The 129,030-nt window shown below is 41.5% G+C and overlaps 2 protein-coding genes and 1 long non-coding RNA gene across 3 annotated transcripts; 1 reads left to right on the top strand and 2 right to left on the bottom strand.

Moving 5' to 3' along the window:
• Positions 1–8,452: 8,452 nt before the first annotated feature.
• LOC124799548 (probable methyltransferase-like protein 25) lies at positions 8,453–86,595 on the bottom strand. The gene is made up of 5 exons (XM_047262931.1): positions 85,893–86,595; positions 60,238–60,789; positions 28,049–28,213; positions 17,025–17,171; positions 8,453–8,858 (listed from the first exon to the last, which is right to left on the bottom strand). Exons 1-5 carry the CDS (start codon positions 86,454–86,456, stop codon positions 8,751–8,753), a joined length of 1,536 nt encoding a protein of 511 aa, XP_047118887.1. The 5' UTR covers positions 86,457–86,595; the 3' UTR covers positions 8,453–8,750.
• LOC124747898 (protein LTO1 homolog) lies at positions 86,475–86,909 on the bottom strand. The gene has a single exon (XM_047248954.1). The coding sequence runs from the start codon at positions 86,907–86,909 to the stop codon at positions 86,475–86,477; it is 435 nt and encodes a 144-aa protein (XP_047104910.1).
• Positions 86,910–87,268: 359 nt separating this feature from the next.
• LOC124799537 lies at positions 87,269–123,315 on the top strand. Its single transcript, XR_007017044.1, has 3 exons — positions 87,269–87,306; positions 92,699–92,792; positions 122,913–123,315. It is a non-coding gene; the product is annotated as an uncharacterized LOC124799537 (long non-coding RNA).
• Positions 123,316–129,030: the final 5,715 nt, after the last annotated feature.

Raw genomic sequence — 129,030 nt, 5'->3', positions numbered from 1 at the left:
CAGGATGTAAGAATACATTTTTACAATATGTACAGAAGTGATGTGTATAAATGATAAATACACATGTTTCAATTAGGACAGATTGCTACTCACTGCATGGAGGAGGCCTTGAGCAGCAGCTGCGCACATAGCTAAAAACATCCATCAGTCTACTTTTAAATGTACCTTTCTACTACTCCATACCTCCTCTAAGTGTAGTAATCTATCCTAATTAATACCGATATTCCAGCCCCAAGTTTCCTTTGTTAAATATCTGAGTTCAACATTTTATAGTATTTACTCATTGTTCACTGATATGCTAACATTTTACAGTAAGTCAGGTTAGGTGTATGTGTGTGTAACATAAAAAAAAAAAAAAACTTCATAGCCAAACAAATGTTACAATCACTGAAACGTTAACTCTTCTTTTCTTTGTTCATGTCTGTACAAAACAATACGGGACAAGAGTACACGACAGAATTCATTACAACTTAGTGCCCACAAAAACTGTATCAAAATACAGCTGCAAATTCCTTTTGTAATAAAAAACATGTTTTTAAGTTCACATTTTCACATCTGTGAAAAATGGAAACAAACATAGAAATTATGCAGCTACTTTAATGGAATAAGTTTACTTATTCACACATATGTCTGGAACCAAACAGTGCACATCCAGTAACATTTATTTTATAATTTAATTGCCACTGTTTTTTCATGTTTCAAACTAAAGAAACCCCCTGACTATTATGGGATTTCTCTGACACTAGTTTGCATCAAGGCAAATCCACAATCCCATATTAACCACTGTTAAGAGTGATTTGCTTTGCAACAAGTTGAGGCCTATTTGAAGTAAATTGTGAAAAGGCCTATTGAAAAGCAGTGGTCTTTTTTTACTTATTTACTGTCACAGTAACCTGGCACTGTCCAACTATTTATTTATATTTGTGTCCCTGCCCATACCATGCAGTGTCTGGCCTTGTGCTTAATGTTTATGAGGTTATAATTCCTGAACTATGTGTTGCACAATAATATAAATTGCAGGTACATTCAGTGGTTTATATGGATATTCACTGCAGAATTTATTGCGAATAGAGTCAGCAGTAAAGAAGTAAACAATGTAAACATCTTGCACAATGTGACAGTTTTTTGCCCATCTCACTGTTATTGATGTCTTATCTCCTGAACTATGTGACATACAATGATATAATTTTGCACTTACATTCAGTTGTGTATGTGCATGTTGTTCATAAAATGTGTCACAAATACAGTTAGTACTAAAAAAGTAACAAATTATAATGTCATGCCTCATGCGGTACTTTTACCACATTCACAGCAGAAAAGTTCCTTTTCATCATTTTGTATGGTTTGTCAGCAAGAAAATTTTTTCTACAGGTTTTAAATTATGTGTAAACATTCTTGCAAGTTGCAAAGTCCTCTCATTCTCAAATATTGGACAAATGAAGTCACAATTAAGATGTCACAGGCTATGCTTCTTTTTCAACCTCCACCCCACCCCTTTGATAGGTCCTTGGTTGTCACTCACACAGTAATGGTCACTAGACAGTAAGTTATATGCGTATGAAGTTTGGTTGAAATCAGTCCAGTGGTTTAAGAGGAAATGGTGGAAAACAAACAAACAAACAAACAAACACACACACACACACACACACACACACACACACACACACACACACACACACTCTTACAATATATATGTATTTATTTATTTTTTTTTTTTTCTTTTTTTGCATGACGATGCACATCTACATATTGTTGTTCAAACTCTTCCGAATATGTATTTTGAGGTGTTTGAGAATCCTGCATACAGTCCTGCCTTGCCCTGTTGGATTTACATTTTTATTGTGCACCTAAAGATAGTTTAAGAGGCTACTGATTCATTTCTGATGAGGAGGTAAAGGTAATAGTGCAGACTTGGCTTATGCAACATGGGACCAAAAAAGCAGACTGGCTATTTTGAGAAATGATATATGAAGTCTTCACGGGTTGTCAGTCGAGTAGCGTCGTCGTCTCGTAGCAATGTTTCGATGGAATGCGTCTCCATCATCTTCAGGCGAAGTCTGAAATGATGTCATTGTAAATTTTGTACTTTCTGTATTGCCCTCATGCATTATTTGAGACCCAAATCTGGAGATAGAAACACTTGTCATTAACATTCCTAAGTTTCAAGAGACATCAATTATTGGACACATTTCATAGAGTGACACCCTGGATACCTAATGTAAATCTCTACGAAAGTGATTGACAAATTCAGTGTTAACAGCCATTCATTAATTCAAAATATAAGACAGAGTAGTCATAAGTAGACAATACATGATGGATTTCTGAAACTTCTAACTGTAGAACCATTCACAACCAGCAGCGGGACAGCAATCACCCTGGCTGCTGAGGTAATTGTTATGCAGTGGAGAAGAGTTCACTTTAATGATTCTTGGTGTGCTGATGGCACTGTAGGAGCTTTGTAGTTGGCTGTTGTGGATCAGATAGCTCTAGACCATACAACTGGATGTTTGACAAGCATATAATTCATTGTTCTGAATTTTCTGGAAAGGCCTCTGTTTTGAATTCTCCATCTGTCACAGAGCATAAATAAGGGTAGAGCAACATAAAGGATCTCGTGAGTTCAGGAGCACCGTGGTCCCGTGGTTAGCGTGAGCAGCTGTGGAACGAGAGGTCCTTGGTTCAAATCTTTCCTCGAGTGATAAGTTTAATTTTTTATCTTTAGCCAATTATCAAAGTTCAGGCACTCACACATAATCAACTTCGCTCTCCAAAATTCCAAGAGATGCTCAGATTTGCTTAGAGATATGCAGGATTTGACGGTCTACACACGGAAAATTTTGAAAACGTTAAAAGGGAAAACTGTGCGACTGTGAAACTATTGCATTCATTTGTTGCAGTTTATGTGACAAACTTTTATGTTTTCATCACTTTGTTGGGAGTGATTATCACATCCACAAGAAAACCTAAATTGGGCAAGGTAGAAGAATCTTTTTACCCATTCGCCAAGTGTACAAGTTAGGTGGGTCGACAACATATTCTTGTCATGTGACGCACATGGCATCACCAGCGTCGTATAGAATATATCGGACATGTTCTCCTGTGGAGGAATCGGTTGACCTATGACCTTGCAATCAAATGTTTTTGGTTCCCATTGCAGAGGCACGTCCTTTCGTCTACTAATCGCACGGTTTTGCGGTGCGGTCGCAAAACACAGACACTAAACTTATTACAGTGAACAGAGACGTCAATGAACAAACGGACAGATCATAACTTTGTGAAAATAAAGAAAGTAAACTTCTCGCTACAGGGAAGACTTCAACCGAGGACCTCTCGCTCCACAGCTGCTCACGCTAACCATGTGACCACGGCGCTCCTGAGCTCACTCTATCATTGATGTTGCCTATCTTGCACATGGACTACTCAGTTTGTATATTTTGCTTACATTTTTCATAGTTCCACACAACTTCTTCCTGTTTTCTCGATTGATCTATGTTCCGTTTTTCAAGCCCTATCCACTGTGCCAACTTATAACTAAATCTGAGGGGGGTGCGATGGGGAGGTTCCCTTGTTAGTAACTCTACTCTCACTATGCACATACAAAATTAAAATTGTGGAAGTAATCTGAATAAAAGTTTTGCTGAAAACTGTATACACAAAGAGTGTTAATTTTCTAATTATTAATTGTCATTAGGCCCACACTGTTACAAATACTGGCACTTGTGAAACACCAAAACAGTACGTATGACCAATCAAACTTTTATGTTGTTGGGGAATTTCCCTCTGTATATTTACGCCAGCTCATTAAGGACTGGCATCATGCCGTATGATTTTATTTAGAAAATTTATTGACCAATCATATCCTACACATCTTCAATTGAAGAATGGCCTTCACCATCACACCTTTCACATATGTTTTTGCCACCCAACAATGCAGGTTACATGATTGCTGTCCACAGAGTGTCATTAACACATACAAGGGGTAATAAGAGTTTTAAGTATCAACTCATAAAAAATAAAGTTACCTAATTCCACTTTATCAATGGGTTGCCTCATTTTATCATGCTACTGTTCTGTGGTGCTGGAATTTCAATGTTTACTAGAATTGCAGACATGCAGCTGCAAACATACCAAAATTTACACACATAACTTTATTTTTTTAAGATGATAGTGAAAACTTCAAGACTACCCCATGGCTGTGACAATCACCACAGCACACACTGAAATGGGTACTATTAGAATGATTACACTTTCCCACCAGCAGGCCAATGATAGCATGTGTAAGATCATTGCTGTCTGAGCTGTTTGTGTTTTCTGGACAATGGAATCTGATGTGATAGCATGATATCATCAAATACTGTTCACAGTAGACAGTGCTAAACCACTGAGACAAGAAGGTCCACACCCAATGCAGTGTTAAGCTAACACTGTGGATAAAGCTGTATATTCCATTACTGGCGTGCAGACAAGATGGTGGTCATCCTGAGTTGTTTAGCATTCCATAGCTCAGCTTCAATCCACTGTTGTGTATGACTCATCCACACACACACACACACACACACACACACACACACACACACACACACACACACACACGATCGCACATGTGCACACATTGTAGCAACACATCTTGTAAAACCCAAAATGTTACAGTACTTAATAATAATAAAAAAATCTTTTTCAGGGACTGGCTGTTCTCCCCCAAACTGACCTTAATAACTTGCCGAAATCTTGCTCTTTGACACCGATAGGACATACTGGTACTTGCTTTCGCATTTTCACTTTGTACAATAGCTCTCTACTGGCTGAGCTTGGTGTGATACAATCCTTCTGATCACACAAGGGGCTACACACTGCTGTGGACACTATCAGATGTTACTAGGCAGTGGATGACTGGAAAAAAGTAATTTGGAATGATGAATTGTGGTATGTGCTGTGGCAACCCGATGGAAGGGTTTGGGTTCGGCAAATTCCTGAAGAACATTATCTGCAATTGCATGTAGTGTCATGAATGAAATATGGAAGGAATGGTTTTAGGAATGGGGATGTTTTTGTTGCCCCCTTATTATGCTTGAGAAAATGCTAAACGCAGAAGGATATGAGGACATTTTAGAGAACTGTGTACTGTGTTACAGTAGAGGAACAGTTTGGAGACTATTACTGATTGTATGTATCAGCATGACAATGCACCCTTTCATATGGCAGCATCTGTGAGGCAGTGGTTCGTGGACAATAACACTCCTGAAATGAATTGGCTTGACCACAGTCCCAATCTGAACCCACTCACACACCTTAGGAATGAGTTAAAACAGTTGCCCAAGACCTCAGTGTCCAACATCACTACCAGCACTGCATTGAGTGTCTCTTTCAAGAAAGGGTCCATGCATAGTGGAAGAATGCTGAGGTGGTGATAATTAGTAAAGAAAAAGAAAAGTATCTGATGATACCAAAATCCTACAGACCACTTCGTCTTTTGAAAATTCTTGGGAAGATATTTGAAAAATTATTATGCAAGAGATAAAAAGGTCAGACTGCTACATGTTTGTATGTGTTTAGAAGAGGCAAGTCAACTAATGACAATTAATAGTGCAATCCCAGCAATGACTGATATTTTTTCTACGTATGCTCTAGCAATGATGATCGATAATTCTGCTTCTTCCGGCAACCTATGGTGACCGTCTTTCTTTGATGGCCTTAGGGAATTGGAGGGTCAAGTGGTGTTATACATTTACCTAAGTGACTACTGACATGGGAGAAATGCTTCTTTAATATACTCAAGAAAGGAAATAATGAAGGCAATAACAAAAGACTGTCCACAGGGATCAGTGTGTGGTCCAGAGTTTTGGGATTTGGTATTGGAGCCCAGATTACAGAAGTTACATGACTGCAGTAATGTAAGTGGACTGGTAGCATTTACAAATGACATGCTGTTCATTGCAAGTGGTGACTCCAGAAGAATTACAGGAGACAAATGTGATGCAGTGCTCCCTGAACTTGAAGGATGGTGTTGAAGTATCAAACTGTCACTAGCATTGCACAAAACTATGTACCTCCTGCTGAAAGGGAACTTAGTAAGAAATCCTAAAATAAAATCAAATGATGTAATTATTAGAAGAAACACATTAAAATATCTAATAGAGCAGGCAGGCAATAAGTTACAAACATGCTGAACAAAATTATAGCCATTGCAAATGGCAGTTTAGTTTCCCTTGAAAACAGAGCATACCACCAGTCTATATTAGCATCAGTTGTAGGATATGGTGCAGGCATTTGGGATCACAGATTGCAGCTCATGAAGCCAGCCTTATTAATGAGAAGAGTTCAATGAGGAGTGCTGCTGAGATTAATGGCTGCCTACTGCGCTACCCAGAATGATGCTTTGTTAGAAATTATACAGATATGCCTGCTGGGCTTGGAAATTAGGAAAAAGCGATTTCTTCATTGGTTAAAGAAAGCAATCAAATGAAAGCATGATGGATACCTGTAACTGACGCCAATGTGGAAAAATTAATAAAAGATTGCATATTACAACTGTGAGAAAATGAATGGAACAATTCAGGCACAGGCAAGAGAACATATGAATTTATGCCTACCATCAGGGAGAGACTAAAAATGAGATACCTCAGCCTAATGAGTTGACTGATATATTACCTGATTGGTCATGGCCTGTATGCTACATATCCATACAAAATCATAAGACAGATGAATGATAGTTAAACCTGTGGCAGTGTGGGCACTCTGGAACACATACTGTGGGACTGTGTGCTCTACAACGATGTCGTGGGTAATGGCAGTCTGGCATTAAGGATGTTGGATCCCATACTAACACTGAAAAGCAGGTAACAACCTGTCACATCTTGGACAATACTGCAACCACAGTGTCCATGAAGGCCAAGGAAAACATCATGAGGCAGTCAACCACACATCATCACACTGCCATCCTCATTAGAAAACACACACTGCAGATGGAAAGAAGATTACTGTGGTTGGTGACCACTGAATGAAATGCTTTCTCAACTGTTTACATTGCATTGGTGCAAGTGATCACAGAAGTATTAATTCTAAGATATAACAGTGAATCGTAAAATTGCTTGTTATAGTGGAAATGCTGCTGATGTGCTATCCTATGCCCAAGGAATCCAACAGACAATGGCTGTTGACCAGGGTAGTATGAAGGTGGATCCAGTAGCACAAAAAATCCATCTACAGTTTAAATGCACGGAAACAAAAGAACAAAAACAGAACAGCTTTTGTATTATTAAGAACAGTATTAGCAATTGGGTAACTTTTAGTATTATCTTTTTCATTAAGTACCCGGAATAAGTAACTAATTTAAAAATTAATTTGATAAATTATTATTATTATCCATGAAATTGGGAGTTTTATGGCCTAAATTAGCTTCTCAGATAATAGGCTGTAATTGTAAAGAATAATAAATAAATAAACTCACTACCTTCTCCGGTTTTGGTTCTGGTGGAAGAATGGACTATCATTCCTCCACAGACATTCAGACACTTCGTTGAAAGTGACCCCATCAGCGTTCAAGCCATCATAAGGGTGAAGGACACAATCTACATAAATGTCCACTAGTAAGTGTCCACATACTTTTGATCAGATGGTGTAGCCCACATAAGTATCCTTATTAATTTTGCAATGAACTGACACATAAGATTTACAGTGTCACTTCAAGCAACTGCAAGATAATGTTTCCAAAATGTATTACAATGTCTTACAGCTATGACCAAATAGTCCAATAAACAAAGTCACAGGGCATAAATTAATATTGCTTAAGACCTTGTGTTACTGTGTAATGTGTACATGGCACCTCTCTTCAGCACCTTTATTAGAATTTGCTGTTTGAAGAGGAATATGAAAATGACCTGAAATAATACATCCAGCAAATAGATTTAAAACTTATAGTTGCAGATCACATTGTGCATTTCAGTTTGTGGAGTGTCAATATATACTATTTAAAAGTAACATATAACTAAAGTGAAAAAAGAAAGGTTGAAAACACTTTCCTATATTCTTACTCCAACAACAGATGAACACAGAATAGACTACCACATTAATACACCTCTGGTGTTTTAGTTCCTACAGATACAATTAATACAATATTTCTCCATGGAACCCAACGAAGATTAAAATAAAGTCTTATGATGCAGTGTGTGAAAGAATACTTAAAATACAGTACAGAAAACAAAAGGGTTCCAGGCTACATCATCCTGCATTATCAAAAATATATTTAAAGCGAGAACACAGGCTTCCACAGCCAGTGTCAGTTTGAATAAAACCCCTTTGGTTGTTTGCCTCATCATTATGAAACAGCAGAATAAATATAAATCTGACATCTGAGATATTTTAGAATGGTTCTCTTCAGTGTGATTAAACTGAAATTTAGTCAGTATCAAGAGGACCGCTGCAAAGACAAACAAATTTCTGTCCATATCCGTTCTTCACGTGGAATGAGCATTTTATTATGAATCACATTCTGCTTCCCCTTTCTCTCTTTTTTCACTAAGTGATAAAATGTGACCCTTCAAGAATACCTCTCATGGCCCACTCTTTCTCACTGAAATCATTTTACTTAAAAGACAAAATTGATCTTGAACAGTTATATAACTACATCATTTGGAAATATGGTAACAAAAAGAATTTTTCTGAATCCATCCAGAAAATTGAGTCCACAATGCACAATCAGAACACGAGAAGACATGTTTTGCATAAATAAGGTTTAACATTGAACCCATTGTTTATGAAGTATTAACTTCCAGTTTGCTCTGTTTTATGGCTAGAACTGCATAACACCTTGGTGATGTGACCGGATCAAACAGTTGCACTAGATGAGCATCTGCAATTCCCTGCAATTGTACAATGTTTTTCTCATTAGACATGGAGCAACAATGATATTCAAAGAATGCAAGCAATATTAGAAAGAAATGTTGTTCAGTGATTCATCAAGATAATATGCTAAACAAATATATATGACCTGCCTTCTACAAGCAAGGGCCTGATGACTAAGGAACAATTGGTAATGCTGATTAGTCCATCCTTAGTAATATCACCTGGTATATTGTGCATACAACTTCTATTGTTTTCAGTCTATAATTTTCTTTTCTATGACTGAATTAAGTATGAAAATAAACAATCCCGCAGTTCGTTAAGTAAACTGCTAAATTCATTGTCAAGAGTGAAATGTAAGCTGGTCTGGTTCAAGAAAATTTTACCGGACAAGTAACATATTATTAGCCCCCCACATCAGTTGCCTTTCCTTGTGCTCTTAATAAAAACTTTACAAATAATTAAAAAATCTAGCAATCATGGAAGTGGGTTGTTTTTTATTTTAAAATAAATAATACACAGAATTTCTTCAGAAACATAAATAAATTTCTAAATCTTATTTCAGTGCTTAATATTAAGAGAAGAAACAATTCATTTCCATTTTAGAAAATTTCTGATATATTTAAAAGCTTTCAGGAATTTTTTTTTATTCATATACATAGTGTGTTTCACAATTAATAGTGAAAACTGACCTGTAAAAGTATATGACAATAGACGCAAAAACATCTACTAAACATGGATTTACAAATGAGCCATTTGAAAGACAATTGCAAATGTGTGGTTACAACCTGCCATTGAATCTGTGTGAAGTATTGTCATCATCATCATCATCATCATCATCGTTTCCTTACAGCAAACCAGGTAGGACCTTTGCGAACAATATGTCTCCATTGATTTCTGTCCTTGTACAGCTTTTTTCTCTCCACTGAATCCCGTGTTACTCCTCTCAAGATCTTTATCTGTCCATCTCTTCCTAGGCTGCTCCATCTACAAACACTGCATTCACTTCATATGACCTAACCATCTCAATCTTGCAGCACTCATTCTTTCCTCCGTGGTTCACCTGCAGGTCCCTCCTTACATATTCGTTCCTGATTCTGTCTCTCCTGGCTTTTTGTAGGGCTGATCTAAGGAACTTCATTTCACATGCCTGTATCTGACTCTCTTCTCCCATATTTATGACACAGACCTCCAGATTATATGACATGATTGGCAGGAGATATGTTTTATACATGGTCTGCGTAGCTCTGAAAGGTACTACTTTGTTCTAGATTAGATTTTGTACTTGGTGGAAGAAGCTGGATCTTTTGCTACTCTAAAATTTCTCATTTGGCACTTCTATCACTTGAAATGACACTAGTGATGTAATTTAAACTTTTCACAGAGTCAACCCTCTCTCCTTCCAGTATGATCTAACAAGGTGTGGGTGTCTTAACTTGAATTCTTTAATTTTTTTATTCCAGTAATCCAGCCTCCTCTGAATCTCCATTTACATCTCTCCCAAAATGGTGATGTCATCAGCAAAAGCATAAGCACTGATATTTTCATTTTCTACTTTCTTCGTTTCTTTCATGGCTGTATCCGTTAAGTGTAATGAAGAGTAATAGAGAAAGTGAACTGCCTTGCTGAACACCTCTCCTAGTCTTAAACCATTTTTATCTTTCACCTCCTACTTGTACACTGCTTTCACAACCTCCGTATAGCATCTGAACTTTTTTAATTAGTGAATTAGGGACACTGTGTTTTCTTGAGCATTCCCATATTTTACCACTTGGTATGCAGTCATACGCTTTTTCCAAATCCAGGAACACTATTACCAGATGTTTTCCTTTTACCCAATACTTCCCCTTTAGCTGATGGAGGGGAAAAATGAGGTCTATCATTCCCCTATTACTTCTGAATCCATGTTGTTGTTCCTCAAATTGATGTTCTAAGATTTTTCTCAGTCTCTATTCTATTATGTTTTCCATAATCTTCAGGCAATGTGATAGCAGTGTGATTCCTCAGTAGCCAGTGCACTTCTTTGTACTTTGTTTCTTAAATGATGGTATTATAATTCTCTTTTTCCCATCATTCGGGACTGTTCTCTTTCCATATCCACTGTATTCTTTGGATTCAAGCTGCCTTAATCATACCTGCTATCAGCTCACCTACTCTGACCACCTCCCAAAATTTCATCTGTTTCACAGCATTTTCATTTTCTGCCGCAGAAATTGGATGCTGTTTCTCCTTTACTTCAGAGTCACTTTCTTGTTCATTTTCCCCATTCATTGAGACTTCAAAATAATTCTTCATCACTTCCCTGATGTGTTCCACATCCCTGATAATATTACCATCACTTGTTTCACTTTTATACCTTCTCCGTCAGATCTTTTACTTTTCAACAACCCATGTAACAGTTTTTGGTTGCTTTCTATGAAATATTGTTCTAGTTAGCACTTTCTGATTAAGTCGCCATCTAATTGAGCTCAAATCCCTGGCCTACCTTATCTTGTGCAACAACGGGAATGTTGTACCTGTATGATACGGCACATTTTGCTGCTGATGTAACATCTAACGAGTCAATATGTTCCAAGATCGATAGGCCAAACACAGCCTGTACTATGGTCACCTGAACTCAATCCTTGGATTTTTATGTCTGGGGCCATCTCTTAGGTGACATGTGCAGCACTCCTACTGATATGGCTGAAGAATTGGAGCAGCGAATTGTAGGCTCTCATCAATATATACAAGATGATACAGGGATGTCTGAAATGATTTGTAACACACTGTAGAGAAAAATGTTTCAAAATGTGAGGAAGACATGTAAAAACTTCTTTAACGAGTTCAAGTGAACAGTAATTTGTAACGTGTAATGTGCTGAAGAAGTATTGTATTTGTTTTTATGGTAGGCCTTGGGCAAAATCTGAGCACAGTTAGAGGGGGATTAATTTGTAGCAAGAGGTCATAATTAAAGTGCAGCTATTCACTGAGGTCCAGTGTGAGTAGTAATTATAGTACGGTAGTGAAACTTGTTAGATAGGCTAATGCATTAATGCAGAACCAATTAACACTGGAAAAAATAGTTCCAATTTTGGCAGTGAGGAGCAAATCTGGCACTATACACTGTTTGTACAATAGTATGACATCCAAGCTGTCATTTGACAAAGCATAATGTCAATGAACAGTATGGCTATCGACAAGAGGGACTGTGTGCGGTTAGTGAAACTATTTATGTAAACAGCAGCAATTACGGTGCTACACTGAGAGAGTGTTACTGACTGAGGAGAGGCTCAATGTTATTAAATGGTTTACAGAAGATGATACTGAAGTTCGGAAACGTGGCAGGAGCCTAGTGTGACACCTGGTTGCTGTTGCTGTAACTGACCATGCAGCACATGCCTGGGTAGTGCTAGTGCTCATGCAGTGTCACGAGAATTGTCCATCCTATGTTCAACAGTACGGAAAGTTTTGCAATTTATTTTACATTGTTAGCCATAATAGATCAGCCACACAAGATATAGACGGTGCAGCAGCTGAGACCTCATGATCAGCAATGCTCTGAATTTGCCCATTGGTTTCTGGCATGCATTGAAGCTGATGACATGTGGCCAGGCAATATTCTGTGGGGGCACATTTTACACTACAGGGTGCAGCGAATACGCAGAAGTACGGGAGTTGGGGTATTGTTAGACCATATGTTGTGGATGAAGAGCCACTGCACTCGATGTATGTGACTGCGTGGTGTAGATTCACAAGCACCTGTATTCTTGGTCCAGTCTTCTTTGAAGAGAATACACCCAGAGGGCCTGTCAGGTGTATCGTGACCTCACTGTACAGTATATGATTACTCATTTGGAAGAGCACAACTGTGTGGAAAACCCTATTTTCATGCAAGGTGGAGCAACACCTCACGTTGCTTGCCAGTGAAAAACCTGGTTAATGCAACCTTCTATGAATTTGTTATCTCCTGAGGTTTTCCAGATGCGTGGTCTGCAAGATCACCCAATATGAATCCATGTGACTTTTGGCTCTGGGGATATCTAAAAAAATGCACTTATCAGGGACACTTTGGTATCTACCTAATCTGAAGGCCAGTATACAAGAAACGTTGCTTGCATTCCACCGGAAGTGCTGTGAGTAACTGTTGATCATGTCATTTTATGGATGCAGCATCTTGTCAAAGTCTCCAGTGCCCATACTGAATGAATTGTGTAAGTGAGTGTAAATCAGGTCGGAATTAATGAATTATCATATCTAGCAAGTTTTGCTGCCATACGATAATTATGGCCCTCACTGGACTTCAGCGTGTAGCTGCACTGTAATTATAACTACCCAGTACTCACTAGGACAATATTTCACACTCAAATTAGTAGCAGTTCGAAGCCATAAATTCAAAATTATCTTGTAAATGGTTCATTTGTGGCCCCAAGCTTACTGGAATATTTTGTTTTTAAGATTATTATATTATACTTTCACCCATGTCAGCTTTCACTGCTAATTATTTTTCACCCTATGTACAAATGTCACCTCTGGGCACATCTGACACTCCTCTCAGCTTGGCACCCCAAGGGGCCACTTGTGTCACTTGAGCCTGGAACTGGCCCAGAACATACGAATGCAATTGATGAGTGCAGCTACAGACTGCTGGTGGAGTCATGTGCACAAGGAAACCTGAGCAGGAGTTGAAAACAAATTTTGAGGTGCTACCCAGAATTTCCAAGAATATGAATATTGTGTCCCAGTAATCAGCAGTACAAAGTTCTGCCACATGATGCCTCTAGTTGTGTCTTTCATGTGTCAGTCTGACATGTGCTATCATTGTGAGTGCAGTATGCTGATTTCTTTATACTGTGTTCTACTGTGTCTGCAAAACCTGAAATAGCAAGGATTTGCATTAATGTTTGTTTTCAGTCCTGAAAAACTGCAGCTGAAATGTACCACATGGTATGGGAGCCTTTTAGTGATCAAGCTTTGAGCCAAGACAGAATAATTGAGTGGTTTATATGATCTAAAGATGGCTGGAAGTCTGTGGCAGATGACAAACACTAAGGTCAACTGCAGTCACACACAACTCCAAAACTATCAAGAAAGTGTGTTACTTGATCCACAATGACAGAAGGCAAACAATCCGTGAAACAGTTAAGAGATGATCCAGATTTCCTGTCCAGGGTCATAACTGCTGATATATCATGGGTGTGCACTTGTGACCCGAAATAAAACAGCAATATTTGCAGTGCAATACACCATCCTTTCCATGCCTCAAAAAAGGTGCATCACATCTGCAACAACATAAAGTAAATGGTAATTAATTTTTCTACTATTAATAAAGAATTTCTTCTGTGTGGTCAAAGGGAAATTCTACTGTGATGTTTTGAGGAGACAGAGAGAAAATGTTAGACACAAACAGCCTGACAGATGGGAGAACAAAGACTAAAGCATCTGAAGAAGATGGATGGGTCAGTCATTGAAATATTGTGCATAAAATTGAAGCACTAACTTGGCAGAACACCCTGAAAGCACAAAATTCATCAATAATTTAACATTATCAATGATTGATATCAATATAAACTTATCACTTTCTTTCACAGACAATGGCTGAATTTTTTGGAACATGTTGTCACTGATGAAAAATCATGGACCCACACAGCAATGCTGGAATCTATGCTGTCAAGTCAAGGCAGTTCATCCAAACCAAAAATACTTAAGCTCATTCACCCTCAAAGGAAAATCATAACATTTGCTTTCTGATTCAAAAATGAGTGCTTTTGGGGGTTTTACTGGAACTTGGAACAAATATTAAACTGCAAGTCAACTGGCTAACACTTTTGAAGCTGCCATATATATTTGATAAAATCATTTCTAAAGCTCCTTGACAGCAATGCAAGTCTGCACACTGCTCTCCTCATAATAGAAGTGAAGCTTTAGGAGACTTTTTTTTTAATAATATCTCATTTGTATTAACTCTTCCTGTACTGCTGCTGAAATACTCTTACTTGTCACAATAGACGTGCAACTGCGTTGTATTTACCACTTATCTTTTATTTCGTTGCCTCAACTGCACATTTATTTTTTAAAATAACTAGCTTCAATCAATATTGATCAATTTGATATCTACATAGTTGCTTAAGCAACCTGTCAGTCATATCCATACTGAAATACACATCAGAATACTCACAGTATCTTCCTGTAATTACAGAAACGTCTCACACTTCATCAACTGGAGGGAGGAAAAAGGTTGACAACTTCCACAGAAAAGCTGACTATCTCAGAGTGGCAGAGTTTTATGTAGGGCATTTGACAAAGATTGTTTTATGATATCAAAGCTGTGATCTCTAAGGTTTTTTTGGTGTGACTTGTCAACAATGTGCATCCAGGAGTTCTACCACATTAGAGTATCCATTTGATGCACAATATTTGGATGACTGACCCAGCTATCTTCCTCAGGTCCTGAGAGTTTTGCTGTTATATGTACTCACAGCTTGGGCTTCACCGGGCTGCCTGCTTATTAGAGTCCAGACAGTGGGTACACATAACGGCAAAACTCACAGCATCTGTAGAAGACAGCTGGGTCAGTCATTGAAATATAGCGCATAAAATGGGAACAATAACTCAGCAGAACAGCTGGAATATCATCACTGATATCAAAGCTATCTGCATCAAATGAGTCATTATATAGGAGGAGACATAGTTGCTGACCAGTATCTATCTTTTGAAGGTGAATTATACACAAGCATATAGTGCTACTGATAGGCACACATAAAGAGACACATACTACCCCAGCTTTCAGAATTATTAGTTCCTTCCTCATGGAGAACAGGGAGATACATTGGAGAAGGTTGAAAGAAAGTGCAGGTCACTGAGACCTCAGGATGAAAGGGATCCGGCTTGTCATGACATCAACGGGAGGCAAAGAAAACTGAGGCATCAGAGAGAGAGAGAGAGAGAGAGAGAGAGAGAGAGAGAGAGAGAGAGAGAGAGAGAGAGAATGTAGGAGGTCAAAATAGTACACTGAAAACGATATGCCAGCTTCTTACCTGAGTTAAGAAAAGAAACACACAAAATTAAATTTTGTATGTAGTGATTGCCTCACAGCTCAAAACACAATTAAAAAAAAAAAATTAAAAAATAAAAATAAAAAGCAGTATGGCAGACAAGTGGTGAAAAGAAAAAGAAATCAATCCTACCTTGGAGTGAGATGCACAAGTTACTAGAAATAACTAGAAAGTTATAATGGAGTAAAAGTTCAGGGCCAACACTTGGTTGCTTTTAAGTGATAGCTAAAGATGAGAGCTAAACTCAAAATAAACACCAGGCTGCAAATGGAAATGAAAACTAAGTAAATGCAAAAATCTGTGGGGAGAAGATAGGCTGTGGGAGGAAGGTACACAAAAACTTAAAAAAAAAAGTAAAGGAGGAGTCACAAAGAGAATGATTATACAATAAGCAGAAGGAAAATGGGTGGAAAGAAGGGGGGAACCAAGGACAAAGACAAAGTGAATACAATCATTTAACAGGTGGATGGCAACATTTCTCCAGCATTTATGAGTCTTCTTTTTTTCCTATCTCACACGTCAGATTTCTACATTTGATTTCTCCTGTCTTTCTTTTGGCATGTACAAGAGAACTCTTAATTCTGAAGGCTTATCTTAATATTTTGTTGTTTCATCCTGCTGATGCCAAATCTTCATATTCTCTACACAAAAGTTAATGGACTGTTTGACATCACTCATTCTGTACAGCACTCAATGCGAACCTAACAGATACAAAAACAAGAATTGTATAGTAGCCAAGCAAACAAACTCATAGTCTAGGACACAGGTTCAGACTGGAGAAAGATGAGGAAGGAAATTAGCAATTTTTTACAATGGAAATATGTCATCATTTTCCTTACTTTATTTAGGGAAATCATGGGAAACCTAATTCTCTATGGCTGAGCAGGGAACTAAGTCTTGTGTCTTATTTACAGTTCCACCTTGCTTGGCAGACACACAAACACAGTGATCTGATTCTCCGTGTTGAAAGAATGTTTGTCTATCACGAACTCTCTCATATATAAACATAAGTTTGAAAGCTGTTTGACTTTCAGATTGTGCATCAGCTAACTGCCAAACACTTTTTCTGTTTGGTGAGTTTCAGTGTTTATGCAAACTATTGTTTGTATTCCACCCAAGGTTTTCCATCATCATATTATTCTTTTAAGTTACCTGTTCATGGAGGTAAAGGAGACGATCCAGCAAAATTATAGTTTCAATCACTGGAGCTAATACTGCACGGAGCATGAAGAATACTGAGAGCTTCTGTTGGTGTGACTGATGACTCTTATAAAGACTTTCTATTTCATTCAATGAAACCTAAAAAGAAAACTGTAATAAGTACATTTTTGTATACAATATGTTATTAAGTAAATGGGTGCAAAGTGAGTCAAAACTATCCTAGCAACTGTAAAGCATTAAAAAGTTACCTAAAATGCATTGGAAAAATATGAAACAGTGACAATTATAAACATGCTTTTCTGTTCGTATTGTTACATTAAATGTTGGTAGTAAATTGTATCTTCATTTTAAAAAGTGTTCATTTCAATTCATTAAAAAGCCACCAGTTATGAGTACTGACGTAATATTTGACATATGAATTCTTTAGCCCTTTAGTACTGTTCGATGCGTAAATGGGTAACTACATGAATATTGTGGAGACATCAGATGTTTGATAAAAACAATGCAATTGTCTGTGTACAAAACAAACAATTTATACTGAGTAATATTACTTTGTGATTTTACTTTGTGAAATCTAACATTGTGCCTACAGTCATTATATTCAAACCATTTTGTAATGATTAAAAATAATTAACGCGAAGAGAAAACATACCCTTGATATCAGTGCATCAGTGTAAACGGTATCGGAAGGGCTGTGGAAGGGGGGGGGGGGGGAGGGAGGGTCAGGAGAGAGCCATTTACAATCACACATGACTAATGAAGAACAAGTTAATTGTTTGCATTGGAAAAATTTCAGAAAAACAAGGGCTTAAAACATTTTAAAGCTGAGAAAACAGCTGAATCCTTATATATGTAAAAGATGTATATCACATTAATGATAGCTGATGTGTATATAATTCAACACAGTCGTGACCAAGCATATATTAATAACCCAAAAGGAAGTATTAATACCCATTCAAGTTGGACGCAAAAGGAACTGTTGCTTTATACAAAATGCTGTGTCAGCTTTACTGGAATGTGTTTTACAGAGAAGAGACAGTGAAATAAAATTTGAAGAGACTAATGTTTTAGGCAAGATAACACATTATTATATAGGCTTGTATAAAGAGGCATTAAAAATAATAATTTTATTAGAAAGGAAGGACAAGTTAAGCAAAATAAAATACTGATACTGATTTTGGGCAAACAAGAGTTGTAATGATTCATTATTTGCAATCGAGAATGATGTAACCCCCCCCCCCCCCTCTCTCTCTCTCTCTCTCTCTCTCTCTCTCTCTCTCTCTCTCTCTCTCTCTCTCACACACACACACACACACACACTCAGCATCTCATTATGATTTGTGATGCTCTATATACAGCTCATAATTACGATGTGAATTCGGGGCTCTTGAGCTTCCCACGCAGTCGCTACAGTCTCAGCTCTGGAGATGTCCCTCACAAATGTGGACAAAATGTTAGTGGATAGTTTGAAGTGTCAACAGTCTCTCAGCCCAGAAATTTAAAGTTTCCATACCTAAAACCCTAAAATTATAAAGCACTTGAGGGAAGATATGATGAATATTTCAAATTTGCTTTTTCAAGAGTAGGGACTTGAAAGTAAGTTACACTCATCATTCCACATTGAGACCATTGTGCAAATGTGGATCATAGTACATGTTCTGGACATCCAGCACAGACAGTTCTTTTATGGTATGGATAACAAGTACATCAAAGTGTGCAAGTGAAACTGCGCAGTGAATGGAAACATACTCCAAAGATGAACTGTGCGGCACAATAGGATTCTTGTGGGCAAAATGTCTACAATGCACACAGATTCACCACCAAATTCTGGTGGTATGTGGACCATACGAAACGTGGCAATGAACCTTAGTGGTATGGTGCCAACAATTTGACCGAGGTTGCCACAAAGTTAGGTGATAGTGATTGGGAAGGAAGGTGGTCAACACCGACCACAGATGACAATGTCTAGGCAATCTTTTAGGCACAATGAAGGAGCATCTAACGAGGAGGACATTCACTCAGCAATTCTAGAATGGCTCCTGATGAAGGAGCAGATTTGTAATGCTGATGAACTGAACAGTTGGTATGTAGTAAACAAGTAATACACAAAACTGATCCAAGTAACAAAATATGGCTTTGTTCATAAACCTCTGAACAATAACAGAAATAAGCCACTCGTGAATCCACCATTATAAGACACAAAACAACTGGTGTGAATGGTACAAGTCAATGACCATCGAGATGCATAGTCAGTACTGCACCACACGTACATATGCATGAGTCACTGGTGGACGGCACAGTGGATACCATATGCATCCTTCCCACAGGTAGTCTTTGGAGACCGGCCCCTACTATTACAGTTGGCAACTGACTCAAACACATATGTGAGGAGACACCGCACTCAACGCACTCATTCACGCACACACTACAAGTAGGATACAGCATGGCAGAATGTTCAGACCATTGTTAATAGAGACTTGGTGGCTCTTCTGAAAAATAGAGTTGTGTATCTGTGTCACTTTGAAGTGTGATGCGGTATTCAATAACAGTTACTTGCCCTGTTTAATAATGTGTAACATAATTTTTGAAGATCCCTCATATATATTTAGTTTCTTTTAATGATAATCACTGAAATGTATAGCAAGATATTTTACCAATGTGGATCTGTTCTGATTGGAATGAAATCTTACATCATAATCAGTTTCCTGAATATTATTCGACAAGTGTTTAGCCTGAAAATTTCTGGATACAATAACAACGATATGGACATGATAGACTGCTACTCACCACATAGAAGAGGCTTTGAATCCCAGACAGGCACAATGAAAATGACTACTAAAATTTAAGCTTTCGGATAAAGTCCTTCTTCTGAAATAGAAAACACACACATAAATTCACAACTCACACAGACATGGCCACTGTCTGCACACTGCAGCCCATTTGCAACGGCATCTGATGCGAGCAACAATCTACTGAAGTGGGTGGTGGGGGTAAAAAGGAGCATGGGACAGAGAATGGGAGGGATAGCAGGCAGGGGTTTAGGGATGATGCCATGCTGGCTGTAGGATAGGACAGGGCCGCTGGCTGCAATGCCGGGAGCCAGTGCGGGGTGGGGGTGGGGGGAAAAGGAGAAGTAGAGAATCGGGTAAAGACTAGTAGGAGTGCTGGGGGATAAAAGGAGTCTGTTGCTGGAGTGGGAGCAGGGAACAGAGTAGTTGTGTGGAGGACAGGAACTAGTGAAGGTGGAGGCTAGGGGTCACAAGAATGAAGAATATGTTGTAAGGAGAGTTTCCACCTGTGCAATTCAGAAAAGCTGGTGTTGGTAGGAACACTCCAGATGGCACAGGCTATGAAGCACATCATGTTGGGCAGCATGTTATGCAGCTGTGTGGTCCAGCTGTTTCTTGGCCACAGTTTGATGCCCATTCATGCGCACAGATAGATTGTTAACTGTCAAGCCTACATAGAAAGTGGTGCCCTGGTTAGAGCTTAGTTTGTAGATCATGTGGCTGCTTTCACACTTCTGATGGGTTAGATGATGCCTATTACAGGACTGGAATATGTGGTAGTGGGAGGATATGTGGGACAGATTTTCCATTTAGGTCTATTGCAGGGATATGAGCCTTGAGATGAGAGGTTGGGAGCAAGGGTGGTGTAGGGATGGACAAGGACATTGTGTCGGTTTGGTGGGTGGCAAAATACCACTGTGAGAGGGGTGAGGAGGATCAAAGGGAGGACATTCCTCATTTTAGGGCACAACAAGACATAGTTGAAAGCCTGGTAGAGAACGCAATTCTGTTGCTCCAGTCAAGGGTGATGACGAGTCATGAGAGGAGTGCTCCTTTGCAGCCAGACAGTGGGTATGTGGGAGGTGGTAGGTGACTGAAGGGGCAAGGCATGGGAGATGCACTTCTGGACAAGGTTGGGAGGGTAATTTTGGTCTGTGCGGCCTCAATGAGACCCTTGACATATTTGGAAAGGGACTACTCACTGCTGCAGGTGTGACAACCTGGGGTGGCTAAGCTGTATGGAAAGAACATCTTGGTGTGGAATGTGTGGCAGCTGCTGAAGTAGAGGTGTTGGTGTCAGTTGGTTGGTTTGTTGTGGACAGATGCAGCTATCCTTGAGGTGTAGGTCAACATCAAGGTAGGTGGCTTTTTGGGTTGAGGAAACCAGGTGAAGTGAATAAGAGAGAAGGTGTTGAGGTTATGGAGTAATGAGAACAGTGTCCTCAACCTTGATCCAGATCATGAAGATGTCGCCACTAAATGTAAACCAGGTGAGGGGCTTGGGATTCTGCATCGTTAGGAAGTATTCCTCTAAATGGCCCATGTGTAGGTTGGCAAATTATGGTGTCATGTGGATGCCCATTTTAGGTGACATTGTTATGGGTGAGAATATATCTGGTCAATGTGGCAGGAAGAAGGTTGTAGGTTTGTAGTTAGTCGGGCACTGGGAAAGGTTGGTAAAGGAACAGGAACTGCAGGCAGTCAATGGAGGAAATGGTGTCTTCTGTCAGGAGAGTAGGATATGGGTAACAGACTGAAGGTGTTGGTCCATGAGACCATATACTCTCTGTGTGGCAGCAAGTAACTGGCTGCAAAGGGGTGCCCTGGGTGGTTGGGTTTACAGACTTTAGGAAGCATTTAGAGGGTAGAAGTGTGGGGAGTGGTGGGCATAAGGGGTGATGAGAGGGAGGGAGGGAGGGAGGGAGGGAGGGAGGGAGGGAGGGGAGTGAGTGAGAGAGAGGGAGGCAGTGGGAGGGAGGGAGGGAGGGAGGGAGGGAGGGAGGGAGAGGGTGGAGGAAGGGAGGGGGAGGGGGGAGACGTAGAGGGAGAGGGTGGAGGAAGGGAGGGGGAGGGGGGAGACGTAGAGGGAGAGAAAGAGGGAGAGGGAGAGGGAGAGGGAGAGGGAGAGAGAGAGAGAGAGAGAGAGAGAGAGAGAGGGAGAGAGGGAGGGAGGGAGGGAGGGAGGGAGGGAGGGAGGGAGGGAGGGAGGGAGGGGGGAGAGGTACAGGGAGGAGGAGAGAGAGAGAGAGAGAGAGAGAGAGAGAGAGAGAGAGATCAGGGGAGAAATTCTGGAATGGACTTCAGGATTTGAGGACGGACTGGAGATCCTGCTAGATTAGATTGGTATCAGTTTTTAACAGGTGGATTGCTGCTCTTTCTGCAGATGTTAGGTTGGCGTCCATGTTGTCAGATTTGGGGGGGGATGATGGTGAGGCAAAGTTTGAAGCTAGGAAATTCTCACTACGGATAGGACAACTTCTACGTACTGGCACAGATGAAAAGAGCAAGGATCCACAGTGAAAGATAAAAAAATACATAGAAATACAAAAATCACAAAAAGGATAAAAATGGATGAAGAATAGGAAAAAGGTGACATCTAAGAGAAAAGACCTTTAGTAAAAGGTGAAAACAAACTAAAATCAATGTGAAAACATAATGAGATCAATAAGGAAAATAAATAAAAAGATGATACAGTGGAACGTAGATTGGCGGGTGGATATGTGTGAAGGGAGGCAACAGGTGTAACTTCATTAGGTGAAGTCAGTATGTGTGTGCTGGAATAATGGAAGAGAGAGGATAGGGAGAGGTGAGCAGGTTGTTAGGTACAGGGTTCATATGAAGTATACGTTGCACAGGATGGTATAGAAAACCACGTGAGGGTGAGGGAGAATGTGTGATCAATTTGAAATCCATAAAATAATTACATCGGTGGTAAGAATGTGGGATAAGCTGTAGCTACAGTCCAGGAAGTAACATAACTGTGTGTTGTATGCAGGTGAGGCCGTTGATACAGGGTGGCTCAGAAGTCAACAACAAAACACAGGAAAGAAGAGACAGAAAGATCAGACATTGAGTAAAGTAATGTGTTAGAGAACAGTAACAAGGAAAAACAGCAATGGGTTGGGATGAAGGGAGAGCTGTTAGGCAAAATCATACTATGGGAAGACATCAACCATTTCCTCCACCAACTCTCCATAGTTCCTGTTCCTTAATTATCCAGCACTCTGCTCATTACTGGCACTGCCACTTACATCTACACTAACATCCCCACTGCCCATGGGCTTGACACTACTGAACACTACTTGTTCCAAAGCCTGACTGACTACAAACCTATAAACTCTTTCCCAGTTGCTATGACCAACTATATCCCCATCTACAATTACTTCTCCTTTGAAGGCACCACTTACAAACATATACATGGTATAGCAATGGGCACCTGCATGGCAACCCATTCATCTGTCATTTGGAGGAATACTTCCTATCCACCCAGAATTCCAAACCCTTCACCTGAGTCAGATTTATTGATAAAATCATTGTGATATGGACCAAGGGTGCAGAGACCGTATCCACTTTACTGCAGAACCTTAACATCTTCTTCCTCCTTCTATTTCAATTGGTCCTCTTCAAATCAACAAGCCACCTTCTCTGATGTCGACCTCAACCTCAAGGATGGCTACATCAGTACCTCTGTAGCAGTGAGCAGTCCCTCTCCAAATATGCCAAGGGTGTCACTGACACCTCCAAGGTCAAAATACCCTCCCAACCTTGTCCAGAAATAGATATCCCATGTCTTTTGTCTCCAGTCACCTGCCACCTCTCACATACCTACTGTCCGAACAGAAAGCAACACTCTTTTCATGGCTCAGTGTCACCCAAAATTGGAGCAACAGAATCACATTTTCCATCGGGGCTTCAACTACATCTCATCATACCCTAAAATGAGGAATATCCTCCCTTCTACACCCTACACCCCTCTCACAGTGGTATTTTGCCACCCACCAAACCTACATATCCTCATCCATCTGTACTCTGCCCCTGCTCTCCTCAAGGCTCATATCTCTGCAACAGACCTAGATGCAAAACCTATCCCATACATTCTCCCACTACCACCTACGTCAGTCCTGTCACAGGCACCCCATACCTCATCAAAGCAGGGCTAGCCGTGAAAGCACCCATGTGATCTACAAACTCAGCTGCAATCAATGTGCCATTTTCTACAAGGCCATGACAGCTAACAAACTGTCTCTCCACGTAAATGGCTGCTGCCAGTGTGTGGCCAAGAAACAGCTGGACCACTCAGTGGCAGAACATGCTGCTCAGCACAATATGCTTCCTTATAATGACTGCTTCACAGCCTGCACCATCTATATTCTTCCTACCAACACTAGCTTTTCTGAACTGCACAGGTGGGAACTCTCTCTACAAACACATCCAGCTCAGCATCTTCCTTCAGCCCCGGCCTGATATCCTTCCCACTGTCCTTTTGCTGCTCATGTCAGACTCAGTTGCAGTCAGGCTCCAGCAACCAGTCAGTGGCCATTTGTGTATGAGTTATGAATGTGAGTGTGTGTGTGTGTGTGTGTGTGTGTGTGTGTGTGTGTGTTTTCTATTTCAGAAAGACTTTGTCCAAAAGCTTTATATTTTAGCAATCTTCTTCATTGCGCCTGTCGGCGACTAAATGTCTCCTCTATATGGAGAGTAGGTATCTATCCATCCCATATTATTGTTCGTTGTTAGTATGTATACTATCTCATTCACTTTCCTTTATGTCTTTACTTTAACAAGTCATTAGGTTTCACTGTGAAAATCAGCCATAAGAATGGGCTGTGTTAACTCACTGGTAGAACTTAAGTAACATATACAATTACTTTCTGAAAGCTTCAACACTGCTTCACGAGTTTTGCATCCCACAGTATGTTCTTGAAGAACCAATAAAAAGTACTGGCCTGCAGAACAATATCCTTGTTGTATATGGTACGTGAGAAAATGCATTTCTTTGTTTTTAGATTCCTAGTGAAACTATTTTATGATAAAGATTCACACCAGATGTATGGCTTGATTAAATGTAAAGTAGTTACCCTCTCTGCAGTACTAATTTTCTGAAAATAAAATAAAATAAAATAAAAACAGAACCAGATGAGGAGAGGATCAGAGTTAGTAAATTGGATCAATATGATTAAAAATTGAGTTCTGGGATAAATGATCAAGGACTATGGAAAGTACTGACCCTAGTGCTGTTAAAGCATCTTTTGATATGTTTTAAGAGCACATCTAAAAATCTAAATCTTTATAGGCATTTAAATCCTACTCTGATCACTTACAATCCAAATATTTTAAACACTGCTTCACTCACTCTATCAAAAATAATCATAGCTCGTAGATAAATAAAATCAGAATGTTTCCACCAAATGAAAAAATTAGCTTGCAGGTCTTCAAAGCTAAAGATTTGACATTGCTACAGCAAATGGGTTGTCCACAAGGTGTGGTGTTAGGAGTAATGCATGGTGATGTCCAAGTTCCAGTTGAATTATAGCCTCCAGCCAGTGATAGTAATTTAGTATTAAGAGTATTGAAAAATTCCACAACCTTCTAATTAGTAAAATTTTGTAATATTCAAGATCATTTTATGTTTATGATTATACAGGGTGTTTCAAAAATGACCGGTATATTTGAAACGGCAATAAAAACTAAACGAGCAGCGATAGAAATACACCCGTTTGTTGCAATATGCTTGGGACAACAGTACATTTTCAGGCGGACAAAACTTTCGAAATTACAGTAGTTACAATTTTCAACAACAGATGGCGCTGCAAGTGATGTGAAAGATATAGAAGACAACACAGTGTGTGGGTGCGCCATTCTGTACGTCGTCTTTCTGCTGTAAGCGTGTGCTGTTCACAACGTGCAAGGTTTGCTGTAGACAACATGGTTTATTCCTTAGAACAGAGGATTTTTCTGGTGTTTGGAATTCCACCGCCTAGAACACAGTGTTGTTGCAACAAGACGAAGTTTTCAACGGAGGTTTAATGTAACCAAAGGACCAAAAAGCGATACAATAAAGGATCTGTTTGAAAAATTTCAACGGACTGGTGAACGTGACGGATGAACGTGCTGGAAAGGTAGGGCGACCGCGTACGGCAACCACAGAGGGCAACGCGCAGCTAGTGCAGCAGGTGATCCAACAGCGGCCTCGGGTTTCCGTTCGCCGTGTTGCAGCTGCGGTCCCAAATGACGCCAACGTCCACGTATCGTCTCATGCGCCAGAGTTTTACACCTCTATCCATACAAAATTCAAACGCGGCAACCCCTCAGCGCCACTACCATTGCTGCACGAGAGACATTCGCTAACGATATAGTGCACAGGATTGATGACGGCGATATGCATGTGGGCAGCATTTGGTTTACTGACGAAGCTTATTTTTACCTGGACGGCTTCGTCAATAACACAACTGGCGCATATGGGGAACCGAAAAGCCCCATGTTGCAGTCCCATCGTCCCTGCATCCTCAAAAAGTACTGGTCTGGGCGCCATTTCTTCCAAAGGAAATCATTGGCACATTTTTCAGATCCAGAAACGATTACTGCATCACGCTATCTGGACATTCTTCGTGAATTTTTGGCGGTACAAACTGCCTTAGACGACACTGCGAACACATCGTGGTTTATGCAAGATGGTGCCCGGCCACATCGCACGGCCGACGTCTTTAATTTCCTGAATGAATATTTCGATGATCGTGTGATTGCTTTGGGCTATCCGAAACACACAGGAGGCGGCGTGGATTGGCTTCCCTATTCGCCAGACATGAACCCCTGTGACTTCTTTCTGTGGGGACACTTGAAAGACCAGGTGTACCGCCAGCATCCAGAAACAATTGAACAGCTGAAGCAGTACATCTCATCTGCATGTGAAGCCATTGCGCCATACACGTTGTCAAAGGTTTCGGGTAATTTCATTCAGAGACTACGCCATATTATTGCTACGCATGGTGGATATGTGGAAAATATTGTACTATAGAGTTTCCCAGACCGCAGCGCCATCTGTTGTTGAAAATTGTAACTACTGTAATTTCGAAAGTTTGTCCGCCTGAAAATGTACTGTTGTCCCAAGCATATTGCAACAAACGGTGTATTTCTATCGCTGCTCGTTTAGTTTTTATTGCCGTTTCAAATATACCGGTCATTTTTGAAAACACCCTGTAAGTGTTCCCCACTTATGATGCAGTTAAGCTCCATTCACATTATGGGTTATTTTTGTGTGATAAAAGACACTTTCAGTATTAAGTGTTCATTCTCAGTGACAACCCTGCTCTACGATTTGGTATGCAATAGTTGTCATATACAGTACACTATGGTTTGTTTTATGTTGGCAAGCAACCTTGCCACATGTGTCTTTACCCTGTGGAAGACCCAGGTGCAAATTCTGTCTGGTACACTCACCCCAGCACATTCCTACTCCATAAAAAATATTAACTCTGCTGTAGTTTCTGCACAGCATTTTTATGTGGGCATAACCATCAACCCCACCATCGAACTTGGCTTACTGCAAAGTTGACCAACAAGTGACATAACACACTTTTGAAACGAGGAACCATGCTCGATTTCATTGGTTGTTTCAAAATATGTGCTATAAAGATTCTTTCTCCAAACATCAAATTCTATTAATTATGTAGGCTGGAACTGTCACCGCAATTGATACTTTTATCCCATACTCCTCCTGGTCTCAATCTCCACTAGCCCCTACACCATGGTCCTAACTTCTCTCATCACGCACTACCATCATCCATTCTGCAGTCTCCTCCTTCCTCAGTTCTATCTCAGCTTCCCAATCCATTCTTTCACACTATTATGTGCTTTACAAATTCCTATCCCACGTGCCCAGTCAACAACCAGACTTCAACCCTCCCTCCTGCTCCCTCCCTACTTCCTTTCTCCCCTAGCCCATTCCATCCTTCACTCTAGTCTAGCTGCAGTTCCAACAGATTTTAGACAGATGGGACAATACAGCCATGCAGAGGTTTTTTGTTGCAGTGTTTACTGCATGCTTCTGAAGAAAAATTCATACAAAAGCTACTAATGTTCTCACACTTTTCTAAGTGTCTACTGATGACTTGCCACCTCAATTATTTGGTATGTTGTTACCTTTACTCCTTAAATTATTTATATTTCACTTAACATTTGTCTACATAGTACAGTAGGCATAGTGTAAACATGAAAATACATACTAACCTCAGACGCTACTCCTAGTTTTGTCAATGCTTTGGACACATACTCTGGAAAGCTATTACATTTCGCTGCTAAACGGCCCACTTGCCCTTCTGGCAGATTGTGTCTGCATTTTTCCACCAACAGTACTTGTAAGAGAGAGCGATACCACAAAGGCTCAACTGGTACCTGAAAGCAACGTAGGCATTACTCTTTAAATGTACTGTTCATATTATAAATAATTAAATTTTGTTATCCCCAGTAAAGATTTGGTAAATAATAGTTGAAATACCTATTATCTGAAATGTACACAATGGGATAAAATATATACAAAAAAAGTAAATAATGCAGCCTGTAAAGAGTGCAGCTGCCCATGGTCAGCGGTAATATGTGTCTGGGAAAAAAGGGGGTACTGTCCTACCAGTAGACTTCAATGCTTGCCCTGCTGGGGCATGTTTTCATTGTTTGACATGTAAGTTCTCCAATTTTCTTTCATTATATTTTGTAGTTATTTATTTCTGTGTTGCTATGCTGTTTTGTTACATAACTATCCCTCATTTGCAAAGAAAACTGCTCGACTGAGTCACTGCTGATTTAGTAGTCTGCCTCGATATTATTCAACAGGGGCTATTATATTAGACACTATAAGACATTTCTACTTACTGGACAAGAGAGTCCTACTGCGCCAAAGCAAACATGTTGGTTGGGTAGGGTTAAGAGAGTGTAAATCATGGGCCCTCAGCCAAGAGGTAACTCACCTGGAGCTCATGACAACTGTCAAAAATTTGATTGGATTATGGAAGTATGAAGGATGGGTAAAACTAAGACACTGAAAGCAATATTGATGCCAGAGCTGAGTGATAACTGGACAAGTCAAAGCATGTGAGTCAGGCTGGTACAGAGGTGAGAGCAGACAAGGGATATACCAGGGCTCATCTGTGGGAAGAGAACCTCCACCTGCATCTGACCCCCCTCCCCCCCCCCCCCCCCCAGTCCGATTATGGGCAAAGACAGTTATTGAGTAAAGAAGCCATCTAGCATGGAGATTGGTATCAGTAAAAGTAAGAAGGCTAAAAATATAATGGAATCTTTTGGGCCAGCAACAATGAAACAAGATGAGAGAAATAATTAGGTCCTGCACAGTGCTGCATGCACCAAGGACTATCCTGTCTACAGTTGTCCCACCCCTGATTCATTATAGTCAAAGTGTTAAAAGAGGGGAACAACGCCCCTTATTCACTGGTTCATTGGAGTGCTATCCATAAAACAAAAAATAGGGTGAGGCTAACTGCTACCTAAAAACAATTAAAACAGAGTGGAAGAGGGATGACTGAGGCAGCTGGCAAAGGAGGTACGGTCAAGAGCAGGAAATGCCCCAACACCAACCACCCTACTCTGCCTCAACAGCAATTTAAAAGGTTATATCTGAAATAACAATGACTTTCACAGAGAAAATAGAAAATCAGTTCAACTGTCCATGAGTCGTCCACCAGCACTGAGGCAAATAATCTAGAAGACCAAGCTTAGCCTGGAGAGTCAGAAGGAGGGTTCATCCTATCCTGATGCGAGCAACTGTCTGCAAAGCTGGGGAATCACAACATGGGTGTAGCTCATTACATAAAACAATGAGTTATTCTGGTATGACCGATACCGTTTCTCCTGGATTCCTTCGCCTTGGGAAATACAGAAACATCTGATACTGGCTCTCAGCTTCAACCAGTGACGTCATCAAGATGGCACACAAGTCAGATCACTTCTATCAAACATGGCAACCGTAACATCAAAGCCTTACAGACTTTTGTGTGAGGAGAAACAAAACTAATGATATTCTAACCTAACATGTGCAGAAAAACAAAAAAAATATATAAAAATCAATCATGCCAACATTCTACATCTACATGACTACTCTGCAATTCACATTTAAGTGCTTGGCAGAGGGTTCATCGAACCACAATCATACTATCTCTCTACCATTCCACTCCCGAACAGCGCGCGGGAGAAACGAACACCTAAACCTTTCTGTTCAAGCTCTGATTTCTCTTATTTTATTTTGATGATCAGTCCTACCTATGTAGGTTGGGCTCAACAAAATATTTTCGTATTCGGAAGAGAAAGTTGGTGACTGAAATTTCGTAAATAGATCTCACCACGATGAAAAACGTCTTTGCTTTAATGACTTCCATCCCAACTCGCGTATCATATCTGGCACACTCTCTCCCCTATTACAAACGAGCTGTCCTTTTTTGCACCCTTTCGATGTCCTTTGTCAATCCCACCTGGTAAGGATCCCACACCGCACAGCAATATTCTAACAGAGGACGAACGAGTGTAGTGAAAGCTGTCTCTTTAGTGGACTTGTTGCATCTTCTAAGTGTCCTGCCAATGAAATGCAACCTTTGGCTCACCTTCCCCACAATATTATCTATGTGGTCTTTCCAACTTAAGTTGTTTGCAATTTTAACACTCAGGTACTTAATTGAATTGACAGCCTTGAGAATTGTACTATTTATCGAGTAATCGAATTCCAACGGATTTCTTTTGGAACTCATGTGGATCACCTCACACTTTTCGTTATTTAGCGTCAACTGCCACCTGCCACACCATACAACAATCTTTTCTAAATCGCTTTGCAACTGATACTGGTCTTTGGATGACCTTACTAGACGGTAAATTACAGCATCATCTGCGAACAACCTAAGAGAACTGCTCAGATTGTCACCCAGGTCATTTATATAAATCAGGAACAGCAGAGATACCAGGATGCTTCCCTGGGGAACACCTGATATCACTTCAGTTTTACTCGATGATTTGCCGTCTATTACTACGAACTGCGACCTTCCTGACAGGAAATCACGAATCCAGTCGCACAACTGAGACAATGCCCCATAGGCCCACAGCTTGATTAGAAGTTGCTTGTGAGGAACGGTGTCAAAAGCTTTCTGGAAATCTAGAAATACGGAATCAACTTGAGAGCCCTGTCGATAGCGGCCATTACTTCGTGCGAATAAAGAGCTAGCTGCGTTGCACAAGAATGATGTTTTCTGAAACCATGCTGATTATGTATCAATAGATCGTTCCCTTCGAGGTGATTCATAATGTTTGAATACAGTATATGCTCCAAAACCCTACTGCAAACCGACGTCAATGATATAGGTCTGTAGTTCGATGGATTACTCCTACTACCCTTCGTAAACACTGGTGCGACCTTCGCAATTTTCCAATCTGTAGGTACAGATCTATCGGTGAGCGAGCAGTTGTATATGATTGCTAAGTAGGGAGCTATTGTATCAGTGTAATCTGAAAGGAACCTAATCGGTATACAATCTGGACCTGAAGACTTGCCCGTATCAAGCAATTTGAGTTTCTTCGCAACCCCTAAGGTATCTACTTCCAAGAAACACATGCTAGCAGCTGTTCGTGTTTCAAATTCTGGAATATTCCATTTGTCTTCCCTGGTGAAGGAATTTCGGAAAACTGCATTCAATAACTCCGCTTTAGCGGCACAGTCGTCGGTAACAGTACCACCGGCACTGCGCAGCGAAGGTATTGACTGTGTCTTGCCGCTTGTGTACTTTACATACGACCAGAATTTCTTTGGATTTTCTACCAAATTTCGAGACAATGTTTCGTTGTGGAACCTATTAAAGACATGTCGCATTGAAGTCCGTGCCAAATTTCGTGCGTCTGTAAATTTTAGCCAATCTTCGGGATTTCGTGTTCTTCTGAACTTCGCATGCTCTTTCCGTTGCCTCTGCAACAGCGTTCGGACCTATTTTGTGTACCATGGGGGATCAGTTCCATCTCTTACCAATTTATAAGGCATGAATCTCTCAATTGCTGTTGCTACTATATCTTTGAATTTGAGCCACATCTCGTCTACATTTGCATAGTCAGTTTGGAAGGAATGGAGATTTTCTCTTAGGAAGGCTTCTAGTGACACTTTATCCGCTTTTTTAAATAAAATTATTTTGCATTTGTTTCTGGTGGATTTGGAAGAAACGGTATTGAGCCTAGCTACAACGACCTTGTGATCACTAATCCCTGTATCAGTCATGACGCTCTCTATCAGCGCTGGATTGTTTGTGGCTAAGAGGTCAAGTGTGTTTTCACAACCATTTACAATTCACGTGGGTTCGTGGACTAACTGCTCGAAATAATTTTCGGAGAAAGCATTTAGGACAATCTCGGAAGATGTTTTCTGCCTACCACCGGTTTTGAACAAGTATTTTTGCCAACATATCGAGGGAAGGTTGAAGTCCCCACCAACTATAACCATATGAGTGGGGTATTTATTTGTTACGAGACTCAAATTTTCTCTGAACTGTTCAGCAACTATATCATTGGAATCTGGGGGTCGGTAGAAGGAGCCAATTATTAACTTAATTCGGCTGTTAAGTATAACCTCCACCCATACCATTTCGCACAGAGTATCTACTTCGACTTCACTACAAGATAAACCACTACTGACAGACACAAACACTCCACCACCAATTCTGCCTAATCTATCTTTCCTGAACACCGTCTGAGACTTCGTAAAAATTTCTGCAGAACTTATTTCAGGCTTTAGTCAGGGTTCTGTACCTATAACGATTTCAGCTTCTGTGCTTTCTATTAGCGCTTAAAGCTCAGGGACTTTCCCAGCACAACTACAACAATTTACAACCACAATTCCGACTGTTCCTTGATCCAAGCACGTCCTGTATTTGCCATGCACCCTTTCAGATTGCATCCCACCCCGTACTTTCTCGAGGCCTTCTAATTACATAAACCCCCCAAAAAACCACACAATTCAATATTGTCACCTTCAATTAACTTTTTTACAGAAATGGAACTTTATGATATCAATGAATGAGTATATCTACAAAACATGATATGGAAAAAGTCACTACTCATTGCAGATTCATGCATCAAAAACTTAAATTGATCTATGTAACTAGAACAATAAAATAGAATTAACACAAATTAAATTATAAACTCCTCTTAAATAAAGAAGAATAAAACAAAATCAGGCACCAACTTTAGTGAACTTCATGTACTTGCCACACATGTGGCACTGTACAAATTCAGTCAGTAAGCTATTCAGTTGCATAAACTTAATGGTGCTCATCATATCATAACTCATTGTGATATTTGATGATCAACTCTTGAATTTCTTTGGCATATTCACAACCATTATTATCAATTCCAAACCACTATAACACTGTTCTTACCACTACCTACCCGCAATTGCAATTACTCACTAATAACAACATAATGAACAAGTTTCGAAACATTGAAATTCAACATTACGGAATGCCACCACACACTGCTAAATGCCCTCTTCAAATACAGTACCCATCCATGATGCCACATAATACAACATCACTGCATCATGCATCAAAGCAGAGGCCTGGAACCGTATGTTTGGGTTGACCCTCTCCTTGATAGTGCGGAGTTTATTACAAGAGGCAAGTAGTCCCCAGATGTTGCTCCATCTCTGAGTGAGGAGAGGTTTTTTTAGCATCTGCAAATCTTCATCCGTGATCATCAAAGCAAATGCTGGGTGAGTAATTGTTATACTGCTTTTGGCAGTTCATTCCCTATGATATTCACATAGCCTGAGACCCAGAGAAAGACAACTGAGCAGGCAGGACAACTAACATTAGAGAGGGGCCCATGAATAGCAGATATCACAGGGTGATAAGAGTCTCAATAGCCTTGAGACTGCTCACTGAATTCCAACAAATTAAAATGCAGTGAGGGAGGTCTGTTGGATTAAATACAGGACTCTGTTAATGTCTATCAGCTCTGTCGTAAAAACACTAAATGTTCCAGCAACAAATGTTATTCCTGACTCTCAGGTGGTGTAAAAGCAGATCCTGTTCTGCCCAAGGTTTTAGAGCCATCAATGTAAATACAGACAGCGAAATGTCATGGGAGTAACTGAAATTTACTTTAGGTCCCCTGAAATGGGGGAAGGTGGGGATGCGAAAAACATGGGGAACACATTCTAGGGAGATTATGTAGGCCCATTAGAGGGCCTCAGGCACATTATAATTGGTAATCCTAACCAAGGATGGGTGTCAGGATGTTGATGCCCCTTGTATACAAAAAGCATTTATTAAGTTGGATGATTAGTATTTTGTCAAATGGTGATTGCATCAGTGAATAAGAGTTGGTACCATCAGAAATGAAGAGAAGATCTCTACTTTGGCAAGGAGATTGTCTGTGTGACTAGTCCAGAAGGTGCAAGTGGCCAGTCTTACTCCATGATAATGAACTGGGTCTAATAGCTTCAAAGTTGATAGTATAGCTGAACCCTAAACTTATGAATCATAATCCAGCTGGGACAGGACAAGGGCCCAGTAAAAATGGAGGAGAGGTGTGCGATCTACACTACAAGAGGCATGGGCAAGGAAGCAGACAGCATTAAGCTTTCACATGCAGCAAGCCTTTAGTTGATGAATACTTGACAGACATCAGCTTTTTATCAATGAGGAATCCCAAATTTTGGGACAGTGCTCTGAAGTCCAATCCAAGGAGAGTTCTGGATCAGGATGGACCATGGCACAGTGACAGAAATGCATGACTTGTGCTTTTGTGGGAGAGAATTGGCAGCTGTGAGAAAGGATTCAAGTAGTAGCTCTTTGGATGGCACTTTAGAGCTGGCATTCAGCTAAGGCTAGAGACTGAGAGCATACCAAATGCAAATGTCATCAACATAGAGCACAGGGGTGACAAGTGGTCCAACAGACGCTACTGGTACATTGATAGCTATCAACACTCCGAGATGAACAAGCACGCACATAGTATGCTAGCATATCGAAGATATATATTGTAGCAACTGGCAGCAAATGAATGTATATATATGTATATATACACTACTGGCCATTATAATTGCAACACCATGAAGATGACATTGCTACAGATGCAAAATTTAACCGACAGGAAGAAGATGCTGCGGTATGCAAATGATTAGCTTTTCAGAGCATTCACACAAGGTTGGCGCCAGTGGCGACACCTATTATGTGCTGACATGAGGAACATTTCCAACCGATTTCTCATACACAAACAGCAGCTGACTGGGCTTTGTCTGGTGAAATGTTCTTGTGATGCCTCGTGTAAGGAGGAGGAATGCGTACCATCACGTTTTCGACTTTCCATAAAGGCCGGATTGTAGCCTATCACGATTGTGGTTTATCGTATCACAACACTGCTGCTCGTGTTGGTTGAGATCCAATGACTGTTAGCAAAATATGGAATCGGTGGGCTCAGGAGGGTAAAACAGAACGTCGTGCTGGATTCCTAACGGCCTCGTATCACTAGCAGTCGAGTTCTTATCCGCATGGCTGTAACGGATCGTGCAGCCACGTCTCAATCCCTATATATAATAAAAGATGGGAGTACATCTCCCCTCACTGCCATGGTCCCCCCCCCCCCCCCCCAAGATGTCAGTATCTGTTGGTAGATCAGTATCTGGATGACTTGGGATGGGTCATTTACCATGACCCAATAGGTTTCTTTTTTGCTGTTGTGTAATATTTATTATAATTTTTTTTTATTTTCTCAAAGAAAGGACAGGTACTTTATTTCAGTTTCTATAGTAATGTGTTACAATCGCCTAAGACTTTAATCTTGGCACAATTCAGTGTACCTTTAACCCATAGGGACAGAGACTCTGATTCATTTACTTTACGACGATTCCTTGCCCTAAGAACCAATGGCATCATACACATATAGTAAGATGAACCATGATCTCTGTTATACGCTTCACATATCTGAAACGTACAATAAGCAATAACTTCACAGCTGTTAAAAGTCTCCAGACCCGATACAATCTCCACTTTACCACCACGAACTAGAGCCACAGTTACCCATTCATTACCATGCGCACTAGTATCATCCGGAGTCCATGAAAAACATTTGCACCACCCATGAGCTGCTGCTTATTGAAATGACCAGCCAAGTCAATCTCTATTGCTCTCAGTGATTTATACACAGGAGCACTGCACCACCATCGGCGACGAGAAACATGTCGCAAGGGCATTGCAGAGGCACATTAACACACAGTCAACGTAGCAAGCCAACACCCAGTGAATGCCCAGAGCATAGTTTCCACATTCCTCGATGTTCGCAGAGCGAATGATGCTCCATGCTGCAGTGTAGAGCGCTCCTGGCAGACCAGAAGTGACAAGCTTATCGCTCCCCCTCCACCGAGCCACAGGCACTCACAACGCCTTATGCTGACGCCACACGCTCCTGGATGGGAGTTATAGCGCAACCGGGGCCTAGTAAAACTAGAGGCCCCGGCCCCCCAGGCGGCCAAGAACGCACGCCAGAGACTAAGTCTCACTCAAGGTCACGCTGAGAGAGCACACCAGACACTAAGACAAACAGTAAGATGAATCACGATCTCTGTTATACACTTCACATATCTGAAATGCACAATAAGCAATTACTTCATGGCTGTTAAAAGTCTCCAGCCCCGATACAGTCTCCACTTTACCACCATGAACTAGAGAGACAGTTACCCAACCATTACCATGTGCACTAGTATCAGCATTAGTAAGTGTAAAATTCAGTATGCGTACACAAACCACTGAAGGACCATGAAGAATAACTTGCGCACCTACTCCGCTCTTCGTAGTAATAGATACATCCGCAATAGCTTTATAAACTGTAAGGCGCGAACGCCTTCTCCTCCTAAAATAATGCGGCTTAACTAGTCTGTGTGTAAACGACCCATCCCAAGTCATCCAGATACTGATTCACCGCCACACACTGACATCTCAGAGAGGGGGAACCATGGCAATGGGGGGAGCTGTGCTCTCATCTTTGATTATATATGTATATAAACATTCATTTGTCTACAATAATTGTAAAATAAAGATTACTGGTGACTGTATGTTCTATTACAGACACTAAAATGCATTATCTCCTTTCCTTATCTCCTCCATGTATATTTTTTATTTTTTTAAAATTCACTTATTTATGCTTTTAGTGCATGGTTATGCACTAGGCGTAGCGTAACCTTGAGCGGGGACTTAGTGTCTGGTGCACTTTCTCAGTGTGACCTTGAGTGGGACTTAGTCTCTGGCGCGCATTCTTTGCCACCTGGGGGGCCGGGGCCTCTAGTTTTACTAGGCCCCGGCCATGCTTTAACTCCACCCAGGAGCGCATGACCGTGTGTTAACATGCCTCTGCAATCCCCGTGCCACATGTTTCTTGTCGCTGATGGTGCGCAGTGCTCCTGTGTATAAGTCACTGAGAGCAATAGAGATGGACTTGGTTGGTCAATTCAATAAGCAGCAGCTCATGGGTGGTCCAAATGTTTTTCGTGGACTCCAAATGTAGTTAACGTGTGATGTTTCTGCTGTGTTTGGTGGGCAGTACGTGGCTGACATTGGCTGTCGTATGGGGCAAGCATTCTGATTATGGTGGCCTTGAAGCTTTCCCTGATGCAAACATCTTGGCTTGGAACACTTTGAGTATAACTGAGTCTACAGGACTGCTTGCTAAGGTTCCCTATGAGACCAACAGACACTGACATCTCAGAAGAGGGAACCATGGCAATGGTTTTTATATGTACACACACACACACACACACACACACACACACACACACACACACACACACACACACACAGATACAGATATATATATATATATATATATATATTAATTTGCTGCTACGATATATATCTTCGATATGCTAGTGTACTATGCGCGTGCTGGGCCATCTCGGGGGTGGGGCCTCTAGTTTTACTAGGCTGCGGCCAGGCTAAAATACCAAGATCAGTAGTTGATAAGAGGCTTGGCTCGCTGCTGGCAGCCAAAGTTGCGGTCTGATAACTGGCAGCTATATAAGTGAGGTTTCTGGTAAGACGGCATCAGTCGTCTAGCAGCCGCACGTGCAACAACATCGACACAGACTAGTTATGCCGCGTTATTTTAGGAGGAGAAGCCGTTCACGTCTTACAGTGTGTAAAGCTGTTGATAATGTATCTATTACTTTGAAGAGCGGAGTAGGTGCGCAAGTTATTCTTCATGGTCCTTCAGTGTTTTGTGGATGCATACTGAATTTTACACTTACTAATGCTGATACTAGTGCACATGGTAATGGTTGAGTAACTGTGGCTCTAGTTCGTGGTGGTAAAGTGGAGACTGTGTCAGGGCTGAAGACTTTTAACAGCTTTGAAGTTATTGCTTATCGTACATTTCAGATATGTGAAGTGTATAACAGAGATCGTGGTTCATCTTACTATATGTCTACAATGCCATTGGTTCTTAGGACAAGGAATCGTCGTAAAGTAAATGAATCAGAGTCTGTGTCTGTATGGGTTATAGGTGCACTGAATTGTTAACACTCAAGGTATTGTAACACTCAGGATGGAGCCCTACACAATGCCATTCTCTTGGATCCACAGGGAGCTGAGTAATGTTACAACTCTACCAAAAAACACCTGATAGGATAAAAACTGACAAAATAAGTAGGGAGCCTCAAAAGCCAGAATCATGTAGGGTAAGTAAAATGTGATGGTGCCAAGTGTGTCTCATGCCTTATGTAGGTAAAAAATTACTGCAATGAGGTATTGGCATTTAGAAAAGTCTGTCAGATTGCTGTTTAGAACGTAATTAGGTCATTGGTCATGGATTATCCCTCGTGCAAACCACACTAATAGGGGACAAAAGGACTCATTTTGAGAATCAAGCATAACAACTGGACAATCATCCTTCCAAGCAGTTTGCACAGCACATTGGTGAAGCTAATATGTTGGTAGCTTTTGATGGACATTGGGTTTTGCCCGGTTTAAGGACTGGGACAGTGATACTATCTTGATATTGCACACGGAAAACATGTTCTAGCCAAATACAATTGAAGGCCCTGAGTAGATGGAGTCTGAATAACATTCAGATGATGGACACCTAATTATGAATCTAATCAGGGCCTGGGGCTGTATTGTGAGACAAGTCAGAAGCCTGATGTAGTTCCCAGTCAGTGGAGGTTCATGGAGGTTCATTATAGAATTCAGTGTGTGTGTGTGTGGGGGGGGGGGGGGGGGGGGACTCAACAGCATGTTTATTAGTGCCCTTATGAATATTAGTGTAGAACAGTTGTGGGAAGACCACCAAAAATGTGTTAAAATGTGTAGGAAGCAATCTGATATAAAATTGTACGCATTCTCTCCTGAACTCAACCAGACTCATGCTAACTTACATCCTGTTTAAAAGGTCGATGTTCCGTCAATTAAAACCAATGTAAGAAATGAGCAAAACTAAAACAGATAGACTGGACCATGCAGTTGACAAATTATTTACAATAAATAGGATGAGCCAGTCACCCTGACAACACATTAAGTGCTTCTCCCTAAAATTTTAGGGAACAAATTGGACATTTCACAAAACTTTAAAACACATACCACATTCATCTCATTGTCAGTTAAATTAGAGAGCAAATCTGTCAGCAAATAAGCTGCTGCATTCTTGTTTTAATATAAAATACAGTCTACTAAAATGTGATGCACCATGATCTGCGCACCACAAGTGCCACATGCTGGAACGAGAAGCCTTGACTGCTTTATCTAATGCGTGCAAGTATTGTAGTGAGTAAAGGACACTCAGCGAGTTGTAATAGATGAGGTTGGTTGGCTGGTTGGTTGATTTGGGGGGGGGGAGGGGACGAAACAGCAAGGTCATCGATCCCATCGGATTAGGGAAGGATGGGGAAGGAAACTGGCCGTGCTCTTTCACAGGAACCATCCTGGCATTTACCTGAAGCGATTTAGGGACATCATGGGAAACTTAAATGAGAATGGTCAGTTGTGGGTTTGAACTGTCATCCTCCTGAATGCAAGTCCAGTGTGCAACAGATAAGGAATTTAACATTTGCAACCCATCTCATCTCATCTTCTTCAGCACCCAAAAGATCATGTATGACACTGCGTCTAAGTCAGTGAAATCTTGAGGCAATCGGATCTTGATAACACGATCAGGGAAAACAATGGGGCAACCATTGGAGTCCTCCTGTTTACATTCATTTGCGACTACAGCTATACAAGTGTGATGCTCATTTAAAATGTCATAAAATATTGTATTTGAACAGATGCAAGAGGCAGTCTCTCCCATATCGCAATAAACCTAAAATTACTCTGGGCGCCTGCAATAACCAGGATGGCAGTCGGTTAAATCCCTGGATTTGGTTTGTACTTGACCACACCAAGTAACATCAGCACACGCTTCACACTGGTCCCAAATGGCCCAACTGCTCAAGGATGACGGGAGAAAAGGAATTCCAAAGTTGGGCGAGCAACTGTATGGCATGCTTGTGAATTTGTTGGAGCAGTGAGGAACTTCCATGCTTGATGTACTGTGAGTAGTTGTCGTTGGATGGTGAGCCATCATTCCCGAGTCTCAGCACAGCAGTGATTGGGTATAGCCTAATCCTCTCATGATGGATAGCATCAATAATTTTCATGTACAGACATCTATTGGTCTATATATACAATGTGCAAACCCACACAAGCCCTATAAAACTGGAGAATATTTGCCCTGTTTGCTCCCAAAGATTTGTGGTTTAGGCATTTTAAAATATTAAGTCCCTTCTGGGACCTTGCCTGCAGGTCCTTTACATGTGTTAACTATGACAGCCAGGAATAAAAAATGAGTCCTTAAAATGTAGAATATGATATGCAAGTCAGGTAAAATAAAAACACGACAAGAATGCTTACAATTAACACACGTAAAAATATCTGCAGAAAATCTAAAACCCGTCTTTACTGTCGACTCCTCTAACATTTTAACTGTAAGTTTTGATGATGTATCACTGTTGTAGTATTGGAGGAGGAACAGATAAATAAAAATTGTCTACAAATAAGCAGCACTGCACAGGACTCCTTACCTTACACATTATATTGTTAATGGCTCTGAAGAAAGAGTACAACACTTTCCTGAGGAACACCATTCTCCTACTGCACACTATCTGACAGCACATCGCCAACTCGAAACCTAGAAAGGCATTTTGATAAGAAGGAGCCAATGAATATGGGGAGGTGGTCATGAAAGCTCCATTTATGGAGCTGTCTGACAATATCAATGCCTGGTTGACATCAAGAATATCCCAAAACATAGCTGTTTATGTAGAAAGGTCTGCTCGATAGCCACCTCTGGTGGCGTCAGGTTGTTGAAAGTGGATCGATATCTTCAGAATCCACATGGAGAGCAGCTATGAAGCTGTCTGGTCTCTAACATTCAGACCAGATGATGATTGACCACTCACTCACAGATCTTTCCCACACAATGGCAATGCACTGGTAACTATTAGGGCACATTTGGTCCTTTCCTACTTTGAGGTTAGGTATCAAAACTGCATCCACTACGAGTTGGGAAATTGCCATGTCCATCATATCTAATTAAAAACTATAAGAATGAAAATAACCAATTACTGACAATACAATGTAAACAGATAGATAAAAAATCTACTCACCAAGTGGTGGCAGGAGAACAGCACACAAAGAGGTTTAGCTTTTACAAGCTTTCAGAGCCGGTGGCCCCTTCTTCTGGCAAAGGAGTTGACAGGGAGGAAGAGGGCTGAAGGAAAAGGACTAGAGACGTTAAAGGAAAGGGGAACAGTTGAGAAAAGTCACCCAGAATCCCAGGCCAGGGGAGATTTACCGGACAGGATGAGAAGGAAAGACTGATTGTTGGGGTCTGCACCTGAGAGCTTAAAGGTGGAAGATGGTAATACACAAGACAGAGATTACTACTAAAACATAGTGGATGAGTTAATAATAGTGAAAAGCTAAGTGCATTCTATGTAAGAAAGGTGGGAGGGCAGATGGCGAAAAATAGACAAGTCAGAAAATGAAAGATGTAGAAAATTGAAATGGAGTGAGGAAAGGAGTAGTTACTGTGAAGAGATGCTGAGATTGAAGGGACTAATGTAAATTAAGGTCAAGTGAGTGGGAAGAACCAAGGATATTTTGTAGCACTAGTTCATACCTGTGGAGTTCTGAGAAACTGATGTCTGGAGAAAGAATCCAGATGGCGTATGTGCTGAAACAGGCACTAAGATAATGACTGTCATGTTGTAGAGCATGCTTTGCAGCAGGATATTGTGTGTTGCCAGTATACACCCTCTGCCTATGCCCATTCATTTTGATTGGTAACTGGGTGGTAGACATGCCGATGTAAAAAGCTGAACAGTGCTTATATAACAGTTGGTTATGATGTGCTGTTTCATTGGTGGCACTCCCTTTGACAGTATATGTTCTGCCAGTTACAGGGTTGGAATAGATGGTGGTAGAGGAGTGCATAGGACCAGTCTTGAAGCGGGGACAGTCACAGGGGTGAGAGCCATAGGATAGGAAGATGGGTGCAGAAGGAGCACAGGGTCTGACAAGGATATTGTGGAGATTTGGAGGAAGATGAAACGCTATTCTAGGTGTGGTGGGCAAAATCTCAAACAGAATGGATCTCATTTCAGGGCATGATTTTAGGAAGTCAAGGTCTTGTTGACGTAGTTGACTAACACATTCAAGATCTGGATAATACTGGGTGACAATTGGTGATCTTCAAAGTTGTTTTTTGGAGGGTTCAACAGTACCAGGATTGGATGCGATGGCCTAGGAAATCTGGTTTTGAACTAGGCTGGTGGGTAATTACATCCATTGAAGGCTGAGGTGAGAGCGGTGGTGTATCGTTGTAAAGAGTCTGCTTCTGAACAAATACATTTGCCTCGAATGCCAAGGCTGTACGGAGAGAATATTTGATGTGGAAAGGATGGCAACTGTAAGTACTATTGTTTGTTAGTAGGGTTAATGTGAACGGAAGTGTGTAGCTGGCCTTCGGTGAGGATGAGATCAACATGGAGGAAAGTGAAATGGGATTCAGAATAGGACCATGTGAAATTTAATTGGAATAAGTTATTTAGAGATTCCAGGAATTTTAAAATGTCAGCCTGAACACTTATGGATCCCAGGAAAGCTCCCTCCAAACTACCCATGAAAAGGTTAGCTTAGGGAGGAGCCATCTTGGTTCCCACAGCCATATCCATGATCTGCTTGTATAACGGGCATTCAAAAAGAAACGAGCTGGAGTTTGGAATGCACAAACCGGTGACAGGAGGGTAATATCGTGGAGTGTGTGACAAGGTGTGGTTCCAAACAGAGCGTGGAAGTTCACAGCCCATCGCTAGAGGGCAAGCATGCATGTCACGTGACTGCACAGAGCTAGCAGCAGCATGCATCAATCGTCCAACACTGCCAGTCGCAATGCAAACAGTGACATGGAGGCGTCAACAGAAGAGCAAAGAGGTGCTGTTTGTTTTCTGACAGCAGAAGGAGTAGGAGGAACGAACATTAATCGACAAATGTCACAAGTGTACAGCAAACATTGCATGTCCCTTGCAAGGGTCAAGGCATGGCACAAGTGCTTCAGGGAAGGACGGGTGCCGTCAGCCAACAATGCACGGTCTGGAGCACCACACTGCATTACTGATAACATTGTCCAGCTGGTGGATGCACTCATTACCCAGGACTGCCGAGTAACAGTGAAAGCCTTAGCCCCATGGTTGGATTGAGTGTTGGAAGTGTTCACACCATCGTGAAGGAAAGACTACACATGCGCAAGTGTGTGCCCCACAGTCTTCAACAACACCAGGAAGCATGTCAAATGGCCCACTGTCTTGCTCCTCTGCAGCACTATACTCAGGAAGGGAATGCGTTCCTGGCATGAGTGGTGGCTGGAGATGAGTCATGGTGTCATCACTTCAAACCAGAATAAAAACGACAGAGTCTCCATTGGAAGCATCCAGGGTCACCACCACCAAAAAATGCAAAGACCATCCACATGAGTGCAGGAAAGGTTATGCTGATGTTGTTCTTTGCCCAAGATGGCCCCCTTCTGATTCACTTCCTGCAGCGTGGGACAACAGTGGATACTCAGTGTTACTCACAAACCTTGACCAACCTTCACCAAGCAATCAAATCAAAACGACCAAGCAATCTCACCCGTGGGGTCATTCTGCTCCATGACAATGCAAAGCCTTGTACGACCAACACAGTGGCAGCACCCCTGCAGAAATTCAAATGGGAGGTTCTCGGCCACCCTACATACAGTCTGGACCTCTCTCCCTGTGATTATGCCATTTTTGGTCCCATTAAAAAGGCTCTGAGGGGCAAACGATTCACCTCAGACGACAACGTCCAGTTGGATGTGTGGAACTGGTTAATATCGCAGCCCGCCTAATTTTATGAGACAGCCATTCACCGCCTTGTGTCACAGTGGGACAAGTGTCCCAACAGCCTAGGTCAATAATTCTAACTTATAGGTACTGGTTTCTGTGATTATGCCTCCAGCTCATTTCTTTTTGAATGCCCCTTATGTGTCTGCCCCTCAAAGGTGAAGTAATTGTTGGAATGAATAAAATTAGTTAAGGTGAGCAAGAAGGATGTCATAGGTTTGGAATCAGGTGGACATTGACTGAGGAAATGTCCTGCAGCAGACAGACCATGACGTGGGGGACGTTGGTATAGAGGGAGATGGCATCAATGATGACAAACAAGGTGTGTGGTGGGAACAGGATGGGCACAGATTTCAGATGATCTAGGACAATGGTTGGTCTCTTTAATGTAGGAGGGAAGTCTTTGTACTAAGGGTTGTAGTGTTGATCAACTAAGGCAGGTATATGTTCGGTGGTTGCTTTTAAGCCAGCAGCTACAGGACGACCAGGACGAATGCGTTTGTAGATCTTAGCAAGATGGTAAAAGGTGGGGGTGTGTGGTTTGGGTGGGGTAAGAAATTCTGTGGATTGAGGTGTAAGCCTTGTGTGGGGCTTGAGGATTTTAGGAAGGACTACAGGTCAGTTAGAATCACAGGGATGGGATTTTGATGGTAGATGACGAAAGTAGAGGTGTCAAACAGCTGGCGTACACTTTCACTAACATACTCCTGTCGGTCAAGTACCACAGTGCTAGATCCTTTGTCTGGTGGGAGGGTAATGATGGAGTCACCAGCTTCACTGGATATTATTACCCAAACAGTAGTGTGTTCTCCTGCCACTGCTTGGTGAGTAGATTTTTTTATCTATCCATTTACACTAAACAAACTGTCCATTCACATGAATGGCAGACAGTGCTTGTTGGTAATGAGGATCACCCTGTGGCTAAACATGCCTTGGTGCACAGCCAGCACATCTTGGCACAGTGTTACACCGTCCGCGTTATCTGGATACTTCCCACTAACACCAACCTGTCAGAACTCCGGAGATGGGAACTTGCCCTTCAGTATATCCTCTCTTCTCGTTATCCGGCAGGCCTCAACCTCCGCTAATTTCAAGTTGCCGCCGCTCATACCTCACCTGTCTTTCAACAACATCTTTGCCTCTGTACTTCTGCCTCGACTGACATCTCTGCCGAAACTCTTTGCCTTTACAAATGTCTGCTTGTGTCTGTGTATGTGCAGTTGGATATGGGTGTGTGTGTGCGAGTTTATACCTGTCCTTTTTCCCCCTAAGGTAAGTCTTTCTGCTCCCGGGATTGGAATGACTCCTTACCCTCTCCCATAAACCCACATCCTTTCGTCTTCCCCTCTCCTTCCCTCTTTCCTCATGAAGCAACCATTGGTTGCAAAAGCTTGAATTTTGTGTGTATGTTTGTGTTTGTTTGTGTGTCTATCGACCTGCCAGCGCTTTCGTTTGGTAAGTTACACCATCTTTGTTTTTAGATATATTTTTCCCACGTGGAATGTTTCCCTCTATTATATCCATTTACATTATAAATACTACAAGAGGATTTCCTTCTGAGATTATTTGCAAGTTTTGCAGCATGATGCATCAGCTTTGCTCATACCCAGCCATAGTACCAAACAGTGCCCAATCGACAGTGCCAGATCCACCTCCCACATGGAGAAATGGCAGTTACAGAACTCAGAATTGTTGACAAGGAAGTCCATCTCAACTATCTCCACATTGGCACAACAGTGGAAGAATGCCAGATCCTAGATGGCAGTGGTAGTAGTCATCACAAAATGCTCTGCTGTTGTCTGGGTGATGTCTCCAGGCATCAGTAACACTATTTGGAGACAGCACTGTTGCAAGTGGTAAACAACTGAATTTAGCAGAAATCCTCCTGACAGCTTCCCATACTTACATAGAATAAATGGAGCAATTGATAGAGTCCAGGAACGTGTGCCATGACCTTTTCTCGCTTTCCTTGATTATGTGTCAAGCCTTGGTTATCACCACTTGAGAGGCTGTGAGGTTGGGTGGCACTTAAACCATCACAGAGCTGCATGCCTGACCCAGATTGTTGAGTGACATTTCTCATTTCACAAAGATACAGGTTGTCTTCTAAGATGACCTAAGGACTTTGGAACAAATAAGTCGGTGACATGGTGGTATCACTCACATGATGATGTCCATCAATTCCTGAACACTTCCACAGTGTTCAAACACAGCCATCTGGCTGAACTGTGTCCAGTTAGCTCTGCTGCTTATCCAACTAGGTGGCCTTCTTTCAAGTGTTGTTCCATTTGGTAGGTGGATCCAGAGTGGGAAGTGGTCACTGGAATGAAGGTCATCATCAGTAACATTCCACTGAACAAAATCTGCATGGGCTGTGGAACAGAATGAGAGTTTATGGCTGAGGATGACCCAGTAGCAACACTGAAATGAGTGGGTGTGCCCATACTGAAGATGCACAGCTCTTAAGACATTATGAGGTGCTCTACAATTCAACACCTGGGACAAGTAGAGCGGGAGCCCCATAATACGTTATGGGTACTGAAGTCTCTCAGTACGAGAAATGGTCAGGGGAGTTGGTCAGTAAGATCTGTGAGAGGCTCAGAATCTGTCGCATCTTGTTGAAGTAAATACAGTGATTTTCTGACCCATATGAACTTCAATTGCTTGTGGATCAGTAAGCAAAAATAGAGCAGATGAACGGTGTGTGTTACTGATGAACACAGCTGCCCCTCCTTTGTCACTGTCCCCAGTCAGGCGATCCTTGCAGTGGAGGGTATAGTCCAAGAGCTAGTAACTTTAAAATTTGTTTCTTGTAAGCACACACACAGGGGACACTCTTGTGCTGGGAGTTTCAGTTTTTCAACATGTGTCCTGAGTGTCCTTAGTCTGCCTGTGGCAGCCTTCCAATGACGTTTCGCATTTCTTTTGTTGTATCCCTTAGTAATAGGGCTTGGACCAATAAACTCCAAATGTGGCACACAGGATGTTCACATCCTACCTCCCTCCCAATGCAGCCGGCCCTGCACAGAGACTCAGTCTGGGGGCTAGACTTCATAGTCCATTGCCTCCAAATCAGAATTAACAGAACCATCAGATAGAATAAGATCTACATGGTCTGATGGTTTACGAGCTGTCTTGTTCTGGTACTGATGCTTCCTTTTAGGCTTGGCTGGTAGAGGAGACCTTGAAGAAATGATCATGGCAGTGGCAGTGAGAATGCTGACCTGATTACTGGAGTCTGCCTATCATGGTGCCGGAAGCTCTACAATGTCAGCAACCATCGCCTTTTCCGATGTTTGGTGAGAGGGGAGGACTGCATACTAACACCACTTTTGCCATTACACTTACAAATGCAGATATTAGTGCTAACACTATTAACCTCCATTTGTTTAGAGGAATCACCTTTCTGAATAGCTTTTTGTGTTCCTGCATAGTTTTTTTTTTGCAAGGAAGACAGAGAGGGCAATCCCCAGAGAAATTAACATTTAGGAGGGGAAGAGCAAACAACTCCTTCATGAATGACCTTACCAACCACACTGGCTGCAAGTGGCTTCTCCCATACATGCTAGAGCAAAGCTTCCAAGGCATTGGCATTTAAAACAGCACATTGGATTTGGCATACAACGCCTCACAGTTAAGTGAAGGAAATTTGCCTTGATATGGCCTGGGCATGTTGTGCTACTGAACCCAAGAATAAAGGAGTCTGATTTAACCAGATTTCCATCCACCCTTTCTATCCCATTTTGCACATTAGTCGCACCATTCTGAGCCCACTCACATTCAAACTCTTCTTCGAGAATATTGATAATATCTCTGCACAACTCATCATTGCTATAGTTCAAGGCCTCAGGCATTAGCTGTCTGGAGGTTTGTTGATTATTGGAAACCAGATATTTCTCCCAAAAGCATCTCATTCCTCAATCACTTTACAGATTGTAAAGTGCCAGCAGGAGTGCCTTGTAAACCCCTTTTTATGTGACAAAGTAAACATTCTCAAAGCTGCCTTCTTTCCTTTTAATTACTAAAAACACACACTGTCTAACAGCAAGTGTTCTTTTACTATAAACTGAACTGCTGGGAATAATCCTTGTATCAGGACGACTGGCAACACAAGCCCTCTTGTTGGGCTGGGCACTGATATCCACCAGAAGTACACCCATTCAGGTTGGAGATGGCTTGTGTAAGTTCAAGGATTCCATCTCGGTCCCACAAGCTGCTAGGGAAAAATAAGGGTCCATTTCACCTGAACAGTCATGTGTCTCATCGGCATGCAGCACATCTCAAGATTTTACTTTTTTTTTTTTTTTAGGTTTATACCATCCTTACAATATGGACAGTTAAGCCAAGATCCTCATTCCCTGTTACAGAAGATGATTTATTGAAAATATCACGGATATGAAGAGCATTACCCCCACATATAATTTGGCATCAAGGAAGGGAGGTGAAGGATAAACAGAAGTCTACAATTCTCGTTTATGAATATGAAGGGTTACTGGGTAAGAAGAGGATGCTGATGTGTTTGCAAAAGTGGGTCATAAGGTGTTCTACAAGAACTGATGCATCGGTGCAAATACCACCACAATGAAGAGACCAAGAACAGTTTTGATCTTTGTAGCCCAGAAGACTATAGAGATTGGCCCATATCTGGGATGAAGAAGCATACGTTTCCAAGAAGAACACATTGTACTACCAGCAGCCCTTCTCACCGTGTTTAATTAGGTAGCAAGAATTAGCAGGAAGCTGCTTGAAAGTAAGAAGGATGGTTTTCACTTGAAATGCTGCAGAGTATTTAGACATCCTGAATATGCTCCCAATGACTTTGGTCCATCATTGCAGTGTCTGTCAGTGGATGGGGTCTGTAAAAAGAGGATTACAGTGCTGGTGATTGTGTCAGAGATGCCTCCCACGTCGGTGATTAGATCTGACAGCGGATGAGGTTGACAGCAGAAATATACAACTAACAGTTAACTCATCAAAGAGCTGAGCGTGATATTTGCGCCATCGGGCAGTGACGAGGAAGTGACAGGATCACCGGAAAGTTGTCACCGTCACAAAGATCATTATGTAGTGAAGCCATGAGATTGGGGGGGAAGAGATCATCAGGTTGATAGGCGAAAAGGTGCCATGGACAGCAGTTAAGTGGGTAGGGCTACCATCATAAAGGAGGCATGTATTAAGAACAGAAAGAAGCCAGTCAATTAGAAGGCCTCTACTAGACAAAGCGGTTCTTCTTCACAGGTGTGGTGCACACTGAAATCCCCAAGAAGGAGAAAAGGGTGAGAGTTGTTGGCTTAAGAGGGGTCATCTCAAGATGAGTCAATGCCCCGCCTCAAGGCAAATAAATGGTAACAAATAAACATCACACTGCTACTCCTTCCAACATGGTAAGAGGGAAACTCGCTCACTGACGGCATCTGTGTGAACCAATGTACAGTCCCCTTCAGGTGCTCTGTAGGGGTCAGTACAGTTCCAACAGCCCTCTTCTTCTTAGGTTTTCAACCATAAGGTTGGTTAGCAGCAGTTCACTATGCATTTCTCTCTTCAGCCTTCCCCTTGAGTGTTATAGATGGTGCAGCTTCCAGTATCTGGTTGATGTATTCTAATCTTGATCTGCCTCTTGTATTTTTCCATTCTACCATCCCTTTAATAATACTTTTATAACAACATTGTGAGTAAGCAGAGAGGGCTGACCCATGTGTCCCTCCTGTGCTCAGTTACCTTCAGGAGACAAGGCTATCCTTCCTCCACTCTGGGAAGCACCTATTTGTTTGATAGCTTGTCTTCCCAGTACATCTTGAGCATTCTGGGGTAGTATCAAATCTCAAAGGCTGTTCTTTTATATTTTTCTGCTTCTCCGAGTCTTCGTGTTCACTTTTGTGCAGCAGCTCACTCCAAACATCGTTACGAGGTTTTTCCTGAGGTGTTTGTCTATGCTGCTAGCTGTGAAAAGATTTCCTCTCCTATTCAAAGTAGCTTTCTACTGGTGGATCAGCTTGCAATATTCTTCCTTGACCTGCTATCTGATGTAATTTTACTTGCTTGGCAGGCAAAGCATTCAACTGTCTCCAGTCATTCATTGTCAAGTGAGCATTGGGCAATGGAGTTTTTTCTGCTTACCACTACGATCAATGTTTTACCTTTTTTAATTTTCATATTATAGGAGGAGCGATGGAGGTTTCCATCTGGGTCACTATTGCTTCTAATTGTTTAATTGTTCTGCATCTTCATTCACTTAATCATCCAATAGAGTTGGTTAGCACAATTGTGGGACTGGAGATGGTGGTCATTCCAGCAATTGACACAAACAAGTGGTAACACACATGGTGGATTTTCAGGATGTGTCTGGCTAAAGTCTCTCCAAATTGAGCTGTAAGTACACTGGGAAGACATATCCCAAAAATATGGCATTTAAAACACTGCATTGGTGATAGGAAAACAACTTCACATCACAGTAGTAACAAATGATTTTGACCTCTTCTGGGAGTAAATATCACTCTAAAATGAGGATGAATGTACCTGTGTCTTCTTGTTGTCTGGCAGGCCTTGATGTATATGACGTACCAAGAGGACCCCTCACCTTTCCAAGGGTATGCGTACTACTTCGTCTGTCTGCTGGGTTAGGCCCTGGTGAAAAATTAATCCCTGCATGTTATCAAGGTTCTTGAGGGCCGTGATGGTAACATGTACACCACCACATTGTTTGCAAGAGAGTAATACCAGAACTGGACAGGATTTGCAGAAGAGAGTCGGTCATTCCATCTCAAGAGATCATGGGCCTCCTGCCCCTTGAGCTTCAATTTTCCTGTTATTTGCTGTGTGTGTGTGTGTGTGTGTGTGTGTGTGTGTGTGTGTGTGTGTGTGTAGACTTATCCTAAAAATGAATCTATGCAAAATTTTAAATCTTGAGCTTCAGTGTATGAGAAACAATGGCCTTCTATTTGGATGGCTTATTGATAAATGTGCCTCAAAATGAACAAAACTGATGTTTGAAGCTATTTTTATTTTCTTACATTTTATGGCCTTCATTGGACCACTCTAGCCAACTTTAGACAAAGAATTTTTCAGTTTCCTGTCAGCCCAGTACTTCTTCATTCTCTCGGATCTCATCCTTCTTTCTTCATCGGAAATGACCCTTCCTATTGTCTTTTGTTGATTCTCATTTGCAGTCTCATTTGTTTGTCTGTGAGTTTTCAGACTTTGTCAGTTTTGTCTTAGGGCTTCCAATGTAATCTGTAGCTCATCCATATCTTCCTTCATTTCTGTAATCCATGTAATGTTGCACTTACTATTCCAGAATTTTCCTATTATTCTCCTGATGATCCTATTCTCTGGTGTTCTGATTAGATGTCCAAAAAATTAAATGCGTTTCTCCTTGATTGTACTCATTACCAGTTCTATTTCCTTGTATACTGTTTCATTTGTAGCTACTCTCCAATGTCCAGTGAAGCTCTTTTATTACAAGACAAAAACAAGTAGGAAACTCTTACTTTCAGGTCCTGGGTAACTTTTGCCTACGAATCAGAAAAGTACCGTGTGACAGAATATAAAGCATTTTGTGAACCAGCATGATGCATTAAAGTGACTCAAAAAACCTGCAGAGAAAAATTCACAGATTTTTTGACCCTCTTTGGGGTCAGATATCTAAGGAAGAAAAAATGCAAAGGAAGCTATAGCTTGGCATATTTGTTGACAATGCCTGGGACATGATTCTGTTAGCATATTTATGTGCTTAGCCAATCATTTTCAATTATACTTGATCACAAACAAGACATCAAATTTATAATTACAATAAATGAGCAAAATTTAGACATAAATATGGCACACAAGTATCATTTCAGAAATTTTTCTTTCCAGCACCAGTGCAAAGAACACAACTTCCTGCACTAGCAACATCCTGTTGGATCTCAGAGTCATTTCACCAAATGGACCAAATACGAGCTGGGACTCCAGCAAATGTCATGTTCAATGTGTTATGAGTGCAACACGGTACATGTTGCTGAACAAGCCAGAATGACAACTGGTAGGTTAATGTTGGTGTTCCAGCTAACCATAAAAACCATAGAAATTTGATGACTCAACCAGTTCAAAACCATTAGCTGAGTCAGTTTCTGTTCCTATGCTAGTAGTGAGCATGTACGGTTGCAGTGGCAAGTTATCAATCTTTGCTTGTCCTGTTACATATAGATGGCCATGTTTGCTGGTTTCTTCACTGAGGTTCCAAAGCCTCAGTTGCGTTTCTAGCCTTCATTCTCAAGCCGTGTTTGTTGGTTTCTTCATCGAGGTTCCAAAGCCTCATTTGGGCTTCTCACCTTGGTTCCCTAGATGTGTTTGTGGGTTTCTTCATGAAGATTGCAAAGCTTCAGTTGGTTTTTTTTGTCACAGTTCCCAAGCCAATCTATGGGTACCTTCATGTTTGTTCCCAACCCTGTGCTATTTAAAATTACTGCTTCATGGAATTAAATTTTTCTTCAATACTGTTCAATATGGCTTCTGGAAAATTATACTGATCTCCTGCTCCAGTTGCTGAAGGTGCTGCAATTTTCTTGATAACGGAGTGTTCAGGAATCCAACATTTATCTTCTCTTTCAGGCCAATAGAATGACCAAGGTGGACCAAAAGTGACCACAGCATCACGTCTTCAATACCACCTTCACGTTACCAATCCACCAGTGATTGTCGTAGATGCAGGCATTGTATTGGCCTGGAATAAGGCTTAAAACTGACACAAAAGCCACACTGGTGTCAGCTGATTGATAAATAGAGGTCAAAAAAGAATTTGTATCACTTGAAATCTGACTAACATGAACATTGGTTCAAATCCATTGGTAGAAATTGGCAATTTTTGCAAGATCCGGCTAAATTATGGCCATTTTCAAATTATTCTTCCTGTAAATTTCTATCGTGATCTATTTCTTGACATCAGTTTGCCAATCACCACTGTTGCCTGACCTGGCACTGTGCGAATAGCAAGCTGTACCATCTTGTGATGGTAGCATACTGTGCACGATTTTTGTTAAGTTCAACCTTGCTTTTCATCCCTTTGCTGAATCAATGCTAAGGTACAAAAAGATGTTTCCAGTAGAGAAAAGTGTGCTCTTTCCAGTGATGCTGGAAAGAAGAACTTCTGAAGTGACCTCTTTGCAGTATTTGTTCTTGAACTTAGCTCACTTTCTGCAGTTTTATATTTGGCACAATGTTACTATGATCCACAAAAATTGCTTAGTCAGGAAGTGTATTGACAGAGTCCTCCCCATGTTCTGTTAATATATATGCCAAGTTGTAGTTCTTTCACATTTTTTCTTCCAGAGATATATGACTTCAAAGAAGGCTAAAAAAAATCAAATTATTTTTGTCTGCAGGTTTTTTTGAGGTATTTAGATGCATTATACTGGCTCACAAAGAAAGTGTTTTACACACTGAGACACTGTCTTCTTCTGATTCAGGGTCAAAAGTTGTGTAGGATCTGAAAACAAGAGATACTGGTTGTTGTTCCCTTGTATTAAGAAATGTTCAAACAATGGGGTTTGCTCATTTTCACCACATCCTTGTTGAAGAGCTTCTCAGATATAGGGCCACAGTTTCCAACATACTGGGTATTACGAGCTAAAATTTTGCATGAGTTCATTTCCATGGTACATCTGAACTCATGGTAAGTTAACAAAATCAGAAATGGAAGAGTGGGAAACTTCTGAAAAATGTGGTCACTTGGGTTGGAATGATCCAGTTATCCAAATATGTTTTCAACGTTCTCCATAAAAAACATTAGTTTAGTAGAGGGAAAGGACCCAACATCTGTTCAGGTGCAAACCAGAAACTGAGGAGGATGAGTTTAGGCCCTGGTGGTCCAGCAAACAAGAAAAGAATCAAATTTCTGTGATATGTCAGCACATTAAGAAGACAATTACTTAGACAGCGGCTAGCAAGCACCTGGCCACACAAATAATGAATTTGACCATTATTATTCCAGAAGTATCAGTATTCTGAAAATATGTGTTGATTTAATATGTTTACATTGCTTGTATGTAAACAATGTCACTCACACAATGTTGATACAATTATATTAATGACATTTTTAGAACAGCACATACTATTCTGCTGTAGATTGCAACCTGTGTCTATATTTCTGCTTCTCAGTTGTGGACAGCATTGTTCACCAAATAGCACATATTGTGAAAAAAATTGCGCCCTTTTATGTCTTTTGAAGTACTGAAGTGCATTTATGTCATTCACCTGTACAGGTATATGCTTAGGATGATACAGGTGAGACTGTTCCATTATAGTACAAACTATGGATTTAAAATTAGGAAATAAGTTTCATCTTGGTGATTTGCAAGGAAATAAAGTTCCGAGTTTTACATTTCATTGATAGAGGGGACATTAAATTTGAGAGTTCCACCACAGTTGAATAAGGATGAGGAAGGAATAATGATGTGGCCTAATCAACGTGATCCACCTGGCAATCAACTTATGTAGGGAACTCATGGAAAACATAAATTAGGTTGATCAGCCCAGAATATGAACTATTTTGGGTAAAATCTTCTGGGTGGCTAAGACATATTACTCCTTTTTAGAATTTCCCAAAACCCAACATTTCAGCCCTTCTGTTGGACTCTTTCTAGGGAGTCTTTTGGTCTTCTTGGGTGACTGAACACAATCAAAAACCAGTGTTGCATTTACTTATAAAAGATGTTATTTGAAAATTTTCCTGAAGAAGTGGAGTTATTGCGTGAAATTATTCAGGCTTCTTTCAATAGTGGGCCATTGCTACAGAGTAGGTTCTGACAGCCAGTAGAGAAAAAGAGTGGGAATGTTAGCACAACACTATTGTTGTCATGCCACTGTGATGGCTACCTGAGAGTTGTTTATATTTCTTCCATGCAATGGCTGGGCAGTGGGAAGCCATGCGGAAGAAAACAGCCTACAATACATCTCTTGCAGTCGACTCACCCCTCTCCCAATAATACGCCAATGTCCAGGCTGCACACCTCCCACTTAGGTCAAAAAGTAAAACAAATAAAAAAATTGCTATAAAAAGAAACAGACTGCACACTTTTATTGTGGTCTTCAGGAGGGGAGGGGGAGGGGGGGGGGGGAGGAGAAGAAAGAAAGAAAAAAAAACCCTGATTTGATGCAGCTATCCACATTAGTCTGATCTGTGCAGGTTTCTTCTTTTATTCATAACTACTGCAACTTAGCACCATTTGTACCTTATTATTGGAATTAGTGAAACCATCTCCTTTCTCTCATTATCACCACCACCACCACCGCCACCATCCAACACAAACATGGCACCATACTATACACACACACACACACACACACACACACACACACACACACACACACATTACACTCACCTACACTTAACATATACACATAAGACTCACCTCTCACACATATGCAAGGAAAGGGGACGGTTGTACACAGTGGAAGTAAACTTTTTCTGTCTAGGGAGATCTGGGATCTCCCAGTGACTTTACTTTGGTGAAAGTATCATCACATATCAGACAGAATTGTGACTGGATTGAGCATTATGTGGTAGGGAAAACACAGCATGTAATCTTGGATGGGGAGTCACTAAAAGGTGTAAAAGTAATTTCACATGTGCCTAGGGACATATCTTACATGGCAGACATTTTGCAGATGACATTAACGACGTAATATGTGATAAAAAGCTGAGCAAATATCCAACCAGATAATACAATAAATTTTCAGAAATATAAAATTGTTAATTTCATAAAGCATGACTACAACATCAATGACTCACAATTGGAACCAGTCAAAGGCAGCAATTCATTGGTAGGATACTGGGAAGATGCTGTCGATCTACAAAGGAGATATCTACAAAATACTAGTGCAACCCATCCTAGAATTTTTGCCCAATGTGTGGGACTGACGTCCATGGGACTAACAGATATACAGAACTTATGCAAAGAAGGGCAGTATAAATGGTCATTGGTTTGTTTGACTCAAGAGAGCGCACCACGGAAATGCTGGAAAACCTGAAGATACTTGAAGATAGATGCCAACTACAATGCAAAAGCCTATTTACAATGTTCCAAGAACAGTACTAAGTGAGGAATCTAGGAATACACTACAGCCTGCAACCTTTCACTTGCATAGGGACTGCAAAGATGAGATTAGAATAATTACTGTGCACACAGATGCATTTAAATAGTCATTATTCCTGTGGTATGTGACGAAGCAAGCTCGGATAATTTTAATCCCCTTCTTGTTTTTCCATCTGCCTCCTTAAATTCATTTTGTTACTTTTAACTATTTACCGTTAACATATGTGAATATAATCTACATTTTCATAAAAGAGAAAGACTGTCCCTTAGTTTTAAAGAATATAAAACCAGATCTAATTTTGTGCTTAGTTTTAGGTATGTAATTGATTTTCTAATTTATTTTGACTATTCCTAGTTGGTATCTTTCAGTATAGGGTGAAATCAGTAATTGTTTCGTAACTTAAATTCTATTGTTGATGTATAAACAAATATAAATTCTGTACTAATTACAAACATTTGAAGGAACAACTAATAGTATTACTAAACAATTTATTTGGCTCTATTTCAAAACATGTTAGCAAAGTCAGCCCTTAATTAATTCCAAAGTAATTAACAATTTTGTCCAAAGTACTGTTTGCATACTCATATTTGTTAATTTCATGATTTAAACAAATAATTCGGCCTAACTCTTGCAGTAGAAGAAACTGTTAAAAAGAATCAATGTTTCAATGTATTCAGTTAATTTAATGAGTTAAGTTTTAATTATTATTTCTGTAAATTAAACATCAAACAATGTGAAGTTTCAGTACCTATTATTGTGAGGATGCCTAAGGGCCTGATTTTTGGTCATGAGACAGTCAGTCCATAGCTGAGTTTCAGACGAGAAATCTGTGTTGGTTAGAGCAACAACAATGCTTCAATTTAACAGTGAAATAAGTGTTACACCGATAGACCGTGTGTTAAAACACTGACAGTGTCTGCTCCATACATACTTTTCTATTCTTCAAGAACTGTGAACTTTGTGGATAGGTTTTACTGCTTGTAGATGTTCAATAGCAAACTATAGTACCAGTATGTGGAGGTTTACCTGCAAACTATTAATGAGGCTTATCGAAAGTTAAACAACTGTGTACTGGCCAAATAACTGTGCATTATTGAGGGGTTGTGAACAGTGAAAGTAAAAGAGAGTGTAATGTAACTGTGCACCTGTCGGCTACATTATTTTCATTAGTCAGTGTCGGAATTACAAATCCCATTTTTCAGCCAGTGTAGCAACGCAGGACATCGACACCGAGGGCAATCAATGAAGAGATAAACAGAGAAGGTGGAACTGCTACAGGTACATATACAAATGGAACAGGAAGACACCCTAAGATGTGGTACAATGTGAAGTAGCCTCTGCCATGAAATTCACAGCGATCTGCAGAATATAGATATAGAACTGTTTGCAATCTTTGCCTGCTCCCCCACCCTACAATTTTTATCCCTACCTCCTTGACTGACTGCACCTCTCTCCTCCTCCATTTCTATTATCAAATGAGTTTCTTGGTGTCCTAGAATATGACATTTCAGCTTATCTCTCCTTTTAGTCAAACAGTGCAATAAATTTCTTTTCTCCCCAGTTCAATAACACTGCCTAAAATAGCAATGAAATACAAATTCAAACTTCTTTTATGAAAACCTTTTTTAAAATCATAAGACAGCCTTCTTACAGTCCTATTTGGTATGGATCTCACACACTAGAACAATATTCTAGAACAAGTTTCATGAGTGATTTGTAAGTGATCTCCTTTGTAGACTGATTGCACTTCCCCAGTATTCTACCAATAAACCAAAGTCTGACTGAGCCCTTGTGATCATTCCATTTCATATCCCTACAAAGTGTTACACCTAGGTATTTGTATGAGTTGGTCAATTCCAACAGTGACGCATTGATATTGTAGTCATAGGATACTACATTTTTTCATTTTGTGAAGTTCACAATTTTACATTTTTGGACATTTTAAGCAATTTGCCAATCTTTGCACCACTTTGAAATCTTATCAAGATATGATGATATTTATGCAGCTTCTTGGATCGCTTCCACTATCCTGTGCTTCACTAACTATTTGTCTCTAGCACGGAGCATGGATCCAATTCACCAACAGTCTTTTCTAATTTATTTTTTTTCATTTGGTTCACAGTGAGCTTTGTTATTCACCTTGGAATGTTGTACATTATCCAGATTTGAATTATTTGTCATTATATGCTTTATCATTACATGGATACTATAATGACAGTTAGTTAGTGGATATTTTATACTAGAGTGACAGTAATTAAAAACTTTCGCTGCGACACTCTGCAGTCATTTCTATGGTAAAGGCAACCTCAAGGTGGAATAATGAATATCTTTTTCCTTCTGGTATTGTAACTATGTACACTGTTGTTTCTTATGAACTGTAGGGGATTCTTTACAAAAAGTGTAACAATGGAATAAATATACTGTGATACAGTAGTAAGAATGTCCATCTCCGCAAACAGATGTCTACAAGATGATAGTGGATGAGAACCACATGCCACGTGGGATTAGCCGAGCGGTCTAAGGCGCTGCAGTCATGGACTGTGCAGCTGGTCCCGGCAGATGTTCGAGTCCTCCCTCGGTCATGGGTGTGTGTGTTGGTCCTTAGGATAATTTAGGTTAAGTAGTGTGTAAGCTTAGGGACTGATGACCTTAGCAGTTAAGTCCCATAAGATTTCACACACATTTGAACATTTGAGAACCACACATTATTCCTACAGCAAGGTTTTTACCAATGAAGACTTTCTTTTTTTAAAGTGAGTTACCCCTAGACAAATTCCATATGATATTACTGAATGAAAATATACAAAATATGTCAACTTACTGATTTGTCTCTCCCCAAGATCTGTGATGATCCTAAGTGCAAATGTGGCCGAACTAAGCTGTTTTATAAGTTCCATCCAATTTATTATTTCCTCATCATATGACGTGTTACACTTATCATTGTGTAGTACTCCTAGGTATGCAGAATTGAATATGTGGAGTCTTTTTAAAACTGAGAGTGAGCCCATTCACAGAAAAATAGACAATGACAGTTTTAAGAACTTTGTTACCATTTCTTCTGTTATTGTATGTATGATTAGATTGATTACAATACTGGTGTCATATGCAAAAAAGAACTAACTTTGCATGTTCTGTATTATACGGGAGATCATTTACATGCATAAGGAACAGTAGTGGGTCTAAGACTGAGCCTTGGAGAACCCCATACGCGATTTCTGTCCCATCAGAACTATGTCCCTGGACTATCTTAGTTGAATTACTAAGTACAACTTTCTGAATTCTTTTGGTTCGACATTACATTATACATTGGTTGGCACACCATCCCTCCTATGTAATTTTTGTGAATATCTCACTGAAATTATAAGTGCTTATTGTACTTTGACTGCCAAAATGTCACTTGCAGTTCCTCCTGAAAAGGTTCTAGCATTTCAGTTACTAATCAAAAATGTTCTTTCCACCATAATTTCTGCTTTTAGTAACAGACTAACAGACTGGCAAAGTGCTTTCACTAAAATCCTTACTGGTACTGCAGGACTGGGCCTTTTTTGAAAAAAAGAGAGAGAGACAAAAGTACAGAGGAAAAGTAAAACACATAAATGTGATATTAAGATCAAAGGAAAAAGAAATCTATTAGCACCAGAAAAACTCCTCAGAACCACAAGTGTTGATGGGCAACTACTGCACAGATAGTTTTCTGGAGAAAATTTATTCTTACAATATCATGCCTTCTGTTTATAATGTCTTCTGAAATATACTGGAGACACTTAGTCCATGTGAAAAACTGACTCTTGAAAACTGAGGCTTAATTGTGTATTTCCTATTAGGCAATGAAATGGTGTGTATACTGATCTTCTTTCCTCTACACCGTTTTGTAAGTTCAAAATTATAGCATTCCATCATTAATCAGAACATACAAATATACCTCTCTTTTTACTGAGATCCTTTGCACACACTGCGCTGACAGCATCCTGGCATTGCGCCCCAGAACAAATTTTTTCCTTATCAAATACTGGCTCAATGGAAACCCATGGTACAGTTTGTGTTCGCTATCACACAAAAGTCTTTTTGGAAATGGATTTTCACAAAAGTGTTCCTCAAGAAGATGGTAACAGCAACCAACATTGCACACTGCACTTACATTATTCTCCCTTATAAACAACTGTAGGCAAGCAGGTGCCAGATTACCACAAGTGTGCAGCCCTGTTAAAAGAATATTACTGCAAGAATCATAGCTACCAAAATGTTCTGTCACAAGGGCAGCTAAATCAGTTTCTTCAGAGATATATGCTGTTGCTTGCTTGTACAAAGCAAATACACCCTCACTGGACTCAAGATTTTCAGTCTCACTCAGTTGCTGATTTTGAGAAGTTGAGGCATCAGCTTGCATCTTAGCTTTCCAATGCTTTCCATGACGAATTTGAGTCTTCTCTGTTTGAGGCTTCTCCAGTTTTATTAAGGCTGGTCTCCAAGCTTTCTGTAAACATCAGTTCGGAGTAATTACTTTTATATCGAGAATAAATTCAAAATATGATGGTCAACAATAAAACTAACATAGTATTAATGTTGAAAATCAGCTGTGAAGCTACAAAACAAACATGAACATGTTATTTCTTCACCGAACAAGAACAGTGAAAAAAATAATAATGAAATGGATAGCACAGAATAAAGACAACATGTCACAGATGAGGAAGAATTTAAATATAAAATCTGAAAGGCAAATATGCAGACTGCCTTGATAAATAATAATGATGGAACATAACCACTTATTTTTGAGATGGTATGTTTCACTACATACAGGGTTGCCCCTGCAGGAATGGTCAGTGTTCAGGGATATGACAGGAATGACCATTAGAAGCAAAAATGTCAAGTAAATGGTCTAAAATGCATACTTTAAGAGCTATGAGCACTACTTCGTCTTTGATACTGTGAAACAAACCTCTTCTACTACAAGCTCTTTGCTTTCCGTATTTTTGGAGGATGTAGTATGTGCCAAAACAAGGAAAAAGGTCCAAAAAACTTAGGCCCTAAACTGCATACCTTATAAGATATGAGCACTTGTCTATCTTTGCTACTGTGAAAATATATCTCTTCTATCGAACAAGTGCTTATAACTCGTAAGGTATGCATTTTACGGTCCATGTTTACTAGGCTATTTGGTTCAAATGATGGTTCCTATCATATTCCTGAAATTGACAGTTTCTTCTGGGACACACTGTAAATACACATGAAAGGTAATGATAAATTTCTGACTTTTGAATAATATATGTTCCTCAACACAGATGCAACACTGCATTAACTGATAATTAACTCTACTGCTTCCTCATCCACATGGCAGTTAGGTTGAATTCTACCCCTGACTCGGTTCCAATTTCAACTTGCTGCAGTTGCTAAATGAAAGTCGAGTGTGGCTGAAGTGAAGTAGTGTTTTCAAGGGTATTATAAATATGGACAGACACAAGTATGACCAATGCTGCACCATCAAACTTGTGTACAGCTTGGTGGAATTGTTAGACCAGTATAGCACTCTGGTTACGAGGATAGAAACTGTCACACAGCAAATCTAATAGCCAAAGACACTGATCAATATATATAATCATTCTGGAAAATAATCAAAACTTCATGGAGATAACCACCGAATGGTATGTGAAACTATAAAATTGAAGCTCTTTCAGTTGTTGTTGTTGTGGTCTTCAGTCCTGAGACTGGTTTGATGCAGCTCTCCATGCTACTCTATCCTCTGCAAGCTTCTTCATCTCCCAGTACCTACTGCAGCCTACATCCTTCTGAATCTGCTTAGTGTATTCATCTCTTGGTCTCCCTCTACGATTTTTATCCTCCACGCTGCCCTCCAATACTAAATTGGTGATCTCTCCATGTCTCAGAATATGTCCTACCAACCGATCCCTTCTTCTAGTTAAGTTGTGCCACAAGCTCCTCTTCTCCCCAATTCTATTCAATACCCCCTCATTAGTTATGTGATCTACCCATCTAATCTTCAGTATTCTTCTGTAGCACCACATTTTGAAAGCTTCTACTCTCTTCTTGTCCAAACTATTTATCATCCTTGTTTCACTTCCATACATGGCTACACTCCATACAAATACTTTCAGAAACGACTTCCTGACACTTAAATCAATACTTGATGTTAACAAATTTCTCTTCTTCAGAAACGCTTTCCTTGCCATTGCCAGTCTACATTTTATATCCTCTCTACTTTGACCATCATCAGTTCTTCTGCTCCCCAAATAGCAAAACTCCTTTACTACTTTAAGTGTCTCATTTCCTAATCTAATTCCCTCAGCATCACCCGACTTAATTCGACTACATTCCATTATCCTCGTTTTGCTTTTGTTGATGTTCATCTTATATCCTCCTTTCAAGACACTATCCATTCCGTTCAACTGCTCTTCCAAGTCCTTTGCTGTCTCTGACAGGATTACAATGTCATCGGTGAACCTCAAAATTTTTATTTCTTCTCCATGGATTTTAACACCTACTCCGAACTTTTCTTTTGTTTCCTTTATTGCTTGCTCAATATACAGATAGAATAACATCGGGGATAGGCTACAACCCTGTCTCACTCCCTTCCCAACCACTGCTTCCCTTTCATGTCCATCGACTCTTATAACTGCCATCTGCTTTCTGTACAAATTGTAAATAGCCTTTCGCTCTCTGTATTTTACCCCTGCCACCTTCAGAATTTGAAAGAGAGTATTCCAATCAACATTGTCAAAAGCTTTCTCTAAGTCTACAAATGCTAGAAACTTAGGTTTGCCTTTCCTTAATCTTTCTTCTAAGATAAGTATTAGGGTCAGTATTGCCTCACGTGTTCCAACATTTCTACGGAATCCAAACCAATCTTCCCCGATGTTGGCTTCTACCAGTTTTTCCATTTGTCTCTACAGGGGGAGGACAATGCATATTTCACCTGTTTCATACATCTTGCTCACCAGATGGTAGAGTTTCGTCAGGACTGGCTCTCCCAAGGCCGTCAGTGGAGTTCTAATGGAATGTTGTCTACTTCGGGGGCCTTGTTTCGAATCAGGTCTTTCAGTGCTCTGTCAAACTCTTCACGCAATATCATATCTCCCATTTCATCTGTATCAACATCCTCTTCCATTTCCATAATATTGTCCTCAAGTACATCGCCCTTGTATAGACCCTCTATATACTCCTTCCACCTTTCTGCTTTCCCTTCTTTGCTTAGAACTGGGTTTCCATCTGAGCTCTTGATATTCATGCAAGTGGTTCTCCTTTCTCCAAAGGTCTCTTTAATTTTCCTGTAGGCAGTATCTATCTTACCCCTAGTGAGATAAGCCTCTACGTCCTTACATTTGCCCTCTAGCCATCCCTGCTTAGCCATTTTGCACTTCCTGTCGACGTTTGTATTCCTTTTTGCCTGCTTCATTTACTGCATTTTCATATTTTCTCCTTTCATCAATTAAATTCAGTATTTCTTCTGTTACCCAAGGGTTTCTACTAGCCTCGTCTTTTTACCTATTTGATCCTCTGCTGCCTTCACTATTTCATCCCTCAAAGCTACCCATTCTTCTTCCACTGTATTTCTTTCCCCCATTCCTGTCAGTTGTTCCCTTATGCTCTCCCTGAAACTCTGTACAACCTCTGGTTCTTTCAGTTCATCCAGGTCCCATCTCCTTAAATTCCCACCTTTTCGCAGTTTCTTCAGTTTTAATCTACAGTTCATAACCAATAGATTATGGTCAGAGCCCACATCTGCCCCTGGAAATGTCTTACAATTTAAAACCTGGTTCCCAAATCTCTGTCTTACCATTATATAATCTATCTGATACCTACTAGTATCTCCAGGGTTCTTCCATGTATACAACCTTCTTTCATGAATGTTAAACCATGTGTTAGCTATGATTAAGTTATGCTCTGCGCAGAATTCTACCAGGTGGCTTCTTCTTTCATTTCTTAGCCCCAAGCCATATTCACCTACTATGTTTCCTTCTCTCCCTTTTCCTACTCTCGAATTCCAGTCACCCATCACTATTAAATTTTCATCTCCCTTCACTACCTGAATAATTTCTTTTATTTCATCATACATTTCATCAATTTCTTCTCTTTCAGTACACTGTTGAAAATTATAACAGATTAGATTGGACGCCATTGGTGTGCAACTCAAGACGATTCCAGAATACGTCAATACTGTCATTCACGTAATTTCTTACATAAACAGAGTCTGTGTGCTCCATTTCTTCCACATTCTTTGTGAGGCTAAAATGTGACACCAATATTTGCATCTTGATTGTTTTCCACACTCTAACAGAAAAAGGGCATGAAGAGATAATTAATGGAATTCTAATGCACAACTTTTATCCGTTTTTTACCTTACCTTCATAGCCTGTAATACTGACTACATGAATGAACTGCATTCAAATATGCATTGTCCTCCCCCTGTAGAGACAAATGGAAAAACTGGTAGAAGCCAACATCAGGGAAGATTGGTTTGGATTCCGTCGAAATGTTGGAACACGCAAGGCAATACTGACCCTACGACTTATCTTAGAAGATAGATTAAGGAAAGGCAAACCTACTTTTCTAGCATTTGTAGACTTAGAGAAAGCTTTTGACAATGTTGATTGGAATACTCTCTTTCAAATTCTGAAGGTGGCAGGGGTAAAATACAGAGAGTGAAAGGCTATTTACAATTTGTACAGAAAGCAGATGGCAGTTATGAGAGTCGAGGGACACGAAAGGGAAGCAGTGGTTGGGAAGGGAGTGAGACAGGGTTGTAGCCTATCCCCGATGTTATTCAATCTGTATATTGAGCAAGCAATAAAGGAAACAAAAGAAAAGTTTGGAGTAGGTGTTAAAATCCATGGACAAGAAATAAAAACTTTGAGGTTCGCCGATGACATTGTAATTCTGTCAGAGACAGCAAAGGACTTGGAAGAGCAGTTGAACGGAATGGATAGTGTCTTGAAAGGAGGATATAAGATGAACACCAACAAAAACAAAATGAGGACAATGGAATGTAATCACATTAAATCAGGTGATGTTGAGGGAATTAGATTAGGAAATGAGACACTTAAAGTAGTAGATGAGTTTTGTTATTTGGGGAGCAAAATAACTCATGATTGTCAAAGTAGAGAGAACATTAAATGTAGTCTGGCAACAGGAAGGAACGTGTTTCTGAAGAAGAGAAATTTGTTAACTTTGAGTATAGATTTGAGTTTCAGGAAGTCCTTTCTGAAAATATTTGTATGGAGAGTAGCCACGTATGGAAGTGAAACATGGATGATAAATAGTTTAGACAAGAAGAGAATAGAAGCTTTCGAAATGTGGTGCTACAGAAGAATGCAGAAGATTAGATGGGTAGATCATGTAACTAATGAGGAGGTACTGAACAGAAGTGGGCAGAAGATGAATTTGTGGCACATCTTGACTAGAAGAAGGGATTGGTTGGTAGGATACATTCTGAGGCATGAAGGGATCACCAATTTAGTATTGTAGGGAAGTGTGGCAGATAAAAAGCACAGAGGGAGACCAAGGGACGAATAAACTAAGCAGATTCAGAAGGATGTAGGTTGCAGTAGTTACTCAGAGATGAAGAACCTTGCACAAGATAGGGTAGCATGGGGAGCTGCATCAAAACAATATCTGGATTGAACACCATTTAAATTCATTGCAAACACAATCAAACAATGATAGGGCTACAAAATGTCTCCTTTTCTGTGCTTCAATTATATTAAACTTTAATGGGTGTCATATGTCTGTGAGATGGCAGTCAAACTTCCTGGCAGCAATCTCCTCCCCTTTCCTTCCGGAATCATTTTGTCTTTTCCCTCTATGTATCATTTCTTTGGAGTGCTGGCTTCCTGCAGTGAAGGTGGAGTGCTATTCACACTAATTCATCTTCAGTAACTGTGTAGTAAAGTCACAATAATATCTCACAGATGTATAATACTAACAAAGTGACTGTCATTCATCAGATGTGATTAGCAACATGTTGTGTTTATTGTGATAATTATTGTATATTACAGCTATTACTGACAGTGTCTCATAATTAATTCGCACAACATCGAGCCACTACCACATCCATCTTACCATTCAAAACCAACCTGAACAGAATGGTTATTCTTGACTTCTGAAAGTAAATTAATGAAACTTTGAAATACATTTGGAAGAATTATTGATTTAATTTTTGAAGATAGTGTTATTGATCCAAATCATTTCTCAATGGATAGCACTGGAAGCAATATTTTTCACAACACTATCACTAAGAAAAGGTTTTATGTTTACACTGACAGCTCTTTGATTTGAAAATCTAAATCACAGGGAAGAAAGTAACAATGAAGATGCTAACATTTTTTACATTGATAAAATTTACTTACCATGCAGCGGTAGAAGAAACACACATAAAAGACTGTTGTGATCGGCAAGCTTTTGGAGCCAGTGGCTCCTTTTTCCAGCAGAAGGGTTGATGGGGAAGGAAGAATGGTGAAGGAAATGGGCTAGATAGGTCTAGGATAAGGAGTAGATTTTGGGAAAGTCACCCAGAACTAGTGGAGACTTACCATATGGGATGAGAAGGAAAGACTATTTTAACAGATTTTTTAAGATCTATCAGCAGTTTGACTCTCAAGGTCTTACTGTGTGTGTTGAGATTTATGTTTCAGGTGAACATGCCAAGAAAATTAGTAATTATATGTATGTCAATGCCAGTAAACAGAACTTAATATAATGCCCATATTTATTCATGGAAAAACAGAGTCAAAAATCTCTCCACAGAACAGAAACTGAGTATTCTCACACAGGCTGTACAGATACCTACCAAACCAGTCCACAAGACATACTGAAATATCACAGCAGACAAATGGATCATCTCAACTGAAACTGTCAATGACTTTCTAAAAACAACTCAATTAAATATAGGAATTATGAAGAAAAATAGAAATAAGATCCCACTACAGTTTCAACCAAGTAAGACACACACAGAAAGTCTTCTGTTTATGATGGCACAGAGAACATAACTTATTTATCTTATATAAGGCCGAAGTCAAAAGCAGTGATCTTACATGTAGCACTCCACAACTCAATTCAGACACTGGTAAGCCAGAGATAATTTGTTTTTCTAATTTCAATAAAGATGGTACTGACAGACTTTATATGAAGAGTGAAAACTACACATTGAGCAGAACAACTCATAAGTGTCTAATAGCAATATTTTTTACCAACGTTGACGTGGGGTGTGCTGTCAGTGCTTTCACTCTCCATCAATCCTACTCTAATGTTCAGAATAGCTCCAGACTCAGTTTTCTGCTTGAGGATTTATAAAATGTGCTACACACACACACACACACACACACACACACACACACTCACTCTCTGTAAAGATGACCTGCTGAACTGCAGACAGATATGACGAAAAGAATTATTTTACGTATAAGCTTTTGGTCAAAGCCCTCTTCAGAAAAGAAAAAAGTACCACAATTTGCACAAGCAAGCACACCTCACCACACGAATGCTATCTCCGGCTGCTGCAACCAGAATGTAACAGACATGCGTCGAACAGCAGGAGCAACAACACAGAGCAGGGCATGGAAGGGGAGGGTGGGGGGAGGGAGGAGCAGGATACATGTGGAGGATGTGGAATCAGTGTTGCCTGGCAGAGTGTGGAGGGACTGTATGTGGTAGGATAGAATTACCAGACTCAACGTTGGGAGACTGTGGAAGAGGGAGAGGGGGTAAAATGGGGAGTGGGAAAGAAAGAAGCAGAGAAGGGGAAAAGATCGGTGGGTGCACCAGTGAAGAACAACACACAATGAGGGGAGGTGGTCTGTGAGGTGGTGACAAGGCAGAGGAGGTGGAAACAGTTGGGGTTGGGTTGTTTGGGGAAGGAGAGCAGACAGCGAGGTCATCGGTCTCATCAGATTAGGGAAGGACGGGGAAGGAAGTCGGCCATGCCATTTGAAAGGAACCATCCCGGCATTTGCCTGGAGTGATTTAGAGAAATCACGGAAAACCTAAATCAGGATGGCCGGACGCGGGATTGAACCATCGTCCTCCCGAATGCGAGTCTGGTGTCTAACCACTGCGCCACCTCGCTAGGTGAAACAGTTGAGTGGAAGGTTTGGGAACAGTAGACTACCATAGGTTGACGTTGGGATGATTTTGGAGGTAGAGAATGTGTTGTAAGGATAACTCCCATCTGAAGGGTTAAGAAAAACTGGTGGTGGAGGGGTGGGTATCCAGATGACCCAGGTTGTGAAGCAGCCACTGAAATCAATCATGTTACATACACCTGCATGTTGTAACATAGGGTGGTCCACTTTGTCCTTGGCCACTGTTTGGCAGTGGCCATTATCCTGGTGGCAAGCTAGTTGGTAGTCCTACCTATACAAAATGCTGAGCAATGATTGCAGCAGAGCTGTTATATGGTGTGGCTGCTTTCACGGGTGACGCGGTCTCTGATGGGGTAGGATAAGCCTGTGACAGAACTGGAATAGGAAGTGTTGGGGGCGGGGGGATTGGGCAGATCTTGCACATGGATCTTCCAAAGGGATACAATCCCTGTGGCAAGGGGTTCAGACTGGGACTAGTATAGGGATGGACTGGGCTGGGCGGACAACAGGAGGGGTGTGAAGGATCTTGGGTAGATGTCTCTCATTTCAAGGCATGATGACAGATAATCAAAGCCCTGGTGAAGTATGTGGTTCAGTTGTGATATCTGGTGATAATTCTGGTTCTGGTTCCTGGGGGTTGTGGGAGGATTGGGAGTGTGTGGGAATATGGCATCGGAAATTTGTTTGCAGACTAGATCAGGGGGATATGGCCTGTCTATGAAGGACTTTGTGAGATCTCCAACATACTGGGCAAGGGAGCTCCTGTCACTGCAGATATACCATCCCCAGGTGGCCAGCATATTTGGAAGGGATTTTCTGGTGCATAAGGGGTGACAGCTGCCAAAGTGCAAGTACTGTTGGTGGCTGGTGGTTTAATGTGGACACAGGTGTGGATGGAGCCTTCAGAGAGGAAGAGGTCAATGCCCAGGAAGGTAACACACTGTGTTGAGGAGGATCAGGTGAAGTGGATGGGAAAGCAGGTGTTGAAACCGTGAAGGAATGGGGATAGGGTATCCTGGCCCTGAATCCAATGGACCAAGAGTTCGTGGTTTTTGGATGCTACGAAGATTTCCTAGGTAGTCCGTAAACAGGTTGGCACAGGAGAGCGCCACGCAAGAGCCCTTGGCTGGGTAGCAGATTTTTATGCTAACCTGTTTATGGGTTGTCTAGGGAAAGCTACCTAGCCTTTCAAAATCCCAAATCCCTGGTCTGGTCTGGCTTCACTGACGGTACCTTCATGATTTTGACTCAGAGTCAGGAAACATACAAAAAATACACTTTTTTTTGGATCATCATCTACCATTTCACTGTTTCCCTTTTTCTTGCTGTCATATGGCTGTAAACATATGTTGTATCTAGCTGCATCTCAATAAACAACAAAAAAGTTAAAACAATATGGTATAATTCAATAGTAAATTTCTGGAGCCTGACAGACACCAAATACAGTTACATTACAAAATTGTATAATACCATTTAAGGATTAAGTCTTGATGAGTATAGGTGGTTTTTTTATTGTTACCATTATACAGACTGCTCCAGATCTCCCAACCATTTCTAGGACAACAATATTTTTTGGTCTCTTTATTGCAGGTAATCAGAAAGATGTTGACCACGAAACAATGAATCAGTGTCGTAAGTTGGAAACTTAATGGACTGTCCTTTGCTGAGGTTCAAGAATGGTTTTTTAGTGTTACTGTACAGAAGTGCCAATGTGGACAACAATTAGAGGTTTGGTTAGCAAACTAGGAATGTTCCTGATGAGAAATGTTCTGGAGAGTTGCCAACATCACAGGAAACTGTGGACACCATATGAAGTCCACTGTGTGGCAAACCTTCTGCTTCATACTGGAAAAAAAAGAGGCTTTCACATCCAGCTGCCTCATGATCTTGGAACATAGTACAATGCGGCAGGCATGGTCATGTGCCCTACATTGGGGTAGTAAATGACGAACATTTGTTGGCGCATATCCTGTTCCAGGATGAGGCCACCTTTCATACCTGTGGCTTCATTGATCACCATAACAGCAGGATATGGGCTAATGAGTGACCACACAATGCCATGGAATTATAATGTAACACTACAAAGGCAAATACATGGCTGTGCCTCATCCAACAGCACAAGTATGGTCAATTCTTTTTTGCTGGAACAACAGTCACATCAACATAATACCTGGACATGCTTGAAGAATTCCTGCAGCCCCAATTGTCTCCTGAGAACATTCTGGATTCAGTGGCGTTTCAACAAGACAGTGCCCCATGGCACTTTGCGTACGTTGTGCATAATTATCTCAATGAGACATTCCAAGAACTCTGGATTGGACATGGCTCACAATGGTTCTGGACAGTACGCTCACCTGATCTAACAACCTTCGACTTCTTTGCATGCAGTCACATCAAGAATCACATGTACAATGTGAAAATTAGGGACTGCAGCACCTGTCTGAACACATTTCAGCAGTGGTGCATACTATGACCCCAACAATGTTGCAGCATGTGTTCAGGTGCACTGAGGACAGGTGGCAACTCTTCTTGGATACAGAAGGCAATCATTTTGAAAGGCAGTGATTTCATTGAAATATGGTGTCTCACTCCACATTAAAGTACATTCATGTTGTAAATATTTCATTTCAATTAAAGTACTCCCTTCCAGAAATGGTTAGGGAGTTTTCAGGCAACCTGTATTTATGAACAATGATGTTCTTTTCAAATTCCACATGCTACTTAATGACAAGTCTCTTATGAAATAAATTTATCGACAATATACTATTAGTATGCTTGTTACTTAAGCAGTTATCTACAGCAGGTTTAAAGATGCATAAATGATACTTATTACTTGTGATTGTGTAATGAATGCCTCACTTCTAAACTTATAATAGCACCACAATATTGTTCCATACAACACTAATGGACAGAAATATTAGAAATAAACCAACTTCTGACACTCTTAGCACCAGAAATAGTGACTACTGAAAGCTCACAAGTTGCTGAATGTAATTTTGTAAGGTTATCTACAACTTGCACAGAAACCAGACTGAAGATATAAGAATCAAAGGACATGAATGAAAGACAGTAACTGAAAGGGAATGAGGTAGGGTTATAACATATCCCTTGTGTTATTCAATCTATAAACTGAGCAAAGACCAAAGCAAACGATGGAAAAATTTGGAAAAGGAATTAAAGTTTAGGGAGAAGAAATAAAAACAATTAAATTTGCCGCTGACAAAGCAATTCTGTCAAAGATAGCAGAGGACTTGGAACATCAGTTGAACAGAATAGATGTGTTGTCATTGTAGTCTTCAGTCCAAAGACAGATCCGTTGCAGCACTCCACACTAACTATCCTGTGCAAGCCTCTGAATAACTACTGCAACCTGCATCCATTTGAACCCTCTTACTGTATTCATCTCTTGGTCTCTCTCTACCCTTCTTTTAGACAAGTTGTGCCACTAGCTTCTTTTCTCCCCAGTTCAAGTTAGAACCACCTAATTAGCTATTTGATCTACCAACCTTATCTACAGCATTCTTCTGTAGCACCACATTTTGAAAGCTTCCTTCTCTTCTTGTCTGAAACATTTCTTGGCCATGTTTCACTTCTTTAAAGGCTACACTCCACACAAATATTTAAATTTTTATTCAACATTAACAAATTTATGTTTTTCTGCAATATTTTTCTCATCACTGCCAGTTTAAATTTTATATTCTCTCTACTTCTGCCATCATCAGTTATTTTACTGCCTAAATAGCAAAACTCTCCTACTGCTTTTAGTGTCTCATTTCTTTATTTAATTCCTTCATTTGACAATTGCTTTGTGCATTAACTCCACTTGTCACCAACTGAGATGTTGCTGGTCTGAAGATTATCCATGTATTGTTACCAAATCATAAAAAGAAACACAATTTACAATCTGACTACTGTTTCTTGTTACATTGAAGATTTTAATGCAAAGGAAAATTGAAAGGGGTGCTACATCTAGCATTGGCTGTCACAAAGCTGATGACTATGACAATATTAACTAAAAGCAGATGATGTGACAACTGAATCTGATCTGGGATGGTCCACCTAGATATGAAAGGTTTGTAAAAGCTTGTACCAAGTTGAGTTGAAACTGCTCCAGCCAATCAAGTCATTCTGCAAAGTATGAGGTTCATTAAAATGAAACCTGGTCAGTGTGTCTACCTTTGCCTTACACATAAGGTGGCACCACATAACTGTGGGTATGGTGGCACCACCTATTGGTAGAGAGACTGACACGTGCACACCGTTTGATGTTGCATAGCGCCAGTGCAGTTTCGCGCCAAAGAGAAGGTGGTCACACAAGTTATCATCCACTACCGAAAATGCAGGTTAGTAAGCAGGAACAATGATGAGTGATTTGATTTTTGGTGGAGGAGGGACTTGGAGGCCATGAAATGTATCGACGGACGAAGGCTGTGTATGGTGAGTGCAGTCTGAGTTGTTCAAGTGTTGTGGAATGGTGTAACCGATTCCTTGAGGGGTGTGAATCATTGGAAGATCATGCTCGTCCTGGACAGGCTCATCATGTCATCATACTGGAAATGGTTGTGGAAGTGAATGCTTTAGTCTTAGACAACTGCAGAATCACCATGGACCTTTAAAACAAGCTATTTTCGGACATCGATTTGCAAAGGACAACGAAGTGTGTGATCGAGTCCAGGCCTGGATCTGACTGCAGCCTACTAACTTCTTCAAGGATGGAATCGGCTGGCTAGTGTCGCAATGGGATAAATGTGCCAACAGTTTTGGCGACTATTTTTGAGTATGTGTACTGTGTATAACTACATTTTTGAGTTAGTAAAATCATTACCGCTACTTTAACTACTGACCAGGTTTCATTTGAATGCCCCTTAAACATTCACATTTCATTTTATTTATAGGCTTACAGAATTAGTGAAGTTCGGTGGCAGGAGGAACAAGACTTCTGGTCAGGTGACTACAGGGTTATAAATACAAAATCAAATAGGGGTAATGCAGGAGTAGGTTTAATAATGAATAGGAAAATAGGAATGCGGGTAAGCTACTACAAACAGCATAGTGAACGCATTATTGTGGCAAAGATAGATAGATACGAAGCCCACGTCTACTACAGTAGTACAAGTTTATATGCCAACTAGCTCTGCAGATGACAAAGAAATTGAAGAAATGTTTGGTGAAATAAAAGAAATTATTCAGATAGTGAAGGGTGACGAAAATTTAATAGTCATGGGTGACTGGAATTTGGTAGTAGGAAAAGGGAGAGAAGGAAACATAGTAGGTGAACATGGATTGGGGCTAAGAAATGAAAGAGGAAGCCACCTGTTAGAATTTTGCACAGAGCACAACTTAATCATAGCTAACACTTGGTTCAAGAATCATAAAAGAAGGCTGTATACATGGAAGAAGCCTCGAGATACTGACAGGTTTCAGATAGATTATATAATGGTAAGACAGAGATTTAGGAACCAGGTTTTAAATTTTGTAAGACATTTCCAGGGGCAGATGTGGACTCTGACCACAATTTATTGATTATGATCTGTAGATTAAAACTGAAGAAACTGCGAAAAGGTGGGAATTTAAGAAGATGGGACCTGGATAAATAGAAAGAACCAGAGGTTGTACAGAGTTTCAGGGAGAGCATAAGGGAACAACTGACAGGAATGGGGGAAAGAAATACAGTAAAGAAGAATGGGTAGCTTTGAGGGATGAAATAGTGAAGGCAGCAGAGGATCAAATAGGTAAAAAGACGAGGCTAGTAGAAACCCTTGGGTAACAGAAGAAATACTGAATTTAATTGATGAAAGGAGAAAATATGAAAATGCAGTAAATGAAGCAGGCAAAAAGGAATACAAACGTCGACAGGAAGTGCAAAATGGCTAAGCAGGGATGGCTAGAGGGCAAATGTAAGGATGTAGAGGCTTATCTCACTAGGGGTAAGATAGATACTGCCTACAGGAAAATTAAAGAGACCTTTGGAGAAAGGAGAACCACTTGCATTAATATCAAGAGCTCAGATGGAAACCCAGTTCTAAGCAAAGAAGGGAAAGCAGAAAGGTGGAAGGAGTATATAGAGGGTCTCTACAAGGGCGATGTACTTGAGGACAATATTATGGAAATGGAAGAGGATGTAGATACAAATGAAATGGGAGATATGATATTGCGTGAAGAGTTTGACAGAGCACTGAAAGACCTGAGATGAAACAAGGCCCCCGGAGTAGACAACATTCCATTAGAACTCCACTGACGGCCTTGGGAGAGCCAGTCCTGACGAAACTCTACCATCTGGTGAGCAAGATGTATGAAACAGGGGAAATATGCATTGTCCTCCCCCTGTAGAGACAAATGGAAAAACTGGTAGAAGCCAACATCGGGGAAGATTGGTTTGGATTCCGTAGAAATGTTGGAACACGTGAGGCAATACTGACCCTAATACTTATCTTAGAAGAAAGATTAAGGAAAGGCAAACCTAAGTTTCTAGCATTTGTAGACTTAGAGAAAGCTTTTGACAATGTTGATTGGAATACTCTCTTTCAAATTCTGAAGGTGGCAGGGGTAAAATACAGAGAGCGAAAGGCTATTTACAATTTGTACAGAAAGCAGATGGCAGTTATAAGAGTCGATGGACATGAAAGGGAAGCAGTGGTTGGGAAGGGAGTGAGACAGGGTTGTAGCCTATCCCCGATGTTATTCAATCTGTATACTGAGCAAGCAATAAAGAAAACAAAAAAAAAGTTCGGAGTAGGTGTTCAAATCCATGGAGAAGAAATAAAAATTTTGAGGTTCACCGATGACATTGTAATTCTGTCAGAGACAGCAAAGGACTTGGAAGAGCAGTTGAACAGAATATATAGCGTCTTGAAAGGAGGATATAAGATGAACATCAACAAAAGCAAAACGAGGAAAATGGAATGTAGTCGAATTAAGTCGGGTGATGCTGAGGGAATTAGATTAGGGAATGAGACACTTAAAGTAGTAAAGGAGTTTTGCTATTTGGGGAGCAAAATAACTGATGATGGTCAAAGTAGAGAGGATATAAAATGTAGACTGGCAATGGCAAGGAAAGCGTTTCTGAAGCAGAGAAATTTGTTAACATCGAGTATTGATTTAAGTGTCAGGAATTCGTTTCTGAAAGTATTTGTATGGAGTGTAGCCATGTATGGAAGTGAAACATGGACGATAAATAGTTTGGACAAGAGGAGAATAGAAGCTTTTAAAATGTGGTGCTACAGAAGAATGCAGAAGATTAGATGGGTAGATCACATAATTAATGAGGAAGTATTGAATAGGATTGGGGAGAACAGAAGTTTGTGGCACAACTTGAGTAGAAGAAGGGATCGGTTGGTAGGAGATGTTCTGAGGCATCAAGGGATCACCAATTTAGTATTGCAGGGCAGCGTGGAGGGTAAAAATCGTAGAGGGAGACCAAGAGATGAATACACTAAGTAGATGCAGAAGGATGTAGGTTGCGGTAGGTACTGGGAGATGAAGAAGCTTACACAGGATAGAGTAGCATGGAGAGCTGCATCAAACCAGTCTCAGGACTAAAGACCACCACCACAACAACAACAACAACAACACAGGCTTACAAATTGACATCATGGACTGAGATACTACACATTACTGTATTAACATTAATCCGATTGATAATGTCTTTATACAAGATGTCTCCATTAAGAGTCCTCAAGCACATTTTCTTCGCTGTTTCAGCAGATATTTGCAATTTTGTTTTTGCATTGTGTAGCTGGGATCAGCCATTAGACATAGTGTTCAGTCATATCTTTCATGCGACATCCATTGTCAATGGAAAGCAAAATTTTATGTGCCCATCTGATACAGCAGTCCTAGATTAGTCTAGTGCAATATTTGTTTTATCAATATGTATTAACACGGGCAAAACTGGAAGAATAATCAGAACTCCAGCAGTGACAGCACTGCCCAGGCCTATGCTGATTGCTGCTGCAAAGCATGCAGAGCTACTGAGTTGCTGGCAGACTCCTTTTATTCTTCGTGTTTTACTGTCCTGTTAATACATACCGATAGAACAAATATTGGACTAGATTAATTTGAGGGCGCTTTATCGAATGGGCACATAAGATTCCGATTCAAAAATAATTTTTTTATAATGGGAAACAAGCTGATGCTTTCTGTTGACACAGGGTGTCACATAAAGGATGCACCAAGCAGTAACTGATTGGGCTGACTCCAGCTACTCAATGCGGAAACAAAATTGCAAACATCTGCCAAAAAAACAGAGAAAATATGCCTGATGACTCTTAGGACAGATACCCAGTATACGAAGATGCTGTCTATTAAGGTGTTGATTTATTTATCCATCCAGGGATTGTCTCACTATGGCACAGGACTTGGCATAATACAATTAAAATAAGTAGCTCAAAATATATACACACATATAAAATATGTTTTTATGATGATAGAATGGGTAGTCAGTCCTGGTCTTACTGAAGAAATCATCCTGGTATTTGGCTGACATGATTTAAGAAAACCACGGAAAACCAAAAACAGGATGATTGGAGAGAGCAAACTCCATCCTCCTGAGTATGAGATAAGTGTCTTGACAACTGCACTGCTTCATTCCATCAGTTCCTATTGTACAATGCTCTTTGTGTGATACACAATGTGCACTATATAATTTAGAATATAAAACACCGTTCTGCACTGCACTACTGCACACACTAAGGACACACGCTGATTATTCCTGGACGATGAACATGCTGCTAGGCCCCTTGCATGCTCCCCAGTCTGTTTGGAAAACTTACTCCAGGCCTGATATGCATGAGCCCTACACATGTTCATAGCCTCCAATTTGTCTGCCTGAAAAACAAAGTCAGTATCCCTCCATAATCAGGGAGATGATGTGCTGAAGAGAATGACGAGATTACTTTTCACATTGCAGATGTTGATACGTGGTTTTCTTGTAAAATCATTAATTACATTGTTATCATATTTAATTATATAATATACATTACTTGGGAGGAATTTTCAGCTACTTTTTTACACAGATGCAGTTTTCTGTTCTTTTTCATCTCCTTTGGCAGTTTATTATACAATTTTATTCCCAAACAGAAAATTCTGTTTTTAGATTTGTCTTTGTTTTTCCTTAGTGAATGTCTCAATTGGCTCTTTTTCCATGATTATACATGGAACTACTAGTGAAATAGTAATGTTTCCCCTGATTTGCACAACAGATTGGTACTCACATGGTGCAGCAAGGATACCCAGCTTTTAAATAATTCTCTACACTAAGCCTGACTACGACTACTACTACTATTAGTAGTAGTAGTAGTAGTAGTAATTCTTTGAGCAGTTTTCTGCAGTTTAAAATTGTGACCATGTTTTATGCTTTTGATCCCAAAAGAGTCCTATAGCTAAGGACTGGGTGCATATAGGAATAGCATGACACAAGTCATTGGTGGTTACAAACTGATGACAGAACTCTTGAGAGTATAACATAATGATGACATTCTTTTTGCCAGTATCTTTGTTTGTTCATTCCTTACCAAGTGACAATCAATATTCATCCCTAAAACTTTGTGTTTTTTAGGCACTCTATTGATTTATCATCTGTCATCGAGAAGAGATGTGCAGTTTATGTTGATGTGCATACTGTTTGTTTTCTGTATGTTCTGTGTTGATTTATTACGAACTGCCCAATTGTAAACATCCCTGACAGTTTCCTTTGCTTTCTCTAATAGAAGTTCTGGTATTTCATCAGTGACTACATTGTTGCTGTTATCAACAAAGAAGAATTTTATACTGACTGAAACCTGGTTGATATAAACGGCATGGGCAACATAAAATTGGCCTGGAAAATATTTCATGCACCTTAACATATGCAACCCAAATTACAACACCTCCACTAAGCCCAGAGGTCATAAGTTGGGTTGCCTATGATAAGGTCTACAAAATATTTTCTGGGCCCGTTCCATTTTGCCTACCCCATATTAAGAGCAGAGCTGGACCCAATACACTACACTGAGGCAAATCTTTGTTTACATGTTTCTTGCCTAACAATTGTTTAACTAAAAATTTATTGCCAGTAGACATCTGAACTATGTCTATGTCCATCTTGGTAACTGCATAGTTAACTGCTAACCAAAGGGTCTTACAACTAGTGCTTGTAGGTTGTTTTGTAGTATTTTATGATCAAGATGGTCAGAAGCCTTGAATTAGTCTAAGAAAATGTCTGTAACACAGTCATCATTGTCAGAGCTTCAAGTAACACTTTTGTGAACTCTGTAATAGCCAATATTGAACCTCACCACACACCACATAGGAGACCAAACTGAGCTCTGTTAGAAAGGTTATATTTATTGATTCATTTATTTTTGGGAAGGCACACAGCAGTGAAGCTGGCCTATAGTTTTCAAAAAAATGGCTCTGAGCACTATGCGACTTAACTTCTGAGGTCATCAGTCGCCTAGAACTTAGAACTAATTAAACCTAACTAACCTAAGGACATCACACACATCCATGCCCGAGGCAGGATTCGAACCTGCGACCGGAGTGGTCGCTCGATTCCAGACTGTAGCGCCTAGAACCGCACGGCCACTCCGGCCGGCTTATAGTTTTCAGTAATCTCCACTAAGTGCGTGCTTAAGGTACTCTGGAAAACCAAAGGACTCATTCATTATAATTGTAAATGAACCTTGTACATTCTCTTTGCAACTTTCAGACCAGAGACAGGAACCTCATCTATGCCCGCTAATTTCCTACTTTTTTTAAATTTCTGTATTGTCTTCCTGACTAAAAGCTCTGTTGTGAGAAATATGTTTGCAGTGTAAGCCACTGTGGATGCTACATATTTATCATATTTTGTTGCAACTTCTCCACAGTACCAGACAAATAGTCATTTCCAAACTTTGCCAGTTCCTGAGGATTTTTCTGTTATTCTACCCCCCCCCCCCCCCTCCCCCCTCCAATTTATAATTGTCTGCCTTTTTCAGTTTCATGATGCCATATACAATGCTTTATTTTCTGCATTTTATATTATTTTATTATTGAATGACTTTTTTTGCAGCAAGCACTACCTTCCTGTTTATCTTTTGGTACCTTTGACAGTGATGCAGGAACCACAGATTAGTGTAAATAAATGAAAGACTTTCTAATACCCATAGGAATTCATCTATTTTTCTTAGTTTCTGCTGAAGTGGCTACTTTTGAGTTTATTTGCACATACTGCAGAATGTAGAGATCTTGGCATCTACATTGTTTTCCATGTACAACTTGTCCCAAGTTGGATTTGACAATACCTTAGAAAAAGTATGTATTTTACATTTCAAATAGATCTTTCTGTATACCTGCAATGTTGTTGGTTTTACCAAGCTTGTCTTTAGCTTTATTATCTGACAGTAATCATTAGAGAGATGAATATTTTTTATAAATACTTTCCACTTTTTCCTGTTGATATCTGGAAGTACAGTGTTTAAGACTGATCTGTACTTTTTGATGCCCTAGTTACAGTGTTTACTATTTGTGCCACACCATCAGTGTTCAAAATGGCTGGGAAGTTGCTAATAATTTCACTGTGAACATGCATTAATATTCACATGTCCACATATTATTATGTTAGTTTTGGGGACTGAGATTCTTTCCAGGACTTCACTAATCTGTTGAAGAAAATGTTTACATTACTACCAGGTGAGAAGCAGATGCACATAATAATATTAACTTCTTATGGGTGTCGAGCTTTATTAGTTCAATGGCTGCCAAATCAAAATGGTTATCTACATGAGTTGAGATCATATCTTCTCTAATTTTTAAATGTGTGCCACTTCGCATATAAATGTATGGATTCCAACCCTTTAAGCTACTTCTACAGTAGCAACTTGCACTTTCAGATGACAGCAGCAGTATCACAGGGCTCCCTCAGCTTTGTCTCTGCTGCGTAAAGTGTGTGGTGGGCCTTAATAAAGGGGAGCCTGTTATTTATCATTAAAAAAAAGTTAGTCTTCCTACCCATTACAACAAGTATTTGACCATGTGTGGCTCTGCCATCCACCTGCTTTACTCTCACTAATCAACTCCACCAACTTCCCTTTCAGAGTTCTCTTGAGATGCAGACCATGCCTAGTGTAGTCCACCTCTTGATAGTTCCCCCTGCATCAGTGCAGTGCGTACTCAGCCAGCAGTCAACAGCGACATCTCTAGCTCTGCACTGAGTGACCATACAGCACGGCCGAGGCAACGTGTTACTAACTTATTCTACTGAGAAAGTTATAACATACCAAATTATAGGTGCCAAGTAGTATTTGACCTATTTTCTTCATCACAGCAAATGATTATTTGTCTCCTCTTAAATGTGTAAGAAATCTTTTGTATTAACTTTTGAAAATCTCCCAGTTATTTACATTTGTTGGACAAGTAGGTGTAGGTATAACACCACACCAGATTAGTCAAAGCAGTGAGCACTGGCGTATTAAAATCATAAGTTTTAGATGTATAAAATATAAGGGTCAATTATGATGTATTACACTCACAGCTCCTCTTTTAGCCACTACTTCACTTATGGCCACTTTCATGTAAGTAGTGAATTTTTAAGCTTCTTTCAAATACCAACAAATCTTATAATAGCTTGCTATAAACAACAAATAGATACAGATGCATTTTTTACTACTTCTTGTTAGGGGTTATAATTTTGTGCAAAAGGCCAGTGCTGAAAAAGTTGAGTTTCGTAGAGTTATTCTTTAAGCATCACACAATTGCTTTTTCATATTCTCCACATTTTAATAAAACACCAGAAGAAACTTAATTTGCTAAGAGGTAAGGTTAAGCATTACAGTTTCATTTCTTAAAAGCTAAATATGGTACAACCCAGAAACATACCATCAAACTTCTGTGACCATTAACAGACCCATATTTTAGTGTTTGTTCCCTATTATCACCATGCTTGCAGGTATATGCAGGGACATATACTCATCAGCCAGAACATTATGACCACTGACCTACTATCGATATAAGCCTGTCCAAGCGAAAGCAGCATCACCTGGCGAGGAATGGCTGCTAGCCAGACACAGCATGGTGCATGTAGAATCAGTGAGCATGCAGTCCGTGTGTAGAATGGTGGAAGGCACGCAATGTATCTGAGTTTGACTGAGGGTAGATTGTGATAGCCCGGAGTCTTGGCACAAGCATTTCGAAAACTGCGTGACATGTCGGCTGTTCGAGGAGTACTGTGGTGAATGTCTTCAACAGATGCTGAAACCACGTTTGGACAATGTTGGGTTGGGTGATCACTCCTCATTAAAGATGTTGTAGGCTGGGAAGACTGGTAAAACAGGAAAGGCGGTGAACTGTGGCAGAATGAACATCAGACTTTAATGCTGGGCAGAGTACAAGTGCGTCTGAACACACACTGTACCGAACCCTCCTAACAATGGGTCTCTGCAGTTGATGACCCACGCATGTGCCAATGTTAAGACCATGATATTGGCAACTACAACTGAAATTGACACGTGACCATCAGCACTTGACACTGGCAGAGCTTTGCGTGGTCTAATGAATCCTGATACCTTCTTCAGCATGCCAATGGGAGGGCATAAATCCATTGACTTCCAGGGAACCATCTCCTTGACATCTGTACTGCGGGATGCAGATAGCTGGCGGTGGCAACATTATGCTCTGAGGAACATTCATGTGGGCATCCATGGATCCATACAAAGCACCATGGCGGCCAAGGAATATTGTGCACGATGATCGTGTTTCCTGACGGCAATGGCATTTTCCAGCAATATAATGTGCCATGTCATGTGGTCAGGAGCGTTATGGAGTGGTTCAAGGAACACAGTGGAAAGTTCAAATTCACATTCTGGCCCCCCCAACTTGTCAGATCTGAACCCGATTGAACACATCTGGAATGTGATTGAACGTGGTATCAGAGCTCATCGGCCCCCTCCCCAGAATTTATGAGAATTAGGTGATTTGTATCAGATGTGGTACCAACTCTCTCCAGCAAGCTGCCAAAACCTCTATGCCCCCATGCAACGATGCACCACCACTGTTATCTGTGCCACAGGTTAATATACTGACTATTAGGTGGGTGGTCATAACGTCTTTTATAGAGGCTTGATTTGCATTCTAGCTATGCTAATTTTATTTAAGTAAGCTTCTTTGAAATATTTCTGGTATTTTTATATCAAATAGATGTAATTAATAGTCTGGCCCAAGGATCTCATATTAATTAATCTACCCTTGTAACATAGTAAAATATGCAATAGAAATTAAGAAAACATAACATCTTTTAACTCAAGGTTTTTGAGTCAACCAAAAAATAAAAAATTTAAATATATTTAAGTATTCTCCCAGTAAAGTTGAAAAGGCAATGGAGGCTACTGTTGATGAAATGAAGGTTGGTACTGCAAGGAAGTTGTACAATGCTCCAAGAACATTAGGAAATAAAATTTCTGGTCTAAACCCTCAAGAATCTATTGGGCACTGTAGTTCACATTACGTCTTGGGGACGGCAGTGGACGGGAAGGGGGGATGCGGGAAAGGGGGGGGATGTTGAATGGACTTAGTTCTGGGGTGTTCCATCATCGGCTTTTCAGTTAATAAAGAAAATCTTTGTGCGTCTACGCAAAAATTTATCGAAAAGGCAGATTTGTAAAGTTCTGAGGCTGCATTGCAAACAATCAACCTGGAAAAAGCAATATCATGGTTTTTTCCAATTTTTGTCACAAGAAGATATTGAACGTTAATAGGGGTAAGAGGTTCTTTTACATGGGGCAAACATTAATTGATTCCAGAAAGTAGCTGATATGTTTAGTAACCCTAATAGAGTTGTTAACATGGATAAAACCTTTTTTTTTCCAGCTCCCAAAGAGAAATTAATTGTAGATTGTTTCTAGGCCTGTCATTACAACAGTTTTTGTTATTTTTTTCTGCTCCACTCAATTGCTGTAACTTTCCTCTACTTCATGGATATTTGTTTCCTTACGTGCTTGTATAATGAACAAATTACTTTCTAGTAAACTGCTTCTACAATTACTTAACTCGCCAGAATTATTATAAAATGCTGTGGCCAAAAGTGGAGAAATGACTAGTCACAGCTAGAGTTAATGTGACCAAAACTGGTGAAAGAAATCATTAGGGGGTCACTGGAAGTGCTCAATTTCACTTGTCAGCTTTGACCCTTGGCATAACGGTGTTGTGGAGTACAACGCCACTGTGGCACGGTGTTTCTGAGTTGGTTTGTGTTAGTAGATGTCGTGTTGTTGTATTTGGTGTCATGTTCTGGTTGTGGATGTTGACGTGTTGAGCTGTCTGTGTAATGGGTGGTATTGGGTTCATTTGAGTCTTGGTTGTCAGTGTGATAACACGAGTTTATTAGAGCCTGGGTAGTCAGTGCTGTAACATGGATTAGGAAGTGTTTGCTTTGTTTCAGTGAGTTATGATTTATTTTATTTCTTTTTTCCCTTGTGGTTTACACTTTGGGCGTTTTTGTGTTTCTCATGTGGAATGAAATTTAATACCTTTTTAATTTTTCTGTTAGGTATGGATATGACCGATAAGTTTACCAGCTTTTCATTACTTGCTCCTTTGGATGATCATTCATTATCGATAATGTTTCTGCGGTGTTTTGGAGTAATAGCAGAATATGTTAGGTGCTATACCTGTGAACAGTGCATGAAGTTTACGATAGTTCCAGTGTCTCGGACCCGGGACCTAAACATGATGACTGTCAGCACAACATCTAGCATTTGATATGCCATAGTACCTTTTTCGAGAAATATAGGTAGGTCATTAGGGAGAATGTTTTGCTAACATATTACTTTTGTTACAGGTCATCTTTAAGTTTTTGTGCATGATTCTGATGTGAGTGCTGGAACTGTTTTACACTGATTTTCTTTTTGTTGCGAGGTGTGTTCACAGTATGTTAACTATAGGAGGAAATTGGGTGGGCCAAGGGTCATCGCTGAAACTGAAGAGTTGCATTTCAGTTAGAGCAAGTATGGGAGAGGCTGTCCTCGGGTGTGGAGGTTGTTATTTCAGGGCGGTGGGTATTCCGATAGTGATTTTTCAGAGTTATAGTAAGAGGAAACCTGTGGACTTGTTGAGGAATATCCTGAGGAGGGTGGTATGGTTATGTTTTTGGGAGGTCTGTAGAGAGGATGTGTAGGCCGAGAGTGGTGAGTTGAGTGTGTTGGGAAGGGGGGAGGTTGTGGACACTTGTAGGATTGATGGGGCAGGTTTTGGGTCTGAGGAAGTAGAGGTTGTTGGAGAGGATCAACAGTTTTTTTAAAGGCATGATTGATTTTGGTTTAGTTTAGTTTGTTCCCTTTTTTTTTATTACTTTTGTGTTTGAGTTGTTGGGGTTTTGGTCACTTTTAATAGAATTATGTAGGTGTGTGAAGCCTGTAGTTTTTTACTTGTGGTTTGCCAGTAGGTCTAGAGAAATTTCTGATTCTGCTTTTTGGAGTTGCAAGTGTGAGTTTTCATGACAAAAATTGGAAAAAGCCATGATATCACTTTTTTCCCAGTTGTTTGTTTGCAATGCAGCCTTAGAACATCATAAATCTGCCTATTTAAGTTGTTCTTAGGATGGCGATAAGTGATGCCTCGCCCCTCTCTCTTCTTCCTTTCAAATACAAGTATCTTCCAATTCCACTTAGCAGATGTTCATAGGGTGCCACAGCAAACTTTACTAATAAAACTTTTCACAAGAAGAAAAGTGGGAGGCAGAGGGCAGTTGTGTAGTTACATAAATAAAGACCTCAGTAGTTCCCAGTATGTTGAGAAAATTGTTATTTTCAGCACAGTATAATGCAAATCATTGCAGACTATATAGCTTCATATTCTATTCATCTATGATAATCTTTGACATCCCTATTTTACCAAGACAAATAAGAATATCCATTACCAAAGGTGTGATCTAGAACTATAAGGAAATAATATGATAGCATTAAATGTCATAACAGCCAATTCAAAAGCAGCTTAATCTGTTTCAGTTAGAGAAATAGGCTATATGGGAAATTTATTTTAGAGCTTGGGCACTAGCATTTACATTGCAAATACTGTTGATCGAGACACTTATCTTTAAGGATGTGCTCTGTGTTTAAATGGATCTGGAGACCAACTTAACAGTATATAATATCCTCCTACAAAATTCTCCAATACTCGATGAGAAAAGCAATTAGCAAGTTCATGTCAAATCATAACACTGTCTTTGATACCAAGATGGACAAGAACACTAGTAAGGAATAATTTTCGGTGTTACTGGTATTGGGCATTTGCCTGAACTGATTTAAATTAATATAAAATATTTTTCCCAGTAAAACAGGGTGATTAGACAAATACATTACTTGAGAAGTGCAGTTTCAAAATTTATTTATAACAGGCTAAGTATTGTCTCACTTCACTCAATATCTACATCAAAGATCTGTGTACAACATCCTAAAATAAAAGTTTTTATACAAACACAATTATTTGGATATGCACATTTAATTTTTTGTCACACAAATGGCAGTTATTGATATACCTGTAATTTCTGGGTCCGTTTAGTTGCCCCATGTGTATTGACTGAAGAAGAATCAACTCCTAACACTTTCAGACTGTGGTGTAATGCAAGCAGAGAGGTCAAGTAGCCTTTCCCACTACCAACATCAACAATGTGGCTTGTACCAGCCACTTTTGAAAGTGCAGCAACCAGTTCACTCATTATTTCAACTTCATGTGCCTTTTTGGGGGACATAAACTGATTAAGCTGTGGAATACTCTGAGAACTAGATCCCCAAGATATAATCTTGCTCCTAAGATCAGAAGGTGATAAGCAAATATCGTTCAAAATACCAGTTGACATTTTGTTGGCTTCCATCAAGTATTTACTGAGATGGAACATGCTTGATGCAGAGTCTCTTTTCGAGTCCCAAAACAAACTCAATGCACTGTCCATACCCACATACTCGATCTCACTCTTTAATTCCTCTGGTACACATGTATCCCAAAGATCTTCAGTGATGAAATTTACCAAATGACAGTTTGCTAATTGCGAGAACCTATTAAAAAACTCTGTAACTTCACCTAATTTCGCTCGAAGCGCCATTTTAAAAATGTAGGTTTATCAGAATGATAGTTTCGCCGAAGTTGTAATAATAGTATTAAATTTGTACAAAGCACACAGTTTCCTATACTTTGCTCTTATGTAACTCAAGAGATCCAGGATGTCCTCGTTTTCTGAATTGCTGGTTGGGAAAGATCGGCACAACTCCATAAACTTTTCTAAGTCCTTCTCTCCTTTGAAATTATTTCCTGGCGTTCTGCTGATGATAAGCCACGCCTGAATAACTCCTTTATAGAAACCAATCTCTGCGCCTATTTCTGCACCTCTGTGATATCCCAAATGGAAACCTTCGCATAACCCATCTACAGAACCTTTCTTCAACCCCTCCTGAAAACCTTCTGCACTTAATTTTTCTTCGCTTAGCAGCAGCGATTCGAAGACATCATTTATGTCATTTTCATTTACTTGAGTGCCATGCACAATGGGAACCTCCATTGCGACGGTTATCAAATCACCTTTCGTTTTTGAACCGAAATTATTAACTGCAGCTTTTTAAACTTCATTTCACACAACTTTTACGTTACCAAACATCATCATACGACATGCACCATGCATTGAACAACTAATTCTCAAAGAACATGGTTGAAGTTAAAATGACTTAGTGTTCGAACGTGGAAAGTGATAAAAAATACGCTGTAAAATTAAAACTTGATGTAAAAGTCATAACGAATTTTGAACACTGTAATAATATGGATGACAGAAGCAATCATGCAATCGATTTGTTATAAATGTACAGTAGACTTCACAGTAACCAGTCTGCAACGGCAATACCACAGGCTTCTCTATTGTGTCTCTATTTTCAATTTCAGTATTTATGGTCGAAGACTTGAAGGTATGTGCTCACTACTTAGTTCTTAGTGTTCTTTTTGTTCTGTGATACGTATTCCGCAGTGTCTGTCTTGTTGGTCTGTGCGCCATCGTTCGTACTGCGTAGAATGCTAAGTATGGGGTACATTAATGTGTCTTGTCCGTTGAACGTTTGTCAGCGTGTTATGTAGAAGGTAAGTTGAATATTACAATCCCCAAGGATCATAATTTGCAAGAGGAACCAATTTCATTATTCCATAATTCAACACGTAATTCTTTACCTCTTCTATAATAGAGGGCGGCGCGTTCTTGTTGACATGATGGAAGTCTCCTGCGATGCAACGAGACTATACGCACAACGCTAATTCATACAGTTTCCGTTTTATTGAGATAACTTTTTATGTTTTTAGTTTATTGAATTATAGTTTGACATTTTTACTACTAAATAAGAAATATATATCCCATTTTAGGATTATCTTCTGCCGTTATCTTCGCGTTTTTCTCCACTGAGTAAAGGTGGGTGAGTTAGGTGCTATATCGTGGAAGTGAAAAAAGCACCTTTTACCGCATTTCCGGACAGGATATTGCGTGAACAGTGCTATGTGTAAAATCGAACTCGTACCTGTGATTAGCCCATTTGCAAGGTGGTGTTTTTGGAAATATATTTTATTATTAAATGTGAAATAGTAGAACTGCACGTGTTCGTGTTAAAGTTCATTGGTTACCGCAACACAGATTTTGTAGAGTCAGTAGATATTGTATCGTCACAGTGGCTTTGTTTGCATGGCTGTCAGGTCAGCTGAGGGCTGCGATTCCACGGTCGGCTGTGGCTCTTGACCATGACCATGAACGTAAGAATAAACAGGGAGGGCGCTACAGACTTACAGGCTGTTTGTTGTTTTGGAGTCAGTGCCATCAAGCTAGATACCCCAAAACATTAGCAGACTTTGATTGTATTTTTTTCCTAATCTCTGCCGTGTTCACACAGAAGATATTTTAAATAGTAATTATTACAGTGCTTACGCCAATAAGTGTCAGGAAGGCATTTTCAGAGTATTTCTGGTGTCAAATGCTTATTTGATCCAGTAATGCTGCGCATTTACCCTAGTAAATGTAACGTTGTTTTGGTGCCTACATGCAAAATGACCAAGAGAAGTATGGTGTAGAAAGGATGCTTCCGTAATCCATGTCAATCCTTTAGCCCATAAATGTGTGAAATGGTGAAAGAAGTAAGCAGGACATGCTTAACTTGTGGAAGTCAACAAGTGAAAGATTGTGGAAATGTCGAAGGAACACCTCCATGCTGAACTGAGTTGTATTAGGTCAGTGCATCAGTATCATTGTGGTTTTCACATCCTCTCCCTTTGAACTCATACCGATGGAGGGTCATTCAATATCTGTACAATAACAAAGATAAGTTTTTGAAACCGTGTTCCAGGCATTGGCAAGCCAATAAATGTCACCAGATGGCAGTTCTGGTGATAATGAACATTAAAAATGATACCTCCTATGTTAGTGCAAAAGACGGCATTGTGAAAAAAGGAATGGTTTAATAGCCTAAACACTGTACATGATATTTTTCGATAGCCCAACCTCTGTAACACACAAATGCTTTGTAAACAAGTTTTAATGATGACTTAATAGCAAGTATTTCACATTTCATTTTCACACTAAATTAGTGTATCTTTTTAAGAAAAGTGTATCTGCTTTATCTCCCAGAATATTTCTAGCCATTTTGACTTTGTTTGAGGTTTTCACAGTACATCAGGTTACACCAAGCTTTATGATAAACCAATAATATCAAGGTGCCCTGAAACGGTTTGTTTATTCATTTGTTCATTATGCAGGAGATCAAATTTGGCACAATGTATTGAGAGATAGTCAGGAACATAAGTGTGGATAATAAGAAACATTATGTATAAATGAAGGGTACATGTAACAAAGGTCCATCAAAATTTAGTTCAGAATGTCATCTTATAGAGGAACTGGCATCCAACAGGCTAATGTGGCAGGGTCTGTTTTCTGTAAAAATGGCCGAGGTGGTAGAAAATCTGTGCTAAAGATTTGTTGTGCTTGAAACAGACGATCAAGGTCCACGTGATGTTGAGGATGAATGGCCAGGATTAATTTTCTACTTAGTTTGTCTCCTTTTGTTTCAATTTATGATGCTCTATCTTCGTGTTACTGGCTTACCAGCAATACTTGCCAGTCACTCCCACATTATAAATGAAATTCGAGCTGTTACAATGTTCAGTAATAAATCAAAAACTAATATAGTAATGTGCCACATTGTGCATCCATAGTAGGCTGGAAAAGGCATTTTTCTTGGTAAGTTGAGCAGGACAACACCTTAAGTTTACTGGTATTATGCAAAGCTATTTCATAAGTGGAATTAAGACACCAGAAATGTCAGATGATGTGAATATTCCAGTCCTGTGCAGAATTCAATGAAAAGTGTTCATGTATTTCTGATTCTTCTAAAAGATTATAGGGCATATCATGTTACAGGTGATGATTGTAAGTACCTGACTACTTATCAATGTAAATCCTGTGATGCGAAATAGCCCAAAGAAGTCTAGATGAAGCTGCATGACATTCATGATGTTCTTCTGAACATGTCAACCAGCATTCTTAGCATTGCATAGCATCACCAACAAATGTTTTATTACTCTTGGCTACTACAGTGAAACCACGTGTGGAGACCAGAGGAAAACATAAAACTATACCAAACACACCTAAAGAAGGAACTATATCAGGAGTGCATCAACATGTAGTCATGAGAGGCCCCAAATCAAATTAGAGCATTCACGATAGCAAAGGGTTATAATTAACAGAACTTAAGATTTGAAAGTTATATTCAGAGGAAAAATCTTGTAAATCCTGTGTTATACAAGTAACAACTGATTTTAGTGATTGACTAAAACACAAATTTTGAGTACCTTATGAATGACACGTTCTGTATGTGACAATATAAAGCCGACTGTTCTAAACTTGATTTACAGATAAACAAGATAGATGTAACTCTAATATAAACCGGACAAGCATAAACAACATATGACTTAAAATGAACTACCTAAGAGAAAAACATACAAGTTTCATCAGATGTTTTGAATGTTTGAAGTCCAAAAAATCTGATTAAGAAAGCAGTCTGGTTGAATGGAAATTAGTTTTATACATATGACCAAATATGTTCCAACAAAGGACTATGATCAGAACAAATAGTAAACTTGTGACAAAAGCTGGTATTTTTGATCTAACAACTTTTTAAACTTGAAACAAGCAAAACAAATGAAGAAAGTGTTTCGGGGCAACTAAGATGATGGATGTCTGTTTAGTTTTTGATGTCATGAGGGCTCTCCTTATTGTTACCGTTGTGCCTGTGACATAACTTTGGTGAAGACATTTAGGCCCAATGGGTTGTATATGCAGAGGGCCTGATAGAGGATGGCAATGACCCACTCTGGTGTGGGACATTTTTCTCATTAGATTGTGGGTGATGGTATCTTGAAATGGAGTTTTAGCTGTACAGTACTTGTTTTTTGTAAGTTGTTGGCTTGCCAGTGAGTTACTTTTATGTGGGACACGGTCTACCAATTTGAATAAAATGTTTGTTTGTTGAATTTAATTTTGCTTACCATTTGTTTCTAGGTGTGGATCTAATTGTTCGTACTTCTCAAATCAGACCTGTACATTTGGTGATGTCTTACAAGGTTGGGAGGTCCATTAGGAGTGGTTCCTGTATAATGGCTTTTTGGGAGATGGGTGTGGTTGTGGAAATTGATGAATCAGGCTAAGAATGGGAGGAGTTACTTCCTGTGGGAACATGGCTCAAGGGAGTGGGCTACTGTTTCTGGGTGTGGGTACTAGGATAATTTTAGCGTGGGGAAGACATACTAAACAGTTTTTGGTTGGCTTAATAGAGGCGTATGTTGTGCAGGTTGTGCTACCTTGTTGTTTTTCTTCAGATAGAGATTTGTGTAGTTGGGGTTTTCAGTATTTAAGGATAAATCAGTGTGTATAGTTCAATGATTATTCAGCAGGGGGTTGCAGTGAATGCCTAAGGTTATCGGGGCCGTTTGTTTTAGGGATGAGGAAGAGCTGCACTACAAAATCGCAACATTCAGTAATCCCACATTAGACTCAAGATTAATGACTTTGTGATTGCCAATTGGCACCATCAAGAATGGTTATATCTACAACATGGTTTCAATTTTGCACTCGCTATCTTTTAGTGTGCAATTAGGGCGTTTCCCATTATTTTCAGTAGGTTGAATGGGGTTGCCATTCACTTGAGATACTGGTGTTCATGTGTGTAAAAATGTAGATGAAGCTGTAGCAGTTTTTTTCTCCATAATTCCACTTCAAATTTTTTTTAGTAGTATCCTTATGCAGCTCAGTAATACAGTTTTTTTTTTTTTTTTTTTTGCAGAAAAAGTGTTTATTATTCAAACAAGATAAGAACTAAATACTTAAAGCTTCTTAACGTGTATTTAACAGGTGTATGTAAAAGAGAGATTGTCAAATTAGTCTTCTAAACCCAAAATAACTCACTGATATTTAAAGTATAGATTTTAGCTATAGTTCGTGTTTTTAATTTGGTACTGTTTACAAAATTCTTAAGTGTGGCCAGAATTGTAACTGGGCAGAAGTTCATTCTGTTTAGTTATAATGCAGTTTTGTATCTGGCCAATAGTAAGACAGCAAAACAGGTGTGTGTAGTTAGTAGTGATAACTACACATGTATATTCTTGCTGACAATCAGAACCTCATTTAATCCTGCAGTAGAACTTTAGAATTAATTACTACTTTATGTATATAGCTGATTGACTTCTTTCTTTTAAGTGATGATACAGAGTTACTGGTGATATTGCCCCGAATTCCACTAAAAATAGTAATTTTGTGTCCAGTTGGGCAGACTTAAAATGTATTGAAGTTAGGATTCACATGAACTATATTTTAAGTATTTTTTGTCAGCTACTATTACAGAAGTATGGACCAACTGTTTATTTTTTCAGTAGCCGTGTGGCACATATTATGTGCTCTATATTGTAGTGAAACAGAAGTGGCTGCAGCAGCTCTGCATGATACTGGTAGCACCAAAATTGCAACAGTTTACTCACATAGTGGCAAATTTATTGCTTTGTCAGACAGAAGTGAAAGCATATTTTGAATTTCCAAATGCGTTACTTGTAAGACATGCCTCAGGATATTTTTGAATGTAAGCATTCTTTTGATGCCATTTTGCCACTCTGATGTTGGCAGGCTTGAATGACTTTTGAATTGGACCAAAAAAAGATGTTAACTTCTGTTCATGGTGAATGTGTGCAACATATGGGGGGGGGGGGGGGGGGGGCAAAAGTCACAATGGTGTTAAAGCTGTGAATAACTTTATTCTTTTCACTTTTCTTTTGTTTCAGATTCTGACAACGGAAGTGCAGGAGATCGAATACGGAAAAAATTCAGCACTGCCTAACAAATCAAAATTATGAAGCTTTACTGTAGAAACCAGAGGTCAGTTGTGTGTGTGTGTGCGCGCACACTAGTGCACCCCCCCCCCCCCCCCCCCCCCCCCCCCCACACACACACACACACACACACACACACACACACACACACACACACACACAGGATATTGCCACTATTTCAACATCAGGGCTGAACCATTAGAACCATGCTCTCATGCTTGATTCTTAAGTGCTGCAGACAAGAGGGTTACAGCCATCCTGATTTAGGTTTTTGTGGTTTCCCTAAATCACTTCAGGCAAATGCCAGATGGTTCCTTTGACAGGGCATGGCAGACTTCGTACCCCATTCCTCCCTAATACGATGAGACAGATGACCTCGCTGTTTGGTCTTCTCCCCCAGATCAGCCCAACCCAGCAAGAGGGTTAATTGTGAGGTTTACCTTTACCTTGGTGTGGCAGATAAAGGTCAACCTGTGCAGAGGATGACATCCAAAGAGTGCAAGATTGTTTATGAGCATGTGGAAACTTCAGTACAAAGATGTTCTTGGAAACTAGTTACGAAGGACGTGGCTCTGGTGAAGTCTGAAACTCTGCACCTGTACTTTTACAAAATTCAACTGGGGCAACTATTAACACAGATTACCGTCAGACACGCATATGAATTCGGAACACAAGAGTTGGCTACAGAAATAAATTTTGTCTGCAAGTTGTTGAACGACAGAGCATTTTACGCTTAATGACTTAACAGACAAAATTGTCAGTTTTGGGGCAGTAAAAACTTGCATGCAGTGAATGGGTGTGAACTGCATCCTCTGAAGTGCACTGCGTGGTGTGGCATAATGTTAGAAACTAGAAGTTGAAGTGTAGATCAGGACCAGCGGCAGTCTTGGCGTTTCTGTGCTTCTCATAGGTTGGCAATACGTCAGTTTTATGTAGCCAATAGGATGACAGTCCACATAACCAGGAAAACTTACAGCTATAGCTCTACTGTACAGTTAAATGATTGCATCCTCTTGAGTAAAATATTCTGGAGGTAAAATAGTCCCTCATTCGGATTGCCAGGTGGGGCTACTTAGGCTGTCATCTGGAGAAGCAAAATGGGTGTTCTGTGGATCAGTGTGGAATGTTCGATCCCTTAATCAAGCAGGCAGCTTAGAAAATTTAAAGAGGGAAATATGCATGTTGAAGTAGATAGGACTCACTGAAGTTTGGTGGTAGAACTAACGGGTCTTTTGATCAGGTGAGTACAGGGTTATAAATACAAAATCAGATAGGGATAATGCAGGAGTAGGTTTAATAATGAATAAGAAAATAGGAGTGCGGGTAAGCTACTATAAACAGCATAGTGACTACATTATAGTAGCAAAGATAGACAAAGCCCACAACCACCACAGTAGTAAAAGTTGGTGCCAAGTAAATTCACAGAAGAGATTGTAGAAATTTGATGAGATGTAAGAATTTACACCAGTTACGGGAGAGGATAATTTGTAAGGGTGGCTGGAGTTAGGTATTAAGAAAAGTAAAAGGAAAAATAGGTGAATGTGTGTTTGCGGAAGGATTGAAAGAGGAAGCTGCATGGTAGAATTTTGCACTGACCATCATTTAATCATTTCTAACAATTGGTTTAAGAATAATGGAAGAAGGTAGTATATGTAATTCGGCATGGAGGCACTGGAAGGTTTCAGATTAATCATGTAATTGTAAAATAGATATTTTGGAACCAGGTTTTGAATTGCAAGACATTTCCAGAGGCAGATGTGGACTCTGACCACAATTTGTTGTTTATGAACTGCAGATTAAAACTTAAGAAATTGCTAAAAGATGTGAAATTTAGCAGATGGGATCTGGCTAAGTTAAAAGAACCATAGGTTTTTGAGAGCTTCAGAGGAAGCATTAGGCAGTGATTGATTAGAACAGGGAAAGGGAATACAGTAGAAGATGAACAGATAGCTTTGAGAAGAGAAATGATTGTCAGTAGCTAGGCTAGGAGCACGACCTGTGATAAGTCCAGCTGCCTGATGCAAGTCTTTAGAGTTGACACCACATTGGTGACTTGGGTATCAGTGGAGATGAAATTATGATCTAGACAACTTAACACCCAGTCCCCAAGCAGAGAAAATCTCTGTCCTGAGACGCCATGACCGGCCTCATTTGAACTCTTCTGTTGGGAGAGTTAATTTGGAGTTGGAACGGCTGCTTGGGTCGGGTGCGGGGGCTCATATTGGTGTGGTTCCTGTTGATTATCTCAGTAGGTGGGACTATACCAGGCACGGCCTACATCTCAACAGGAAAGGGAAGGGGAAACTAGCTGGGGTAATAGCAGGAAATTTAAGGGGGGGGAGGCACTGCCATGAATGGTAAAATACCAGTGGTTACAGGTGTTGGAGCAGCACCTTTTTTAGGATAGGTAAGACAGAAAGATGTCAAGTTCTACGAGAGGTCAGGATTGAAACAAATCTTCAGTTTAGGAAAGAAATTAAACAGCACAATTCTAGCACATTTGATCACCAATCACAGCTATCAATTATAAATTTTCACCAATCGCCAGAAATTTTATCTCCACCAAGTTGTATCTCGGTCCTAGGTAATTCCATTGATGAATTAGTCACCCAACCCAGTTGACATAATCTACCTCTCTGAACACCATGTGACCACTGGTATAGGAACTAGGCCTAAGCACAATGAGAAACTCAGACAGGAGAGTACTGCAAATGTTAGAATAAGGAAAGGTTCTCATAAAAGTATAATTAAAAATAATGTAAGTATATTTCATCAAAATATTGGGAGTTTAAAGAATAAAGTAGATGAGCTTCTGGTTTGTTTAGAAGATTTAGAAGCTGAGAATGAAATAGATATACTATGCCTGTCTGAGCATCAAATTGTTACTGATATGGATAAGGTAAATGTAAGTGGATATAAGCTCTCTGCACATGTAATGAGAGAAAATATGGAGAAAGGAGGAGTTGCCATATATGTCAAAAGTTATTATTGTGCAAAAAGTATAGAAACAAAAAAGTTTTGTGTAGAGAAACATATAGAAGCATGTGCCTGTGAGCTTAAATTAAATAAAGGCACATTTATAATTGTAACTCTATATAGATCCCCATCAGGAAATTTTCATCTATTTCTGAAAAATTTGGACTCCTTGTTGTGCTATCTGTCAGACAGGGGGAAGCAAATTATTATTTGTGGGGACTTCAATGTAGATTCTCTGAAAGAGGGTAATAGGAAAAATGACCTTGAAGTATTACTCGGTTCTTTCAATTTGACACCTGTTATTGATTTTCCTACTCGGGTGGTAAAGGATAGCAGCTCACTGATAGATAACTTCTTTATAGACCAAGATAAGTTTAACCAGATAAATGCTCAGCCTGTTGAGAATGGTCTTTCTGATCATGGTGCACAGCTAGTTACAATATATGACATAGCTCCATTCAGCAATACTAAACAGTCCTCCAAAGTAGTACGTTCAGTCAACGATTTAACAATTGCAAATTTCAGGGAAAGCCTACAGCAGTTGGACTGGGATGAGGTGTACCGTGAACCTGATGCCGATTTAAAATATAATTTATTTCATGACATTTTTGTAAATGCATTTGAAAACTGCTTCCCCAAGAAAATAGTTAAATATACTCGTAAGAAACCTTGTAACAAACCATGGCTTACTAAGGGTATAAAAATATCTTGTAACCGGAAAAGGGAAATGTATCTGACAGCAAGAAAGAGTAGTGACCCAGAAACTATCAAAAATTATAAAAACTACTGTGTTATATTAAGAAAAGTTATTAAAAAAGCCAGGAGTATGTGTATCATGTCTGAAATCAGCAACTCTGATAATAAAATTAAAACAATTTGGAATATTATTAAAAGAGAAACAGGTCAACCAAGAGCAGAGGAAGACAGTATTACCATCAAATTGAATGAAAACTTTACAAACAAAAAGTCAGAAGTTGAAAATATTTTTAATAATCATTTTCTAAATGTTGTGGCTATAGTAGGATCCAGGTGTTCATTAGAAGATGCTAGGCTGTTAATGGAAGAGGCCATACCTATGCAATTGAAATCTCACCCACTTCTCCCTCTGAAATTAGGAAAATAATAAACTTGCTTAAAAGCAAAAACTCACATGGAATTGATGGCATTTCCAGCAAAATACTAAAAGCTTGTTCTCAACAGATAAGATTCTCAGCCACCTGTGTAATAGCTCTCTGGAACAGGGCATTTTCCCTGATAGACTGAAATATGCTATTGTTATACCTTTGCATAAAAAGGGGGATAGATCTGATGTCAACAATTACCGTCCAATCTCCCTTCTAACAGCTTTATCCAAAATTTTTGAGAAAGTAATGTATTCAAGAGTAGCTTCACATATCTGTAAAAATGAAGTACTAACAAAATGTCAGTTTGGTTTCCAGAAAGGTTTTTCAACAGAAAATGCCATATATGCTTTCACCAGTCAAATTTTGAATGATCTGAATAACCGAACACCACCCATTGGGATTTTTTGTGATCTCTCAAAGGCTTTTGATTGTGTAAATCATGAAATTCTGCTAGACAAGCTCAAGTATTGTGGCATGAGTGGGACAGTGCACAAATGGTTTAATTCGTACCTAACTGGAAGAGTGCAGAAAGTTGAAATAAGTAGTTCTCGTAACATGCAAAGATCAGCACATTCCTCAAACTGGGAACTATCAAGAATGGGGTTCCACAAGGGTCAGTCTTGGGTCCTTTGTTGTTCTTATTATATATTAATGACTTGCCATTCTATATTCATGAAGAGGCAAAGTTAGTTCTCTTTGCTGATGATAAAAGTATAGTAATCACACCTGACAAACAAGAATTAACTGACGAAATTGTCAATACTGTCTTTCAGAAAATTACTAAGTGGTTCCCTGTAAATGGACTCTCACTGAATTTTGATAAGACACAGTACATACAGTTCCGTACAGGGAATGGTATGACGCCATTAATAAATATAGACCTTAATCAGAAGCATATAGCTAAGGTAGAATATTCCAAATTTTTAGGTGTGTCCATTGATGAGAGATTAAATTGGAAGAAACACATTGATGATCTGCTGAAACGTTTGAGTTCAGCTACTTATGCAATAAGGGTCATTGCAAATTTTTGTGATAAACATCTTAGTAAATTAGCTTACTACGCCTATTTTCACTCATTGCTTTCATATGGCATCATATTTTGGGGGAATTCATCACTGAGGAATAAAGTATTTATTGCACAAAAGTGTGTAATCAGAATAATAGCTGGAGTCCACCCAAGATCATCCTGCAGACATTTATTTAAGGATCTAGGGATATTCACAGTAGCTTCTCAGTATATATACTCTCTTATGAAATTTGTTTTTAACAACCAAACCCATTTCAAAAGTAATAGCAGTGTGCATAACTGCAATACTAGGAGAAAGGATGATCTTCACTATTCAAGATTAAATCTAACTTTGGCACAGAAAGGAGTGAATTATACTGGCACTAAAGTCTTTGGTCACTTACCAAATAGTATCAAAAGTCTGACAGATAACCAACAAGTATTTAAGAAGAAATTAAAAGAATTTCTGAATGACAACTCCTACTCCATAGAGGAATTTTTAGATATAAATTAAGAAAAAAGAAAAAATATTTAAAAAATAAAAAAAATAAAAATAAAAAATAAAGAAAAACAAAAAACACAAAAAATAAAGTTGTTATATTAACTTAAGTATGTTGTTAAATTAACCTAATTATGTCATGTATTAGAAAATTCGACTCGTTCCACATCATTACGAAATATCGTATTCGTGATCCATGGAACTAGTATTAATCTAATCTAATCTAATCTGACCCGGCCGGGAATCAAACCTCGGCCCCTCACATGGCATTCATCTGTACTGACCACTCGGCTTTGGAGGTATAGATGTAATAGTGCAGGCAGCAGAGTATGAAATGGGTAAAAAGACACCACCTAGGATAACTCAGGAGACACTGAATTTGATGAAAGGAGAAAATATAAAAATGCAGCAAATGAAGCAGGAGAAAGGGAATACAAACATCTAAACAATAATTTGACAGTGAAAATGGCTAGAGGGCAAATGTAAGGATTTAAAAGCTTATTTCTTTAGGGGAAAGGTAGATACCACCAACAAGAAAATTAGAGGCCTTTGGGGATAAGATAAGCAGCTATATCAAGGAAGAAAGTGTTCATGGATGAACAGGCGGGTGTTATTGTCAAACGGGCACAATATTTCGGCAAGTGACTACGTCGCCATCAGGTGGGCTGGTGAACTGACTGCCAAGGCACTGGTGCCAGGCTTTTATCTCCTCCCCTCCCTCCAGGTGTTCTGAATGCGGTCTGTACCCAGCTGTGGAACGTCCAGCATCTGTTCCATTTGTGTTCCACCTTAGGGGCACTTGCTGGCATCGTCTTAATCTCTCTGCCTGTTCTCAGTCAGTTCATGGTGGGAAGTCTTCTTTCTCCCTTTAATCAGATTCAAAGCAGGTTCCCAGACCTTACCAAGGATGTAACTGCTATCTTGATTGATCAGCAGTTCCCATACTCTAATCTTGATAGATTCTTTAATGACACAGTCCCGTTGTTTGGACATCTGTGTCAGAACCCTGGTCTGGTTGTCATTCATTCTGTGTAATTCTGAGAGGCAGAGTTCAGCAATTGCTGACTTATTAGGCTGCTGCAGTCCAGTGTGTGTTGATGTTCTTGGCAACTATCTTTGATAGTGTGCAATGTTTGACCTACATTAAGTCATGTCACATTTGCAGGGGATCTAGTAGACTCCAGATTTCTGTAGTCCTAGATCAACTGTGACATTACAAATCAGTGCCTGTCTCTTAATTGATGGGCAAAGACAGTCTTCACGTGAAGTTTTTGAAGAATTCGGTCTGTCTTTAATGATAAAATGGCACAGAATGGAATAAATGCTATGCCCCATCCTGATTAGGTTCCTCTTCTGCTTCCTCCAGTTGTACAGTCGGTGTGGTATGTAGAGCTTTCCAAATTTGCTTCTTTGTGTAGCTGTTTTTCCAGAAAACCGACCTCAGATGTTAAAGTTCTCGGTTAAGGTTCACATTGTGTGACAGGGTACGGACTCTTATCAACGAATGTTTTGAGGACGCTGTTCCTCTGTGCTGGGTGGTGGCAACTGTTTGTATGTATGTAAGTAAAGATCAGTGCCTTCTTAGGGTACACGCTGTGGCCCAATGTACCGTCTGCTCGTTTAGCCAGGGCATCTAGAAACTGGAGTATTTCATCCACTTTGACTTCCATTGTAAACTTGATGTTCTGGTGTATGGAATCGAGATGTACGAGGATACCGTTCAGCTTCTCTCTACCATGTGGCCATATGACAAAGGTGTCGTCAACATAGTGGAAGAAACAGGTAGGTTTCCACTGTGCTGAATCCAGGGCTGCTTCCTCGAAATGTTCTGTGTACAAGTTGCCAACAACTGGTGAATATGGACTCCCCCATGGCTACTCCTTCCGTCTGATTGTAGTTTCCACTATAGAAGAGAAAGTATGTCGACATCAGGATGTGCCAAAAAGGTTGGTCTCTGTCAAATTTCTGGCCAATAACTTCAAAGGATTCCTGCAAAGGCACCATCGTGAAGAGAGAAAGACAACATCGAAACTCGCAAGGCTGTCTGAATCACAAAGTCTGAACTTGTCAAGATGCCTAACAAAATCCACTGAGTTACTGGTGTGCACATTTTCTGACGTAAGGGGCAAGCATATCCTTCAGGAATTTTGCGTGTGAGTATGTCTGGCTGCTGAGAATTGGGTGTAAAGGCACTCCTTTGTGTACCTTCGGGAGTCCATAAAGTCTCGGCGGAACACGTGCTCTGTCATAGCTTTTTCACACCATTGTCTAGTAAGCTGGATTCTTTGAGAAGACATCGTATTTCTCTCCACTCTCCAGGTGGAATTAGTGTTAATCTTCTGATATCAGGGTTGCCACAAATTCTGGAAATAAGAGAATTTCAAATGTCAGGGAAATTTGAAGGAAAAAAAAACACTGCGATATCTAGTTTTTGTCTTTAATAGATAAAGTGGTTTGTTTACTCAGATTTCGTGCATCGTTGCTGGCTGGGTGCAGCTGAGAATGTATTTAACTAGCATTTTCCGGAAAGTAGTGTATAGTTTAAGTTGTTGTTTCAGAAACTTTGTACTGTTGTTTTTTGTTTACACACAGTTGCGTGTAGGCCAAATTTGTGGAACCATATTTGCATGTTTATCTGTAATTTAACTGACTTGTTTATCATGAGTGAAAAGTGCTTGACTTGCTGTAGGATTGTTAGGTCGGAGCTTTGGTGTGATGGGTGCTGTAGTTTGTTTCCATGTGGGCGACTGTAGTGGTGTGGGAATAGGGCAAGTAAATTAGACTCATCAGTGGTTTTGTAGGATTTGTAGTAGAGATAGGAAGATACTAGAACAGGAGGGGAAAATTGCCGCCCTTCAGGCTGAGTTAGACAAGGCCAAGGGAGATCTTGACAGGTTAAGGAGGGAGAAGAGTAAAGAGAGGTGGGAAGTGGCAACAGACGACAGGAGGAACAGGTCTAGAACTGTCACAGCGTCGTGGTGAATGTGGAAAATAGATTTGACCTGTTGCTTCAGTTAGAAGCTGGTGTGCCTCAAGCAGTTGCAGGTGTAGACAGGGCACAACAAACTTTCAGCAGCAAATTGAAAAGTAAGAATGTAGGGAAATCAGTAAAGAGAATGAGTGTTGTCAGGTAGTTCCCGTGGAAGAGGTGTTGGCCAACTTTTGCAGGATGAACTAGGATCAGAATACCAGGTCACCAATTTTTTTTAAACCTAGTGCTCGTCTGGAGCAGGTGACATGATTTAGAATCACTTTGCAAAGATTTCACTAAGGAAGATACTGTGGTTATAGTGGGTGGGGCAGATAACAGTATTGAAAGATATCCTGGGTACAGTATAGAGTGTGACTTGGCAAAGATTGCATCAGCATCGAAGCATACTAGTGTTGAGTTTGTATCTGTTCTTAGGCACCATGACCAACCTCATTTGAACTCTTCTGTCAAGAGAGTTAATTTGGAGCTGGAACAGCTGCTTATGTCGGGTGCAGGGTCACACATTGGTGTGGTTCCTGTTGATTCTCTCAATAGGTGGGATTATACTAGGCATGACCTTCACCTCAACAGGAACGGAGAAGGGTAAATTGGCTGGGAAAATAGCAGGAAAGTTAAAGGGGAGGCACTGTCATGAGTGGTAAAATACCAGTGGTTATAGGGTTAAGGAAAGACCCTTTTTTAGGGTAGGGAGGACAGAAAGAAACCAAATTTTAAGAGAGGTTAGACCTGAGACAAACCTTCAATTTGAGAAAGAAACCAAAAAACATAATTCTAGCTTATTACATCAGCATAAACAACTATTGGTTAAGAATTTTCAACAGTCAGTAGATATTTTAACTCTACCCAATTTGAACTCAATGTGAAATGCCGGCTATCTTTATTGCATCAAAATGTTCAAGGACTGAGAAATTAAATTAATGAATTAACTATCTGCGTAGATGAATTAGTCTTCAAACCCACCTGACATAATCTGCCTCTCTGAATATCATGTGACCACTGGTACAGAACTTTTAAGTGTTACAGGGTTTAGCTTAGCATCTCACTTTTGTAGATCAGAAATAGAGAAAGGAGGAGTTGCCACATTCATTAGGAACTGTCATAAATTTAAGAACATAGACATTCATAAATTTTGCCTAGAACAACAGCATATGGAAGCATGTGCAATAGAAGTAGAATTTCACAGAAATCCTTCATAACATTAAGTGTATATCGAATACCTGGGGGTAACTTTAATCTGTTCGTAAACCACCTTGAAGCTGTACTCTTCCATGCCAGGGCGGTTTCCGCTAGGGTCATTCTACTATTGGTAATATAGTTTCCCTTGAGTCTGCCATCCGATCAGCCTTTTCCAGACACCAACACCTGGTTCCTGTTTCTTTTTTATGTACGAAAACCTTAAGACGTGACCTGGCGATATCATATCCTTGACACATTGAGAGTGGGGTCTCCGGGTCCCACTCCAGATTTCTCCAAAATTTCCTGTTGCTCCATACTTTCTGTGTTCAAGTTGGTGCCTCCCATAGTACCCCTCATATCCAGAAGAATGGGGTCCCACAGGGCTCTGTATTGAGTGTATCTCTATTTTTAGTGGCAATTAACAGTCTAGCAGCAGCTGTCAGGCCGTTGGTCTCACCTTCTCTGTACGCAGACGACTTCTGCATTTCGTACTGCTCCTCCAGTACTGGTGTTGCTGAGCAGCGCCTACATACAGGGAGCCATCCACAAGGAGCAGTCATGGGGCTCTAGCCCACGGCTTCCAGTTTTCAGCCACAAAAGTCATGTCGTGCACTTCTGTCAGCGTTGTACCGTTCATCCGGAATCAGAACTTCACCTTAATGACAACGCACTCACTGTAATGGAGATATATTGGTTCTTAGGACTGCTTTTCGACGTCCTCATCTTTGTCAGTGGAAGTACATGCAGCACCTCAATACCTTCTGCTGCCTGAGCAACACCAACTGGGGTGCAGATCTCTCTTTGCTGCTACAGCTGTACAGAACCCATGTTCAATCCTGCCTTGACTATGGGAGTCTGGTTTATGGTTTGGCTGCGCCCTCAGCATTGCGTTTACTCGTCATAGAGCACCACTGTGGCGTTAGACTGGCAACAGGAGCTTTTAGGAAGAGACCGGTGACCAGTGTCCTGGTGGAGGCAGGAGTCCCACCATTGAAGGTTAGGTGTGCACAGCTGCTCACCAGTTACGTTGCACCCATTTATAGGTCTCTTGAGCATCCAAATTACCGTCTCCTTTTTCCATCCATGGCAGTTCATCTCCTGCATCGGAGGCCCAGGTCAGGGCTAAAGATTGTGGTTCATGTGCGATCGCTTCTGTCTGAACTGGAGTCCTTGCCTTTACCACCTCTCCTTGAGATCAATTCACGTACACCTCCATGGTGTAGCCCTAGGCTGAAGCTTGGCCTGGACCTTTCACGTGGCCCTAAGGACTCCATTAACCCTGCAGCTCTCCTCTATCACTTCCACTCGATTTTCGACATGTTCTGGGGCTCTGAAGTGGCTCGATAGCTGATGGTCGCATTGGCTTTGCCTATGTTCTTGGCAGCAATATTGATCAGCATTCCTTACCCATGGCTGCAGTGTATTCACTGCAGAGCTGGTGGCCATATCTCGTGCACTTCAGTATATCCATTCATGCCCTGGGAGTTTTTTCTTTTATATACTGACTCCTTGAGTAGCCTGAAAGCTATCGACCAGTGCTACCCTCGTCATCTTTTGGTAACGTCCATCCAGGCTATGCCCTGGAATGGTCCAGTTGTTCAGTGTTGTTCATCTGGACCCCTTGTCATGTCAGAATCCCAGGAAATGAACTTGCCAAACAGGCCACATGGAAACCACTTCTGGAGATCGGCCTCCCCGCAACTGACCTGCGTTCGTTATTACGCCGCAAGGTTTTTCGGCTTTGGGAGATGGAATGGCAAAATCTCAATACACAAAACAAACTGCAGCCCATTTAAGGAGACGACGAATGTGTGGAAGTCCTAGATGAGGGCCGCTCGCAGGGACTCCATGGTTCTCTGCCGGCTCTGCATTGGCCATACGTGGCTAACACGTGGCTACCTCCTCCATTGCGAGGACCCATCTAGGTGTCACTGTGGCTCACATGGCTGTCGTCCACATCTTGCTGGACTGCCCACTTTTAGCCACTCTGCGGAAGACTTTAACCTTCCCAGCACTGTACCTTCGGTGTTGGGCAACAATGCCTCAACAGCAGATTTAGTTTTACTTTTTGTGAGGGGGGGAGTTTATCGTACCATCTAACGGTGGGGCATTTAGCCTTCTGAGGGTGCCACCCTTCCTCCATTTTAATTCTGCCACACTTTCTTTGCATTTGTTTGTCTTGGTGGTCATCTTTTCTTTCATCTTCTACTTTTCCTTGTAGTGTATGTTTTCCCCATTTTTTGTTCCATTTTTCTTTTTAGGTGTGGTTTTGGGTGTTTTTGTACATTGAGCCTTGTTTGTCAGGAAAAAGGGACTGATGACCCTGTAGTTTGGTCCCTTTATACCACAAATCAACACAGGCGTAACTGATAATATTGAACATAGTAGAACCAACATTTTATTGGCAGTCACCTATAGTGTTGGTTTACACAACTCTTCTCTGCCTTACACACTTCTTTCAAGAGGCCTATTTTTCTCTGAGGTTATTCCTGGAATCAGTGAAGGTATGTTAAATCTGTCTTGCGACTCCTAGGAAATGTGTGTTTTTGTCACAGAATGTTTTGTTTTATTGAAATAAAATATCAATAGTCTTAATGAAACATGCATACCATTTGGCTTGTTTTCTCCGTCTAAACACAGTTCATTACAAAAGATGTTGAAGTAAGTACTTAAGATTTTTGCTCACATGTTTAGAAATACAGAAGTTCTTACTTTTTGTCAACTTATACCTTTACTCACTCTTGAGATCTCAAAATTTGTCGTGGAGAAATGCTAAAACTTGTCTGGAAATTAGGGAAAATATCAGAGAATTTCACTTGAGACTTGTGGCAATCCTGGATATGTGCTGTCTTCTAGTAAGTCCCACATTTTTCAGTGTAATCCTGATAAGATCAGTTGCTTTGCCTTTGTCTGCTGGTAAGACTAGGCTATGTTGATCTTCTCGTAGCTCCTGTACGGCCACCCTCTCCCTGCTAGAGATGTTAGATTTCACAGGTTTAGTCTGCATGAGAGCACGACAGGTTTTGTGACATAATTCTTCAGCTGCTTCAGATGGAAGTTGTGCAACTGCCCGTTCCACTGCACTGATGATATTTGTGATAGGTATGGGTTTAGGAGTTGGTGCAAAGTTGAGTCCTCTTTAGAACTGAGAGCGTATCCTCATCCAGTTGCCTGGCTGTGAGATTGATGATAGTCTTGCAGTGAGCCTTAGAAGGTTGTTATTCTGATGCACACTTGAATTTTGATGTCTGGCATCCAGTGGCCTTTCTTTGTGCAGAGTCAATTGTGGCCCATGTGACACCATCAGTCCATTCCCACGACCAGGAGTTGACCTGGTTGGCCAGCTGTAGACGTAGTTTGAGAAGTTCTCTGTTAGTCGAGTCTAGGCACCAGTGAGTAAAACGTATTCTTTCACAACCGTATTCTGGGCATGGGCTGTGAATGGAACAGATTCTGGATGCTCTGTGCCTTGGTGCAGACCGCATTCAGAACACCTGAAAACCGTCGGGAGATAAAAGCCCAGTGCTGATGCCTCTGTGGTCAGTTCGCCAATGTACCTGACAATGGCAACGTGGTCACTTGCCAAAATATTGTGTCCGTTGGACACTAACACCCGGCTGTTCACCCATGAGCTCTTGTCATGAAGTACACTGGGAGAAATTGAAGAATCGTGAACTATATGAATATTTAGAGCTTAGGTGGAAAACCAGTCCTAAGCAAAAACAAAAAGCTGAAAGGTGTAGTAGTATATAGAGGGTCGATACAAGGGAGATGAACTTGAAGGCAATATTAGAAATGGAGGAGAATGTAGATGGAGGTGAGATGGAAGTATGATACCATGAAAACAATTTGACAGAGCAATGAAAGACCTAAGTTGAACCAAGGCTGCAGGATTAGACTACATTTAGTCAGAACTACTGATAACCTTGGGAGAGCCAGCCATGACAAAATTCTTCCAATCTGATGTGCAAGATGCACAACAGAAGCGCCCCCCCCCCCCCAGGGGGTCCACAACTCTTTTGTGCCCCCCTGCGGGTCCGGGGATTAGAATAGGCCCGCGGTATTCCTGCCTGTCGTACGAGGCGACTAAAAGGAGTTTCAACCGTTTCGGCCTTCCATGTGATGGTCCCCCTTGGGGTTTGACCTCCATTTTTCAAAATTCTACAGAAGTACGAGCCTTTTGGGGAAGGACACCTTACATGGTGTACCACTGGTCCTAAGTGCACTAAGACCTTGGCACTCAGCATTGCACTGGCGTTGTAACCATACCCACTATTCCTCAAATTGGGCCTCAACGCGTGATGGGTTGTCCAAGTTACGCCCATAGTGCATCTGCATCTGCACCAGCGATCATGATGGACTCTCCATGGCACCAGAAATCCAGCACGGTAGCCAGCCCGTTGTGGTGGGGTCGTCATGTACCCTCTAGGTTGTAGCCCCCTGACAACACAGGGATCGTACTGCCAATACCTGAGCTGCACCCTCCCCACGTCGGCCAAGGAGTAGATGCCCGTCTCCTTGGGGCATCAGGACTCCCGGCAATGGTCATCCTGCCAGGTGGCCCTTGCTGCGGCTGGATGGCGCCCGTGGGGAGAGCCCCTGGTCGGAGTGGGTGGTATCGGGGCGGACGTTTCGCAGATGAAACGTCAACATGTATCAGGTCGCTCTGCGGCCGAGTCTTTCAAAAGAAAAGGTACCGTTTCTAGTTCTGGTTCTCCTGCCCTTTCCCCCTTGGCCACTCCATGGGAGGAGGGACAGGCCCGCCGGCTTGGGGCGAAATACTTCCCCCGCTATTTGGTTTGTTCTCGAACCAATGGGGGGACGTTCGCCACCTCCAAGCCCATGTTCTTTGTTCAGCACATTGAGGACGTCTTCGGGGAAATCAAGGCTCTCAGCAAGATGCGTTCAGGGTCCGTTCTTCTCAAGACCACCTCCGCCACACAGTCGGCGGCGCTCCAGGTGTGCGACCGCCTAGGGGACATCCCAGTATCCATTGTCCCACATCTGGCACTAAATAGGACGCAGGGGGTTATTTTTCATCGTGACCTCCTGCTACAATCTGATGAGGAGCTCAGGGCAAACCTGGAGCGCCGAGGCGTGCATTTCGTCCGGCGAGTCCAGCGCGGCACCAAAGACTGTCGCATCGACACCGGGGCCTTTATCCTCGCCTTCGAGGGGGACGTTCTCCCGGAGAAGGTAAAGGTGATGTGCTACCGGTGTGACGTGCGACCTTACGTCCCGCCTCCTATGCGCTGTTTTAGGTGTTTGCGCTTTGGGCACATGTCATCACGGTGTGAGGCTGAGCCCCTTTGTGGCGATTGTGGACGTCCTCTTCGTGAGGAACATACATGCACCCCACCACCTCGGTGCGTTAATTGTCCTGGTGTCCACTCGCCTAGATCCTCAGACTGCCCCGCATATCAGAAGGAGAAGAAGATACAAGAAATCAAAACTTTGGATCGGCTCTCTTATTCTGAGGCCCGGAAGAAGTACGACCGCCTCCATCCCGTGTCATTGACCACTTCGTTCGCCTCAGTTGTGTCCACTCCTTCCGCGGTATCCTCACCCCTGTCCTGTCCCCCCTCCGCCTCCTCCGCCCATCAGGGGGCTCTGCCTCCGCCTCCCAAATCCCTCCCTTCCAAATCCTCCTCCCCCGTGGCCCCCATCCCCTCTGCCCCAGGGGCCACCCTTCCTTCCTCCTCCTCCTCCTCCTCCTCCTCCTCCTCCTCCTCCCACGCCACCTGAGAAGCGATCCTCTTCTCAGGCGTTTATCGGGGCAACGTTCTGGACCCCAGCTTCCGAGGTCCGGCGTTCCAAAACGGACCCCGCGCGTGAGGACCTTCTTCGGGTCCAGCCCACCATCCCTGTGCCTCCTCGGCCTTCCAAGAAGGCCTCAAAGAAGAAGTCTCTATCCCCCTCTCCACCCCGGCGCGTTTCGTCTGACGCTCCATCCGTGAGTCGCTGCTCCCGGCCGTCCTCAGTTTCGCCGGGACGCTCTGCTGCCAGGCGCTCTGCCGGCCTTTCGTCGGCAAATGATGCGGCCCCTCCTACACAACCAGGGACAGTCGCCGCGGCTGGCGACGAGTCGATGGAACCGGATCCGCCTCCCGTCGGTTGTAGCGTTGTTCCCTCGCAACCTGGCCCTCCGCGGCCGTCGAGGTGACCAGCTCTTCCCCCGTCTCGTTCCCCCAACCTTTTGACTAGCGATGGCGTTGTTTCATTGGAACATAAGAGGTATTCGATCTAATCGGGAGGAATTACAACTGCTCCTCCGCCTGCACTGTCCGCTCGTCCTTGGTCTCCAGGAAACCAAGTTGCGCCCGACTGACCGTATTGCCTTTACCCACTATACCTCGGAGCGGTATGACCTCACCCCTGTGGACGGTATCCCAGCTCATGGTGGGGTCATGTTGCTCGTTCGGGACGATGTCTATTACCGTCCCATCCCATTGACCACCCCACTCCAAGCAATAGCTGTCCGCATTACTCTTTCTGCTTTTACTTTTTCAGTTTGTACCATCTACACTCCACCGTCATCTGCTGTTAGTCGGGCTGACATGATGCACCTGATCGTTCAGCTTCCCCCGCCGTTCTTATTGTTTGGCGACTTCAATGCCCATCATCCCCTTTGGGGCTCTCCTGCATCCTGTCCAAGAGGCTCACTCTTGGCGGATGTCTTCAACCATCTCCATCTTGTCTGCCTCAATACCGGCGCCCCGACTTTCCTCTCGGACTCTACTCATACCTACTCCCACTTGGATCTCTCGATCTGTTCTACCACTCTTGCCCGTCGGTTCGAGTGGTATGTCCTTTCTGGCACCTATTCGAGCTACCACTTCCCCTGTGTCGTTCGTCTCCTGCACCACACCCCATCCCCACGTCCTTCGAGCTGGAACATACTGAAAGCTGACTGGGGACTTTACTCCTCCCTGGCGACCTTTCCGGACCACGATTTTCCCAGTTGTGACAGTCAGGTCGAATACCTCACGGCTGTTATCATCAATGCTGCCGAACGTTCCATTCCTCGTACTACTTCTTCTTCACGTCGCGTTTCCGTCGCATGGTGGAACGAGGCTTGTCGGGACGCTATCTGTGCTCGACGACGTGCTTTACGCACCTTTCGCCGCCATCCTACGTTGGCGAATTGTATTGAATACAAACGACTTCGAGCGCAAAGCCGTAGAGTCATCAAAGACAGCAAAAAAGCTTGTTGGGCCTCTTTCACCAGCTCCTTTAACAGTTTTACTCCCTCTTCCGTCGTTTGGGGTAGCCTACGCCGGTTGTCAGGCATTAAGGCCGACTCCTCAGTACCTGGCCTGACGTCAGGTAATGAGGTCCTTGTTGATCCTGTGGCTGTCTCCAACGCCTTTGGCCGCTTTTTCGCGGAGGTTTCAAGCTCCGCCCATTACCATCCTGCCTTCCTTCCCAGGAAAGAGGCAGAAGAGGCTCGGCGACCTTCCTTCCACTCGCTGAATCTGGAAACTTATAATACCCCCTTTACTATGCGGGAACTCGAACGTGCGCTTGCACTGTCCCGGTCCTCTGCTCCGGGGCCAGATGCCATTCACGTTCAGATGCTGGCACACCTTTCTCCGGCGGGCAAAAGCTTCCTTCTTCGTACCTACCATCGCGTCTGGACCGAAGGTAAAGTCCCCATGCGTTGGCGTGACGCCGTTGTTGTTCCTATACCCAAACCCGGGAAGGATAGACACCTTCCTTCTAGTTACTGCCCCATTTCTCTTACAAGCTGTGTCTGTAAGGTGATGGAGCACATGGTTAATGCTCGGTTAGTCTGGATTCTTGAATCTCGACGACTACTTACTAATGTCCAATGCGGCTTTCGTCGCCGCCGCTCCGCTGTTGGCCACCTTGTGACCTTGTCGACATTCATTATGAACAACTTTTTGCGAAGGCGCCAAACGGTAGCCGTGTTCTTTGACTTGGAGAAGGCTTATGATACCTGTTGGAGAGGAGGTATCCTCCGCACTATGCACAGGTGGGGCCTACGCGGTCGCCTGCCCCTTTTTATTGATTCCTTTTTAACGGAACGAAAGTTTAGGGTACGTGTGGGTTCCGTATTGTCCGACGTCTTCCTCCAGGAGAACGGAGTGCCTCAGGGCTCCGTCTTGAGTGTAGCCCTTTTTGCCATCGCGATCAATCCAATTATGGATTGCATTCCACCTAATGTCTCAGGCTCTCTCTTTGTCGATGACTTCGCGATCTACTGCAGTGCCCAGAGAACATGCCTCCTGGAGCGCTGCCTTCAGCGTTGTCTAGACAGCCTCTACTCTTGGAGCGTGGCAAATGGCTTCCGGTTCTCTGAAGAGAAGACGGTTTGTATCAACTTCTGGCGATATAAAGCGTTCCTTCCGCCATCCTTACATCTCGGTCCCGTTGTTCTCCCATTCGTGGACACAACTAAGTTTCTAGGGCTCACGTTGGACAGGAAACTGTGTTGGTCTCCACATGTCTCTTATTTGGAGGCCCGTTGTACACGTTCCCTTAATGTCCTCAGTGTTCTTAGCGGTTCATCTTGGGGAGCGGATCGCACTGTCCTGCTTCGCTTGTATCGGTCCATAGTCCTATCGAAGCTGGATTATGGGAGCTTCGTCTGCTCGGCCATCCCTCTTACGCCGGCTCAACTCCATCACCATCGGGGGATACGTCTTGCGACCGGAGCCTTCTACACTAGTCCTGTCGGGGGTCTTTATGCTGAAGCTGCCGAGTTACCATTGACCTACCGGCGTGACGTACTGCTGTGTTGGTATGCCTGCCGGCTGTTGTCTATGCCCGACCACCCCTCTTACGAGTCCTTCTTCGCCGATTCTCTCGACCGTCAGTACGGGTTGTATGTGTCTGCCCTGCTGCCCCCCGGAGTCCTCTTCCGTCGCTTGCTTCGACAATTGGATTTTGCCCTCCCTACCACCTTCAGAGAGGGTGAGAGCCCGACACCACCTTGGCTCCAGGCTCCGGTTCCTATTTATCTCGACCTCAGCTCACTCCCGAAGGAGGGTACTCCGGCTGCAGTGTATTGCTCACAGTTTGTCGAACTTCGTGCTCGACTTGCCGGTCACACCTTTATTTACACCGATGGCTCCAAAACTGACGACAGTGTCGGCTGTGCCTTTGTCGTCGGGGCCGCCACCTTTAAATACCGGCTCCTCGACCAATGTTCCAGCTTTACGGCCGAGCTTTTTGCTCTCCATCAGGCCGTTCAGTATGCCCGCCGCCACCGCCATTCATTGTATGTACTCTGCTCTGCTCTGACTCACTCAGTGCTCTTCAGAGCCTTGGAGCTCCCAATCCGGTCCATCCCTTGATTCAACGGATACAGCAGTCCCTCCATTCTTTCGCTGATAATGGTGGTTCTGTCAGCTTTCTGTGGGTTCCCGGACATGTAGGAGTGCCTGGGAATGAGGCTGCGGATGCTGCAGCCAAGGCTGCAGTCCTCCTGCCTCGGCCAGCCTCCCATTGTGTCAGTCATCTGACGTTCGTGGGGATGTATGTAAGAGGCTTGTGTCGTTGTGGTGGGATGCTTGGTCATCCCTCCAAGGAAACAAGCTCCGGGCAGTAAAACCGCTCCCAACTGCTTGGACAACATCCTCCCGACCATCTCGGCGCGAGGAGGTCCTTCTGACCAGGTTGCGGATTGGGCATTGCCGGTTTAGCCACCGCTACCTGCTCTCCGGTGACCCAGCCCCGCAGTGCCGTTGTGGTCAGGCATTAACAGTGCGCCATGTTTTATTGTCATGTCCCCGTTTCAGTCAATTTCGTGTTATCCTGTCCCTGCCATCTACTTTACCGGATGTTTTAGCTGATGACGCTCGAGCAGCTGCTCGTATTCTGCGTTTTATAACTTTAACTGGCTTGTCCAAAGACATTTAACCTTTTTACTTATTTTATCTGCATCTTTGTCAGGTCCTTCTGATGTCTCCCCATCCCCTTGAGTTTTAGTGGATTCCATGTGCTCTAACACCAGTGACTGGGCGCTAATGACCTCAGCAGTTGAGCGCCCTTAAACCCTACCCAAAAAAAAAAAAAAAAAAAAAAAAAAAAAAAAAAAAAAAAAAAAAAAAAAAACTCTTTTGTGGATACGTGCGTAGCGAGCACGGGACCCCGAGCTAATGTGGCCTTCCTTCCTTTCCGGGCTGCATACCTTCCCTTTCCGCATCCTTCCCTATCCCCCATCTTCGCCCCTCCTCCCCTCACCTCTGGCTCTTTCCTTCCCTTTCTCCCCGTCTGGGAGTATGGTTTGTGCCTACGTCCGGAGACAGACGCTTGTGAATGTAACGCATTCTTCGCCTTCTCTGCTTGTATGTCTTCATCCTTCCTCTTTCCTCTTTTCCTTACCTATTCTCTTTACCCTTTTCTTCACTGTGGCGTTTGAGACCTCTCTTCTTTCCTTTCCTTTTCTTTGTTTTTCCTTTTCTCTTTCTTCCTCCCTGTGCATGTCTGAAGGCCGACCCACACATTTTTGTGCGTAGCCGGTGACGGGGTAATGCGTAATTCCCTGCCCCGGGTGGACAGGTAGGACACGTACGTACCCCCTGGTAACGGCCAGGCCCAGGGAGGGGTGATGACCCGAGCTGATACCTTCCGAAAGTGCCGATTGGTCCCTCCGTCCATTTGTCGGGAGGTGTGACACCTAAGGCGGGAGTGCCCTCAGAGAGGGCCCCCACAAGGGAGGAGTGTGCCATCGGAGACTCCGGTAATCATGGGGGATTCTTCCGCAATGGTTTCCTCACCTTCCACTATGTCTGCTCACAAGTGTAAGTTCACTCAGTCTCAGCCACAGACAGTTCTTCCATCGTTGCCACAGTTCCTTGTTGTTTCTCGGTCTGACGAAGGTCACGACTTCTCCACGGTCAACCCTTTCATTATTCAGAAAGGTGTCGGCGCAATTGCAGGTCCTGTAAAGTCTTGTTCCAGATTACTGAATGGCACCCTGTTGTTAGAAACAGTCAGTGCCCTCCAGGCACAAAAATTGCTGTGTACTTCACTGCTCCACACCTTCCCTGTCCGGGTTGAAGCGCACTGCACTTTAAATTCCTCGCGTGGAGTCGCTTATACATGCTCCCTCGATGGATTGTCTGACGAAGAAATTCAGCACTACCTGTCTGACCAGGGCGTAATGGCTGTTCATAGAGTTATGAAAAGGGTTGACACGAACATCATTCCAACCCGCACTGTCTTCTTGACATTTGACAAAGTTCAACTCCCATCGAAAATCAAAGCAGGCTATGAGATAATTTCCGTTCGCCCTTACGTCCCAAACCCTACGCATTGCTATCGGTGTCAGCGGTTCAATCACACCAGCCAGTTCTGTTCCAATCCGGCCAAATGTGTTACGTGTGGTAAGGATGCCCATGAGGGTGCTTGTCCACCTCCATCCCCTCGCTGCATCAACTGTATGGGTGACCACGCTGCTTCCTCTCGAGATTGCCCCGTTTTTAAAGACGAAAAGCTCATCCAGGAAATCAGAGTGAAGGAAAAGGTGTCGACCTATGCTGCTTGAAAATTATTCGCCAGTCGACAGCCCACTGTGCCTCAGACAGGAAAATACGGCACTGTCCTTGCTTCTCCTCGGCCAACAAAGGAGGCAGCCACGCAGACTTGCGACCTCTCCTTTAGTGCCACGGTCATCAGATCAGCCAGCGCAAAGATCGCCTGTTCAACCTCACCACTCTCACCTGCCCACTCTATGGCTCACCCTTCATCAGGTTCTGCTAAATCTCGAGCCCAACAGTCAGACACCAAGACTTCGAAAAAAGAGCATACTCGTGAAGATTTTTTACGTACCCCAACTTCACAACCATTGGTTTCTCCTTCATCTAAACATCATATTTCCAAGAAGGCTTCTAAGAAACCCAGTTCATCTCTTTCTCCGCCAAGGCGTGTCCCATCTACAGCACCACCTGGCGGAAATCGCCCTCGGCCATCTTCTGTGTTGCCGAGGCGCACTGCTGGCGGCCGATCAACTGGCTGATCGCTGGTGGCAGGAGCTGCTCCTGAACAACCTATGGATCAGGATCTTCTGCCTTTGGCTGAATGCCATTCCATGCTGTCAGTCACAAGCTCTGAGCAGTCGTTGAGTTGACAGCACCCTTGGTCACATTCCTCCATTTTCTGTTCACCCTATGTCCATTATCCACTGGAATATCCGCGGCATTGGAGCCAATCGGGATGAATTGTCAATCCTCTTACGATCCTACTCGCCGATTATCTTCTGTCTTCAGGAAACAAAGCTGCGTCCCCATTACCGCTTTGTTCTCTTCTCCCCCATTTTCAGTCTGTCCGGTTTGATCTCCCCTCTGTTGAAGGCACTCCAGCCCATGGAGGACTCGTGAGTCTGCTCCATGATACTCTCCATTAACACCCAATCCCCTTAAACAGTTCCTTCCAAGCTGTCGCTGTCAGTCTTCCCCTTTCTGGATATACCTTTTCTCTTTGTACTGTATACATTCCATCGTCCACACCAATGGCACGAGCTGATCTTCATCTTCTTGGTCAGCTTCCACCCCCCTATTTGCTAGTTGGGGACTTCAATGCCCACCACCCGCTTTGGGGATCTCCACATCCTTGTCCACGTGGCTCACTATTGCTAGATGTCTTCCACCAAGCGGATCTAGTTTGCTTCAACACTGGGGTCCCCTCATTTTTGTCTGCCTCCACAACAAATTTCTCTCATTTGGACCTTTCGGTCAGTACTGTTCCGCTAGCTCTGCGCTTCGAATGGTTCTCCCTTGATGATACACACTCGAGTGACCACTTTCCATGTGTCCTTAGACTGCAGCCTCAACTGCCATATATGCGCCCGCGACGCTGGAAGTTTGCTTAAGCTGATTGGACACTTTTTTCGTCTAGAGACATGCGATGACAGTCACTTTCCCAGCGTCGACGATGAGGTCACACATATTACCGACATTATTCTTACAGCTGCAGAACGTTCAATACCACGCACCTCCGAATTGCCCCGGCACCCCCCAGTTCCTTGGTGGAACGAGGCGTGCCGTGACGCAATACGTGAGCAGCGACGTGCTCTTCGCATTTTCCGCCACCATCCTACTTTGGCCAACTGTATCCGCTATAAGCAGTTCCGTGCGCGATGCCGTCGCGTCATCTGCGATAGCAAGAAGGCAAGCTGGAAATTCTTTATTAGCTCATTTAACACCTTCACTCCCTCCTTGGAAGTTTGTAGTCAGCTTCGACGTTTATCAGGCGCACCTAGTTTCTCCCCGGTCTCTGGGCTCACTGTCGCGCATGATACATTAGTGGACCCCGTCACAATTTCTAATTCATTGGGTGAGCACTTTGCTGAGATTTCGAGCTCTTCAAATTACCCGCCAGCGTTTCTCCCGAGGAAACGTGCAGCGGAAGTGCGACCCCTTGTTTTCTCCTCTCAAAATCGCGAAAGCTACAATACTGTTTTCTCCATGCGGGAACTCCAACATGCAATCTCTTCTCGCTCCTCCGCCCCAGGACCGGATGGTACCCACGTCCAAATGTTGCTGCATTTATCAACCCAGAGTCTGCGTTACCTCCTTCGCCTTTATAATCGAATTTGGACCGACAGTACTTTTCCCAGACGATGGCGGGAAGCCATCGTCGTTCCTGTTCCGAAACCTGGAAAGGACAAACATCTCCCCTCTAGCTATCGCCCCATTTCTCTCACGAGTAGTGTATGTAAGGTTTTGGAGTGTATGGTGAATTGCCGTTTAGCTTGGTGGCTGGAGTCCCGCAGTCTTTTAACACCTGCCCAATGCGGATTCCGAAAGCATAGTCCTGCAGTTGACCATCTTGTTGCTCTCTCTCCACGTATGTCATGAAAAATTTTCTCCGGAAATGCCAAACAGTAGCAATATTTTTTGATCTGGAGAGAGCATACGATACTTGTTGGAGGACAGGCATCCTCCGCACACTGTTCTCTTGGGGCTTTCAAGGTCGGCTGCCCCTTTTTCTTTGCGAATTTATGGCAGAGCGCACATTTAGGGTGCGGGTGAAGACTACTCTCTCCCGTACTTCCTCCCAAGAAAACGGGGTGCCCCAGGGCTCCATGCTGAGTGTTGTACTGTTTGCCATTGCCATAAATCCAGTTATGGATTGTCTCCTTCCTGATGTCTCAGGCTGCCTCTTTGTGGATGATTTTGCGATCTACTACAGCTCTCAACGGACCAGCCTTCTTGAACGACGTCTTCAAGGATGTCTCGATCGCCTCCACTCTTGGAGCATCGAAACCGGCTTCCGTTTTTCTCCCAGTAAGACCGTTTGTGTTAATTTTTGGCGACGTAAGGAGTTTCTTCCACCCTCCTTACATCTAGGACCTGTCAACCTTCCGTTTTCGGACGTCGCCAAATTCTTGGGTCTTATGTTGGGTCTTATGTTTGACAGAAAACTGTGCTGGTCCTCCCATGTTTCCTATCTTTCGGCTTGCTGTCTGTGATCCCTCAACACCCTCCGTGTCCTGAATGGTACCTCCTGGGGAGCGGACCGAGTGGTCCTTCTCCGCCTCTATCGCACCTTAGTGCGCTCGAAATTGGACTATGCAAGCATAATCTACTCCTCTGCTCGCCGTCTATTCTTCGGCGTCTCGACTCTATCCACCACCGTGGATTACGTTTAGTGTCTGGAGCTTTTTACACCAGCCCTGTGGAAAGCTTTTATGCTGAGACTGCTGAACCTCCGCTGTCCAATCGGCGAGCAGTCCTTCTGAGTTGTTATGCTACCCATCTGTCTTCCATGCCTGCTAATCCAGCCCGTGACATTTTTTTCGACGCCTCCTTTGATGTAGGGTATGCAGGCCGCCCCTCCTCCCTACTACCACCGGGAGTCCGCTTCCGTCAACTGCTCCATTCTCTTTCCTTCCGCTTTCCTAAAACCTTCTTGACAACTTGGGGTACAGCACTGCCTTGGCTCCGTCCCCGGATCTGCCTACTCCGTGACCTTTGTCAGTTTCCCAAGGATGGTACCCCTTCACTTGTTTATCGTCGGGCCTTTTCTGCTCTATGTGCACAAATGAAGGAAGCCACAGTTATTTACACTGATGCCTCAAAAACATCGTTTGGTGTAGGGAGTGCCTATATTGTTGGCGACACCCCAAATCAATTTCGGCTTCCTGACCAGTGTTCGGTTTATACTGCGGAGCTTTACGCTGTTCTCCAGGCTGTCCACTACATCTGCCGCCATCAGCGGATACGGTATGTTATCTGTTCAGATTCTCTCAGCTCTCTCCTCAGTCCCCAAGCTCTTTACCCTGTCCACCCTCTGGTCCACCGGATTCAGGACTGTCTGCGCTTGCTCCACCTGGGGGCGTCTCGGTGGCGTTCCTCTGGCTCCCGGTACACGTTGGTATCTGTGGAAATGAGGCGGCCGATATAGCGGCCAAGGCTGCAGTCTCTCTTGTTCGGCCAGCTATTCAATCGATTCCCTTCGCCGATCTACGGAGCGTTTTATGTTGTCGTGTTGTTCTTTTATGGCCCGCACATTGGTCGACACTTCCCCATAATAAATTGCGGGACGTGAAAGCTCTTCCTTGTGCTTGGACCTCTTCCTCCCAAACGCGCCGTCGGGAGGAGGTAATTTTAACTAGACTCCGGATAGGGCACTGTCTTTTTAGCCATCGACATCTTTTAAAGCGGCGGTCCTCCCCCACTCTGTCCCCACTGCTCTCAGCTGTGGACGGTAAGACACCTTTTGAGTGCCCCTATTTTACTCCGTTACGCGCCCGTCTACAGCTGTTGCCTGATATATCGTCAATTTTAGCAGATGACACGCGCTCGGCCAATCACGTTCTCGAGTTTATTAGTGCCAGTGAAATGACATCAGTCATTTGAAGCTTTTTCTGGGGACAACCAACCCCTTTTTGTAGTGGATTTTTAGCCTTCCTTCTGCTTTTAGTTTCTCCAATTTTTTGAGTTTCGTTCCCGTTGCTGCTGGTTTCCATTTTCGGTTTTTTACTGTTTCCTAAGTCACCGACCGGGTGCTAATGACCATAGCAGTTTTGCACCCTTAAAAAAAAAAAACAAAAAAAAAGCGAAAACCCTTAGACTTATAGTAGAATATAATAAATCCAAAGAAAGCAGTTGCTTACAGGTGTGAATATTACCAATATATCACTTTAATAAGCCATGGTTGCAAAATGCTAGCAAGAATTCTTTAGCAGAATAATGGGAAAACTGGTAAAGATGACCTCAGGAAAGATCAGTATGGATTCCAGAGAAATGTAGCAACATGCAAGGCAGTACTGACAGTATAACTTGTCTTAAAGTTAGGTTAAGGAAACTCAAACCTTTGTTTGTGGCATTTGTAGACTTAGAGAAAGCTTTTGACAATGTTGACTGAAATACTCTGTTTGAAATTCTGATGATAGCAAGTGTAAAATACAGGGACCGAAAGGCTATTTACAAGTTGTACAGAAGCCAGACAGTGTGTTTTAGTTGAGGGACATGAAAGGTAAGCAGCAGTTCATAAAGGTGTGAGACAGAGTTGTAGCCTATCCCCAATGTTATTCAACGTGTACGTTAAGTAGTAAAGAAAACCAAGAAAAATTTGGAGTAGAAATTAAAGTTCACAGAGATAGATAGATAGATAGATAGATAGATAGAGAGAGAGAGAGAGAGAGAGAGAGAGAGAGAGAGAGAGAGAGAGAGAAACTTGGTCTGATGCTGACATTGTACTTGTCAGACAGCAAAGGACTTCGAAGAGCAGTAGCAATGGACAATGTGTGAGTAGGATATAAGATGGACTTCAACAAAAGCAAAACAAGGATATATAGTTAAATTAAGTCAGATGATGCTGAAGGGAATCGGATTAGGAAATGAGGTGCTGAAAGTAGCAGGTGAATTTTGTTACTTGGCCAGCAAAATAACTGATGGCTGAAGTAGAGGGGATATAAAATAGACTGATAATGGCTAGAAAAGCATTTCTGAAGAACAGAAATTTAACATCAAATACAGATTTAAGTGTTGGGAAGTCTTTTCAGAAAGTAATTGAATGCAGTGTAGCCATGTGTGGAAGTGAATCATCAATACAAAATAGTTTAGATAAGAAGAGAATAGAAGCTTTCAAAATGTGGTGCTGCAAAAGAATGCTAAAGATTAGATGGGTACATCATGTGACTAATTAGGAGGTACTGAATAGAATTGGGGAGAAAAGAAATTGGACACACAACCTTAGTAGGAGAAAGGAAGGGTTGACCACACATTCTGAGACATCAAGGGATCACCCATTTAGTGTGTGTGTGTGTGTGTGTGTGTGTGTGTGTGTGTGGGGGGGGGGGGGGGGGGGGGGGGGGAGTAAAATTGTAGCAGGAGACCAAGAAAAGAAAACTGTAACCAGTTTCAGAAGGATGTAAGTTGGCAGTAGTTATTTGGAGATGAGGCTTACACAGGATAAAGTAGCATAGAGAGCTGTATCAGACCAGTCTTTGGACTGAAGACCAAGACAACAAACAGCAAATGATTGTATGTGAAACAAGCAGGAATTACATTAATAATCATCATTTTCACAAGTATGTCATTGCTTTTTTCTGAGATACTGATTATGTGGTTGTGGTTAGGACTGGAGCTAAAAGCACCATTTAAATTGGTGTGAGCAACACAAGCAGAAATGAAGTTGAAACTCTTGATTATAAAAAATGTTTCTATGTTCTTTTTGAACATATGGATTACAAGGTTACTCTTTAAGTCAGGACACACTAGCACAGTTTGAATAGCTGTTAGTCAAATAAGGAGCAATTAAATTTATAATTGTCATTCACAGCACTCTTTCACTCTGCCTAATGTATCATTGTGGTACATTCATCTGATATGTGATATTTCTTCATGGCTTTGAAACACATTTGCTTGCTGCCACCTCATCTGCATAGAACGAACAGTTGACACACCCTATTTCATCCCATCATACCTCACAGCAAGTGCCGACAGCATTCCTGCATAAAGCGCTTAAATATGCTGTATGCTGCTGGCCCTATTCTAAGCTTTCATCGATGTCAACACATGCTTAACCCTTTGAATGTCAAGGTAACAATCTACAGTCACCCCCTACTGACGCCAATACTGTCAGGGTGCCGATTTGTCAGTACTCTGATTCGTCTTGTTTAGCTTACAGAATCGGGTGCTAGGTGGTGTTGGCCTGCTGATTAGATGCTCTTTGCCTTGAGCTACTTGTAGGTTGATAGCTATCGACAATTGAGAATTGTTTCAGTGAAATATTAGCGTTCGATTATTCTGCTTTTGCATAGTTTGTTTATTGACGTCGTGTTTCGCAGTACATGTTTATATTCTGTTATTGCATTCTACGTTCTTGTTGTTGCGCAGTACTGTTACTTATCATTGTTTCTGTGTGTTTTTCTTCATGTTAAGAGTTCACAGTTTATTTTCTCCATTTTTGTCAAAAGTGCGACCTACACCAGGCCACAGCAGAGGACTTACCGGCGAAGAAATTTGTGAACTTTTAGAATATACTAGTGATACAGAGTGTTTTAGCGAAAGTAGCAACAGTTCAGAAAGTGACAGTAATGTACTTGACGATATTGTGAACGAAAGTGAAGACGAAATGGAAGATGTACAATACTCTGAAGTAATTACACCTGAAACACTACAGCCATTACCACATCCATTTCAAGAGCTGCCAGGACCAAAACATATGCCGCCAACAGGATCTCCTTTGATAGAATATTTCAATCTATTCTTTACTACAATGATGCTGCAGCTTATTGTAACTGAAACAAATTGCTCAGCTAAACAGTTTATAACTAAACATGCTACATTGTCCAAACTATCTAAGAAATGGAAGAATGTGACAAGTACCGAGGTAAGAGGTGTTATTGCATGCTTACTGAATATGGGACTCAATAAAAGGCCCACAATGCTCTCATACTGGAGCACAAAACCGTCACAGGCATTTCCATGGTTTGGTAAAATGTTTTCTGCTCACCGATTTAAGCATCTTATGAAATTCTTTCAGCTTGTGGATAGCAAGAAATGTCCAGCACCAGGCCATCCTGATTGACCCATGTATCAAATACCAGCCATTGGTAGATCATGCTACTAATATATTTAGAAATCATTATACACCTCATAAACAACTTAGTATTGATGAGTCTAGTGGGCACTATATGTCACACTTCCATACAACCAGCACCACCAATGGGGAATCAAATTCTGGATGCTGTGTGACACTATAACACACTGTTGTCTTGGGTTTTGTACTTACAGAGGTGCCATAAGCCAAGAAGATAAGGCTGAGATTGCAAGACATGGCTTAGGTTACTGTGTTGTCCAGAAGTTACTGCATTTGGGCAATTATTTGAACAAGGGATATCATATCTTCGTGGACAACTTTTTCATGTCAGTGCCACTTGTAAAAAGTCTTTATAAATTAGGTACATACATTACTGGCACTGTAAGAAAAAACAGGAAATATTTGCGATAGCAATTTAGAAAGAAATTTGGAATTGGGAAAAAAGATGTATTGTAAGTCAGGTCCGGTACTAGCATGTGCGTACCGAGATAAAAAATCCCAGTGTACCCCTGTTCTCTTATTGTCAATTAAAGTTGGTGCTGGTGGCATTAAAGTCCAAATTAAAAATAAAACAGTAAAAAAAGCCAGAAATAATATATGGGTGGAATACATACATCCAACATGATGCTGTATGCGTATTTGAATGAGAGGCGAACTCTTTGTTACTGGAAGAAGGTAGCTTTTAATGTAATGTCAAGAATGGTGCTGAACTCTTACAAATTATACAAAGATCATAAGAAAGGAAGGAAAGTTGTTTCCAGATATGTGTATACTGTAATGATGATTGAAGCCTTGTTAGATGAATGGCTGCAAGGAAAAAAATGCAACTGATGATCCTCATGGTTCTCCGGGTTTGAGGAAACTTCCAGAGAACAGTCAAGATGCTGTGTGTGTACTAGTAAGGGAAGGAAAAGGTCAAGAACTGTTTGTAATAGATATAATAAGGGGTTGCATGGTGAATGTTTTCCTAAACACAAATGCTCAGTCATACTGTACACATGGAAAATCTGTAATGTTCTCTTCAAATAAATAATAATTATCTTACTAAATAACGACACAAATTTCATATCTCTCATGTCATTTTACTCACAAATGTGTGTAGATTCTATGGACTGTAGTTAGCCTTCTTAAATTGAAGCAGTGTTGGATATATGGAATCAGTCAAATTTATAATATTTAAAAAATGTATTTTATTTGGACTGTCACAATCAAATTCATTTGAAACATCATGATAATCTATGTAAGCCTTAATATTGTACATACTTTTATGGATAAGTGGTAATTTTTTCTTATTTTTAAAGTGAATACTGTGTGATATATGGCAATTTAATTAGATTGTAGCATAATGACATAAATACAAATGACATTTTTAGCACACACCACTCCAAATCAGCTGACTACAAAAGTGTTAAGACTGTTTAGTCTTGCAGTGAAGAGGATGCCTGAAGTGTGGTTTCAATGATATGGCCAACAGCACACACAAGGTAATCAGTTGGCTTCTGAGGACAAGTTTTGCATCACATCTTGAGAAATGCCAAAACTGGCCCTCCTATTTGCCTGATCTCTCTAATTTTATTTGGGACTGCCTGAAGAAGAAAGCGTATGTGAACAAACTACGAATAAAGCAGGAGCTCAAGGTAGTATTAATGCAGAAGCTCCTGAACAGGAGTGTTGACCCCTGTCTTATTGTGCTACATGGAGCTTGCATCTGTGAGGCCCACAGCTGAGGCACCCAGTACCAGACTAAGAGAGGTTGGAGGGGATGGCCTGTTTCAGGTCGGTGGGGGGGGGGGGGGGGGGGGGTCGGCTCCACGGCTCCAGACCTGAGGACCTCAACATTTGAAGGCCACCAAGGACCAGACCATTTTTTGATAATCCCAAACAAGGCCAGAATGTGGTTGGTAAATAAGAGGCAGTTTGGAGTTTGAGGCTCCATATGTATATAAAATATAAATGTGAGTACCTATTATCAGGCCTTGGCAATTGTCATTGGATGTGGAAAGAATTGATTTTTTGTTAAGCATTGCATGAAACTTGAAAACTATCCAATGATCAGTTGTCTGCTAGATGTAGTTATTCTGTACGAAATAACTATCCAATGATCAGTTGTCTGCTAGATGTAGTTATTCTGTACGAAATGTTTTGATACCTGTGTCACTTACTAAGGTGTTCTGTAAGAATAGTTTAAAAATAAACGCAAAAGTGCATTGTAGAGCATAACAGTGACATGTTAATGTTTGGCTAAAGTATTAGATTCTAAAAATTACTTTCCCAAAGGTTATACATGATTATTATATAGTTTATTTTTTGAATATGAAAATCCAGATAGATGAACTATAGTAGTCACCTACAGTTTTTTTACCAATTGTAGACTTAAAGATCAACACTAGTCATCTAGAGTTCATATGCCAGAACTAACCACAGGAAATTTTTTTTTTGTAAGTTTGTCGGGAAAGACTGCCGAGAATGTCAAACGATATTCAACAGCAGCTGGGAAAAAATGGGCTGGATATTGCATTATGCAGGGGTCGAGGGTGTGACAGTGTCTTGTACATGGAAGAGTGCATTGAAAATTTTGAAAAGTTAACCGAAAAACTCTGTTCAATACCTGTGATAATCATTCTTCTAATCTTTGGAGTTCATACATTTATATTTACTCCCTCTAGCACCTGTTTTGGTACTATAGGTATATTCATTCTTCTTCTCTTCTACATATCAAAGAGAATTAAATGTAGAAAAAACATGAAAAATTTTGAAATGGTTGTGCAATACGTGCTGGGTTGCTCATTACAATTCAGATACTCATAAAAGAAAATGTGGAAACAGTTGTCAGCACTTTCTAAGGTATGCGAGATCTAATCAAGGTGAATGTTGATATTAGATCTGCAACAAGCTAGTTCCAGCTATGTGATATTTACCTTTTTGACCTACATCAATTTATAGCATATGATACTGGAGGAAATAAATTTTATCCAACATCTATGGTCTCCAAAAATGACTATGGATAAAGAACTCACCAAATTATAAATCCTTACGGAGTTTTTACTGACAGAATGAATGACAATTATAGAAAGTGCTGTTACTTTTTTCACAAAAAAATGCAATAATGGGCACTGAAACTGGCAGATAAGGGAGGAGGGTGAAAACAATGCCAGGTGAAATGGCCCATGATGCTGGGTTATCCATTTAAGGAGGAGGTCAATCAAGCTTTGTTTCTGGACGTACAAAAAAGGTAATTTTTGTAGCCTATTCTTTATTATTTCTTTGTACTCTACCTAAAGGTTGCTATCTTAAACTCTGATTCATATTCTATTATGAAAAATATAGTTGCTACTCTCCATAGTGGAGATGCTGAACTGCAGATAGGCACAACAAAAGACTTGAATGATTAGAAACTCACCCCTCCCCATTAGAAAACCCCATGCCCATGCGCACCACCATCTCTGGCTGCAAAGGCCAGACTGAACAGCATTGGGTGATGGGAGAAGCAGACTGGGTGGTGGAGGTAAGGAGCATCCTGGAGTGGGGAGAGGGGGATAAGTGTAGGGGTGGGGTATGGTAAAGTGCTGCTTGTTTAAGCATACAGGCCTGAGTTGGGGAGAGTGTAGAACAACTAGTTTCGGTCGGGTGGTTAGATGGACGGCAGTATGGGGGGAGGGGTAGCGGAAAAGGATAGAAGTAAAGAGACTGTGGGTCCGATGGTGGAATAAAGGGCTGTGTAGTGCTGGAATGGGAAGCGAATTGATGGTTAAAGGACAATGGCTAATGAAGCTTGAGGCCAGGAGGGTTACGGGAACATAGGATATATTGTAAGGAGAGTGTCAACATGTGCAATTCAGAAAAGCAGGTGTTGGTGCAAAGAATCTGGATGGAATAGGCTGTAAAAGCAGTCATTGAAATGAATGAATGTATGTCACATTGGGCAGCATGCTCAGCAACTGGGCAGTCCAGCTGTTTCTTGGCCACAGTTTGTTGATGGCCATTCATGCGGACGGCTTGATGTTTGTCTTGCCGATGTAGAATGTGATCTACAGGGTGAGCTGCAACGACTGTGCTGCATTCTATATGGGCACGACAACCAACAAGCTGTCTGTTCTAATGAATGTCTGACAAACTGTGACCAAGAAACAGATGGACCACCCAGTTACTGAGCATGCTACCCAACATGATGTTCCCACTCCTTGCCCCAGCCTCCTCCTTAGCCGCCCTCTCCCCCCCCCCCCCCCCCCCCCCCCCCCGCTCTTCCCCACCCGGTTGGCTTCTCCCAGTCAGGAACGTGGTCTTTTGTGTGTGTGTGTGTGTGTGTGTGTGTGTGTGTGTGTGTGTGTGTGTGTGTGTGTGTGTGTGTGTTTAATTCTTATGAAAGCCTCTTTGGCTGAAAGCTTTGACACCGTCTTTTGTTGTGCCTATCTGCGGCTCATCTCTGCTATATGATGAGTAGCAACTATCCTTTTTCATAATATTGTCATTATTCTGTAGTTTGTTTTCTGCTGTTTGATTCATGTTCTAAGATTGTCACCTATATCTTTTGGTATGTAGGTTACAATTACTAGAGTGTAGGGTACACTCGTTAGAAGTACTCGATCTTTTTGCAACCATTCCATCTACATCATTCATTTTTTACAAAATGCTCACTACAAATTTATCAGTTTGTAAGCAAACTGGCAGCCTCTTTTAGTTTCACTGTTGTGAACCTCCAATAGGCTTAGCCTGCCAGTAGACACCTACCCATGATCTATAGTCACTTAGGATATGGAATGCTTTAAGGTGGACTTGGGCAGTGTCAGGCCTTCTCGGGAGTTTTTACTGTTGTGGATGTTGCAGAGCCAATAATTGGAGCCAACTTGGTGGAGTATTTCCATGTGTTGCGTGATGTAGCGAATGCACAGCACATTGACAGCATCACCAGACTTCCTAAAGCTGGATTCCAATGCCGTGCAGTGATTTGTGGTGCCGAGCTAGTGGAGGTAGCAGAAATCAGATATGCAGAGTTGTTCAGTGTTTAGCCATAATCCAACATGCTGAGTGAGGTAGTCCTAAAAACTACCAAAGGCCCACCAGTCTTCGTGTCATCCTAGACATGTAGTTCTTGATCATCTCACAGTTGTAAAGGGAGTCTAGCTCAGTGAGAAGGGATTTTATTACTTGCCCTTCTTCAAATCCTTGGTCTTCCATCTTGTATGCAAGAAGGGTGGCTTATGGTGCTTGTATGGTCATCTTTGTGCACTGAACGCAATCACAGCTATAGACAGATGTCCAATGTCTCTATGAAGACATTCCAAAGACTACTATAATCACTCCATGTGGCTTATTTGAAAGTCTTTGTATGACACTTGGTTTGCGCAATGACATCACTTATGGCAGGAGTTCACTGACTCAGTGTTGCAGGGACTGTTGTTACACACAGTGGAACAGCATCAGCAACACCAGGTGGAGATTTGCAAATGGATGGATGGATGGATGGATGGATTGATTGATTAGTTGGCCCTTCCTCGACCTTTTCTGGGTGTAGATTTCACTGGGTGCAGTGTACAGGGCAGCACGGTGCCTGCTTCCACCTTCGCAGCGCAGTGTCCGGTACACAGTTTATTGCCCGAGCGCCACTCGTGCTCCCGCCGGGTGATGTCTCAGAAAGACAACTAAGTTGAAGGTATTGGAAATAATGAGGTTACGAGATGGGCTATATCTCGGAGGGTCTCGCAGAGTTGAGCATTTCCTTATTAACCAAGCACTCATGCTGTAAGGAACACTAAAAGAAAATGAAGAAACTTTGTTTCCAACCTTATACATCATTCTGTTATGCGGCGTGAACAAAGGGCAAATTGAAAGAGTGAATAGAAGAAAAAGATAGGAGATTCAAAATCTACCAGTGACTCATTCTACCATTTCTTCATGCCGATGTACCAAGCAGCTAAAGAATCCCATCAAGTCAATATTTCCTCTGAGGTAAGATGTTTGAAGCAATTTTGCAAACTGAGACATCTCTCCTAGTAACTCACATTCCTCCAGCTCAAGAACTCAAACGAAATTGATATTATGACGCAACAAGTGCTACATATCTATCTTATTCTTCCAAAACCATGGGTACGTCGTTGACACTTCTTCAGGACTCAGTGGATGTGCCTTCAAGTACAGCTGATGGATCAATTCATGAACAATGACAATAATTTCCCTAATTAAGATTCCAAAGGAACTCTTACTTACGTCCTTATTTTCGAAGAAATGTCAGTAGAACTTACCTCAGGAACAGTGTTCTTTTATTTACTTGCAATTTGTTTTTAGGAATTACAGCCTTTAGAAAATTAGATTCCCGGACAAGCTTGTAAACCTCGCGGAATTGACTTCCGTCTAAATGTAATCAGTCTGTAAACTGTTTATGAAAACAAACTCTTGGCGTCAAAGTGCAGTCACCGTGAGTATTTTCTTGTTCATATATTCACTTTTCCATTATGATTTTCTCCATTTTGAAGTGACTGTGGTAATACCCGTCAGGCACCTCCCCTTTCATTTTGTTTGGTGTTTATCACACAGTTTCTTTCGCCTTTTGTATGTCGTAATTTTCCCTGATGGGTATTAATCTGATGGGACTATCAGGGTTAGTGTAAACCACTGATTGATCTCACAGTACCTACATGACTTGAGTAGCAGTACTAGAATTAAACTCGACTTTAGAGACAGATTTTTGGACGCTGGACGTGAGCATTGCATTAGGGGCAGCTTTAGAACTTTCCCCGAGCAGCAAGTCAGTTCGCGGAATCCTTTTATAGAGCCACCGAAACGGGCCGTGCGCCCTGGCGGGGCAGTGGTTATAGGCTGTCATTCTGGTGGCCGGCCTCGGTCCCCTAGCATCCCAACCAAGAGGGTGAGAACGCCGTGGCTGAACGCGAAATGACACTTCCTTAGAAACTGGGGGGCGCCAGGTAAAGTGGCGTCGGGCTGGCGCCCAGTTAATGTGTTTATTACAAGATTAGAGTACCTTGTGAGACGGAACGATGAATTTCTCCGGATGTCCCGTTTCTTAGATGCCACCGGATCCTGCCAAAACGGCGCTTGTTTTCACTAGGAGACTCCCCTCATCTTGTGAAATGCGCCGGGGGTTTGGCTGCAGGATCTCCTGGCACTGTGTGCTGTTTTCTCGGAGAACAGAACGTGTGCTGCACTGCAGTGATTGGTTGAGGAAGATCAGGTCTCCTTGCTAGAAAGCATGATTGGCACATTAACCACTGTTGGGCCATAATAGGTTTATTCGAGAACATCGGGGGGAACGACTGTTTTCAGGAAGGTTTTGAGCAAAAGGGAGAGGGAAGGACTTGCTTCTCGTCCGTCGCGGAGTACAGTCGGTAGAGCTCTACTGTTTCTACAGAGAGAGCAGTTAGTTGTAAAGACGTCCGGACACCCTGATGAGACTTCATATTTTCGCTGAAGTAAGACAATCACCGGCGGACATGGGGTCTTCCGAAGTATGACACTTTGGCATCACCCGTACCCTAC

Source organism: Schistocerca piceifrons, chromosome 1 (genome assembly GCF_021461385.2).
Source record: "Schistocerca piceifrons isolate TAMUIC-IGC-003096 chromosome 1, iqSchPice1.1, whole genome shotgun sequence".
Lineage (NCBI taxonomy): Eukaryota > Metazoa > Arthropoda > Insecta > Orthoptera > Acrididae > Schistocerca > Schistocerca piceifrons.
Note: the sequence above shows the minus strand (reverse complement) of the source record. Positions and strands in the feature narration are given on the sequence as shown.

Excerpts from the sequence above, each read along its gene's own strand:
- LOC124799548 (XM_047262931.1), bottom strand. The coding sequence starts at position 86,456 with ATGGCGCTTCGAGCGAAATTAGGTGAAGTTACAGAGTTTTTTAATAGG. Across the intron at positions 28,214-60,237 it reads GGATCTCAGTAAAAAGAGAG|GTACCAGTTGAGCCTTTGTG; the intron begins GTATATTTGTAT and ends CGTTGCTTTCAG. Across the intron at positions 17,172-28,048 it reads AACTAGGAGTAGCGTCTGAG|GTTTCATTGAATGAAATAGA; the intron begins GTTAGTATGTAT and ends TTTTCTTTTTAG.
- LOC124747898 (XM_047248954.1), bottom strand. The coding sequence starts at position 86,909 with ATGGAGGTTCCCATTGTGCATGGCACTCAAGTAAATGAAAATGACATA.